At 37.6% G+C, this 111,945-nt stretch overlaps 4 protein-coding genes and 1 long non-coding RNA gene across 8 annotated transcripts; 3 read left to right on the top strand and 2 right to left on the bottom strand.

The window, feature by feature from the left end:
* Positions 1-3,047: 3,047 nt before the first annotated feature.
* On the bottom strand, positions 3,048-50,177 carry TRAPPC3L (trafficking protein particle complex 3 like). The gene is made up of 5 exons (XM_031667615.1): positions 50,124-50,177; positions 49,847-49,944; positions 46,902-47,001; positions 7,430-7,615; positions 3,048-4,030 (listed from the first exon to the last, which is right to left on the bottom strand). Exons 1-5 carry the CDS (start codon positions 50,175-50,177, stop codon positions 3,911-3,913), a joined length of 558 nt encoding a protein of 185 aa, XP_031523475.1. The 3' UTR covers positions 3,048-3,910.
* On the top strand, positions 18,561-27,040 carry CALHM5 (calcium homeostasis modulator family member 5). The gene is made up of 2 exons (XM_003898274.5): positions 18,561-19,593; positions 22,948-27,040. The coding sequence occupies exons 1-2, from the start codon at positions 18,907-18,909 to the stop codon at positions 23,335-23,337; spliced, it is 1,077 nt and encodes a 358-aa protein (XP_003898323.3). The 5' UTR covers positions 18,561-18,906; the 3' UTR covers positions 23,338-27,040.
* Positions 48,899-66,244, top strand: CALHM4 (calcium homeostasis modulator family member 4). 2 transcript variants are annotated; one of them, XM_009206229.4, is made up of 4 exons: positions 48,899-50,416; positions 60,290-60,294; positions 60,745-60,806; positions 64,271-66,244. In XM_009206229.4, exons 1-4 carry the CDS (start codon positions 50,229-50,231, stop codon positions 64,655-64,657), a joined length of 642 nt encoding a protein of 213 aa, XP_009204493.2. In that variant the 5' UTR covers positions 48,899-50,228; the 3' UTR covers positions 64,658-66,244. The 2 variants fall into 2 exon arrangements, with proteins under 2 accessions (XP_009204493.2, XP_031523339.1); XM_031667479.1 differs by lacking the exon at positions 48,899-50,416 and having other exon boundaries at positions 59,511-60,806.
* Positions 66,245-77,247: 11,003 nt separating this feature from the next.
* Positions 77,248-100,227, top strand: RWDD1 (RWD domain containing 1). 3 transcript variants are annotated; one of them, XM_031667477.1, is made up of 9 exons: positions 77,720-77,963; positions 79,171-79,298; positions 80,371-80,484; positions 87,273-87,338; positions 91,666-91,796; positions 95,769-95,912; positions 97,225-97,357; positions 97,840-97,902; positions 99,933-100,227. In XM_031667477.1, the coding sequence occupies exons 6-9, from the start codon at positions 95,787-95,789 to the stop codon at positions 100,052-100,054; spliced, it is 444 nt and encodes a 147-aa protein (XP_031523337.1). In that variant the 5' UTR covers positions 77,720-77,963; positions 79,171-79,298; positions 80,371-80,484; positions 87,273-87,338; positions 91,666-91,796; positions 95,769-95,786; the 3' UTR covers positions 100,055-100,227. The 3 variants fall into 3 exon arrangements, with proteins under 3 accessions (XP_003919517.2, XP_031523337.1, XP_031523338.1); XM_031667478.1 differs by lacking the exon at positions 79,171-79,298; XM_003919468.5 differs by lacking the exons at positions 79,171-79,298; positions 80,371-80,484 and having other exon boundaries at positions 77,248-77,963.
* A 451-nt stretch (positions 100,228-100,678) lies between these two features.
* LOC116275375 lies at positions 100,679-110,705 on the bottom strand. The gene is made up of 3 exons (XR_004184433.1): positions 110,669-110,705; positions 107,631-107,708; positions 100,679-101,773 (listed from the first exon to the last, which is right to left on the bottom strand). It is a non-coding gene; the product is annotated as an uncharacterized LOC116275375 (long non-coding RNA).
* Between the last annotated feature and the right edge of the window lie 1,240 nt (positions 110,706-111,945).

Here is a 111,945-nt window from a genome sequence, read left to right as displayed (position 1 = left end):
AGGGAAGGATGTGTAATCTCTCTTTATTGTTTCTATGGGTCACCGCTCAGTTGGTAGAGAGAGAGCATTTCATGGGTCTCTGATAGTCTTATTGACCTGATTTTCTTTTCTTTTTTTCTTTTCTACCCATTTCCTCTCTTTCTCTCCATGGTACTGGATCCTCTCCATTCATTCTTTGTATCAAAGGTCAAGGAGACACAACAAATCTTTGACTGGGAATTCTAGACCAGTGCTGTCCATTAGAGTAGCCACTAGACACACATGGCTATTGAACATGTAAAATGTGACTAGTGTGACTGCATTTTAAATTCAGTTTAATTTTAATTAATTTAGATTCAAAAATTGAGGCTATTAAACACCATTAAACACAACTTTATTATTTTGGTAGAACTACATTTCACTCTAGCCTTTGAAAATTTACCATGAGTTGAGATGTGCTAAGAATGTCAAATACACACTGGAGTTCAAAGACTTAGTATGAAAAATAATATAAAATGTCTCGTTAATAATTTTTATATTGGCCAGGTGTGGTTACCTCATTCCTATAATCCCAACAGTTTGGGAGGTCAAGGTGGGAGGATCACTTGAGGCCAGGATTTAAGACCAGCCTGAGCAACAAAGCAAGATCTCCGTCTCTACCAAAAATAGTAATAATGAAATTTATTATTATAGATAATAACATTTATTATTATATTACTATGTTGAAATAAAAATGTTTGGATAATTAAATGATATATTATTAAAACTATAAAAATAATGTCACCTATTTCCTTTTATTATTTAATATGGCTATAAGAAAATATAAAATTATATTGGTGGTTCTCATAATTCTAATATATTCAATGCCAAGAGGCTCCCCTCCTTCCACAGTGAGAAAAACAAGGGATGGGGAACAAGCCTCATCCTGAAGCCATCATCAGTTCCAATATCCAGCATCACTGAGAATACCAGATTAAGCTGCCTTCAGCAGGGTGGGGAACAAAGACTTTGGGCCAAGGGACTTTTGATGGTTGGGTTAGGAGAGAAAGAAGAGGAAGGTATAGACAGGCAGGAGAATATTCCAAGACCTGGAGTATTTTCAGGATAGTTAGTTGGGTGCTGATTTAAGAGAGAGGGCCTTAGGCATGAATATCTTGGGTTCCTGGGAGAAATGCATATATTATAAATGAGAAAGAGGCAACTAAGCAGAAGATGGAAAAAATCCTAAAAAGAAGCTTTAGGATAGATTGTAGGCAAGAATTCTTATGGAGGTATCAGTTTAAAATACATGACATTGTGATACCCCTTCTAATGTCAGATATCTTCTTCCAGATTCTACTCCTGGTCTTCTGTGGAGCAGGCTTGAAGGTTCTTCCATTGATGCCTCAACTGTGTGCCAATGACCCTATTTCCTTTATGCCTATTGTAATGTCCTTTTGAAGAGATAGTTGAGTAAGTGGAGAACAAACAATTTCCCTACAGTGTTCTAAAGTCCAAAAATGTAGAATTTCAGTGATCATTTATATCGTTTAAACCCACTGATACAGTTTTAGACCTTTATTGCATCCAATGTCCTGATTTTAAAGGGGTGGGGAAAGAGAGAGAGAGAGAGAGAGAAAGAGAGAGCGATGGAGAGATTATGTGCCTTGCCCAGGATCAGTCACTACTCAGGATCAGCTGAAGCCCCTAGAAACAGAACTTGACAGGGACTCGGAATAGGCTCCTGAATCCTAGTTGACGTCTATTACTAACATATCACTTATACCAGTTTTATTCATTTTGATTATTTTTTAATTTTTATTTTTTGTGGGTACACAGTAGGTATATATATTTATGGGGTACATGAGATGTTTTCATACAGGCATACAATGTATAACAATCACATCGGGTAAATGGGGTATCTATTACCTCAAGCATTTATCTTTTCTGTCACAAACAATCCATTTATAATCTTAATTATTATTAAATGTACAAAAAGTTATTATCAACTGTACTCACCCTGTTGTGCTGTCAAATACTTGATCTTATTCATTCTTGTACTTTTTTTTTTTAAGACAGGGTCTCACTCTATTGCCCAGACTGGAGGGTAGTGGCACAATCATGGCTCACTGCAGCCTCAACCTCCTGGCCTTAATCAATCCTCCCACCTCAGCCTCCCGAGTAGCTGGGACCACAGGTATGCACAAGTATGCAAAAAAAAAAAAAAAATATATATATATATATATATGTGTGTGTGTGTGTGTGTGTGTGTGTATGACCTAAGCTGGTCTCAAACTCCTGAGCTCAAGCAATCCTCCCACTTTGGCTTCCCAAAGTGCAGAGATTACAGCCTTGTGCCACCATGCCTGGCCCAGATCTTATTCATTCTATCTAACTAGATTTTTGTACCCATTAACCATCTCCACTTCTCTTGAAACTACCCTTTCCAGCCTCTGATATCCATCATTTTACTCTATATCTTCATGAGTCCACTGTTTTAATTTTTAGCTCCTACAAATAAGTGAGAACATTCTAAGTCTGTCTTTCTGTCCTGACATATTTCATTGAACATAATGACCTCTAGTTCCACCCATGTTGTTGCAAATGACAGGATCTCATTCTTCTTTATGGCCGAATAGTACTCCATTGTGTATATGCACCACATTTTCTTTATTCATTCATCTATTGAAGGACACTTAGATTTCTTCTAAATCTTGGCCATTGTGAATAGTGCTGCAATAAACATGGGAGTGCAGATATCTCTTAGATATACTGATTTCCTTTATTTTGGGTATGTACCCAGCAGTGGGATTGCTGGATCATATGATCATTCTATTTTTTGTTTTTTGAGGAACCTCCAAACCGTTCTCCATAGTGGTTATACTAATTTACATTCCCACCAACAGTGTACCAGAGTTCCCTCTTCTCCACGTCTTTGCAAGCATTCACTGTTGCCTGTTTTGGATGAAAGTCACTTTTAACTAAGGTGAGATAATATCTCATTATAGTTTTGATTTGCATTTCTCTGATGACCAATGATGTGGAGCACCTTTTCATATATCTGTTTGCCATTTGTATGTCTTCTTTTGAGAAATGTCTATTCAGATCTTTTGCCCATTTTTAACTGGATTATTAATTTTTTCCTATGGAGTTGTTTGAACTTCTTATATATTCTGGTTATTAATAACACAAGGGTGTCAGATATGTAGTTTACAAATATTTTCTCCAATTCTGTAGGATAGTATCACACCAATCATAACTTGTACTTGTGAGTTATCTGCAGAGCCCAGTAGATTCTGGGCTGCCTTGTAGGCTGCCCTTGTGTGCCAATGGTCTGGTGAAGATTACAGTGTATTTAATTCAGTACATATGAATTTTAAATGTGTTCTGGTCACAGAGAAAACATTCTGTGGAAGATTTTTTAGGGGATTAAAATGATAGTAGAAATTCTAAATTAATAAGCTTTGGGGTAAGAAAGTATTTTCAAAGAATATTATTTATCCTTTATTTAAGAGGTTTCCTGGCCTGACCATCAAGCAATATTTTATGAGAAAAGGAAGGAATTTGGTTAATATCAGCTATATTAAAACTAAATAAAATAAATTAAAATTAAATGCTATTTAAAATGTTTCAAAATTATCATTGAATAAATAGCTTGACTTGGTGATTACAAATCAAGGGTAGCATCAGGAGGCTAAAGCTATAAGCCAAGCTAATACATGAGAAAATCACATTATATGAAATTTTGTGGACATGAGATTGAAAATATGTGATCTATAAGCAAAAGAAAAAAAAAAAACTTTAAATTTTTGTGCCCTGCATTTCAAATTTCTGGGTGATTTATAAGCCTTTCAAAGTTTATGCTATTAAGCAATTCAAAATTTCTATGTCTATACATATTTAGCTAATATTAACTCAACTAGCCATCCTGTGGCATTTTCCGTGCTATTCTTCATTTCTTCCGTCTATATTTTTTCTCGTCTCGCTTTTTTAGAAATGTTATTCCTATTTCTGTCACACTGTCACCTTTTAGTCTGTCTTGCAAGAATGTAACATCAGCAGCCAAATGAACCTAGGAAAGAAGAAAAATACAGGTCTGTGTCATTTAATTAAAAAACAAAAAACTAAATTTTTCTCAGTCTTTTGTCAGCTTTCTTTACGTTCCTTAAGAAATGATTTTTTAAAAAGCTTGTTCGTGGATAAAGGGCCCTTTACTGAGTGTCCTCCAGAGATGGTACAGCTGTGTGTCAGCTCTGTGGTGTGACTCTGCAAAGAGAAGGGTGGTCCAGGCCAACTAGGATGACTGGGACACCCAGACTCTGCCAAGCTTAGCTCACTGTGCAAGGCTGAATTATGGATCCATCTTTAGAAGAACACAAATTCCCTGCTCAAAGATAGCCTTGACCCAGTGTGCTTAGTCAGCAGAATTTCCAAGAATAAATGGATTCCTAAATGATTGCTCTCAAACAGATTTGCCATAAATCATTCTGTCATTAGCTAGATAACATAACCACTTATCCTAACAACATTTAGCAGTCAGTTATGGTTTGAAGACTTTGAGAATAATATCAATTAAATGAATTATAGATATAAAATTGAAGACTGAAATTACAGACATGAATATTTGATACTCAGGCCTTCTTTTTCTCTGTAAGGTATTTCCCATTTCCCAGGCACTGAAGTAAGCAGGGCTTACTTCTTTATTCATTAACATGTGTCCACATAAGAGCAGCATGATATTGCTGACCTACCCTCAATAGTGTATTCAGAGTTATTTTGCTTTATTGGGAAAAATAAGATAAATAAGTAAAAGCACCAAGTAAAAGCAAATAATATGTGAAAAATGCCCACGTGTAGCAGGAAATTAATTGATATTTATTGAATCTTACCTGACTCACTCCCCTCTCTCACTAAGAATTCCTTAGCTAGTCAGCCTCAATTTGTTAAACCCTTAGTGTACCAAATTATCTGACTCATACTGGGCCCGGCCTTGCAATGCCTACCATTTAACAGAAGGACGTAGACTGCACTTGGAAATACAGAAGCAAAATTCATCCTCAACTTTTTCTTCCATAAGATTTTTTAAGTCTTTGTCAAAATTTAACCAAAAATAAATTAAATTAACAGGGAGACAATGTTGAAGCTATTTGGATATTTGGGGACACATGAGGTCTGATGCCAGCTGTCATTCAGCAAATATAATCAACTGTTATCTATGAAAGTAGAAGACATTCTTTTCCTATTTTTGACTTGGTTTTATGGTTTCTCCCTTTGCCCATAAATGCTCAGAATGCTTTCCCACCCCTTCCTTGATCTCATGGCCACCGACTATAGGACAAGTCTAAAAAGATGCTAGGGTGGAAGCATGGAGAATCTGTATGAACAATACATTGTTTCTATTGTTTTATGCTTTTGGATTACTTGTTATTCTGTTTTCCCCTAATTATCACAAATAATTTAAAATTACATGCATGCCTCATTATTAGGTAGCTCAACACATGGCAAGACTTTGGTTGCTATCTGGTCCCACCATTCTTAATAGCTAAGCTTCTGGGAAAATGAGACTTTGATGACTGTCATCTCTTCCTAAGCTGTCGTTGGCTCACCAATCTTTGACAAATTGTCTTCTTTCCCTCCACTTTCCCAAAGGAGCTTTTACCAAGGCCCTCGTGGATCTTTTGGTTCCTAAATGTTGTGAATATTTTTCAGGTCTAGTTTAACTTACACTCTCTGCTGTACTTGTTCTTATTAATCACTCTGTCTTCTTGAAATGCTCTCCTCCCTTGTTTCTATGACTTCTTCTTTTCCTCCCTCTGATTTCTCTTTCTTAGTATCCTTTTTCAGCCTTTGTGCTCTCTATTGAACCTACTTATTATATTTTATTGCTTCCTACGGTTCTGTTACTCCCTTTTCTTCTTGCTCTACAGACTCTGTCTAGGCATTCTTTTCCAATTCTAATGCTTCTTCAATCCATGTCTCTCTGTGAACTCCTGACAGGGATAAACAACAGTTTGCTGGATAGCCTCACTTGCATGTGTTAAACACCTCAACTCCAGCAGGCTCAAAATTGAACTCCTCACTTTGTCTCTACCAAGCCCAGATATACTCCTCTTGGTTTTGCTCCTCTTGGTTTAATAGCACAACCATCTCTACAGGTTGCTCAGAAACTTACAAATCATTCTTGAATCTTTTTCTCAATTTCGTTCCTTTCAGTCAGTTCATAACCTAGCCTTATCTGTTCCATCTTTTTGATGTTGTTCAAATGGTCTTCCTCTCCCTATTCCTGCTGTCAAGGCTTTGTTCTGGTTTTACCTGAGGTTACCATCATAACTTCCAAAGTGCCCTCATCCTTTCCTTCAGCATTGTGCCCTCTGATATACTTTCATTTGGTTGATAAGCAAATGAAATTCCTAAAACACAAGTTTCAAAATATTATTCCACTGTTTTTAAACCTATATTGATTTCTGTTGCTTCCAATGTAAAAATCTGAATTTCCAAGCTTGTCATATGAACTCCTTTTCTTAAAATCAGTCTTCTGTAAAGAATTTAAGCCTTCTTTCTCATGACAATCTGTCTCTCAATTTATATGTCAGTCATACTGAACTAATTCAAGTTCCTTGTTCCTTGATTGAAACATTCTTTTTGTACCTTTGGACATGCTGATTCTTCTACCTATTGTATTATTTTCTCCTGCTCCTCTTACCCAAGGCTTTTATCTAACTCCTATTTTTCTTTCAAAAGCCAGTTTAGAGTTTTCTTAGGAAGTCTAGGAAGTTTTTCCTGCCACAGGTTCTCTCATAGCCTTAATTATACTTATTTGTGCATCTGACTTCTCCATTAGAAAGATTCTTTAAAGGCAGCAACTATGTCTTGTTCATCTGTGTATACTTAGTGCCTGACACGTAGCAGATACTAATAACTGTTTTAGTTAAACCAATTAATAATTCAGGTGTAAAATCCAGCCTCCAAAATGACCAATGATCCCTACCTTCTGTTATTCACACCCTCAGGTAACCCACTCCTCCATGGCACCAGGGTTGGCCGCATAAGTGGCCATGTTGTGATTAGATGTACAAAGAGGTCCATGTGGCCAGGAACCTCATGAAGCCTCCTGCCAACTGCCAGCAAGGCACTGGGGGTGTGTGAGTGAGCTTGGAAGTAGATTCTCCAGCCTCAGTCAAGTTGCCAGAGGTTGCAGCCCTGGCCAGCAGCTTGACTGCACGTGTATTAAGCCATGAAAGACTCTGAGTGACAACAACCTAGCTAAGCTGCTCCCAGATTTCTGATCCTCAGAAACTGTGTGAGAAAATAAATGTTTGTTTTTATAGCTGCTACATTTTGGGGGTACTTTGTAACACGTTATTAGATAACTAATGTACCCAGCAAAATGAATTATGCATATTGGTTATCTTATTTTAGTCTTAGAAGGACTAAGAGATTCTTCATTCATTCTTCACTTATTCAACTTTACCATTTCCAAGGCACCTCTGATAATCCCACACAGCAAGTTGCAGTAGCACAGAGAAGATCGTCCAGCAGGGAGCTCTTCCACAAACTCCACCAGAGGATTCTTGTCTAGAATCAGGGAAAATTCATTTCTGCTTGAATTGTTACAGGTCACACTTGGTGTAATTCCCAGATACATCTTGAAAGCAACCTGATAAGAAGAAAACAAAATTACTAAAACTTGGTCTAGAACAAATAACTATTAGCAGACTAAACAAATACCCTGGTCTAGGCATTGCAGCACAATGGTTAAGTACATGGAGTCTATAGTCAGGAAATATGGCTTCACCCTTAGCTTTGCAATTTATTGATCCTATGCTGTGAAATTTTAAAATATTTTTACTTGTGAATCACTTCCAAGATTTTTGAATAGGAACAGCTCCGGTCTACAGCTTCCAGTGAGATCAACAGAGAAGACAGGTGATTTCCAACTGAGATACCTGGTTCATCTCACTGGGACTGGTTGGACAGTGGGTGCAGCCCATGGAGAGCGAGCCAAATCAGGGCAGGGCATCGTCTCACATGGGAAGCTCAAGGGGTCAGGGGATTTCCCTTTCCTAGCCAAGGGAAGCCATGAGTGACTGTACTTGGAGGAACGGTACACTTTTGCCCAAATACTGCACTTTTCTCGTGGTCTTCACATCCGGCAGAACAGGAGATTCCCTCCCTCAGGAGATTCCCTCCCTCAGGAGATTCCCTCCAAAGCCTGTGCCTAGCTTGGCAGGTCCCACGCCCACGGAGCCTTGCTCGCTGCTAGCACAGCAGACTGAGATTGACCTGGGATGCTGAAACTTGGTGGGGAGAGGGGTGTCCACCACTGCTGAGGCTTGAGTAGGCAGTTCTATGCTCACAGTGTAAACAAAGAAGCAGGGAAGCTCTAACTGGGTGGAGCCCACCACAGGTCAGCAAGGCCTACTGCCTTCCTAGATTCCACCTCTGGGGGCAGGGCATATCTGAACAAAAGGCAGAAGACAACTTCTGCAGACTTAAACGTCCCTGCCTGACAGCTCTGAAGAGAGCAGTGGTTCTCCCAGCATGGTGTTCGAGCACCAATAACAGAGAGACTGCCTTCTCAAGTGGGTCCCTGACCCCCATGTAGCCTGACTGGGAGACACCTCCCTGTAGGAGCTGACAGACACCTCATACAGGCAGGTGCCCCTCTGGGACGAAGCTTCCAGAACAAGGATCAGACAACAATATTTGCTGTTCTGCAGCCTCTGCTGGTGATACCCAGGCAAACAGAGTCTGGAGTGGACCTCCAGAAAACTCCAACAGACCTGCAGCTGAGGGGCCTGTCTGTTAGAAGGAAAACTAACAAACAGAAAGGAATAGCATCAACATCAACAAAAAGGACATCCACACCAAAACCCCATCCATAGGTCACCAACATCAAAGACCAAAGATAGATAAAACCACAAACATGGGGAGAAACCAGAGCGGAAAAGCCAAAAATCCCAAAAACCAGAACACCTCCTCCTCCAAAGGACCACAACTCTTCACCAGCAGAGGAACAAAACTGGAGATGGAGAATGAGTCTGACAAGTTGACAGAAGTAGGCTTCAGAGGTCAGTAATAACAAACTTCTCCGAGCTAAAGGAGCATGTTCTAACCCATTGCAAGGAAGCTAAAAACCTTGAAAAAGGTTTACACAAATGGCTAACTAGAATAACCAGTGTAGAGAAGCACTTTAATGAGCTGATGGAGCTGAAAACCATAGTACAAGACCTTCATGAAGCACACACAAGTTTCAGTAGCCGATTGGATCAAGTGGAAAAAAGGATATCAGTGACTGAAGATCAAATTAATGAAATAAAGTGAGAAGGCAAGATTAGAGAAAAAAAGAGTGAAAAGAAATGAACAAAGTCTCCAAGAAATATGGGACTATGTAAAAAGACCAAATCTACATTTGATCAGTGTACCTGAAAGTGATGGGGAGAATGGAACCAAGTTAGAAAACCCTCTTCCGCATATTATCCAGGAGAACTTCCCCAATCTAGCAAGGCAGGCCAATATCCAAATTCAAGAAATACAAAGAACACCACAAAGATACTCCTTGAGAAGAACAACCCTAAGACACATAATTCTCAGATTCACCAAGGTTAAAACGAAGGAAAAAATGTTGAGGACAGCCAGAGAAAAAGGTTGGGTTACCCACAAAAGGAAGCCCATCAGACTAACAAAGGATCTCTCTGCAGAAACTCTACAAGCCAGAAGAGAGTGGGAGCCAATATTCAACATTCTTAAAGAAAAGGATTTTCAACATAGAATTTCATATCCAACCAAATGAAGCTTCATAAGTGGAGGAAAAATAAAATCCTTTTCAGACAAGCAAATGCTGAGAGATTTTGTCACCACCAGGCCTGCCTTACAAGAGCTCCTGAAGGAAGCACTAGACATGGAAAGGAAAAACCAGTACCAGCCACTGCAAAAATATGCCAAATTGTAAAGACCATTGACACTATGAAGAAACTGCATCAACTACTGGGCAAAATAACCATCTAGCATCATAATGACAGGATCAAATTCACACATAACAATATTAACCTTAAATGTAAATGGGCTAAATGCCCCAATTAAAAGACACAGACTGGCAAATTGGATAGAGAGTCAAGACCCTTCACCTGGGTGTGATGGCTCACGCCTGTAGTCCCAGAACTTTGGGAGGCCAAGGCAGGTGAATCACGAGGTCAGGAGATCAAGACCATCCTGGCTAACATGGCGAAATCCCGTCTCTACTAAAAATACCAAAAAATTAGCTGGGCATGGTGGCGGGCACCTGTAGTCCCAGTTACTCAGGAGGCTGAGGCAGGAGAATGGCGTGAACCCAGGAGGCGTAGCTTGCAGTGAGCCGAGATCACACCACTGCACTCCAGCCTGGCCGACAGAGCGAGAATTCGTCTCAAAAAAAAAAAAAAAAAAAAGAGTCAAGACCCATCAGTGTGCTGTATATAGGAGACCCATCTCACATGCAAAGACACACAGAGGCTCAAAATAAAGGGATGGAGGAAGACCTACCAAGCAAATGGAAAGAAAAAAAAAATAGCAGGGGTCACAATCCTGATTTCTGATAAAACACACTTTAAACCAACAAAGATCAAAGGAGACAAAGAAGGCCATTACATAATGGTAAAGGGATCAATTCAACAAGAAGAGCTAATGATCCTAAATATATATGCACCCAATACAGGAGCATCCAGATTCATAAATCAAGTCCTTAGAGACCTACAAAGAGACTTAGACTCCCACACAATAATAATGGAAGACTTTAACACCCCACTGTCAATCTTAGACACATCAATGAGACAGAAAATTAACAAGGATATCCAGGACTTGAACTCAGCTTTGGACCTAGCAGACATAATAGACATCTACAGAACTCTCCACCCCAAATCAATAGAATATACATTCTTCTCAGCACCACATTGCACTTATTCCAAAATTGACCACATAGTTGGAAGTAAAGCACTCCTCAGCAAATGTAAAAGAACAGAAATTATAACAAACTGTCTCTCAAACCACAGTGCAATCAAATTAGAACTCAGGAGCAAAAAACTCACTCAAAACTGCACAACTACATGGAAACTGAGCAACGTGTTCCAATGACTACTGTGTAAATAATGAAATGAAGGCAGAAATAAAGATGTTCTTAGAAACCAACGATAACAAAGACACAATGTACCAGAACCTCTGGCATACATTTAAAGCAGTGTGTAGAGGGAAATTTATAGCACTAAATGCCCACAAGAGAAAGCAGGAAACATCTAAAATCAGCACCCTAACATTACAATTTAAAGAACTAGAAAAGCAAGAGCAAACAAAGTCAAAAGCTAGCAGAAGATAAGAAATAACTAAGATCAGAGCAGTACTGAAGGAGATTGACACACAGACACACACACACACACACACAGACACACACACACACACACACAGACCCTTCAAAAAATCAATGAATCTAGGAACTGGTTTTTTGAAAAGATCAACAAAATAGATCTACCACTAGCAAGACTAATAAACAAGAAAAGAGAGAATCATCAAATAGACACAATAAAAAATGATAAAGGGGAATATCACCACCGATCCCACAGAAATACAAACTACCATCAGAGAATACTATAAACACCTCTACACAAATAAACTAGAAAATCTAGAAGAAATGGATAAATTCCTGGACGCATACACCCTCCCAAGACTAAACCAGGAAGCAACTGAATCTCTGAATAGACCAATAAAAGGTTCTGAAATTGAGGCAATAATTAATAGCCTACCAACCAAAAAAGTCCAGGACCAGATGGACTCACAGCCAAATTCTACACAGAGGTATGAAAAGAAGCTGGTACTATTCCTTCTGAAACTATTCCAATCAACTGAAAAAGAGGGAATCCTCCCTAACTCATTTTATGAGGCCAGTATCATCCTGATATCAAAGCCTGGCAGAGACACAACATAAAAGAGAATTTTAGGCCAATATCCCTGATGAACATCAATACAAAAATCCTCAATAAAATACTGGCAAATCAAATCCAGCAGCACAGCAAAAAGCTTATCCACCACCACCAAGTCGGCTTCATCCTTGGAATGCAGGGCTGGTTCAACATATGTAATCCATCACATAAACAGAACCAAAGACAAAAACCATGTGATTATCTCAATAGATGCAGAAAAGGCCTTTGAAAAAATTCAAAAGCCCTTCATGCTACAAACTCGATAAACTAGGTATTGATGGGACGTATTTCAAAATAATAAGGGCTATTTATGATAAACCCACACCCAATATCATATTGAATGGGCAGAAATGAGAAGATTCCCTTTGAAAATCGGCACAAGATAAGGATGCCCTCTCTCACCACTCCTATTCAACATAGTATTGGAAGTTCTGGCCAGGGCAATCAGGCAGGAGAAAGAAAGAAAGAGTATTCAGTTAGGAAAAGAGGAAGTCAAATTGTCCCTATTTGCAGATGACATGATTGTATATTTAGAAAACCCCATCATCTCAGCCCAAAATCTCCTTAAGCTGATAAGCAACTTCAGCAAAGTCTCAGGATACAAAATCAATGTGCAAAAATCACCAGCATTCTTATACACCAATAACAGACAGAGAGCCAAATCATGAGTGAACTCCCATTCACAATTCCTACAAAGAGAATAAAATACCTAGGAATATAACTTACAAGGGATGTGAAGGACCTCTTCAAGGAGAACTGCAAACCACTGCTCAAGTAAATAAGAGAGGACACAAACAAATGGAAAAACATTCCATGCTCATGAATAGAAAGAATCAACATAATGAAAATGGCCAAACTGCCCAAGGTAATTTATAGATTCAGTGCTATCCCCATCAAGCTACCACCTTCTTTGTTCAAAGAATTGGAAAAAACTACTTTAAATTTCATATGGAACCCAAGAAGAGCCCACATAGCCAAGACAATCCTAAGCAAAAAGAACAAAGCTGGAGGCATCACGCTACTTGACTTCAAACTATACTATGAGGTTACAGTAACCAAAAGAGCATGGTACTGGTACCAAAACAGATATATAGACAAACGGAACAGAACAGAGGTCTCAGAAATAACACCACACATGGACAATCATCTGATCTTTGACAAACCTGACAAAAACAAGCAGTGGGGAAAGGATTCCCTATTTAATAAATGGTGTTGGGAAAACTGGCTAACCATATGTAGAAAGCTGAAACTGGATCCCTTCCTTATACCTTATACAAAAACTAACTCAAGATGGATTAACGACTTAAGTGTAAAACCTAAAACCATGAAAATCCTAGAAGAAAACCTAGGCAATATCATTCACGACATAGGCATGGGCAAAGACTTCATGACTATAACACCAAAAGCAATGGCAACAAAAGCCAAAATAAACAAGTGGGATCTAATTAAACTAAAGAGTTTCTGCACAGCAAAAGAAACTATCATCAGAGTGAGCATGCAACCTACAGAATGGGAGAAAATTTTTTCAATCTACCCAACTGACAAAGAGCTAATATCCAGAATCTACGAAGAACTTAAATAAATTTACAAGGAAAAAAAAAGCCATCAAAAAGTGGGCAAAGGATATGAACAGAGACTTCTCAAAAGAAGATATTTATGCAGCCAACAGACATATGACAAAATGCCCATCATCACTGTTCATCAGAGAATTGCAAATCAAAACCACAATGAAATACCCTCTCATGCCAGTTAGAATGGCAATCATTAAAAAATCAGGAAACAACAGATGCTGGAGAGGACGTGGAGAAATAGGAACACTTTTACACTGTTGGTGGGAGTGTAAATTAGTTCAACAATTGTGGAAGACAGTGTGGCGTTTCCTCAATGATCTAGAACCAGAAATACCATTTGACCCAGCAATCCCATTACTGGGTATATACCCAAAGGATTATAAATCATGCTACTATAAAGACACATGCACATATATGTTTATTATGGCGCTATTCACAAGAGCAAAGACTTGGAATCAACCCAAATGTCCATCAATAATAGACTGGATAAAGAAAATGTGGCACATATACACCATGGAATACCATGCAACCATCAAAAAGGATGAGTTCATGTCCTCTGCAGGTACATGGGTGAAGCTGGAAACCATCATTCTCAGCAAGATATAACAAGGACAGACAACCAAACACCACATGTTCTCACTCATAAGTGGGAGTTGAACAATGAGAACACATGGACACAGGGAGGGGGACATCACACAATGGGGCCTGTCAGGGGCTGGGGGCTGGGGGAGGGATAGCGTTAGGAGAAATACCTAATGTAAATGACGAGGTGATGGGTGCACCAAACCATCATGGCACATGTATACCTGTGAGACAAACCTGCATGTTGTGCACATGTACCCTAGAACTTAAAGTATAAAAATAAATAAATAAAAATACTATTTTTACTTGTATAGAATATTGTAAGAGGCTAATTTTCTGTGGAAATAATATGGTTTATAAAAAATTACACTAAAGCATTATTTTCAAAAAACTTTTAAAAAGATATATATCCTTTCAGGGAGTAAGAAATTAAAATACTACTAATCATCAACATATCAGCTGATATTTGTCACACTGATACTAGCAAAGTATAAAACCCTGGATTAGAAGGGACCCAGGACACATTTGCCACAACAGTATGGTGACAGTCAAAGCAGAGGATGCTAGGGGCAGATTAGACCCAAGAATACATTTTGGGAAGTGGAGGGAACAATTTTGGATTGCTGGCTGTTATCTGTGGTCTCAGTTACCTGTGGTCAACATAATTTGAAAATATTCGATAGAAAATTCTAGAATAAATAATTCATAAGTTTTAAATTGTGCTTCTGAGCAGTGTGATGAAACCTCTCACTGTCCCCACTCCATACTGCCCAGAACATGAATCATCCCTTTGTCCAGTGTATTCATGCTGTTTATGGTATGACCTGCCCATGGGTCACTTGTTAACTGCCTCAGTTAGCAGATTTTAGAAAAACATAATATATACAGGTTTGGTACTATCTGCAGTTTGGGGGTCTTGGTTGCAGGTATCCCCTGTGGGTCTTGGTTGCAGATATCCCTTAATGGAGGTCTTGGTAGCAGGTATCCCCTGTAGGTAATAGGGGACTACTCTACTATCGAAGACAAGTCTCTAAGGAGCAAGTGGTAGTGACGGGAGGTGCATAAATGAATTATAAAGTAACTTCGCAAAAAGGTCTGCTGTTTTACGTTGCTTGAAGAATTTTACAATGTGGAAATGGAAGAAACTTGCAGACTGTGTCTTTTAAGGCCTTAGTTTCACAAATAAGTAAACTGGTGTTCAGATAAGCCAAATGACACTGCCAAGACCATGCTATAACTTAATTCCTTGGCTCCTAGTCCAAGGCAATTTCTTTTCACAAAGCACACAGGCCTGCACTTTGAAGTTTATTAATGAAATTTCAAGTGCAGAAATTAATTAATTTTTAAAATTAAGAGCTGTGTAGGAAAGAAATGGAAGCAATTTTCTTAAATTACTTATAATCAGAAGGACTAAGAGATTCCTTATTCATTCTTCATTTATTCAACAGACACTTCTTGAGCACTGCCATTCTGGCATAGTACCTGGCACACAGTGGGAGTTCAGTAGCCATTTGCAAGACAAAATTATAGAATGGGCATCTATTGACTGAATGTTTGTCAGGCAGACAAGACTGGGGGTCTGGAGGGAAGTGACAAAGACATTCTAGGTAGTGGGAACATGTCATGAGCATAAAATACCATGATGGGGTTCAGGGAAGCTCTACATATATCAACTTGTGAGCAGTTGTGAGCCCCAAAGGTGTGAACTGGCTAAAGCAGAATTAAATTTCAGTTTTAGAGGGATCCTTTTCTTGTCAGCATAGAGGATGGATTTAGGGTTATGGATGGGTGTGAGCATGAGATCAAGGGCAGAGATACTAATCAAAAAGTTACTATTATAGCCTAGGAAAGAAATTATGAGGACTCCTCATTTTGACTTTCCTTCAAAACTCAAACTCTCCCTAAACTTTCCCAACTAAAATGCACATATCTCAAATCCTAAAATTTGACCTCTAACATTAGTCAGTTTAGGAAGATAGAAAATGAAAGGGCGAAAGTTGAAGCATTCTCCCTAAGAAGTGGAACAGACAGGGATGCCTACTTTCACCACTTCTATTCAACATAGTGCTATTAATAGAAATCCCATCCAAAGCAATCAGGAAAGAAAAGAAATAAAGGGCATCCAAATTAGAAAAGAGGAAGTCAAACGATCTCCATTTGTCAGTATAATCATGTATCTAGAAAACCCTAAAGACTCCTCCAAAAGACTACTAGACTTGATAAATGAATTTACTAAAGTCTTAGTTTACAAAACTCAGGTACCCAAATCATTAGCCCTGCTATACACCAACAACAACCAACCAAAGAGTCAAATCAAGAACTCAATCCCTTTTATAACAGTTGCAAAAAAAAAAAAAAAAAAAACAACAACAACAACCCACCGAGGAATAGACTTAATCAAAGAGGTGAAAGATCTCTATAAGGAGAACTATAAAATGCAGCTGAAAGAAGTCATAGGTGACACAAACACAGGGAAATATATACCATGCTCCTGGATTGGAAGAATCAATATTGTGAAAATAAGCATACTTCCCAAAGCAATCTACAGATTCATTGCAATTCCTATCAAAATACCAACATCATTTTTCACAGAATTAGAAAAAAAAATCCTAAAATTTATATTGAACCATAAAGAGAGACCCAACAGCAAAATCAATACTAAGCCAAAAGAATAAATCTGGAGGCATCACATTACCTGACTTCAAATTATACTACAAAGGTGTAGTTATCAAAACAGCATAGTAGTGGTACAAAGGTAGATACATAGACCAATGGAACAGAATAGAGAACCCAGAACCAATAGATCTTTGACAAAGCATACAAAAACATAAACTTGGGAAAGGACACTGTATCCATTAAAAGGTGCTTGGAAAACAGGATAGCAACATGTAGAAGAATGAAACTGGATCCCTGTTGCTCACCATATACAAAAATCAAGATGAATCAAAGACTTATATCTAAGATGTGAAATCATAAAATTCTAGAAGGAAACCTAATAAAAACTCTTCTGGACATTGGCCTAGGCAAAGAATTTATGACTAAGACCCAAAAAGCAAATGCAACAAAACCAAAAATAAATAAATGGGACCTAATTAGACTAAAAAGCTTCTGCACAGCAAAGAAAATGAACATCAGGGTAAACAGGCATCCCACAAAGTGGGAGAAGATATTTGTAACCTATGCATCTGACAAAGGACTAATATCTAGTATCTACAAGGAACTCAAACAAATCAGCAAGAAAAAAACAAATAATTCCATCAAAAAGTGGGCAAATGACATCAGTAGACATTTCACAAAAGAAGACACACAAATGGCCAACAAACATATGAAAAAATGCTCAACATCACTAGTCATCAGGGAAATGTAAACTAAAACCACAATGAGATACCACCTTATCCCAGTAATAATGGCTGTTACTAAAAAGGCAAAAACAATAGATATTGGTATGAATTTTGTGAAAACAGAATTCTGGTAGAATGCTGGTAGGAATGTAAATTAGTACAACCTCTATAAAAAACAGTATGGAGATTTCTTTCTTTCCTTCTATTTATTTATTCATGAGACAGGGTCTTGCTCTGTCACCCAGACTGGAATGCAGTGGCATGATTTGGCTCACCACAACCTCAGCCTCCTAGGCTCAAGCAATCCTCCCATCTCTGCCTCTCAAGTAGCTGGGACTACAGGTGCGTGCCACCAAGCCTGGCTAATTTTTTGGGGTTTTTTTTTGTAGAGATGGAGATTCACCATGTTGCCTAGGCTGGTCTCGAACTCCTGGGCTCAAGCAATGCACCTGCCTCGGCCTCCCAAAATGCTGAGATTACAGGCATGAACCACCGCACTTTTCTTTAGTTCTTAAAGAAAGAACTTTAAGTACTAAAAGTAGATCTATTATTCAATCCAGCAATCTCACTACTGGGTATCTACCCAAAGAAAAAGAAGTCATTATATATTAAAAGAAAAAAAAAAAAAAAACCTGCACATGTATATTTATTGCAACACAATTCACAATTGCAAAGATATGAAACCAATCTAAGTAACCATCAACTGATGAATAAAGAAAATGTGGTGTATATACACCATAGAATACTACTCAGTCATAAAAAAGAATGGAAGAATGTCTTTTGCAGCAACTTGATGGAGCTAGAAGCTGTTATTCCAAGCAAAGTAACTTGGAAATGGAAAACCAAAAACTGTAGTTCTCACTTATAAGTGGGAGTTAAGCTGTGGGTACATAAAGGCATATGGAGTGATATAATGGATTTTGGAGACTCAGAAAGAGGGAGAGTGGAATTGGGGTGAGGGATAAAATAATACATATTGGGTACACATACATATCTGGTGATGGGTGCACTAAAATCTCAGAATTCAGCACTCTCTCTCTCTCTCTCTCTATATATATATATATATACACACACACACAAAAAAAAAACTCATCCATGGAACCAAAACCCACTTGTACCCCAAAAGCTATTGAGATATATATATATATATAATTTTCATATGTATTTATATATGTGAAAAAGAAAGCAAATCCCTGTCTTCCAAATCTCAAGTCATAGCAAGAGGAAAAAAATTCAAGGTTTGCAGATTTGATTTGTCTCCTGATCAATCGGCTGAAACTCCTTTCTGTTAATGTTGATTCCTTACACTGGAAAATTCCTAGACTATTATTTGTATGAGTGAGAATTTCTTTTCTGACTTTCAATCCAAGCCACATGGAAAGAATGTAAAAATGGAGCCTGTGCACTTTGAATTTATTCTCCGCCTTTAGGCTGCAGTATCACAGCCCTATTTCCACCAGTAGGAGGCATTATCTAAACATGTTGAGAAACAGTCACTCCTAAGGAATGACACTGTTTCCTTATCTGGCTCAATTCAGTCTGAGAAGAAGGACTGTTGTTTCTGATGAAGAAAGAGCTCCACCCTCAGCCACTGCCACAGCTGCTCTGCCAATAACAAAGGCACAGCATTTTCCCTCTTTGTGCATCTCCAACATGGATGCTTTTCAGGGCATTTTAAAATTCTTCCTTAATCAGAAAACTGTTATTGGCTACAGCTTCATGGCTCTGCTGACCGTGGGAAGTGAGCGTCTCTTTTCTGTTGTGGCTTTTAAGTGCCCCTGCAGCACTGAGAATATGACCTATGGGCTGGTTTTCCTCTTTGCTCCTGCCTGGGTGTTACTGATCCTGGGATTCTTTCTGAACAATAGGTCATGGAGACTCTTCACAGGCTGCTGTGTGAATCCCAGGAAAATCTTTCCCAGAGGCCACAGCTGCCGTTTCTTCTACGTCCTCGGCCAGATCACTCTGAGCTCATTGGTGGCTCCAGTGATGTGGCTTTCTGTGGCTCTGCTCAATGGAACTTTCTATGAATGTGCCATAAGCGGGACGAGAAGTTCGGGACTCCTGGAGCTGATTTGCAAGGGTAAGCCCAAAGAGTGCTGGGAAGAACTTCACAAAGTTTCTTGTGGCAAAACTAGCATGCTACCTACCATCAATGAAGAACTGAAACTGTCCCTTCAGGCCCAGTCTCAGGTAAGAAAACACAAACTCGCCGTTTTCTCTCAGCATGAGCTTGAAGTATTCTCTCTGTCCTCCTTTCAGCCAGGGCTGAGTCTGTGTCCTGTAGAATATGTTGAAACTAAATGGAAACTGAAACCTGATGCAGCATTGAGACTATCTCGGGAAAAGCTTTTGAAAGGCTGGATGGTTCAGTAAAGTTGCTGAATGGATTATCTCTTTTCCGGTTCTGAAAAGAAAATATCCACTGGATTGTTCATATGTAAATAGTAAATACTTAAGTACTTTAAAACATTCTCTCTGGGTTGACTTTGTAAATAAATAATGTCTAACACTAAATCATAAATTGAGTGTTAATGGCAGAGCTGTAATTGGAAATTACTGCCTTCTATCAATTATTTATATTCAAGTTCGTTTCTCAAACACACACATATATTATTCATCTATTAAAATGTAGCTGAATGAAATGAGTTAATACTTTTCAAAGTTGCGTGTAATATAATTAGTGTAGAGAGTCTGTTGAATGATTTCTGGCAACCGCTGTCTCTGTGTATAAATATTACCAAGATTGAGAAGAATTTCCCTTGTAAAGTAGGAATCAGCAGTGTTTAAATAGCCTCTGTGAAAAAGTGACCGTACTCTCTAGGGAGATTATGTTTTATACTCTTTGTGCTATACAGCTAAAGAGGTTCTTAATTACTTCAGAAGCTCAAGATTGGGGCATTGTTTTATGTAACAGAAGGAAATCATATCTTTACCTAATTGATGCAGGGAAGTAGCCTGTCATTCCTCCAGGCACATGAACACAAATCCAGATGTACAGCCTTAGGAAGGACTGACCTCCCATTTATAGGTAGTAAGAATTGCATTCCCAAAAGCAAAACAAGCGGTAAGAGTTGATAAGCAGATCCACAAATTGTCAGGAATGCTATCTGTTTCAGAATAAAGGCACTGAAATAGCATTTTTCAACAAGGATTTGCCTTGGTAACAACACATCAAGGCAAAGTCTGTTTTTAAAATCATATACTCCAAAACTGGTTGGCAGTAAAGTCATACTCTTCATAAATTGGTAAGTCAAAAAATTCTCCAAAACAAAATCTTTTCTTTAATGCATAAAGCACATCTTAGATAAAACATATCAGGCTCCCAAATGTCTTGTGTCTTTTACTGAAGAGGGGTATAACTTACAACTCTTATGATAGAATGATTGATTTATGGTTCTGTCCTCAGGCACCAGGCTCCATTCAGTCAGTGCCAGGCCCAAACACCTATCATTATGTGAGCTTCTCCGCTCTAAACACAGGCACTAGGAAACCATGCACATCATGTCATAGCTTAGACTGAGCACACTGACCTGCTGATTCTTCATCAGAATGAGAAGGACCTGGGGCTGATTCCTGTGGGAAGATGCATAAGGAATGTGGGCAAGAGGAGTTGTATCAACAGCAGGTGCTGAATACAGAGGTTCAGATAGGCAGGAGGCAACATATAGTCCAGACCAATAATAGTTGGACATGTGCCTGGAGGTGGAAAAGAACATTCATCCATGGGTGGGGCAGATAAACAAAAAATCTAGCTGGGTGACTCTCTATTCTTAAGGAAGACAGAATGGAGTAGTGGAAAGAGCTCAGTCTTGGAATTGTCTGGCCTTGGGTTTGTATGCTGACGCTATCAATCACCAGCTATGTGACCTAGAACTAGTGGTTCGACCTCTTTGAGTCCCAGTTTTCTCATAGTTGGTGGTAATATCACCTACTTTGGAGAGTTGTTGGAAGATTTTGAGATGATAGACATAAATGGGCATAAAGTTTCTGGTACACAGTAGGTGTTCCAAGTCAATGAGGAAAACTGCCAGGATTTGGGGGAGGACATATGCGAAATAAGACACTATTGAGGGCTGCTATGGAAGCATCCACCATGCTCTAATTTGACTCTGGGTACTGTGAATTGAGGGGAAGCATTGGTCAATGCAAAGGTCATGTGAAAGGGAGAAGGGGACCTGAAGCTGATGGAATAGTTTATAACTCAGCTGAAACTGGATGAGATGGCGTACAGAAGCCTCAGCTGTGGAAAAAGAGGAAGATAGACAATGAAGGAAAGAGGAAGATACAAGGTAGCCAACCACAAGCCATTCAAGGACTTTCACATGATGGTAGTTGTGCCTCACTCATTAATTATAAGTACAGAAAGATATTATGAATTCATTAACACAATTACATAAGTGTATATACATTTGAAGAATAGTAGCATATAGTATTAGCTAAAACTTAATGAATACATGTGTCCAGCATGATTTCATTAGGTCCACCAAATTACCCTTCAAGGTGAGTAACCCCCATTTCACAAGTGAAGAAACTGAGATACAAGAATATGCACAGTAAGGGGAAAGTTTAGATTTAAACCTGAGTAGTGCCAGTCCAGAGTTGGCATTGGTGCAGAGGTTGAGACCCTTCACAGACACTCTGTATCTGAGCCAGAAGTTGGGAACCACTGATTTAAAGCTTATTTGTGGTTTTGTTATGGTCTGAATGGGTTCATTTGTAGATCATTTCTATTTTCAAATAGGCTCATATGCTAAAGAATATTAAGGATCATTTAAACTAAATGTCAAGAGACACCTTGAAAAAAATGTTAGTTTTCCAAACATAAAATTAATTCCAATTGTGAAAACATAATTAGAGCCAAAAAAGTTAGAAGATAATTTGAGCTATTTAAACTTTTGCTTTTAAGATCCAGGGGAGAAAAGCTGAACCATTTCATATTCAGGAAAGAGTTTGTTTTTTCTAATTATCAAAAATCAAGACAAATCATTTTCAAGATTTTAATGATCCTAATTTTTTCTCAGCCTTTAAATTCTTATGGCTTCAGCTTCCTGATTGTATCATCTGTCTCCCTTTTCCATGGATAGTGAGTAATGACAGAAAAAAAATCAGTCACCAGCCATGTATATACATTTATCAATGCCTAAAAATGCGTGGCTGAAGAGCTGGTCATTTGCTCAAATGACCACATTTACTTACGCACAGAATATTTTCCTCTCAGACCTAATACTATCTGAGCTTGATATCTGTAAGTCTTATGTAATCTATACTTTGTACTATTTTCCGCCTGCCTGCCTTCTGGTTATTTCTTTGCACCAGCAATGTTGGGGAGGAGAATAGAGATTAGGTAAACCCTAACTTTATTTTAAGTTTACCTAATAAATTCAAAAAGTGAGTTTAAAGTGTTTACAAATTAAGATGAATGATTTCAAATGAGGTATGCCAAAGACCATGGTAATAATTTAGCTACACACTTCTCAATAATACCACCCTAGCTCCCTAAATGACTTTGCTTTCATGTGTACTCAATATTTCTTTCTTGTTAAGATTCTAGGATGGTGCCTGATTTGTTCAGCATCTTTCTTCTCTCTGTTCACCACATGTTATGCTCGCTGCCGATCTAAAGTTAGCTACCTCCAGCTGAGTTTTTGGAAGACATATGCACAAAAGGAGAAGGAGCAGTTGGAAAACACATTTCTGGACTACGCCAACAAGCTGAGCGAGAGGAACCTGAAATGCTTTTTTGAAAACAAGAGGCCAGATCCTTTTCCCATGCCTACGTTTGCTGCCTGGGAGGCTGCTTCAGAGCTGCATTCTTTCCACCAAAGCCGGCAACACTACAGCACCCTCCACAGAGTGGTGGACAATGGTCTGGAACTTAGCCCTGAGGATGATGAGACGACAATGGTCCTTGTGGGTACTGCCCACAATGTGTAGCTCATCCACCATCACTGACTCATGGTGCTGAGTGGGAGGCTCATTCTGGGATCCTCCTAACTTATCACCAGTAACCTGTGTATTTCTGTATTTTCTTACATTTGGAGTATCTTTACAAGACAATAACACAAAGGAAACTGCTTTGAAGGTCTTAAGTGGAGCATCAGTATGTGCTCAAATTGATGCTGAAGGGTGACAAAGATACTCTTGCATTGGTGGAGAGTTGGGCTCAGTAGGCCCAAATGTTGCTCCAAGATCTAAGATTTTATCATTCAACAGAGAGACTCATGTGAGAGGGCTCATCGGTCTCTGTAAATATTGGTTGCAGAATTTAGGGGCAGAAGCAATGGCTTGTGAGTGATTAAGTTACTCTTAATACAGATTGCCTTACACAGTGGCTCCTGCAGTGTGATCAGCAGGAATCTTTGTCCTTCAAATCTATCCTTTTAAGGATGTATGAAATTCTGGAATTCATTCCCTCAGAATCTGAAGACCTCAGTTCTCAAAAATGAAAAGTTGCAAGAATATGATGCCTGAAACTGAAACTCACATGTTTTCACTGTATACTGAAAATACGCCCCTGGAAGCAGGGCTGCATCATGATTTGTGTGAGCTTTATGTACTTTTGCCTTTGTGAACCACTTCCTACATTCAAAGTAGTAGTAACAAATACATATATATATATAGAAATACATATTTATAACTGCATTGATAAATATATAACATTGATAAAAGTTATATATTTATAACTGCATTGACTAGCATTTTCTTCAGCCTAAAAGTTTATGTATTTTCTTCTGATTTTAAAAGAAATTAAAAACATTTAGTGGACCCTTACAAGTATTGTGGGTCAGGTTCTGATGAGAGCAATTTTCCAGGTTGCGAACTGCTTGCTGCCTTCTCAGTGAACTTCCATGGTGGAAAGTGCAAATCAACTCCCTTGAGCATTTTTTATAAGGCACTAATCCCATTCCTGGAGGCTCCACCTTCATGACCCAATTACTTCTCAAAGGCTCTGCTTCTTAGTACTATCAGCTTGGGGGTTAGGATTTCAACATTCTCCCCCAACATGAAATTGGGGGAGACACAAACATTCAGACTATACTAGGGTAAATTGACCCTGACTAAAGGTCTGGGGACACTGTCCAAAGCGTACTGGCATAAAACTGTATTTCATTCTTACATTTATCAGAAATAATGCAAATCTTGCATTCTACAATGTACTATATCCACGTCAGTATATACATACATATGTGTATGTGTATATGTACATAAATTCTCCTTAAATCTCTGGGAAGAATTGTGCTTAAAAAAAGAACTATGTTTTGTGCTGTGGCTCATACCTTATATCAGTGGGAGTCTATGTCTCCTAGTTTGAGAAAACTGAATATTAACTTTTTATTAACATGAAACATGGTGGCAAACTGAATCCTACAAGTATAGGACCCAGAACACATCTATGTTATTGTTGTTTACAAGAAGAAATATGTGTTTGATCTTTCTTCCTATTCCTGGTGCAGAGCTCCTAAAACCTTTGGGACCTCCCAAGTGATGTGTCTGGTAGTACGCAAATGAGATGACTGATGGTTAGTGGCTTCTGAATGGCCTCAGAATGGGGTCTGGTTGCCAGGGGAACCAACCATGTGTTTAGAGGGTTGGAACTTTCAGGCCCACTTCCAGACCTTGGGGAAGGGAGAGGGGCTGAAGGTTGAGTCGCTCACAAATGGATAATGATTTAATCAATCATGCCTAAGAATAAAGCTTCCCATAAAAATCCAAAGGACAGGGTTCAGAGAGCTTCTGCGTTGCTCAATACATGAGGGGTGGTGTGCCCATAGGGACCGTGGAAGCGCCATGCCCCTTCTGCCAAACCTGTTCCTGTGCATCTCTTCCATCTGACCATTTCTGAGTTATATTCTTTTATAATAGATGGATGAAAGTAAATAAAGCTCTTTCCTGAGATTCATTGGAACCTCTGCTTTGTAGCCATGTCAGATAGAAGATGTGAGTAACTTTGGAACCTACTGCTTGTGACTGGTGTCTGAAGTTGGGGGAGGTCTTATGGGACTGAGCCCTTAACCTGCTGGGGGTCTGCACTTAATGCCGATTAATGCCAGAATTGAATTTAAGATATCCAGTTGGTATTGGAGAATTGGCCAATTGTGTGGGAGAAATTGGCCAATTGTGTGGGAGAAAACCCATACAATTGGTGGCAAGCAGTGTTCAGTGTTGAGTGTGAATGTCAATTAAAAAAGGTTTGTGTTTTCTACATACAATATCTTTGGGAACTTGGAGGTGCAGGGTCATACGTCTGTGTGTGTATCTGGCAGGGACAGAACAGGGATTAGGGATGTGAAGGAGTAGAGTTTTCAGAATAAAGGGAGACAAAATTCAGCAAAGAATTCTCTTTCTTAATCTTTCTTGACTTGAAGTTTGTCTGCCTTTAAGTGTCTTCTGAGCTGGAAAAATACACATAGGAACCAATGCCCATGCCTCTCTTGCAGTGCTTGAGAGGCTGAAACATCAATTCTATAGAAGTAGGTTAGTTCTGAGAAACTGAGGATTGAGGAGTCATATCTGGGGCATATTTCTGCTACCCTCAACTCCAGGGACTTTCTGCACTCAGAAAGCTGACACTCATGACAATGACTGCCTCATTCAAGAAACTCCAAGCTGACTGGCAAGAAGCCGGCAGGCTGGGTACTTGGTGCTGCAGCTTCATAAGTAGCAGAGGAGCTCATCCTCCTCCTCTGGAAGAAGCCACTTAACAGGTTCTCATCCTGACTCCTGGTCCTAAATTCTTTAACAGTCCTTTACTCAGGAACAAAACAAGTCCAAGAAAACTTATCTGTCCCACGAATTGTCCTGGGAGCAGTGGAGCAAGATAGGGAGAGCAAATTGGTGTCTGCTCTTGAGTATCCTGAGGGAATGGGTATCCAGAGGCAGCAGCCTGAGCCGGCTTTGATAGCAGAGACTTTAAGATGTGTGGACCATTAGTTGTCTTTGGATGTGCTCCCTAGAGGCTGCGCCTGACACAGGGAGCTGTGTATACATGATTTGTTAAAAAGGAAATCCTCTAGGAGAAACATATTAGCAGGATACACACAAGAAAGAATGTAGTTTCAAGTGGAGTCTCAATCAATCCCACAGGAAATTCTGGGACTTCAGCCTCAGCTTGACCTATGGGGGCTCTGGAATGTCAGCTTCCTCCTGACCCAACTGTGCTCTGGGGCTTCCATTGCAGCCAAGAGTCGTTCCGGGGCAAGAGAGAGCGTTCCTCATAAAACTCCAGGTGAGGAGTCTCCATTGGTCCAAGGGTGATCTTCCAGAGGAGGTTACACCGCAGAACTGGGACACTGGCACCCTGAATTTGGATATCTAGAGAGGGCACCCAAAGGTCATACTAATGTCTGCCACAACAGTCTCTTCCAGGTCTAGAATTGAAGCATATGGAGGGGGTCCTTGGGCTAGAGTTAACCCAAGCCCAGGCTGACTCCCTTTTTATACTTCTAATTTTCCCTGAAGATCTTGTCTTCTCCCTACCACCACTACCCTATTACACAAGAGGAAAGGATTGCAGAATGCTCTTGAAAAGAATGTGATGCTTTCCCATACAAGGAATATACTCAAGGAAAAATTGCATGGCACCTAATGCTGATTCTGTCCAATTTATCCCATGAATAAATTGTGTACACATATATATGATTCTTTTGTTTTTCCTGTGCAGTTCCTTCCTTTTTTCAGGCTCAACCACTTAATTCGGCTTTAGGATACATTCAGCTTATTCATATCAAATATCAAGTGGGGAAAAAAGGTCTTTAACAAAGATTACAAAAAGACATGGCAGACAAATCACTACATAATTATATGCATTATACCTTAAAGTAATATATTGTAAAATAAATGTGTCGAAAGCAACTTTTAAAACTTTTGCATGGTTTTCTATTTGAGACCTTTAAAGCATCACTGAAAATGTATACATTTAACAAGAGAACCATGACATTATTGATTCAGATTAGTTGTTTCAAAGCCTGATGATCCACTGATTTACTCTAAAAACTGCTTAAAGCAATCTAGAAGTCATTGGGTAGCAGAAAACTGCTATCGCTTCTCACATGATATATTTCGGGTACTTCAACTATTAATTATATTATTCTATTTAGACTTTGGTGGTTCTGAATTCTCTCAGGTAATTATCTTAATTTTCTAATAGTTCCCTCTCATTTTTCTCTGTTGTACAAGCCAGGGGATATTTAACTTCCTTTGTGGGTAGTGCCTGGACTTCTCTCATTTTAGATCCCAAAATCATTAAGAAAAAGCTAAGAGGTTGGTGTGAGAGGTTTGATGGAAAGCATCTATCTGTGTTTATCAGCAGCTCTCGATGTTGGCTGCACACTGGAATCACCTGGGGGCCTTTGACAATCTCAATGTCTGGTCCCATTTCCTAAGAACCTGATGTAACTTTTCTGGGTTAGGGCCTGAACATTGAAATTTTTTTTAAAAGCTTCCTAAATGATTATAATGTGCAGTCATGGTGAAGAACTACTAATTTTGTATAGGGAGTCAGTGAAGGTGATGAGGGGCTGTGAGGTTGAAATATTGGAAATGTTATCTGGATTTCAAACAGCGGAGTATGATGAAGATTTAAAAACTGGCTCTCTGGGAAAAAAGAGACGTCCTAATATGACGTATTTGCCAATATACCATGGGTTTTCTTGGGCTGGGATAAACTTTCAGAAGTTTTACAGTGAGCTTTTTTTTTTGTTTTTTTTTTGGATTTAAATTCGTTCTAGCTAAGCAATTTTGGAGTATCTTTGGTGTACCTGGGTCTCTCATTTTAATAAACGTTTAACAGTGGTATATTAGTCAGAGTTGTCCAGAGAAACAGAACCAACAGTACAACAGTATATATACATACATACATACATACACGTGTGTGCATGTGTGTGTATGTGTCTGTATGTCTGTGTGTGTGTAAGCGTGTTTATATATACATAAAATATATATGAAAGGGGATTTATTATGGGAATATATATTGTTATATATATTATTGTATACAGCAAAATATAACAAATATATACCAAAGTATATGTGCTATATATATATTGTGTGTATATATATAAGAGGATTTATTGTGGGAATTGGCTCATGTGATTATGAAGGCTGAGAAGGCCCATGACATGCCACCTGTAAGCTGGAGAATCAGGTAAGTGAGTAGGGTGGCTCAGGCCCCAGTCTGAAGGCCTGAGAACTAGGGGAGTTGATGGCACAAATCCCAGAGCCAAAGGCAAAGGAACCTGAATTTTTTATTTCTAAGGACCAATAGAGAAGGAGAAGATTGGTGACCCAACTCCAGGAGACAGAGAAAAGATTGGTGACCCAACTCGAGGGGAGACAGAGAGAGACAGAGAGAGAGAGAGAGAGAGAGAGAGAGCAAATTTGTCCATCCTCTCCCTTTTTGTCTTACCCAGGCCCTCAGTGGATTGTATTGCGCCTGCCCAGATTGGGTGAGAACAGATTTTCCTTCCTTACTCAGTCCACTGATTCAAATGCCAATCTTTTTTGGAAACACCCCCATATACATACCCAGAAATAATGCTTTAATAACTATCTGGCTGTCCCTTAATCCAGTCAAGTTGACATCTAAAATTAACCAGCACATGTGATAAATTAAACATGGTTCAATGGCTCCTTCTGGCAGATGTAGTCTTGTTATCCTCACTTTGAATCTGACCTTATGAACCAATCAACTATGGCAGACAGGAAGGTAGGTTGTTAAACAGTATCACAGTTTATGCCTTGGTCTCTTACAATGTTGCAATGCTCAACAGTCTGGTAAAAGCCACTGTGTAAGAACTGCAATTACCCTGGGACTACCAAGCTCTGAAAAGGCCCAAGCTAGCCAACTGGGGGGGATGGGGGGAGAGAGAGAGAGATAAAGATAAAGAGAGAGAGAGAGAGATCCCAATGGCTCCAATTGTCCCAGATATTCTAGCTTAGGGGTCAGACATGTGAGCGAAGGAGTCATTTTAAACATTCAGGCCCCAGTGTACGTGACGTGGAGAAGGACCAGGAAGTCCAACCAGCCGTGAGAACAAAAGGTCCCAGATCTATGGCCCTAGTCAACTCATTGCAGCCATCTCCAAACATTTGACCCACTCCAGTGGAGGCTGCAGGCTTTGTAGAGAAGTCCTTGCTATGTCCTATCCAACTCCATGACCCCAAAAATCATGAGCTTAAATAAATGTTTGTGGCTTTAAGTCACTGAATTTTGGGGCAATATGAAGCAATAGAGCCTGAATACTAACATGAAAATCAAAATTTATAAAAAGACAAAAAATAGAGGCAAATTATATTTATACATTTATACATTCTCACTATGCATAGAGAACATTTTCTTCAATAATGTTTTCTTTTTCTTTAGATTCCAGTTAGCAGTATAGCGTCTATAGCATGATTTGATAGATGCTGATAAGTATCTCTCTAAAATTTCTCTACCAAAGCTGGAGATTCACTTTTAATTATTTTTTAAATATTTTAATTACTAAACTTTTAATTATTAAAAATGTTTAAATAAATTTTGTTTGAAAGGAACACAAACATATTATTGGGAGGAGTAACACATTAAGCTATTATTTGTCATTAATATCTAGGAAAAAATAGCAAGCGAGGGTTTCAGACTAGGCTGGCCTTCAGTAAGCTGGAAACAGACTGTTCTTCTAGTCTTGTCCCTCAAAATGTTATCTTCAGACCGTCAACATCAGCATCGCGATGAAGCTTGTTAGAAATACAGAATCAGACAGTATCTAAGACCTGTTGAGTCAAGCAGGCAGTTTAACATAATCCTTGCTGATTCCAGTTCAAGTTAAATTGATAACACCAAGGCAGTGGTTCTCAAATTTTGGTCCATATAAAAATCATCCGGAGGGCTTATTAAAATGTGGATTGCTGAACTCCACCTCCAGGGTGTCTCATTCAGTAGGTCTGGAGTGAGGCAAAAGAATCTGCATTTCTAACAGGTTCTCAGGTGATACTGATGCTACCGGTCTAGGGACTACATCTTGAGAATAACTGCTCTACGGCACAGAGCAGGCTATTCTGGGGAAAGCAGGCTGTAAGAAACTCAGAATCTTGGGCTGCACTCCAGATCTACTGAATTGGTCATCAGCCTGTCTAAGACTTTGGGGTGCCTTTCCATTCATTCAAGGATACCTTTTGTCCTTTAGGAATATTTTAAAATTTACTTCACGTAAGTTTTACATGTTTCTTGTAAACTCTATTCGTAGGTGTTTTCTTTGTTCCTATTGTAAATGGTTTCTTTTTTCCACTACATCTTTCTAAGTGATTGTTATCTGAGTATGTGAAAAGCTACTGTCTTATGCTTATTAATTTTATCTCTCTACTAATTATTTTATTGTTTATAGGGCTTGTCAGAATTTGAAAGTAAACATTTTGCAACCTCTGATGACATAATCGATCTAGACAATAAATAATGAATTCTAAACTATTAGGTGAAGGCAGAATGGGGTCAGACCTATGCAATTTGAAGCCACTCATCCATATTAGCATCACTAAAAATCAAACCAGATATTACGTGCCTTAGGAGGCAAGGCAAGAACAAATACACAGTACCACCTGTGAAATATTGTTGCCTAAAAAGCTAAACCTAATCAAGTATTTAGACATTACTGCTAGTTTATAGGAAATGCGAGTAACAGAAAACAAGGCAATTAGCCCCACAAGAAAACAAGCAGGTACATCTAGATACAGAACATTCCATTTTACAGATGACTCAGTTTCCCCACAGATTAACAGTATTAAAAAAGGAGAATAAAGGAGATATAAGTGGCTTAATAACCAGATATGCTATATAGACCTTATTTGTATCTTGTTTCAAAACAACCACCTGTAACAAGATATCTTTGAGATATTTAGGAAAATATGAATATTAGATGATTTTTAGAGAATTATTAATTTTGCTATGTGTGATAATGGTGTGCTGGTTTATGTTTTTAAAAAGTTCTTCAGTTAGAGATGTATATTTAAATATTTACATGTGAACTGCCATGATGTTTAGAAGTTTCTTTAAAATACTCTAGAAAAAAGAAAGTTTAGGGAAAAAGCTGAAAGATGAAACAAGATTGGCAAAATATGGAAACTTTTGAAACTGGATGGCAGGTACATGGAATTCATTACATTATTCTCTTTACACTTGTATATGTTTGAAAATTTTCATAAGGTACACAACAAAATAAATGAAATCAGTTATTTTACTAAAGTTTCGTCAATCACCTCCTGCTTGGCTGGAGTTTACCTTCTAGTATCATTCTTAGCAAAGGCTCATAGGAACGCTATTCCCTGAATTCTTACATATTCAGCCTGTTGGCCTGTTCTCTAATTGAAGGACAGCTTGTCTGGTTCATACTTTCTCTACGTGAGTGTATTGTAAGCGTTACTTCATTGTCTTTTGTCATTGAATATTGCTGAGGTGCCACACCTTGATGTCTGATGCCATCTTTATTTTTTCTTTATTACTAACATGATATTTTATCCTATATTCTCATTGGTTTCTTTATCTTTCATGTCCAAAAATGTTAAATAGGCCTTTGGGTAGGTCTTTTTGGAACAATTTTTCCTGCTACAAGTTTACTCTTTCATTCTGGAGAATCATTTTCTTACATTTCAATAAAAGAGTTGGAAATTTTTTAACTTATTTTCCTTTCTGTGCTATATCATTTTCGAGAAACTATATTGTTTTGAATTTAAAACTAAACCACTATATGTTACTACTGGAATTTCATTAATTTAATTTTAAAAACTAAGTCAACTTGAAGTCTTGGCTCTTGTTTCATCTAAGTGTCACAAGCACACTGGGAAGGAAGTATTACCTTTTCTATGTTTATAAATAATGGTAGAGCCCAAAAAGACTAAGGTGGTTAAGCCATTGTTAAGTTATTGAGCATCAATTTGGACCTACATTTGTCTAATCCTACTTTCCATCACACAAATTCTGCCTCATTTTAGTATATTCTTGATTGTTCATATAACTTTTGAAAGCATGTTCCCTCATTTGTAAAATGAGGATGTTGAATTCATACATCTCAAAGTCTCTTTCAACTCTGTTGTCCTAAATCTTACAGTCAGTAGTGTGTGAATTCCCAGTCAATTGGATTCTTAGTGTCCTCTTGGGAATAGAGGTCTATCTCCAAGTTTCCTGGCCTCTGTCTGGGCCCCTGGATTCTTTCCCATCCTAAACAGCTTTTCACCTTGGGTTTCTAAATACTTAGGATAGTTATACTCAAACTGTACTTCTACTGTATCACTGAAGTAAACTTTCCATTTTATTTTTTAAAAATTTCCTTAGATAAAAATGACAATTGATACAGAAGGAATTTTTGGCAGTGGAAAGTTTATAAAAGATTTCAAATAATCCCCAAACTTTAATTTTTATATATTTTAGAGTGCACCTTTCTTTCCATCTGGCCAGCTATCTTTTTAGAATTTCAGGTTTCCTGAACCTACAACCACACCAATTCCAGAGAGAAATCTTCACAAGTTTTAAATTGCAATGAAAACTGAGATTAAAATGGGAAAATGAATTAATTACTTCACCTAATCACATTCACTGGGTCATTTCAAGAAATAGGATTAAGTCAGCAAAATAAGAACTCGTGATATTGAGTAACAAGATAAATGCATTCTTTGGCAGTTTATAACCTATAAAATGGTGACTAGTTGCATTGTAAAAACATTCTGTGCCTATATTTTATCATAAAGACATGTGCTTCTGCAATCACAATAATTTCTGATAGTTTCAACAGAACACAATTATTTCTCTCAGGGGGTTCGTTGGTATTTGTGTCACGGAGGAAGGACGAGGGATAGTAATCAGTGTTTTAAGAAGGGTTACTTCCTTAAACAGTTGGCTAACTGTGAGTGGGTTTCACCGACCCTATGCATGAAGTCAAGCAATTAAAGAAATATATGCTTACAAACTGGTCAATTTCCATCTTCTTTTGAGAAATGTCCTCAAAAACACGGCCTCCTTCCCTACCTCTTTCCCTACAGACAAATTTGTTGTCCCAACTAAAGGTGAGATGGACTTTGTTTCAATCAAAACTGTTCCACTTTTATCATATCTCTCTAGTGTTTTCCACTTTTTTCCCAAATGGATTTTTATTTATTTGAAGCATGTAAAAGACATAAAATAAGAGGAAACTAGGGGTAGAATTTGGATGGAGGGTCTGGAGGAGTGGCAGCCTTAACCTGCAGCCTCACTTCTACAGGAATCACCCTAGAGTTCCATAGAATACAGTTAGGGATCTCTTCTTCTAAACAGTGGAGGCCCATTAGGATCACTCGGAGGGCATTTAAAAAGTTCTAATGCCTTATTCCCAGAGACCACAATTTAATGGGCCAAAAGTAAGTTCTGAACATCAGGTTTTTTTGGAAAGCTCCAGGGGATTCTATGTAGGAGCTAGAATTGATAACCCTTGCCCTGGAGTATCACTGAGAGGCCAATGCAAGTCTGAACCAAATCTTACTTCTGACACAAACTAAACATCACACCAGGCAGGGATGGCCTGGAATTTGGTGTTCCTGATGTGTCTCTGAATCCTTAGACCCAGACAGACCTTGCTTTAGGGTTTTGTTTCCTAGGGTATTTACTTCATGGTTTTCTTTTCTTAATAAAGAATTTTATTGTAAATAGTTACATTAATAAAATGTTCCCCAAGCTATTGCTATTTTCAATCCACTTAGGTTTGTTTTAAAGGAGTTCAGAATATGCCACCCCAAAATATTGCCACTTTGACATGTATACTCATTCTTTTGAGTTAAAGGCACTTGAAAAGCAGCAGTCACAAGATTGCTCTGACCTTCCTGCTGTTTCTTAAAGGCAGGAGAAGAAATTCCCATGCGAAGGATATCCTCCCTAAACTAGAAAGAAAGCAACACTCTTATCATCAAGGAGGGGCAAGTGAGGCTGAGAAGATTCTGTACAGATTTTATTAAAATCATTATTTTCTTCTTGCCTCCCCAAATAATTTAGTTGCCTTTTTGCAAATTACTATTCTTTGTCTAATTCAGTAGGTAAGTGTTCAACTCCTTGGGCCTCCATTTCTTTACTAAAGATTCCCATGCTATGTATTAAGTAAATGTGTATGCTTCTTTTTCTGTTGATCTGTCTCCTGTCAATTTAATTCTCAGGATAACTTTTAAAAAAAGTCCTAAGAGGATAGAGGTGAAGTTTTGCCTTCCCTACAGTTTCATGAGTCAGTTTCACATGAGTTTCATCCAAATAACTTAAACAGCAGAAATAAAACCAATAATCTTCAATACAAAGGCAGGGCAGCCTAGATATTCATGTGCTGGGATATTCGGAAGATTCAAAACTTCTCCCCTAGAAGGGAGAGCATTTGGACAAATGCCTAATGCATGCAGGGCTTAAAACCTAGATGACAGGTTGATAGGTGCAGCAAACCACCATGACACATGTATACCTATGTAAAAACCTGCGCGTTGTGCACATGTATCCCAGAACATAAAGTTTAAAAAAACTTCTCCCTTAGAGCATTTTTAGTAATAGAGCAAAAATGACATCTACATGCAGCCAGATTTCTTGTAAGTCCTGATTATGAACAAAAATGGAAGATGGACATTCATAAGGAAAGTGAGAGGCAGTGCTAAGTTATTTAGTGACTTGTAGAATTAGTAAGAATCAAGCCCTAAGAGATTATTCTCTGTGACCAAAGAAAAAATAATATTATGCAAATGCAGTCATAATAAAAGTTTAAGGGTAATTCCCTTGCAGGTGCTTTGCCTTCATGTTGGAACTCTGCTATAACAGTGGATGTGGCCTTCTGGGTTTGATCCAATCAGTCTCAAAATCCACAGAGCTTGTGGCTGTACGCATATGCTTTTCCACAAAAGAAAATTTCCTACATTTTTCCTCTTTCATCCCGCCCAGAGGTACAAAACAGAATAGAACAAATGTGTGAGTGATTATATAAGGCAGTTCTTGCCTATTCAGTGGGGAGAAACAAGCCTAAGTGGTTATGCTTGTTTAAACAAGTATCATATTTTTAATAATCTCTCTGCTATATTTCTGACCCAAATTGTAAGATGTCTTAAAATAATTTATAAATTGCTTTGCTTTTGCTGTGAATATTCATCATTTTTTAAATATTGAGAATTTTATTACCACAAAGAATTTTTCTTTCCTTTTAATTGATTTCCGCTCCCTTCTCTATTCAAAACTGCTACTAAATAGGAAAATGGTCTGACATTCAGCTAACTGTGATGCCAGCCTTCTCTGGAATGTTGTGTTGTGTTGGGCTGTGACTTCCATGGAATTCAATTCCTGTTTACCAAGGGCTCCCACTTATTTTATTTTAATATAGTATGTTGAAAAGAGTGGAAAAAAGAAAAGCAATTCAATAGGCTCTTACAACTAGGGTTTGAGTTAGCCTTTGAAAAACGGTAAGAGCAAAGAAAGATTTTATATTTAGGCTTATCTGATGAGCTTCCTTTGTTGTTGTTGTTGTTGTTGTTGAGGGATTAAAGGGATGAGTAATCTTAGCAAAATGCTGAGAATGAGGCATATATGGTGCTTTAACCCTTGGGTCCTCCCTTGCTTACACTGTGCTGAGAACTGCTCTCTCTGACCAGGTCTCCTGTTTGTGAACCTGCATCCTCCACATGTGTCCCGACTCTTCAGGTTAATAACTGAGCCTCTCACTTGGCTTTGCTGTACCCCTTCAGCTCTGTGCATTGTAAGGAATGCCTGGGTTGCAAATCTTACTAGACCCTGGGGATTCTGTTCCATTCCAATAGCTGGGTTTCCTACTTCAATCTTTTGGCTGGGGTGGGAGGCATGTACAATAACAGCTAATTTCTCAAGTATCTATTGACATGTTATTCTAAGATAAGACAGTGGTGAGATATCAAAAAATTTTAGCATCTTTGTAATGAACAGAGTCACAACTGTTGGCTGTCTGATGGAAGTTAATATGGGGTAACCTCCATGCACCCTCCTGCTTCCCAGGATTCCCTTAGGGATTTCCTGTCAGGTTGCTTTTGGTAGACAGAGCACTGTGTTGCTCGAGGTAAAGTAGATTGGAGCTGAGTGGAAGTTGTGCACCACTCGTATCTGCCTTCAGTATCTATGTGGAGAGCACAGAATCCCCTCTCTATGTCTTGCAAGGCAAAAGTTACATGTCATCTGGTGAGGTTAACAGGTAGGCAGTTGCCGTGATGTGCCTTCAGCCCTCATGAGGTGAATGCAGCATGAATGAGTCACTTTTTGAGAGGACCATGAGCAAAAATCAGTCTTCACAATATCAGTGAGAGATTTTAACCAAGTGAAGGGCAGAGATTGCATGAAAATAAACAGGTCCTAAATCTTTTATTTTATGGCCCCCAGGCTGCATTTCTGAGCCTATACCTTAAAGTAAGTTGTTGTGTGTAAGAGAAGGAGTGTTGAGGAATGGAAAGCAACTCTAAAACTGAGGTTTAAATATTCATCCTAGTAAAAGAAAGAGCATTCAGAGGACAGGAAAAAAATGCGTCCCCATTTTGTGCACAGCATTATGATGGCAGCAAAATTCAAGTGTTGTGCATTGTATTCGGTGTGTTACATCTAGACTTAGACCCAGAATTGTGAAATATGGTAACTTTTAGAGAAGTATTTGTTTTTAAGATACATGTTATTTAGAAAATTAAGGAAGCCAAATATAACCAGAAAAAAAAGAAAGCAAAGTAAGTAAAATACAGAAGCATAAGGAACTCCGCCCCCCTACCCCACCCCACCCCACCCCACCCCACACCTTTTTTAAGAGAAAGGTAAAAACAGCCTAAGATATGTTGCTGTCTCTGACTTGAATGCCCTGGTTTAAGTTCATTTTATCTGGGCACTTTTCCTATTCACATTAAAAATCAGATTATCTCTGGTAACAGTCTTTGAAAAAAGAAAATACACAGAATGTCAAGAGAAATGACTGAAAAAGACTTAGAAAAAAGAGTAACAAAAGAAAAAGCCCCACCGGATTAGATGACCAGAGCAAACTTTTGTAATTCATTCCTTTATAAGAAGTTCAAAGGGAAACCTAATACTATCTATTGTAGCACAACATCATTTTTCTTAGGAGAATTTGGTTATCTCCCTTCTACCAAGCGTTCCTCTGAGCTCACTGTCCTGAGTAATGTTAGCCCCACTCTTGCTAATGGTCTAAAATATTTACTTTGCATTAACAATGTGGTTTCATTTGACTGCTTCCAAGTGCAGAGGTATTTTATTTTGAAGTGTTTGCTTTCTTTGTTATTATCTGCAAATATATAACAAAGACAGTTTTTTCTACTTCAATATCTTATGGTTAGCATACTAAATGGAGTCTGCAACACTAGTTATTTGCCCCAAATTCTAGCTCTGAAACAAAGAAAAACAAACACCAGCATCAGTAAGATAAATACTGTGAGCAGAAGATTCATAGATAAAGTGAGACTCATATATATATATACACACACACACACACGCACACATATATCTGTTACTAATTTCCTAGACAAGGAACAAGATATTTATCAATTACTTTGTCCTGTTTTGGAAAATCTTGGAATGTTTTTCATACCCAGATTCCTTCTTGAGGGGCTCCCTGTGATTGCCATGTTCTGTCTAATTATCCTGCCATTCTGGCCACAGTTAATGGATTAGGGTGGGCATTTTGAGCCTGGACAGTCAGTTCACAGTTTGACTAGGGCCCTGGAAGTGAGCTAGCATGAAACTCTACCTAACACAGGGCTAGTGATTGGCTGGACAGGTTAAAGACTCTCTTTTGGGGACTTTAAATATGAAACACATAGAGAAAGTCACAGTTTGGGTGATTGGGCAGAATGCAAATGACACCCAGAGAAAAAAGAGTAAGCAGAAGCCATGAGGCAACAAAACTGTGAAACACCAGAAGCAATGAGGTGGAGAGAAGGAAAAGAAAAATGGAAAGATATTATTAGGTAATTATAAGAGCAGAACAAGCAGAGAAGGTTTGAGTCACGAAAATGGCACAGGACTGAAGTAGAGAACCACAAAGGCTTGCTGCTGAGGGTTCAAGATAGACTAAAACTGGAAGGATTTTCCAATTTTTGTTCTTTCATGGGGTCTGATTATTGTGTCCCAGAATATCTCTATGATAAACCCTAAAGATCTGACGTAAACTAAATGCTGGTAACCTAAAGGAGTCTACCTAAAACAATTTGGCTCCATGATGAATTTTAGGATAATTTTCAAGCATTTTCCATAATAATATGAAGTGCACTATGTAATGATTTGATTACCTACTTAATATCTGCATTTGAAATCACAATTGACCTCAGAGTAGCAGAATGAATATCTCTCTTCTGAAACATACTACACTCATATAATAAATAATAATGGAAAAACAATAATAAATATATAATTTAACATAATTATAATTTATTTATATTTGATTTATATTTAATTTTAAAATACAATATAATAAACAATAATAGAAAACACAAATGTTTCAATAAAATTATCAAGTTCACTATCATTATTTAATAAGAATCAGTTATTTTCCTGTTCAGGATCCTATCGCAGTTTAAATCTTGTTGTTGTGGATTTGTTATTGTGAACAACCAGGTACTTTTAGAGTGCTAATTTTCAGTGTAATGAATATTGCTTGAAATAAGAGGGCAGCTTCTGCATGTGGTGTTAGTATTGAGCCGACAGGGTCGGAGACTTTCATTTAGAGACAAATGTGGACCACTGCCCTCTTCTGGACAGACTAGGAGGAGCAACAGGGTATAGATGAGTGAAAAGTTCTTCAAGTATTTTCTAAGTTCACTTCAACAATATTTAATAAATGTCAACAGGTGTGGATTTACCTGGTGAACCAAATCCCAAGAATGCTATAAATGATCCCTCCTTTGGAAACACTTACAGATCTGATGGGGAAATGAAATTGTAAATGAAAGATAACTTCACTGGTTAATACAATAAAGAATCAAATTTAAAAACTTTACTAGTATTATCATAACTTTGGGAAACTGTATTACTTCCATTTTTGTGAAACATTTTTGCTTTCTTTAGATGGAGACTGGAATTATGTACAAAATAAGCTGGTCAACAGCAAATCGTTGGAAGATCAACAGGCACAAAACACGATAAAATTGAATTTCACAAACTGATTAAAACATTAAACTAAAATGCAGACTTACATTGCTCTGCTTTCATAATAAAGATAGTTTAAGTAAGGTTAATCATGGGTTCCCTTACCTGTGCAAGGTTGCTCTGTCATTTTTGCTTACTTAACACTACAACTCTTGCCTCACATAATGCAAACTAATTATCTCCCTTTGGCATAGAAAGACCTAATGAACATTTCAGAGAGTGAACTTGGTTAATTTAAAGCCTATGAGACCCACTGGCAGGCTTTAAGTCTAAGCCCCCAGCTACATCTTTCACTGGGTGGTAGCTTAAGGGCCAGTCTGCCATTTATCCTTGCATATCACCACCTTGGGCTTCCAGGGAAGAAAGTACAAATTATTGGCAGGTGATATTCTGGAGTTCTTGACCACAGTGTCATTTAGCAGTACTTCCAACAGTAATCAAATAGAGAGAGTAGATTTATAGTCATTGGAGGGATTGAGAAAGGGAACATAGATTTGGTTGTAGAAGTTGAAGAAATTTATAGGAAAAAAGAGGTAGTGGTTGTATTTAACAAATTTCACAGTATTTAACAAAAAGTCTTTATTTCAGAAGAAAAGTTTGCACACTGAAAATTGTGCCCTTCAACCTGTTTTGTGTCTTCAGTGGCAGGAAGTTGACACCACTGTAGCAATAAAAGCAGGTGGCTTCCTTTGCCATCTCTTCCTTCCACCAGACAGCTAGATTTGCACTGAGCGGCCAGATTCATTCCAGCGTGGGAGAGCAGGTGGAACAGGGTCAAACACGAGGCCACCAAAATATAAGATGGCCATAGAAATGTAAGTAACAGTCAGGATGGCTCATGGCTTCTGTGCTGGTTGTCAGATTATTGCCTCTCAGCTTAAAACCTACCGTTCACTGCCCTGCTTGTAATGCTAGAGCTCCATCATGCAGACACTTCTCCTTGGCCGGAAGAAGGTGTTGCAGGGACACTGCGGGAAGAAGGGGCTTTTCTTCTGTCTCTAGCGTGCCTTTTGTTGGCTTGCTCCTGCTTAAGAAGTGGACCTCTGTCTAAAAAGGATTCCTCCTTTGGGTGCTCATTCTCACCCCTAAATTCTATAGTGTGGTTTTTTTCCCCCTTTCTCAGTAACTAATCCCCTGTAAATAGCTAATAATGTTTTCTACTCAACCTTTCATTTTGAAATGATTGTGTGATTCCCGTCTCCTGACTGAACCCTCTCTGGCTCACCTTCCAAGCTGTGGGTCTCCCCTCTGAAAACATCTAATAAAATCAGATTTGGATATCCTTGTTGAAGTGTCAGATCAGTGCTTCTGAGCACAAATCTGTATTGGAGATTGGCAATCATAGCCCTCGTGCTGTCTCCATTCTAAAGTGGCTCAGGAGTTTTGGCTTGAAATGTTTTCATTCATCCCATAGATTCAGTCCATAGCAGTCTTGTGCATTCAGATCAGAAGCAGAAAAAAAATGTATGTGACTAGTATGATTTGCTGAAGTTTTTCTGCATATACTCAACTCTAATCTCAAATGGACCATTTTATTGAAATAAAAATGATTTATCCACTGGGAAAAAAATTCCCTCTGCTATTTTGTTTTCTCTCTGGATTATGTGCTTAAATCTTTTGCCCTAGAGTTTCCGCTTACAAAATTCACCACTTAGATTTACTTCCTTGCTTCAGGTACCTTCATTCATATTGCTTCCTATGACCATTTCCTTGATTTTTTATTGCTCATCCCCCAAAATCATTGCTCACATTATTTAATTAAGGTAAAATTTCAATTTATACTATAAAAGGAAAAGATCTCTTCTTTTGCTTTCCAGAATTTCCAACAAGCACAGTATATTAGATGCTGATTTTTTTAAACTAAAAATCAGGGTTTCAAGTTTTTTAAGTCTTTTTATGCTGTATTTAAAAATCCCCTCTTACAGTGAAAACAAAGTAATGTGATATTTACACTGAAAAATGATAAATTCCCCCATATCCCTCAGAGTAATCATCATATTGACATGGACCTGAGAGCAAAAAGCTTCCCCAACTTTGACAAACATAATTTGTGCAAGGCCAAGCAGTTACAAACACTGTCAGTAACTAGAAGATATGGATGCTTTGCAGGAGGCTTTGGAAGCTACATTCACCACACTCAGCTATTTATGATTAGAATTCAATGTGCAGATGGTAGCTAGTGAAAGTAATACCCGAAATTCAGGAGAATGACAGCTGAAAGAGGTCTCTTCTGACAAATATGGAAACCGAAGTTTGGACAGCCTAAGCAACTTGCTCAGAGTCACGCAGTGGGAATGTAAATCAGCAGGATGTGGACTCTTCCTTTTTAATCTCCACTACATTGGACATGGTTAGGCCAGTGCTCATCTACTGATGAGGATCGCAGCTCCTTGTGTCCCAATTACTTTCAAAAGGCAACATGATTATAGTTATTGTCAAGCCTAGCCTTTGTAATCATCTTGATTTAAATGATCAAGTTTATCTCTAATTAGCTTCTCCTAATAACAAAACTATTTTATCATAAATGTGTTTGGAAACCCTAAAATATATTTTGTATAACTAAGGAGGTTTTTGGTTCTTTGACCAGAGACAGGTGCAATTGCACTTTCTGCTTTCCCTTATAATAAACAGAAATACATACAGGTGTGTAAGTAAGTTAAATTATCTAATATTTCATTACTACAACTAAAATCAGCTATGGTAATTCTACTGCACGTTACACATTTTCATCTAGACCAACTACAAAATTTTTCTCAGAACAATTATCATAGTAGAAAAAAATCTTTAAAGATACATTTTAAACAATTAGTTCGTGGAGAAAACACTAGAATAAGGTCAGAAGAATTAAATTCTAAGCTGGGTTTTCTTACTGTGTCCATGGTGATAGCATATAAGTCCAATTATACTATCAGTAAAATGGGGCTAATGACAGATGATAGATGTTCTTTTTATTTCAGAAGGTTCTTATAAAGGAAATACAGGTAATAGGTAGGAGTTACTTTGAAATTTTATAAAGAAAATATCAATGCTATTAAAGTTTTTCAATATCGTGTTATAATGCTGCTGACATTAATTTTCAAAATAAATTAGTCTTATTTAATATTTGTAGTTGTACTTTGAAGTAACCACCACAAAAAGTTGTTGTATATGATAAAATTCTGTTTTAAAAATGGATGCATTTTAATGTTGTGGGAACTAGACTTTATAATTACCTTGGCATCTTTTTTTTATATATAAAATGCAAGGCCAACTAAAGATTTTTGCCTTCAATGATTTGGCCCTTGCCGTGGGATTTCTTTTCAGACCACTAGACGGCGCAACTACAGGTCTACTACATGTTAAAAGACATCGTCAGAGGCCTAATGACAGACCAACCTCCTCTCTGAAGAAAAAAACAAGTGAGGAGAACAAGAGAGAGGAATGTTATGAATACCTGAAGTTACACAGTCCTTCTCTCGCAAAGGCAGAGGTGTGCAGAGTGCAGCGTAAGTTCAGGAAACCTGTTCCTACATGCAGTCTTTTTACTACCTCAGAGGCAGGGATCACTTCTCCTGTCTGGGCATAGGTTTCTTCATCTAGTCAATTCTCTTTAAATGCATTCCTTCTCTCTCTTTCCTTCCCTGGAGACAGCACAGAGATCATGAGTTCTATGGCTGCCATGGTCTCTAGCTGCTCAGTACTTGAGAAGGATGATAATGGTGTTCGGTAGAAGTGTGTGGTCTGAGAGGGCAGCCAAACAAATTTCACAGCCATTAGGTTCTATTCCTGACTCTGCCATGCTCTGGGAGCAGCATGTGACTACAGTAAACTTCTTCTGAACTTGGCCTAGTTCTCTGTAAAACTGACTGTATCATTTGACATCTGCCTCCTCTGAGCAGAGTTTACAAGGATTAATGAGATAATGCTGCCAACAGGCCCGACGTTTGAATGAAAGCTGCTAATTATTAACAAAGCCTCAGTGGGCAGGTCCATAACTAAAGTCTGACCTTTCATCTTTGTCAAAATGCTCCTTAAATGGGTGACATTATTGCTACAAATAAAGGAACATTTTGTTGGAGAGGTAAAAATGATTAAGAGGAAGGACATCAGGCCTTTGAAGGAAGGTGCAAAGAGGAGGGACAAATGTCCTACACTAGAGAAGGGTGAAGGTGATGAATATTCTCCTCATTGACAAGAAAGAATCTTGCATAGGAGTGGAAGTGGATCTTTTTCCTGTTCACTGAAGACAGAAGACACAGGAAGGAATTCATCAGAATGGTTGATAAGACATGAAAAGCTTAGAGAAGGGATATTTGGAAAGCAGATGTTGTACATGTTTCTAATAGGAGAGAATCAAACAGACTTGTTTCTAACTTGGTGAAAATTGTGTACCATTAGGAGGTCAAATTTCATTAGAAGCTTCTTTACTCTTTTAAAGACAGAATATGATTTTTGAATATAATTTCTAAATGGGAAACATTCTGGATTTTTTTCATGGGTCTCTTCCTGCTGAGATACGAATTCATTTTCTTTCTTATGCTCTCCATAGAACATTTCTTACTTGATTCCTCTTCAACCTTTTCTTTTTTAATCTGGAGCATTGAAAGAACTCTTGTTCTATTTCCACATATTGAAGACTTCATTATCAGGTAAAGTGAGGAGTTCCTCATGGAAGGGACCCGAGGAGCCCTTGAATGTGTTGGGCAAGGTGAGGAGCATTCCCAGGCTACCTCTTGCAGAAGAAAAGCAACTTCCCAAGGGGCCTGAACAAAAGACTGCTTTGATTCCTTCTTCCTCCTTCCTCCCCTCTTCCCTTCATCTTTTCTTTTCTTTCAACTAATTTTTATTGAGTATCTACCTGGTAAGAAGGCCTACATTACGCCCCACATAAACATGTACTTCCTATTGGCATATTTAACTTGACTTTCAGCTCTGTAATTTTCCTGCGGCTAATAGAGAAATATCCTGATTGAGGACCACAGGTAGCAAGAAAGTTTTACATGAAACTTCTTAGACACTTCTAGGAAGGATTTATATGGGATATTTGTTAGCAGCTATTTTGAACTTAATGACACTAATTTTTAAAAGTTATCGTTTTTATTTTCTACTAGAGAAGCCTTGTTCCTTTATGTTCCTCTAATTAAAGTGAATATGTGGAATTATTTCTTCTGAGTTCTTTCAGAAGCTTTGCAGTGATTTGGATGGTGCCCTCAGTGCCAAGAATAGACAGTAAGAAAGAACCAGAGAATCCTCCCATTACACTGCACTATTCTAACTGGATCAGCTAATATTCTCTGGGCCAAAGGCATTTACAGTATTGAGCATATTTCAGATGATTTCTGACCCTAAATCGTGTGATAGAATGTAATTCCAGATTCTCAGCAATGAGGTTGTATATGCTTCTACTTCCAGTTGGTTACTGCTCTTTTTTCAACAGATTTTTCTTTTGCTCTGTTAATCATCTTCTTAAATAAATAAGTGAATACATTGATAAATGGAAAAAGATGTGTACCATACATATACAAACATATCCAGAGGAATAAAAATTTTTGCTAGTTGTGCTAACATATCTTTAGAATGAAGTCTCCAAATCGCCCTTGAAATTATTTTCTTCAAATGTTCAAAGTCTAACAAACAACCTTAAACACATGAGTCAGGTTTTATTTTCCACATTCTGTAAGTTTTCAGATTATTGGTCAATGTTCTACCGCCGTATGAATTTGCAAGACAAAGTCTTAAACTTTTCTTTTCTTTTTTTTTTTTTTTTTTGAAACAAGGTCTCACTCTGTCACGCACGCTGGAGTGCAGTTGAATGATCTCGACTCACTGTAACCTTCACCTCCCAGCCTCAAGTCATCCACCCCTCAGCTTCCTGAGTTGTTAGGACTATAGCTGTGCCACCACGCCCGGCTAATTTTTGTATTTTTTTGTAGAGATGGGATTTCATCATGTTGGCCAGGCTGGTCTTGATCTCCTGAGCTCAAGTGTTTTGCCCACACTAAGCTAATGGGATGAATTTTGGCAAAGATCAAGAGGGAGTCATTCTCAAACCAGGAGTCATTCTCAAACCAATCTAATTATCCTCATTATAGAAAGACTGTGTCTTACTAATCAAAGAGCCTAGAGGGCTACCAACTAGAAATGCAACAAAACACAACCATCTGCATTTATATATTACAAGTATTTACTTTCCATTAAAACAGCTGTTATTCTTGTAGTATTGCCCATATAATTAGTTTCATTAAAAAATGTTTTATTTTATTTTTCAAACTACTGTTTTGGGATCTTACTTATATTCTGACAATATAGAAAGGGACTTTTTTCCCCAACCTGGTTAGTGGTGTGATAAACTCACTGCGCTAAAATTGGAAGATACTCAGATAACAGTTTCGACCGCATTATCACTAGCCATGAAATAATACAAGTAATAATATCAGTAAATGGAAAAATCTTTCATTTGGATTGTATTTTTTAATGTAGAATTTTTCCCCACATATACTATTATTTACTGTTCATCATATTATCAAATTATTTCTGGAACTTAATTTTCTTATCTGGAAAATAGGGATAGTAACTCCAGTTCTGCCTACTTCAGAGGGTTACTGTGACAATGAAAGACAAAGAGTATGTAAAACTGCATTTAGGCTCAGAAAGCATGATGTTATAGAATGACAGCCATTCATGCACAGAGTCAGTTCAGCCATATATAACAATATTAAGGACTAGGAGAGGAAAAAAAAAATGAGACTGACTTAATTGCTCAGTTGTGTAAACCTGGAGACATGTGTATCTTCTGAGTCTCCTACAAATTAACAACACTACATTAATAACCATAGGCCAAGATTTTTTAAATGCTGGCTGAAGACGCATTTCCCAGTTGAATTTCTAATAACAGTGAGCTAATCCTGGATAATTCCTAGTTGTCTTCTATATATCAGGGCTATGAAAGTTCTTAGAACAAACATATTTACAGGAAGTTCTATTTTTCTCTTGGGAAAATACTCTGGGAATGACTAAACAATATTCTCTGATACTACCAAAAACCATCTCCCTCCATGTGCTGAAAATGATCATAGAGAAACTGGTTTGGGGCATGCATGTTGTAAGGTTGCCCTATTGCACTCCCCTTTTGTTTACCTTCTGAAAACACTTTTCCCACTAGAAGACATACACTCTACACACTCCTGTAGTCAGGAAAATCTATAGTTGCTTAGATGCATCTTTCAGTTCACAGTAGCTTTATCTCTGTGCTGAAATAAAATGCTTTTCAATTAGAATCTCCTTTCTCAGCACCTAACAATGAATGCAGATGGAACCTGTCCAATCTGAGCAGAAAAATCACCAAACTTAAAAATAATCAGAGATTTTCAAGACATATCGACAGAGCTAAAAACATAGTTACCTGGGCAATTATGTCCGTAATTTCTGAATAACTATGGCATCTTCCCACACAGGATCGAGCCAGAAAGTCTTCTACAAGCCGTGTTCCAATGCCGTAACCCCTGTGGATGAAGGAAAGAGTGTGGTCTGAAAATTCTAAGAAATTAGTGAAGTCTATCAGTTTTTAAGAAGGGATTTGTGTGTTTAGCACTTGTGCAAGAGAATCACAAATCATACCAAATATGAAGAGTCAAAATGGCTTTTGGCTGTGGGCTTCTTATTCGTCCCACAGACCACAGAAGCAGAGAGGAACACACCGAGGAAATATTAACTGGTCTCCTACAAGCAGAATAGTCTGCCTAGAATCAAGACTGGCCCAAACTTGACAATGTAAATTAAAATTAAGGAAGGCTGGTGTCTGTAGCCTAATGTTTCTCAGTGGCAACTAATTCTCTCATCATTAGCTATGATGGAAATCAAATGAGAGTCTAGCTAAAGTGTCTGCTACATGTGTGATACCCGGATGCTCGCTCTTCTCTTAGCATTGTTATCAGGGTAGAAGGGCAGGCATTTCCAGGATGAGCTCTGGAAGGAGGGGAAGAAAGGAGCAGAACAAATTTTTGTTGTCAGTGAAAGTTTCGGCAACTTCAGACTCTGAAGTTTACTAAGAAAAAAAACCTCGTTTTTCATTCCAGGGAAACAAACTATGGGACTTGGGGGAAGGTACTGTATTATCTCCACCCCAAGAAAATAGCTCTAGTAGTGCCTGAAGTACAATTTTGAGAACCTTCGATTGAGATGTGATTATACACACACTGAATATGTAGCTAAGGTGGCTGAGCACACACTTTCAACAAGATAAACTGAGAAACGACTAAATTTCCCAAAAGGATACAAAGAAAAGTCAGAGTCTCTGTCTTATAAGAACATGCAATCTAGCTGAGAAAATGTGACCTTCAAGTGGAAATCAAATGGAACGCTGTTTTTGCCAAACCTCTATCACAAAATTGGTCTTTGAATTTCACAGCCACATGTACATAGACAAGTGAAACGATTTCCAGTGGAGCCACAAAACGCCCAATGAGACACCACAGTGTTCAGAGGCAATGATTACTCCAGAGGCTCTAAAAAGAGATGAAATCTTTGGTGACTAGCTGGTTGGAGGGAGACAGATTTGATGTGAGAGTGCTTATGAATTCAATGAATCTTGTGAGATATCCTATTTATATTTCTGAGTGGGTAGAAATATTCAGTTTAGCTTCCTTGACTTTAGAGAAAAATGGTTTATAATTTCAGCCAAGAAGCTCACGCTGCAAAGACTTTTAACAATCAACATGTCTACTCTACAGAAATAGTTGTATCAGGATTAAAAAATATTTCCAGTGTTTTCTAATTATCACTTTGCATATCCACAGCTCAGCAACTGGGAACAGTGGTCAGAAGCCAAAACGTTAATGAGCTGTGCTATATCTACACATATTGCTTTGGTCAAAGGGTATGTTTCTGCGAACTAGATATTTTATAAATTAAAAATGTAAGAGGCTCTCAGCAGAAGCTATTAAGGAAATCTAAATGTGAATTTTTTTCTTAAGGAAAGATCTTTCTGCGGCTTCTCAAAAATTTATTCTTTAATATTTCATTCATGTTTGTTAAATGTATACTCAATTAGCTAACTGAAGGTTTTTTTTAGTCAAATAAGTGAGCTTTTTTATTATTCACAGCTTTTTCACAAAACAATGCAAGTTTAACGTAAGTCAAATAAAATGAAGTAATTTCTGGAAATGCTATGTCAGATATTTAAGTGTGACCTTAGTGTAAAATAACCTTAACATTCCTCACAGCTATAGACAGTTCAGCTAACAAAGTGACCGAGAAATCTATAGGTGGACAGTTGGACAGTTCTCTTCTTTGTGAATGCCCTTGACTAATTAAGTAGAAATGCAAAAAAAAAAAAAAAAAAAAAAAAAAAAGCATATGTACAAAATAAATTAGAACTTTTTAAAAAGAAAAATAATATGCATACAGAAAGAAGAAAAATGAGAGTTTTTAAAAAAGATTTTCAATCTTTATGTTGTCTTTTTCTGTATTTCAACTGAAAATACAATGAACCCTTTTAAAAAGCTCTAAAATGTTAGGCTAAATTTCCCCTTCAATCTGCCTAGATAAATCTTCTAACCAGTACACGTTTTCCAGTCTTTCCTCTGTTAGAGTCCTCTTCAGAGTTTATAATTAGAAGCTCAAAACCCATTGACAGATGTTTTATTGTTTGGCAATCATCTGATGATCACATAGTTATTCAGAGAAAATCAAAAGGTAGAATTTGTGCAGGAGGAATCTCCAATAATAAAGACAAAGAGAATGGGTCTCATTTAAAAAGGAAGAAGTGAGTTTTTCTACCTAATGTGTTTTTAAGAAAAGCATAGTAAGGATTAAAAAACATTCAAACAATAAAAATGCTATCTCAAACAAAATAAACTCTCCCTTTAATTCATAATTCCCATTTTCTCCATCTTCCCCTTAGGAAACTACCATTATGAGTTTCTTGCATATCTTTCAATAGATGGTCTGTGCTTGTGTAAGCATATATTTATATTGGAAGGAGTTGTGTTAGAACAAAAGACTTCTGAAAAGAATAAAATTTGATGTTCCCTCATGTTGTTAATAGAACAATTTCAATTTTACCACATATTTTGCTTATAAGCAACTCTTCAGTCACTTAAGAAATGATTTCTAACTAAAGAGAAGACATCCCACACTTGATATTTGTAGGAAAAAATTCCTTCCTATTACTTTATTCTATCAACCCAAATGGCACTTGTAAGAAATTATGTTCAGCTTTCAGATGTGATTAATTGAGATAGAAGAACCGCTGGTGAAATGAAGCAAGGGAAGTCATCAGAGGCAGCAAGAATGCAGGTGATGTAAGAAACAACAGACATTCAATAAGAATGAAGGACTTCCACTTACATTTTATCTAAATATTGGTTCACATCTTCATCTTTCTCATAATCCTTACACAGCTGGGCAACCAGAGCTCCATAGGTAAGGACAAAGAGATCTTTATTCTGGAGAAAAAGGGGTAGTTTCTTGTTACAGGCAAGTTATGACAGTATACTACTGTACTTCTTTTTTTTACAAAATCTGGTTTGAAGTAGCCTTAGAGGTCATCTGTACAATTTTTCCTTCCTCCTATTATTGCAACAATTCGCACTTTTGAAAACAAATTATATTAACATTTGGATACATTGATGTGGGGTGGGGGAGAGACAGCCGTTAAATAAAATGAATTTCTCAACATAAGAACATCCCTCTATGCATTTGCTTACATGATAACTTGCAATGTATTTTCATGAAGGACAGTTTTTTAAAAATACTAATTTCTAACATAAATTTCTGTTTTTCTAAAATATATGCCAGCCATGTTTTCAGTTGGAAGGAAGAATTGGATAAGACTTCTCAGGAGTCTGCACAATCCCTAATGGCTCCCAGATCTGCCAAGGAGACCTTCAGGATAAACCCAAATGTAGCAGCAAATTTGTGAGTTTCTTTTCTTTTTACTTAGAGAAAAAAGGGGAAAGTGATATTTCCTTATAGATCTCCAAAGTATGTCCCATTTTTAGAGTAAATTATAAATGAAAACTAAAGCTTAAGACAATTTAGGTTTGACTTAGGATTCTTCCAAGAACCTAATAATAAATCACAAGAAATGCTGGTAAATTATCAATGAAAAGTCTGCCTAACATATAAGAGCCACAGCAGAAGACAAAGTGCTGCCATATACTAATGCTACAGCATAAAGATAAACAAAGGTGAAGGAGGGAGAGAGAAAGAGAGAGAGAGAATGAGATTGTTGTAACTACCAGTAAAACAAAAGAATCTGAAAAAAATAAAAGTAAAAAAAATTATACCCTACCTACATGCCATGGTCCCAAAATTGTGTCCATTTATAATTAAGGCCAAACTGAAATAATGGAATTTATTCTCTGTCCCTGATGGGTGGGCACTATTATATATTGAAACCTATTTTATTTCCAGCTGAGTTTCTAGTTCAGTACCCATAAAGGCCAGCTTTCTCTATTCCGCTTCATGGCCAAGGACTGTACCTTGAACTGCCTGTTCAGCTGGGTCTCAAATCCATACCACAGATGCTAGGAAAGGTCAACATAAGTTTATCTTCATAGTTTTTAAAACAATAAAAATAATCATGTGAATATCTGAGAGAACATCATTAACTATTTCAGTAGGTTATGAATGTATCAGGATAAAAATACATTTTAACTGCGTTATAAAATCAAGTGATTTTGGTATAATAGGAAGTATGTATCATTTATCTTTAGCACTTGAGAGTCCCACAGGAAAATAAATCAAGATACCAGAAGGCCAGAGGAGGTATCCGCAGGCATTTCAAACTGAAGTGTGCCAGTTAGTCACTACAATTCTAAACACCAAGTCTGAAATTACTTAATTATATCAAATGCCCATCAGTCTCCTGAAATAATTAACAGAATTTTAAAGTTAACAATGAGTTTTTGTATCTGTAGCTTCTGAATGGCTAAAACTAAGAGAGTATTAAAGAATGTTATTTAAAACTAATCTGCAAAAAAGTAAGGTTTATAAATAACTCTTAACCTGGAATATATAGAAAGGATAATAGGAAACATTTTTAAAGGCAATCCTTTTTTGATGACCTATTTCTGTTCAGTTTTACACATAATCAACTATATATATACACACATATATATACCTGTATACGCATACATATATATATATATTCCTATTTCCTGAAGTATGAAATACAAAAAATTGCTAATATTTTCATATCTTCTGTCAGAGGCAAAAAAAAATTGACACTCGTATGGATATAATTAGTCAGAAAAGAAGACCTTAAAGTCTGTATAAAGAATTGATTATTCTTTATGTGGGAGATAATCGTAATTATTCCTGGATGTGGCATTTATGATTCACCTCGCTGAACACTCTCTTTCCTCCACTAAAAATTCTTGTAGCATCACTTTTAAAAATAAATCAGAAATCACTCAAGAAAACATTTTCTCTGAAGTAGAAAAAATCTCTTTGTAGAAAGATCTTACTATTTTATGGTATTCTGGTCTTCGGTGTGCAGGGCGAGACATAGTGCTTGATAGATGAAGAACGTGATCTTCAATTTATCTTCTTTTGTCTGTTTCTTAAAGGTATATCAGTCCAGGTCTTTTTGTTTTGTTTTTGTAAGCTCTTCCTTGCTTTGAGACAGGAGTGCTACTTCTGCACTCTACTGCTTTTGCTCTTTGCTGAGCATAACAACAGGATTTTCTTATAGCCACGTAACTTGCCATGGATCAAATAACTGCTTCATTTGTAAGGATGAATTGTAATCTAGAGCCATAAAAGCTGATAATGTGAAGTCAGACCTGAAGCACTGAGACACAAAAAATTCTTTAGCCCAAGGGAGTTCAAGAGTGGTGTTTTGTTCTCATGCCAATACATTGTTTTAAAATCATAAACAGAAACCTTTGCAATCCAAGATAGATCTAAATGTTAGCATTATTCAGTCTTGGATTGATTGTTGTAAGAATTAGAGAGACAAGATCAGCAATCTGTAGGTAATAAATCCTGAGTTCAAACCTGATCCCTTAATTACACCAATGGTTATCATATTGTCCCCAAAACCATAGATCCCTATCTTGTGTGATTGCAGTATTGAAATATATCTGGTAACCTTGTTTTCTTTTCATTAGCAGCAATCAACAACATTAAGGAGTGATAGGACGGGCAATATTTTCTTACAAAACTGTTGTTCAAAATGGGTGCTCTACAGTATAATAAAGTATAATGATCTGGTAGAGAAAGTAAGCCCTTAGCTTTCTTTTGAGAGTTCTGGAGACGTTAGCTATTGAAGGCTCTCTTTATTTATGCAGAAATACTTAAAGTTCAAATAAAAAATCCTTTCACCTTGACAACTGCAGGGTGCAGAGGAAGATAAAAATCTTTCCAGAAACAGAAGCGGAAAATTCAGTTTAGGAAAGTAGTTTTCTACTACTTATAGTTTGAGTCCATTCGTCCTATTTGTTCTGGCAAATTCTTGCTATAAAGGGACAGACTCAAGAATACTTTGAAGAAAAGTGTGGTGTAGTTGAAAGAACCTAGGAGGACTTCGAAGGCTCAGGCTGATGCAGCCCTACCATTTATTGGCTGTGTGGCCTCGGGCAAGCCATTTTATTGCTCTATGGCTCAGTTTCCACATTTGCAAAATGGCAACAATATCACCCACCTCACAGAATAATTGTGAGAATCAAAGACACAGGTGTGCCATAAAACATATTAAAATGCACTATATAAAAACTGGTTACGATAGGTTATTCTTGTGGTTGGATAAATTGAATGGAATTTTACAATATCTACGGTATTTCCATGACTGCATATGTTCTATGACAGTATGATCTCAGGAAAATTAATTTCACTTGGTTGTGGGGTAGGGGTGGAGAGTTTTTTAGTAGCAATTAATAGCAACTTATATGTATATCAAATTTACAGTTTACAACATGGTTTGCATTCTCTTTATCTCATTTTAATTCAAATACAATCTGTGAAATATTACTGTAATTGTGGCCATTTTACAGGAGAAGAATCTAAAAGTAGAGAGGTTGAGAAATGTGTTCAAGGTCATCTGGATGTTGGCAACAAGAAGGGATTTGGACTAAATTTGATGATTCCAAATCAGATATATTTGGTACTGCACACACTCTAATTATGTTAGAGCAAACTATTTTAGAGACGACTCACAAAGCTTACTAAGGTTCAGTGACAGCATGTTGCTGGGTCAATTTGTGGGCAATCCTGAGTTCTGAGTTAGATACTGCAGAGAATAACATAGAAAGGGCCTGTGTGCTTGCTGCGAGGTGATGGCAGTACTGGAATCAATTTCACCAAACTCTAATGGCTGTGGTATGGTCACATTAGGGCCATCGGGAGAATTCAGGATGTCATTGGGTATATTAGAAAAAGCCAGCTTGTATTTCAGACTGACATGGTTCACCTTTGCCCCATGACCTTCCAGTCAAGACACAGAGCTTGAGGAAGGAGCAGAGACCCTGCCAGGTGCTACTGTACAAAGCACAACCTGCACGACCACAGCTGTACTCACTATCACAGGGGACACTGGTTTACTGGTTTTCAGACTATGAAGCCTACTATTCTTCAGCAGCTCTTAGGATGCCAGTGAGCCCTGTGTTCCACAGACTCCTTTTTTAATGTAAAAGTACACCTCCCTTAAATAGAAGAAAGCACAGAGATGATGTTTCAAGCAGGTACATGATCTATAATGTCTGCCCTGGCAGCCAAGTAGGCAAGATATTTATTCAAGATATTATTTCAAGATAATGCATAAGCAAAGTTTTTCGTGTTTTATTAAGAGTTCTTTAGTCTTGTTAGGACTAAATTTGGAACTGGGGTTAGGAGAAAGACGCATTCTTCAGTCTAGTCAAACTGCACTGCAGTCAACCAACCCAAGGAAATGGTGAATTGAACTATGCTCCTAGGCTGGTCCTTTGGGAATACGTGGGCAGCAGAATAGACACTTGGGAAGGTGCTAATAAAGGAGGACATCCACTGATCTGTGGGTTGTATGATCACCCACAAACTATCAGAGAAGACAAAGGTCTGAATGTCCCTAAAACTTATGTGTTTAAACTTAATGCCCATTGTGGCAGTTTTAAGAGTTGGGGCCTTTGGGGAAATGATTAGGTCATGAAGGCTCTGCCCTCGTGAATGAATTAGTACCTTATCAAAGGGCTGGAAGGAAATAGCTTAGACTTTTGTTGCTTTTCTGCTATGTGAGGATATAGCAATAAGGTGCCATCTTGGAAGCAGAGAAGAGCCCTTGCCAGAAAACAATGCCAGCACCTTGATCTTGTACTTCCCAACCTCCAGACCTGTAAGAAATAAATTTCTGGTGTTCACTAGTCTGAAGTATAATAACATCACAAAAGAACTGAGAAAATGGATTACTCATGAATGTAATCATTCACAGTCATTGACAAGTTACACATTGGCACTGCAGATGAAGTGATTAGTTCTTTCAACAGTAAGCAATAGTAAAACTTGGGAATTTATCATCTACAAACTCCTTTACAGCAAGAATTTTACAATCCAATAATGACATCTAATCAATCAAGGCTCCATCCTTTCCTACATAATTCCCTGAAAGAATGGTCTACAGTTTCCTTCTCTACTTCCTTACTCCCCATATACAGATGCTCCTCAATTTGTGATAGGGTTATATCCCGATAAACCAATCAGAACTCAGAATGCATTTAATATACCTCACGTACCGAGCAACACAGCTTAAGTTAGCCTTCCTTAACATGCTCAGAACACTTACATTAGCCTACAGTTGAGCAAAATCATCTAACAGAAAGCCTATTTCATAATAAAGTATTGAATATGTCATGTAATTTATTGAATACAGAACTGACAATAAAAAAACAGAATGGTTGTGTGCATGTTTGATGTAGGGTTTCTACTGAATGTATATTGCCTTCACACAATTGTAAGGTGGGGACCATCTATACTTTAATTAAGTTGATTTTTAAATATAAAATTATAAACATAAGGAGGCCAAACATGGTGGTGCATGTCTGTAATCCCAACGCTTTGGGAGACCGAGGTTGGTGAATCATCTGAGGTCAGGAGTTCGAGACCCTGGCTGACATGGCGAAACTCCATCTCTACTAAAAATACAAAAAAAAATTAGCCAGGCATGGTGGAGGGCACTTGTAATCCTAGCTACTTGGGAGGCTGAGGCAAGGGAATCAGTTGAACCTGGGCAGTGGAGGTTGCAGTGAGCTGAGATGGTGCCACTGCACTTCATCCCGGGTGACAGAGTGAGACTCTGTCTCAAAATGTATATATATGTAAAAAATAAAAATTAAATTATAAGCCTAAGGAAAGATGTGGTATTTACTATTAAGCTTTACTAAACATGTTGCTATATACACTTCAGGCTTTGCTTTTTAAAATTTTTGTGTTGATACATGATATTTATGAGGTACATGGATAGAATATACAATGATCAAGTTAGGGCATTTAGGGTATCCATCATCTTGAGTATTTATCATTTCTATGTGTTGAGAACATTTCAAGACCTCTTTTCTGTTTTGAAATGTAAATACATTATATATTATTTATATATATATATATATATATAAAAAACTCTCAGACAAAACTTGCTAAGTTTGTTCTTTGTACATTTTATGTATTTTCTGATATTTACTTGATTGATTCATTTCTGATAAAAGCATATTAAAAATATCTCTCCAACCAGACATGGTGACTCACGCCTGTAATCCCAGCACTTTGTGAGGCCAAGGTGGGCAGATCACCTGAGGTCAGGAGTTCGAGACCAGCCTGGCTAACATGGTGAGACTCGGTTTCTACTAAAAATACAAAAAATTAGCCGGGCATGGCGGCACATGCCTGTAATCCCAGCTACTCGGGAGGCTGAAGCAGGAGAATCGCTTGAACCTGGGAGGCAGAGGTTGCAGTGAGCCGAGATCGTGCCATTGCACTCCATCCTGGACGACAAGAGCGAAACTCCATCATATATATACACACACACACACACATATATATCCATAATTGTAAGAATTTTTCTTTATAATTTGATTAGTTATTGCTTTATATATTTCAAAATTATGCGGTCACAGACACACAAGTTGACAATTGCCAAAATTATTCCTTTTGACACTTTTTAGTTAAGTTTTGCCTTCTATTAATATTATTGCTCCCATTGATATATATTTCAGTACCTTCATTTTCAAGCATTGTGGTACAGTTTTGAGAGTATCACTTGTAAGCAGCATGACTCTATTTTTCAGTGACTTTGTAGGTAAGTTTAATCTAGCTCTGGAATAGTGGTTAAAAGCATGTGTCAGACCACCTGAGTCCCAATCCTGGCACTTCTGCTCATCTGTGTGTGATGGGCGGAAGGGCCACGTCAATTTTCCTGGGTAATCTCTCCACACCTTAGTCCTCTTATCTGTAAAAACATTGAGGATATTAGTGTCTCATCATAGGGTTATTGTAGGAACTAAATAACATAAAGTTCTTAGAGCAGTAACTAGTGTCAGTAATTGTTAGCTGTTGAAAATTTTTTTTTGTTGTGATTATGGATATATTTAGTCCCATTTCTACCATTATTTTCTGTTTTCTCTTTACCAGCCTCTTTCCATTGTTTACTCTCTCCTTTCTTGTCAATATTCTCTTTGTATTTCCTCTTTTTTGAATGATCTATGCGTTGGATTTCTATTCTTTTGGTGATTACACTTATACCCCTGAAGTCACCAAATAAATCAATGTAATTAACATTTCCATCATCCCTGTTCTAGTTGTGTTTTCTCAGATTCTGTATTTGTCTATTCGGCATCCATTAATTACAAGGTCAAATAATGGCCAAGTTGCTTACATCACCCCTGTGATCAAAGCCCATAATCTGAACCACTTCCTTATCTAATTTTCATTTACCAAGCCAATATTTACCCTCCCTTAAATAAACTATGGCCAGGTCACAGGCAATATCCCAGGTCACAGGGATAGCCTCTGTGCCCCAAGGCCAATCAGAATTGTTTAAGTGAGCCAACCCTAAGTGTCTTCCCTGACCCCCCTTGCCTTTTCCACAGAGTGCCCAATAGAGACTCTAGCTAGGCTTTCCCTGCCACCTCTTGTCCCCTGACTAAACCTGATGTGCCCCCATGATCTTATGTGGCAATAAATTATTTAAATGGCATTGGCCTCTTTGTGTTGTCACTCAGTCACCTCCTTAAATTAAAATTCCACGGCACAAGTTGATACAACCCCAGAATTACAAAGGGATATTTCTCATATTCCTTTGTAATCCCTCTCTTCTTATCCCTACTTCCAGACTTCGTAGGCAAGCACTGGTCTGTTTTCTGTCGGTATGGATTAATTTACATTTCCTAAAATTTTACATAAAAGAATCATACACTATGTACTTTTCCTGAATTATTTCATCCAGAAAATTATTTCTGAATTCATTCATGTTACTAATACATATTAGGTTGGCACAAATGTAATTGTGGTTTTTGCCATTACTTTCAATCGTTTTATCCTTTTTTTTTTTTTTTTTGCTGAGTAGTATTCCATTGGATGAATGTATAATACTTTGTTGATTCGTTCCTTTGTTGATGAATATTTGGGTTGTTTCCAGCTTTTGGCTATTCTAAATAGGGTTGCTATGGACATTCATGTGCAAGTTTTCATGTGGACATGTGCTTTCATTTCTCTTGTGTAAGTAACTAGGAGACAAGTGCTTATGTTATATGGCAGATGTATGGCTACCTTTTAAATAAAATGACAATTTTCCAAAGTGGTTACTCCATTTCACATTCCCACCATGAGTATATGAGAATTTCAGTTGCTCTGCCTCCTTGCCAACATGTGGTATGGCTAGTCTTTTTATTTTAGATATTTTAGTAGATATGTAGTGACATCTTATTATAATAATATATTGCCTTAGTTGTAACTTTTGTAATAAAAATTAGTTATTTCTGAAGTGAATGGACTTTTAAAAGATTATACTTGTGCCCATCATTATTTTTTGCTCCTGTGTCTCTCCTCAGGGCTCATTTTTCTTTTTGCTGTAATATATCCTTTAGTAACCCTCCTAATGAGGTTCTGTGGATGGTAAATTCCCTTAGCCTTAATGTGTCCTTATTTTGCTCAGTCTTGAATGATAGTTTGGCTGGTATTAAGCACTCTGAAGATAATGTCTTCTGGTCTTTATTGTTATTGATGAGAAATCTGCTGTCAGTCATTGCCCTTCTTTTGTAGATTATCTGTTTTTTTCTTTCTGATAGTTTTAAAGAATATCTCTTTATTTTTCACATTCTGCAGTTTTACTCTGTGTTTAGTTGTGCATTTATTTTTCTGTATATTGCTCAGAATACCCAACATTCTTCGGATATAAGAACTTTTCTTTGATTCTGCAAAGTTCTCAGTTATTTCTTCTTCAAATATTACCTGTCTATTCCTTCCTTTTTTCTTCCAGAACTCCTACTAGACATATTGTGTAGTTGCTTAACTGTTTTCAAAAATAATTATTTTATTTATTTGTTTATACTGCATTTTGGGTGAATTTCTCAGTACTACATTTCCATTCACTAATTATGTGTTTAACCATGTTCAGTTAAAAGTTTATTTGAGAAGAGAAATGTATATCAAATTCACTTTGTATAAACCCAGTCAAACCTATTTCGGTGCCCTTTATATTGAAATTCTATAATAAATATTTACTGGTTAAATACACAAAGAAAACATCTTACATCTTACTTTTTGTTTTCAGATATATAACTTTATTAAAAACCAAATATCGGCCAGGTGTGGTGTCTCACACCTGTAATCCCAGCACTTTGGGAGTCCAAGGTGGGCAGATCACGAGGTCAGGAGATTGAGACCATCCTGGCTAACACGGTGAAACCCCATCTCTACTAAAAATACAAAAAAATTAGCCAGGCGAGGTGGCAGGAGCCTGTAATCCCAGCTACTCAGGAGGCTGAGGCAGGAGAATGGTGTGAACCCTGGGAGGTGGAGCTTGCAGTGAGCCGAAATTGGGCCACTGCACTCCAGCCTGGGCAGCAGAGCAAGACTCTGTCTCAAAAAAAAAAAAAAATCACATTTTCATATAACAAAAAGATACCTATAAACAAATCTGCAACTTAAATTTTTAAGCAGCACATAGCAATATTCTGTGAATGCAAGCAGATTTAAAATTTTTATGCAAAGTTAGAATATTTTGTTGTGATTTGGCTTTGGGGCATCTAGCCTTGTTCTTTCCTTTGGGAAATCTTTTGAGCTCTTCTAGCAGAACCCTTAGGAACATTCCAGCCAGCCCTAAATTTTGGATTGCTCTAGTATTTAATAATTTCCATTAATAATTTTATTATAATTTTATGGTGACAAGATGCTGGTCCAGTACAAGGTTAAGAATGTCTCGTTTTGCTTTCAATGCTCGATTTGCTGGTGCTCAGCATTTTGTGTCATACAAAGCAGCACACAGACAGATGGAGGCAGCCTGCTTTCTAAGCAAGCCTCCTTTTTAATTATAGTAAAAAAAAGAAATTCCTCCCTTCACTCATACCTAAAGGAGCTCGCCCTCAATTTCTTTCAGCTGTAATCAATCTGAGCTCAGCGTTTTCAAAGTACACAAGGAAAGATGCTAGAATCCTTTAAACATGTAAGGATGTTGGATCACTTGACACAACCAGTTAAACCAGTAAGATCCCATAAAATGGTTATAGCTGGTGGAGTCTAATGATCAGAAAGGGCCACAAGCTGATTTGTGTAAGAGCTTCCCACGATGTGCTCAACGCTCAACAGTATTGTATCTTCTCTGCAGAGAAATGGTATATTTATCAATTCTTTAATTGCAGCCTTGACTGTTGGTGGGCAACAGCTCTTCTCCTCTTCCACATTCAGCTGTCCTTGTCAGGTTGGAAAAAATTTCTATTATGGTTCTGCTTTTCTTGTCATTCCTGCCTTGATCCTTCTGATTGCTGGCTTTGCTCTGAGAAGCCAAATGTGGACAATTACTGGTGAATACTGCTGCAGCTGTGTCCCTCCATACAGGAGAATCAGCCCCCTAGAGTGCAAGCTGGCTTGCCTTAGGTTCTTCAGCATCACTGGGAGGGCAGTTGTTGCTCCTTTAACCTGGCTGGCGGTGACCCTGCTGACAGGCACATACTATGAATGTGCAGCAAGCGAATTTGCATCTGTGGACCATTACCCAATATTTGATAATGTCAGTGCCAGCAAACGAGAAGAGATCCTAGCTGGGTTTCCATGTTGCAAATCAGCTCCTTCTGACGTGATCCTAGTAAGAGATGACATAGCTCTTCTGCACAGATACCAGTCACAGGTAAGTAGATTTTTTTCCCCCTGCTGTGTTACCCCATAGAACTACAGTCACTAGAAACATTGTAGATTCCTACTGCTTCTCATATTCTCTGATTATAGAATACAATACTAGATACTGTTCATCAAAGTGAGTTCTACTGAGAGAATATACATAGTTAGCATGTTGGGCTTTGGAGTCAGCAGAACTGAGTTTTAGTCTTGCTTTGCCACTTATTAACCTGCAAAACCTTGAGTAAAATGGTGATATTAATGGCACCTACCACATGGGGTTGTTGTGAGGAATACATTTACCAATATATCGGAAGTGTTCGATATGATTTCTAGAATCTATATTAAGAACAATAGATTTTAGATATTATAATGAATATTATTGCTATATTAGTAAATCCCACCTTCTGTATATATATTCTTAAATATGCATTCTTATATATTACTATCTCATCTAAAATTATAGGAAGCTTAATTATAATGAAAAATAATTCCAGTTGTGATTCTAAATTTGGTGTCTATGGATAGGTTTATGTCAGAAAGTGGGGTGGGGTGGGAAGAAAGCCTGACCCCCACTACATTTAAAGGTTAAATTTTTAAAGTGCTATTGTGCATTTTATCAGTAGAAAGAGTGACATTGGCTGTCATCAATTTCTCCAAGGGATTTGAGGAAAAAACACATTTTGAAACCACTGTCATATAGTAAAAGCATAGCTTTTTAAAACTACTTATTGCAAAGGCATGCATATTTTTTCACTGGTAATCTTGGAGTTACTACATTTTAGAAATGCTAAAGTTATTTAGTTGGGAGAAGCTACCATCAAGACACAGAATATCAAGTTATTGTAATATGGCCCAGTTTTTAAAAAGTTAGAAATACCATTAGATATGCTGTGTCTTAACTTTTAAAATACTAGCCCTAATGCTCAGAGGAGCTATGTAAAAATATGTGAAAATTCAAAAAATGAATAAAGTATAACTTAAAATAATTTTCTTGCTTAAGGAAAGCTAAATTGTAATATGCATTAGTAAGATTTTCTTAAAGTCAAAATAAAATGTGTTATTAAATGCATACACAAATTTCTGGAAAAGATACTTTTACAGTTCTGAGTACCATTGCCAGTAGGTTGTTTGGTTTTGTGACAACAAAACTTACATTTATTTATGTACTTTTCATATACTGTATAAATATTTTATATCTTAATTCTAGTTCTGATAATATTGAGAGACGGATATTACTACCCCATTTTACAGATAAGTAAATCAAAGCTCAAAAAGTTTATGTAACTTGTATAATTCAGGGCTAAAAAACTGGATCAAGATATCCCAAGATCATGCTATTTCCTTTTCACTAGGCCGTCTTCTGTGACTGTCTCAACCTTCAGTCACATTTCATTAATATACGTTATTTTTCAGTTAGATTTTTGTGAGTTGACCACAAAATCGCCTTAAATTCAAATATCTTCTTTGCCCATGCCCCATTCTAAAATATCTTCCTGACGTTAACTTCACCCCATTTCAATCTACCTCCTAGACATATGCCAAAAATATCTTTCTAAGTGCAAATTGAATGATGAGATCCCTTCCCTACTGCATATGAAGCCCTTCAGTGATTTTCTACTAGCCTAAGAACAAACCCAATTTCTTGGCATAACATACAAGGCTTCAACATCTTGCCCTTGACCACTTTTACATGACTCCTACGAGCATGTGAGTCCAAATGTCTTGAGGTTCTGCCAACTATTCATGCTATTTTTCTTTACCTTCTTAGAACTCGCTTTACCTTCTTGCATCTGGTGAACTTCTTTTTAATAATTTAGGCTTTTGCATTATCTCCTCTGGGAAGTATTCCCTGATACTCCTTTCCCTTAAGTGAGTTCATTCCATTGTGCTTCCTCGGGTGCTCTGATTACTCATATCAAAAACTATCCCATTATGTCATATTTCTTGGCTTGCTCATTTGTCTCCCTTTTCAGGCTTAAAAATCACAGAGAAAATGAATGCATCTTTAATTATTCACATCTGCATTCCCCATAACCAAGCATATGTATTACACACGGGGGAAGGTCAACCTGGAGCTCAGTAAATGATTGTTTATAGATTAATGGGCATCTGGGATGGCTTTTCCTCCGCCATGCTGGCCTCTGTTTAGTTAAATGGTAATAAATATCACTTTGTAGGTTTTAACCTCCATAGAGTACAACTATCCCACTGTGCACACACTGGAAACTCCAGGCCTGTTGATAAATCACAAGATGCAGAAGAGGCCTTCAATACCCAGACTGTGACTGCATACTGCTACCATCCCCAAATATGTGGAACTTACCTCTCTCACTTAACATAAGAAGTGCAAAATATTGAAAACAGTAAAATGAAAAGAAAAAAAAAGATTCTAAGTATAAAAAACAGCCATTTGAGTCTCTTTAAAAGCCAACACTAAATAGTCTCAAAAACTAGTTCATTTTCCTTTTAAAGTATGTTTCAAAGACACATAATGAAACTGGTCAGCAAATGATTATTTGAGGACAAGGGAAATGAAAAGGAAAACAATAATGTACTACATGGCACAGTGACTATGCTATTTATTTTTTTTTGTCTTTTTTTTTTTTTTTTTTTGAGATGGAGTCTCTCTCTGTCACCAGAGCATTTTTATGGCATGATCTGGGTTCAGTGCAACCTCTGCCTTCTGGGTTCAGGCAGTTCTCGTGCCTCAGCCTCCTGAGTGCCTGGAATTACAGGCATGTGCCACCATGCCCGACTAATTTTTGTATTTTTAGTAGAGATAGGATTTCACCATGTTGGCCAGGCTGGTCTCGAACTCCTGGCCTCAAGTGATCCACCTGCCTGAACTCCCAAAGTGCTGAGATTACAAGTATGAGCCACCATACCCAGCCAACTATGCTATTTAGAATACATTTAGATACATGAGTCTGTTCACTGACTTGCTTTTTAGCTGCAAAAGAGGAAAGAGCAACTCAGGAACAAATATCAATGAACACCTGTTGGTACATCATTGAAGACACCTTAGAAGGTTACTATTATTATGTATCATATCATTTTCATCACCATCATTATCAAATATTTATTAGACACTCAAAGAATGCATAGGCCTGTACCTGAGAGTTGAGAAGTAAGGTTGAACTAAAAGCAAAGAAAGGTATGTATCATATGTAAGGTTAATTGGTAGGTTATAGCATCTGTCACTTCAAGGACTGTATTTAGAATCCATTCCAAGTTAACTGGTCAAATTTCTTTGTAACTCAAAAACCAAATTGAAATGGCTGGGCCTATGCCCTCCATCAGATCTATTTCCAAATCATATCATTAAAACGTTGTTGATATATTAAAGATGGGAAAAGCAAATTTTATGCCCATATTTTAGTTCTTAGGTTTGTAGGAATCCCTCCTCCCATGGCTGTTGCTTGAATATTTGATGTATTGATACTTCCTGTTTCTCTTTTTAATAATGATGTGAAGATGCTGGGTTGGATTTTGATCACCTTGGCAACCATTGCTGTCTTAGTCTCCTGCTGTGTGGCAAGGTGCTGCTCTCCCCTCACCTCTCTGCAACATTGCTACTGGACCAGCCACCTCCAGAATGAGAGACAACTCTTTGAACAAGCAGCCGAGCAGCACTCTCGGCTCCTCATCATGCACCGCATAAAGCAGCTATTTGGCTTCATTCCCGGGAGTGAAGATGTCAAACACATCCGTATTCCTTCTTGTCAGGACTGGAAAGATATTTCAGTACCCACTCTTTTATGCATGGGTGATGACTTGCGAGGTCACTATAGCTCCCTTGGAAATAGGGTGGATGAGGATAATGAGGAAGACAGATCAAGAGATATTGAATTAAAACCTTGATTACAGCACCTTTCTCAAGTCAGATTGCTTAGCAGATACTTGGCTTTTATGATCAGGGTGTTTCAAAGTAATCTCTTCATCTTTTTCTTTCTCTTCTGATATTTGTTTATGTAAGTCCATCTCAAATATTATTTCTAAAATCAATTTATTAGATGATTGTGCCAATCTCTCATTTTGAAATTTTGCCAATGGTCTGGTAATGCCTAGAGTGGAATGTGAAGTCACGTGGAAATTTGCATCTTAGTTGTGTTACTTAGTAGCTGTGTGAAAATTAATATCTCTGCGTGCTATTTTGTCATCTGCACATTGTAGCTACCTCCTAGAGTTATTATGAGAATTAAACATGAGAATACAAAGTGTTCAGCACAGTGTCTTTCATCAAAATAGATGCCAATAAATGTTACTTTCTCTCTTTTTCTTTTGCATTCCATGTCTTCTATCACTGTATTTCCTGCCTGTATTTTCTGGTTTTATCAGTTTCTAGCTTTATATAATATCTAGAACTTTTCGTAGCCTCCGCCTCTTTCTTCAGACCTAAATATCTGACCTTTTGGGAAGCAGGACAGAAACCCCTTTCTAATCCGGTAACATGTGAGGGAGAAGCCCATGCAGGAAGGTCTTGAGTTATCCTACTACAACCTGGGGACAATGATATATTATTGTATCATTATTAGTATCGTGTTATTTGTAGCACCTCCGTACTAGGAGCATTTTTATGGCCACTACATATAAAGTTTCTTCTAGAAAGCTTCTCCACTGTGCTGTACTACAGAGATACCATTTGTACCTTTTCATTACCAAATTGCACCTTTGCCCTCAAAATCCATTTGTGAAACCAAAACTGCAATCTGTACTTGTATATCCATTATCTGTAACTCCAAAAGAGAATAATTTCTGCCTGACGTTGCTCTGCCTGGCTTTACTAAATGCAGCCTATGGTATCTGGACAATTTTCTAATTGATCTCGATTATTTCTGTGATATATAGTGACTTGTGCCTGATTTTTGCTACATTCACTGAAGCAACTTGCTCATTAGCAAAAACAAGCTATCTGAGGGCTTCTATTTATTTCTTTAGTCAAAACAATACTTACGGGACAGTGGACCAACTGCCAATAGTCAATCCAGCTTTCAAGATTCACTTTCAAGGAGACCAAGGAACTTGACTATACTATCTAAAATGCAATCAATTACTTGATAATCTACTTTTACACAATTATGGAAGGTTCCATTTTGTATAAAGTTCTGGGTCCTTGAACTTAAGAAGCAGCAGCAGAAAATGATTTTTAAAGAAATTGAAATGTTTTCAGGTTTTGTTTCGTATTCCAACAAGAGACTGCATATTGTAGTTCTTTGCTGGGAGAATTGTCCTGCCCTCACCATTACTCATCTGTCATCTGACCTAGGAAAAATCAGTCCATCTCCCTGGGGCCTGGATTTTTTTATCTATTCAATAAAAAGGGATGATAATGTTTTACCTCTTGGAAGAAAATAACTGAACTAAATAAGTGCTTAAGGTCTCTTTTACACCAAGTATGATTTTTATGTTTATGTTTATGTATATACAGGTCAACATGCACACAGCTTTCTGAAATGGTAGTAGACCCAGGTTACTTCTCTTGGAAGGAAAATATCCCCAACTCTGAATCTGAGCTTTCTCTGAAGACATTTACTGGCATTCCACTTTTAAAAGAATGTTAATGTACTGACCTTTTTCAAGTCATCAAGGAAAGCCATGACATTACATGAAGGATGTTAAAAATACAAATAGAAGTATGTTGTGGAAGGCAACTAGGGTTCTAGTTTCACTCTGATACAAATGAGCTGTGTAAATATGGAATGTCACTTCCATTTTGTTCCCTAAGGTCTGCTCCAGTTCTAATGCTCCAGTTCTAAAATTCTGTTTCTATATACCTGATAATTTTTTATATCACTCTGTATTGGAACATACTAGTTAAATGGACACTTTCAACCACGCTCAGAGTTAATTTATTAGTTGTCAGGAACTATACCACAGTAAAGACTCTTCAATAAGATTTTCGGTTAACAACAAAATCAAAGAATATTTGAAGTTATAGCATTACATCATCAGAAAGAAGATTAATAGTTGTTTATACCCTAATACCAGGAAACTATATCCACTAGCTTCTGAAGCCCTTTCTACATCAAACTCTTTTAGTGCATGATATAAAAATTTTATATTTTGAGCCAGTTAATCATGATCTTCTCCTATAACTTTCTGGCAAAGGATTCTAAGTATTCGTTGGCTCTTCTACATGGCTTCAGAGTGATTTATAGCATCTATGTGAACACTTAAAAGGTAGTACATACCCCTGGGATTTCATCATACAGTACATTATCTCAGATCAAATAAATTGAATTTTTAGTATTTTGGGGGGGGGGGGGGGCTATGGTCTATAGCATTTTTTGTTCCACAGCTAGTTAAATGAAACTTTTTCATTAAGAACATGGTACTCCTTCCCCTTCATGCTTAATGGATTTATGTAATTATAAAACATATAATTAAAGTAATTATGTGCTAATACTACTTTATATTTTGCTACCAAATGCCTTTGGCTACTACATCAAACCTGGAGCTTGACATATATAAACGTGCTCCTTTCTTAATTTCATTAGCTCCTCCACAGTGCCACCATGACCTAAGTTGCCTCCTTCCCAGGAGACAAATACAAACCAATGTGTAGATGTGTTTTACTCAACTTTCTTTGTTTTCCAAAGCTGAATTGTAGCACCTAATTTATATTCTGTCCTTCTCTGTGTCTCTTTTCTCTGTTCTCAGTCTTCCATTCATTTTCTGTACAGATTCTAATGCATGATTGTAATAAACAACAGTGAGATTTTACTAGTTGTTTTCTTGCATTTGGTTTGTAGCACAAAGGGAAATCACATTAATCCTATAAAACTTTGAAGTATCATGGCCAACCAAAGGCCTTCTGAATGCAAGACTAGGTAGGTCTTTGCTATCTCGAAAACATAAGGTGTGGAAATACAACTTTAACTTCTAAATAGAGTCTATGGAAAATTAGTACCAGTCAATAAAGAACAGATACTGGCAGGCTGAGGAGCATAGACAGCTACACAACTGGCTTCTTCAGCTGGGGGGCGTAAATCCATAAATGTGATGTCTGGACCGAAGAGCAATGAATACAGAGAGGCAAACTGTATTATTCCTGACCTGAATTATTTTTCTGCACTAACAACCAAGTATGATTAAGCTTCTGTAATTTCAGTATACCGGAATTTCAGGAACAAAACAAAAAGCATGAATTTCAGGTATGGTTTCCTCTTCTGCCACCTAGTGGTCAAAACAGGTATCTGCGCTATTTGTGGTGATGGCAGTAGCAGTAAAAATAATATGTAGTGCTCACTGTATGCCAGTTACTTTCAACAAATTATCCTAGTTACACCTTTCGACACAGTGACAAATAGTCACCTATTGACAGCAAGTTGCTGAAATGACATTAAATAACATTAATTCTTTATTAATTCATTGAGTAATTAAGATACAGAGAAGTAATTGAGATACAGAGAAATTAAGCAATGTGCCAAGGGTCACGTAAGAGTTGAAGCCAGAATCCAGCCCTGGATCCTGCACTCTGCAGCACTGTGCTGGAATACAGCAGTGAGGTATGTTATCAATCTTCCAAGGCCTTGTAGGTGTTAGGAGGATATTCCTAATACTTCTGTCAATGAATAACTGAAACATCCTGGGCTCTGTGTGTTGCCATATCACATAAGCCGCTCTCTTTCCACCTAAATCATACCTGCATACATCAGGGCCCACTTTCAAGGCACTATGCTTCTTAGCAAAGTCACCTGTCCACTCTCACTGGGACATCACATTGGACCTGATCTCCCCAACAGCCAGTGGCAATGATTCTATTCGCTGCAGACTAACCACACACCTGCTCTGGAGTCTCAAGTGTTCTCTTTCTCATGCATGGCATAGGCATGGCACTACTGTAATCTGTCCATTTATTTTGGGTAGGCCATAGTTATGAAGTGTCAAAATAGGGATCATGAAAACACCATCTCCTATCATTTATGTTGTCTTGCACAAGTCAATCTCTCTGGGACTTCAATTTTCCCGTCTACGAGAAAGGAGAGGGTGATTAAATTGGAAAGGTGGTTGATTAAACCATTTTGAATCACAGACCCCTTTGAAGAGCCATTCTGGGGAAGCTTTTTTGAGGACATATCCAGTGCATACACACAGACACCAGCTCACATACCTCAGAGTTCTCAATACTGTTGTAGGCTAAATGGCTCCCTGAGGATGTCCGTATCCCTGGAACCTGTGAATGTGACTCAATATGGCAAAAGAGACTTTGCAGATGGATCAAGGTAAGGATTTTGAGATGTGGAGATATAATCCTGGATTATCTATGTGGGCCCAATGTAATCACGAGGGTGCTTATAAAAGGGTTGCAGGAGGAATCCGAGTCAGAGGGAAGGCAAAGTGACAACAGAAAAGGAGTGTCAAAAAGTGTCAGAGTTATGCAGCCTGAGGAAGACTGGATCAGCCATGGCTAGCTTTGAAGATAAGGGGGTCATGAGCTAAGGAATGTGGGCAGTCCCTAGAAACTGAAAAAATCCAGGAAATGGACTCTCTCCAAGAGCCTCCAGAAGGAACGCAGCTCTGCTGACACCTTGCTTTTAGCCCACTGAGATCTGTGTCTGACCTGTGCCAGAAGAGTAGTAACTACAAACTGTTCTTTTAGTTACAGAACTATAAAGTAATACATCTGCAGTGTTTTAAACCACTAAATTTGTCGTAATTTGTTACAGTGGCAATAGGAAGCTAATATACAAACCAATACACTTCAGGAGCTTATGAACCCACAAGCCTGTTGAATGAGACTCCCTGGATTAAGACCTCTAGGTCATTTCTAACACAAGCAAACTGATTCTATATGTGCTGACATTCTGCCTTGGGCAAAACTATTGCTCCTGGAAAACAAATATATCTATAATATAACATTTTATGAATACAATTCAATGTGCTCTAATATTTTAAAGTGTGCTAAAGTGCAGAAAGACCTGAATATAAACTTTATATGCATTTATAGATGTTTTACCTTAAGCTGCAAATAAACATTTAAATATATTTTTCTTCTGTAGTTGCCAGTTAGTGGCATCAACAGATTTACTATAAATTATTTCATAATGTCGACATATGTTGGCATTTGAAATGTGAAAAGCAAATGCCAAAGCACAATCAATCAATCTCTGGATCTACATGGTGTTTTGATTTCACAAATTTCATAAATCAGTAATAGGTCGCCTATTATTGATAAGTTTATGCCTGCCATCATTCTTTCATGTTGAAATAACTTAAATTTGGAAAAGCTGCCTGCAAAATAAGCATCTTTAGTCCAATGATGATTTAATAGATCCTATGCTGTCCTGTGAGACAGGTTTATATTGCATGGGGAAGATAATGCAAAAAGCAAAATTCATCCAAGTTATTACCGGCAGAGCTAGAATAATAACTTAATAGGCAATTCAGTACTGCCCGCCATCAGGGAGCCTGATGTCTTGAGCTCCTTCTGGGAAATTGTCTGGGGCTCACTGGCACGGGGTGCCCTGAGCCAGACCAGACTGTGGGGACTCGTTTCTTCCCTTCCCCACATCCCTGCACTCTTCGACCCTCTTCCCACAGTGTGGCATGCCAGGGGTAAGTGCCAACTCCCACATGCAGCCCTGGAGCCAGTGAGGTGGTGGCACAGCAGGTCCTTTCCTTGGTGTGCCGCTGCACTGGGCCCAGGGTGGTCTCCACTGTGTGCCGCGGATCAGGCCATCTTCTGGGGTGGTGTGTCTACTACTAGTGCTCTGATGGCTTTGAGGGGTCTTAGATTGCTGTCCTTTCTGGCTTCAGATCAGTGTGGTGAATCTGTGTTCTCTCGGGTTGGTCAAAGGCATTCCCTGCACTGGAATGGAACTATTTATCTGGCACCACCCCAGGACCTTCTCCCGTCTTCCCACTTGGTGGCCAAGTGTAGAAGGTGGGGTGCAGCGATATTAAAAGAGACACTGTTTTAGGAATGTAGTGATTATGGCCTAAGGCATTCAAGAAAAGACATAGTTGGAAGATGTGTAGTAAATTTAACTGACTAGAAAATAACCATTCCCATTTTCCTGCATACTTTGGGTAAAATTTCCATTTGTGGTCATCAATAAAGAACATTTTTTGAGAAAACTTTGGAAGCCAGTATTCAGGAGCAGCAGGATGAATGATGCAGCTTAATGAGTAATGATGTGACCAGCATTACAAAATAAGGTGTACAAAATACCGCAGAGGCAAGAAGAACGATTTTGTTTTGCTAGAAATGACAATTAGCCATGGGATTGTGTGTAGCAGCACTGCTTTTTTTTTTTTTCTTCTAAATCATGGTGAGAGATATGAAATTAGACAGCAGTGCATTTGACAATAAAGAACATGAAGAGATGGCTTTTCTTCCTGAATAGGAAAAGATGGTGCCTGGACACCATGGAGAATCTTTACACAAACAGATTAAACAAAAAGAAATGTATATGCATTGTCACAGGATCCTTCAGGTGCTGCTTTACCGGCTGGACACCTCTGTGGCCAGTGGTACCTCTACTTGAGTTTTGCTTGTTCCTGCTGGGCTCGTTCAGCCCACTTGGCCCAGCAGGCCGTGCTCGCTTGCGCTACCGGCCCAGATCCTATGCCTGCCCAGAGGGAAACAGGTGTGGAGCGGCAAAGGGTGTGTGAGCGAGCAAGTACGGGGTCCGGCCACTGTACACAGCAAGCATACCAGCTGCTGCAGCAGGGCGGGTAGCTCCTGGCACCGTCACCATGCGAGACTGTGGCTGGACCAGACATACCGCAAGCAGCTTCCACTGTGGAAACCAGCGTCTGGGTGAGTCGAATGCGGTGGCACCCCAAAACGCAGAGATTCCAGGAACCACAGAGCTCCAAAGAGGGTATTACAATGTGTCACAGCCCTGGCTCAAGGAGCCCCGAGGTCTGGGCTTCCAGAATGGCCACAGCTCTTCCCTCCCTCTTGTCACCTGCAGTGTGGGCAGCAGGGATAGGGGGCATGTTTTGAGGGAGTGTGTTTCAGCCCGTTTGTGTTACAGGTCTTTCAGTCTCACCACCCTACTCTGGCCCGGCCCTGCGGCTGCTTCCCGTCATGTGGGGCAGCCGCCCAGCCCTAGCAGAAGGTGGGAGGACTACAGTGTTAAAGCTCTGGCTTGGGGAATCCCAAGATCTAGGCCCCTGGAAGGGTTGCCCCTCTTCGTTTCTGCAGTCTGGGGGCATATCACCGCCCACAGCCCGGCAAGCAGGCCAGGAACATGTCACAGCCCCTTTAGCTCCCGACTGCTGTTCAGCAAGGACCAGAAAAGTGTTACAGCTCCTTTTGCTCCCGCTGTTCAGCAGGTCCTGAGCTCTTGTCCTTCATCCAGAAAGAATGAGGTTATGCAGAAAACTGGAGGGTGAGCAAGGCAGAGAAGAGCTTTATTGGGTGACAGAACAGCGCTCAGCGAAGAGGACACCCAAAGTGTGTGGCTACCATCCGCAGGCAGGTAGTAGCCATGAGTGTCTAAGCTGGCCTGAGTCCAGCGGCTTTTATGGGCTCAGAATGCAGGAAGTGCATGCTGATCGGTCCATGGGTGGGCTGAGAAAAAGCACCACTTAATTGGTCCAAAGGTATCAAGGAAAATCTCACTCCAGGTTAGAGACTTCACCTGGAACTGATAGCCCAGCCCCTAGGCTTCAGGCTGTCCCTGGCTTGAAGATGGAGTTTCACTGGGGACCTGTCTACTTCCCGCTGCCATCAGTAATTCTCTATTATTTATTCCAAATCTTCATCAATAAGTCATTATATCTTACAAGGGCCCATGAATTTTAAAAATACATTTTTAAATACAATTATATAAGATTGTTTATAGAGACAGGGACTGTACAAAAAAATTTTGCCACCAGGACACTACATACCTTAGGGGTAACCCCAACTCAACCCTTCACTGTATTTTCTCAAAGGAAGCCAGAGAATTGATGACTTACGTTTAAATTTTTCATTTCTCATGTTTTTTCTATACATTTAAAGTCATTTATATTGCATTTCACTAACCCTATCTTCTATCTCTTTTGCTCCTTTGTTTTCTTCTCCCCATGTCTCAATCCTTTTCACATCCAAAGCAAAGGTAGGGGTTTGTGGAGAGTGGTGAAGAGGGAGAGGAAAAGAGGAAGAGGAGGAAAGTCAAAGAACATCAAAATGGTTATTACTAGGGTAGGAGGAAAGGAACATGTACAAACTTTATTTCTTGTCTTCCCACCTTATACTTTGTTCTTACATGCGAGGCAATGCTGGAAGTGTAGCTCACTTAGACCTAGCGTTGTCCCTGCTTTGTTGTTACCCAGAATTGAGGCCCCTATATGTTATATGGTTCAAGAACATTAGCATCAAGGCTGTTAGGAGAAAAACAACTCCATGCATAAATACTACTTGTATGAGTTCATTTTCACACTGCTATAAAAAAAAAACTACCTGAGACTGGGAAATTCATAACTAGGTTTAATTGACTCACAGTTCCGCATGGCTTGGGAGGCTTCAGGAAACTCACAATCATGGCGGAAGGCAAAGGGGAAGCAAGGCACGTATTACATGGTGGGGAGAGAGAGAGTGGTGAGGGGTGGGGGAAGTGCCACACTTTTAATCCATCAGATTTCACTAGAACTCACTATCATGAGAACAGCAAGGGGATGTTCACTCCCATGATTCAATCACCTCCCACCAGGCCCCTCCCCTGACACATGGGGATTACAATTCAAGATGGGAATTGGGTGGGGACTCAGAGCCAAACCATACCACTACTCCTTTAGCCAAGGCACCTTGGGTCAGAGAAGTTAACTGCTACCTCTGAAGTCTACACAAAATTGACTGCAATATAAACATGATCTTGAGAATCATACGCTCTTACATCTGGAAGGAATTTCATAGATTGTTTTACCCAACTCCCTCGTTTTATAGATGGGGAAGCTCTTAGATCCAGAGAGATTGTTTCTTACCCAAATTTATATGACAAATTCATTGTAAAGACCTGTAACCTAGCCTTATAATCCCCCATTCCAGTGTTTTTAGAACTGTACCATGTTACCAGTCTTTCGGATTCATTCATTCACTCAGAGAGTTAATATTTTCTGAGTGCCTAGTCTGTTTAGGTACTGCCTTACGTGCCAAAATACAATAGTAAACAAAATTTGTACCCTCATGGAACTTACATTCTACTAGAGGGAGAAAGAGTATGAACATAATAAATAGTGTAATTTTAAAGTAGCATGGGAAAAATAAAATGAGTTAAAGAGGATAGGTAGTGCTAGGAGGGTTGTGATTTTAAGTAGGGTGGTCTAGTTGGGGTAACCCCATTTAGAAAGTGACCTTTGAGGAAAGACTTGAAGGAAGTGAGGGGGTGACACATATGGGTATGGGAGGAACAGCATTCCAGACAGAGGGAACAGCAAGTGCAAAGACCTTAGGAGGAAATCCTGCCTTGCATGCTTGAGGAACAGCAAAGAGGCTAGTATGGCTGGAGTAATGGAATAGAAGAAGAGAGACCTGAGTGAGCACACTCAGCCGCCTCGCCATGTGATGGCCTGTGCTACCTCAGTACTCTGCAGAATCCCCACATGCAAGAAGGTCCCACCAAATGTCCCCCTTGACCTTGGAATTCCAATACTCCAGAACTGTAAGAAATAAAATTACCCAGTTTCGGGTATTCTGTTATAAGCTTAGTCCAGAAAATGGACTAAGACACAGAAAGAAGAGCTGTGAGGATGAGGATCAGGAAGCCAGATTCTAGGACCTATATTATAAATACATGGTTTTAATCTGAGATGAGGATGGGGCAGTTATGAGCAAAGGAGTGATATGGACTGGTTTACATTGTAACAGAACCACTCTGGCTTCTGTGTTGACTCAGAGTAGATTGTAGGCCAGGGAACTGAGTTAGGCTGGAAAGTATTACTAAGATTCACTACCCTTGAAGAGATATCTACTCAGAGCACACAAAACTAAAATTTTATATGGCTCTTTGTGCTTGTGACTGGTAAAGTCTTTGAGATACCTGAGTAAATGAAACATTAGCCACATGAACTGTTTAATAATTAAAATTAAGCATGAAATAGGGAATTCTCAACACTGAGCTTCTGATAGTGTGATTGCTAGAAAACTCACAGGCACAGAAAAGTAAAAATAAACATCAAAGTAATTTTTAAAGGCTTATAGTATTAGTAAAGAGCAACTACTAATTTGTATTACCTGCAGAAGAAACTAAGAAGAATACAAATAAGATGAATCTCTTATGGACATACTTCATTAGCAATAAAGATGAACAGCAATGCTTTATAAGATGATATATGAATTTAATTATCAGGAAATAATGTTGATATGGAGTTTACAAACATGCTTATAATTATTTCATGTCATCTGAATTATCTTATAAGCTTACGTATCTTGCAAATGACTAAGGCTGAGTTTATTACTTCTGGTTCCAGATCCTATGATGGCTATCATAGTCAGTTCTCACGCTGCAATGAAGAAATAACTGAGACTGGGTAATTTATAAAGGAAAGACTTTTAATTGACTCATAGTTCTGCATGGATGAGAAGGCCTCAGGAAACTTATAATCATGGCAGAAGAGGAAGCAAACACATCTTTTTTTTTTCACATGGCTGCAGGAAGAAGACCGAGTGCCCAGGGAAGAAGGAAGCCCCTTATAAAACCATCAGATCTCGTAAGAACTCACTATCACAAGGGCAGGATGGGAAGAATCGGCCCCGTGATTCAATTATCTCCACCTAGTCCCTCCTGTGACACGTGGGGATTATGGGAACTACAATTCAAGATGACATTCAGGTGGGGACACGGCCAAACCATATCAATGGCTCACACCGTTTGCCTACCTGCAGAGCTTAAAACACACTTGGTCTATAACATCTTTAACTACCAATTAAAAACGAAACACTAAAAGAAAGTCAATTTGCCTCATGAGAATTTTCCACAATTTCAGTTAAGGGACTTGCTGTGTTCTGTTAAGCATGTGTTATGGTCAAAATGAAATTAGAGATCCACTAAAAAATGCTTAATAATGCATATGTAAGTATGACAAAGATTTGCAGATGTGTTTCCTTGATTACGAGAGCCATCTCCAGTATCAAAGTAACACTCTTGAGCATTCTGAAGCATGTAGGGTTTATTTACAGTGATACATAAGGTTTGAAAAGGATGCTTTACCAAAAGTTTTGTTAATGAAATAGGAATGCAAATAAAGAGGTACTACATTTACTAGATTGCAAATGGCAACCAAAAGTAACCTTTTTCTAACGTAAACCTTGTTATGTTTGTTGCTTTGCTGCATCTCATTTCTTTTGGTAGGTTGTTTTTATTATTCTGTTAGGAGAAAAAAACTTAATTTTGCTTGATTTTCTTTGATCTAGGAGTCATTTAAAGATGTAATGCCATCTTCCTTGCCAAATTTGATTCTGTCTTCCTCACTTATTTCGGAAACAGAACTTCATCTTTCCAGTTCTTGTAGCCAAAAATCAGCCTTGACACCCCCCTTAGGACTTATGCACTAGCTGTTTCCTCTGGCAGCTCTTTCCTTATAACAAATCATTATAATTCCTCTGAACTGAAGCGATCCAAAAAAAAAAATGAGAAACTTATAATTGCAAAGTTACTTTATGTATTTTATTTGATTCTCATCATAGTTAGGAGACTCCACTCTTTTCCTTAAAGTTTAAAAGAACGCCTGAAATCAACCCTTAATACCGTAAACACATAATGAGTACCAAAGCGTTCCTCTGTCATAGGTAAGCAGCACTCCTCAATAAAAGATCAAGGTGCCTTCTGGTCCATGGGACATCACCATTTCAACAAGAGAAAACTTCAGAGGCTTCATTAGGAAGCTTTCGTTTAAAAAGTGTTCCTCCCACTATACAAGTGAAACCAGCTTTAATACAGAGAAATCAAAACAAAGAGAAATAAAGTGGGGAACAGCTTTTGAGTATTTTCTTAAAATTTCCCATTTTTTCGACTTTGCACAATATTATAATAAAGGAACATGGGATCCTTTATTATTGTTACCACAGTTGTTTAATATTCTTTTCATAAAGTTAACCATGTTTATTTAGCCATTTTCTTAGCTTTTGCCATCATGGCACTTTGAAAATTTTCTTTGTAATTGCTGCAATGACCTTGGAGATCACAGATGCATGCTACTTGCTCAAGTTTATTCTTGGAAGTGGTATTACCAAATTAAAGGTTCTCAATATTTCTTGGGGTACTGCAATTTTTAATTGCATATTAAAACTGTTATTACTGAGATCGACATTCCTCTCACCAATTCACAAATACACAGTCACGGACATCTTGAGATCTATAAAACGTCAAGCCGCGTTCATTTCACAAATTCACAAGTTAAACCTAAAGATCTGAACCGAGAAGCCGGACCTAGGGTCTATTTCTCCCCCCCGGATCCACCCCGACTTATTAAGCAGTTAGGCCGACCCTTCCGTGCTCATTCAAGGCAGTGCAGAGCTTTTGTTCCCCCGCCCAGTGGAATCTACCCTGGTCCCAGCCCCTCGTCCAACTCCCGTGGGACGCCACGCAATACGGAGTTCAAGAAGCGCAGAAATCTCCTGACCCCCACTAGTCCACACTAGGTAGCAAGACCGCAGCACCTACGCCACAGGGTCAAATGGGAAACCAGAAAAGGTGAAGGCACCCGATGCCCGTCGCCCAGTCTCGGCTACCAGCGACGCTATCTTTCCCTGGCGCACGATGCCGGCCTTTCAGCCCAGACTCATCGAGCGAGGATGCCGCGCTGAGAAGCTTCTAAGGCTCAGGGCCTGCAAAGCCCAGCAGCCGGCTGTAGGTGTCCTTAGCAAATGCCAGACCGCGCGCACCGTCCCAGCAAGTCCCGAGCGAGTGTGGGACAGGCAGCAAATCAGTGCCCCCCTGGCCAGGCAGAACTAGTCGAACTTGGAAGTAGAGAGCAGGCGGAGGCCGGCGCTTAACTGTAGCTAAGCAGGCCGGGTCTGGCTTTGGGCCCTGGGCCTTCCAGCCGGGGACTCTGCGCCTGCGCCCGCCTGGCCGCCGCCCGCTCTCCCGGCGCTGCAGCTGTCTGGGCTGCTGCGCGCCGCCTAGGTGTCTGGGCAATCCATGGGCAAGAGCAAGGGCCACGATGACAGATTACGGCGAGGAGCAGCGCAACGAGCTGGAGGCTCTGGAGTCCATCTACCCTGACTCCTTCACAGGTGACTTCCGCGGCCGCAAGCGTGCAGCCGCCCCAAGGTGGAGTGGGACGGGCAGGAGCCGCCGCAGCTCTGGGCCTCCTAGGCTGGGGTGGAGAAGGGGACCGTGAGGCCGCGTGGCCACCTTGCCCTCCACTCTTCTCAAGTTCTTCAGTCACTTACCAGCAACCCAGTGACTTTTTCCCCCTTCTCTGCTTGTCCCTGAAATCTAAAAGTCCAGGTGATGCTGGAAGGTGTCAGGCCTGAAAATTGAGTCGGGGTTACTTTGGTTTCTGTGTAACCTACAGCAACCTAAGATTTATAATACGTTAAGAGAAAAGATACTCCAAGTGAGATTCGTTTTTCCACAGCTGCAAGGATGTTAGTTTTCACATTTTCACCTTTATTAAGGTAGAAACTGTTTTTCATACGATGCCGTTTTAGTTTATGGGATTCAGAGTACTGTTCTCAGTTACTCAGATAGGTTTTGAGAGTAGTATAGTCCCTGAAGTCTGTCGGGTTTCTTTTCTTACGAAAAAAAAAAAAAAATCTAGCATTCAGCAGAATGCCTAATGGATAATGTGGCCCAAATTTTCGTTCCGCTATAAATTCATAGGTTGTTAGATTGGAAGGGAGGTTAGACATCATCTAGCCTGGGGATCCTGCTACAAGCCAAGGTCTTGGGGGCTCGGGAAAGCTAAGTGGCTTGCTCTGGACTGTCCGCCAGCGAGTTAGCGGCAGGGCTGGTACTAAGAGTTACGTCCGGAACGCTTGCCTGTTCTTTCACCTTCCAGACATATGGGACTTGGGATTCAGCTCCAACTGAGATTGGGGAGAGCAGAAGATTACTTGATAGGTTGGGCTAATGTAAAATATTGTAATGAGAATTTCATTAGGTATAATTTAGAGGATGAGATTTCTCTATTAAGCCATGCTTCGGATGATTATAAAAATGCTACATAACTATATCAATATGGCTCCTCTGAGATTTGAGAAGTGGCCAAATAAAGCCAATATGAGTGAGTAGAAACTAGGTGTGTGCATTTACATTCGCCATCCTTTCCTTTGAGTGTTGCCTATGGTTGATAGTCAGAATTTATTGTGGAAGGTATATTACTTTAACTCATAAACTCCAACCCCTCCCCCTTTCATCGTTTAGCTTAGTTTTCTTGGTTCCACCTTTTGATCACTGCTTGCAATGGTAGCAAATTTTGTTCTGCTTTGCCAACAGGCAGATGTCTCTCAGCTATCCCTGTATAGCTCCAGTCCTGTTCATGTTCTCTCTCACCAGCAGTACATCTGTGCTGTGAGGATGTTAAGGGGATGAGTGAAGAGGGGTTTGAGAGTGTCATTAACTGGGTGAGTGTGTATGGAGTCTGGCTCCCTTCTCTATCCTTGCTTATATGTCTGTGTCTAAAATAGAATATAGGGTCAGTTGTTGGATATATTCTTAATCATGTTTGGTCATTTCCAGAACTTTGGAAACATAACAGATATGAACACTGTAGGCGGAGTCAAGAAAGCAGGATATGCTATTCTTTTCATTTCTTTGGACATAAGCTATCCCTCACTAAATCCTATGCATATAAGCATTTATAAAACTGATACCTTTTTTTTGTTTTTAACCCTGAAATAATCTTGTGGGTATTTCAAATTGTACTAGGCCCTGACAGCTCTGGTATAGTTCACTATGTGAAATTCTTATCAGATGCCCAAGTGCTTGAGGATTCTGAGCCAGGGTAATAAAAGACAATTGATGAATCTTTTGGTGCATTCAGGTATTCTGCACTATCAGATAAGCCATCTGTCTGTAACTCCTGTCAACAGTTCTACAAGCTTTGCAATAAATAAATTAAAATGAGATGTCTTTATTTATAGTTCTTAGGGAACGTTGCCTTCCTAGTGATCAAGTTCTTTATGAAACCTCTTGGGGAAAAGGCAGAGGATTTTGAAATAAAATGTTTCCATGTCTGATCTTTTAAAATCTTGCAGATTTGCAAGATTTGCTGTTTTAAAGCCTTCTTTTGTATTTATGATTCCATACTTTTGTATTCTCATGCCAGGGTTAAGAAAGAGATCTTGCTTGTGTCAGTTGGCCAAGGAACACTAAATGAGGTTTTGTAACTTCATTTTGAATCACATTTAATTATTAAATTTGGTTAATACTCAGTGCTATTGATGAAGGAAATATACTTTTTTTTTTTTTTAAATGGATGACTGAGTGCCTGACAAAGAAGCATTTGTTAAGTACACGTAACCCCATGTGAATGCTGAAGAGGCACAGTCCAGCCCATAGACGTAGGCACATAGATTTAGCGTAACCTCAGAATTAATTGCTTTGACTATTTGCAAAGTACTTTTGGTCCAGTGTTGCATTTGTTGTGGTTATAACAAATCATAATACAATTTCTTCTTTTTGCCTATCCTGTAGCTTGATTGCACATTGATCCAACCCTCCTAACAACTAGTCTTCCAAAATATAAATGGACTCTCCTGATACCACATTCTCCTTCAGTAGTTCTTCACTTGACAAGGTCCTGCTAAGGTAGTAGAATTTGGTTATTTCAATTTATGTATTGAAATCTCTGGCTGTGGGGAGTTTTATTGAAACAAATTTGTTGGCATCAGGTTAACCAAAAGCCAAGTTTCCTTAATTCTGTTTGCCTTACAAAGAGGAGTACATAATCCTGTATTTCTTTATCAGTACCTCTAAGCAGCAGCCATTCACATTTGACAGTTATAATTGTATCTTGAGATAGGTAAGAAGTCATCTTGTAAAAGCAGTTTGTTCTAAGTCATACTTTTTGAAAGGTCAGACACTCCCTAACAACCAGAGGTGCTTATTTTAATATGGGCTCTCTCATATTTTGTGGAAACTAAAGGTGATTTGTGTATCTCTTAATGTACCTTTTAGCTTCTACCTCTTTATCCCTGTTTTTGACAAATCTTTAATTCTATCAGTTTCACCACCATCTGTCCCCTAACGTCTCTCTGCCCTTCCTCTATGGCCAACAGCTAACTTTCTTCCTTCCTTCCTTTCCTTCCTTTCCTTCCTTCCCTTCCTTCCCTTCCTTCCCTTCCTTCCCTTCCTTCCCTCCTTCCTTCTCTCCTCTCTTTCTTTCTTTCCCTTTCTTTCTTTCTTTTTCTTTCTTTCTTTTCTTTCTTTCTTTCTTTTCTTTCTTCTTTTCTTTTCTTTCTTTCTTTCCTTTCTTTTTTCTTTCTCTTTCTTTTCTTTTTCTTTTTTTCCTTTCTTTCTCTCCTTCCTTCCTTTCTTCCCCTTTCCTTTCCTTACCCTTTCCTTTCCTTCCCCTCTCCTCTCTTCTCCCCTCCTCTCCCCTCCTCTCTCCCCTCTCCCCTCTCCCTCTCCTTTTTGAGACAAGGTCTCACTCTGTCACCCAGGCTGAAGCACAGTGCCCCAGTCAGCTCACTGGAGCCATGGACCTCTGGACTCAAGTGATCTTCCCACCTCAGCCTCCAGGGTAGCTGGGATTACAGGCTCGCAGTACCATGTCTGGCTAATTTTTGCATTTTTTTGTATCAGCAGAGGTCTTGCTCTGTTGCCCGGGCTAGTCTTGAACTCTTGGCCTCAAGGAAGTCTCCCACCTCTGACTCCCAAAGGGCTGGGATTATAGGTGTGAGCCACTGCATCTGGCCCAGCTTACTCTTTTTCTCAATTTTTTTCTTTTTTTTTAGAGAGTCTCCCTTTGTCACCCAGGCTAGAGTGCAGTGGTACCATCTTGGGTCACTGCAACTGCCACCTCCCAGGTTCAAGCAATTCTCCTGCCTCACCCTCCCAAGTAGTAGGGATTACAGATATGTGCCACCATGCCTGGCTAATTTTTGTATTTTTAGGAGAGACTGGGGTCTCGCTATGTTCCCAGGCTGGTCTTGAACTCCTGGCCTCAAGTGATCCACCCACTTCAGCCTCCCAAAGTGCTAGGATTGAGTCATCATGTGCTAGCATGAGTCACCATGCCCGGCCCTCAAAAGTATTTTGAATTACTTACAGTGGTGGAAGTCTGGCATCCTTATTGAAGACTAATCTTTCTTCTACTTACCCTAACTCACAGTAATGCATGGTAATGGGATTAGTCTTTTATCAGAACTTAGGAATTATCTATTTCTGTGAATTCAATTAAGTAACTTTCCCATCCCTATTTTAGTTACTGCCCAACTTTGAAATATCCCTTTTTCTGTTTTTAAAAAATACTTATTTTAATAGGATTAGATTCAGCTGTGACAGAAAACCCCCAATAACATTGGTTTTTAAAAAGGTAAAAACTTATTTTGCTCTTGCTTATGTGCTCTTGCACATGCAAGAGAGTTGTGGCAGCTCTATTTCAAGAACTCCTCAGGGACCCATCTTCTAATGTAGCTCTCTGTCATCCCTAAGATGTAGTCTTACACTCATGGCCAAGATGGTAACATTCCCTTTCCAGGAAGTAGGATGAATAAAGGAAGGAAGAAGAACAGAGAGAAGTGAGAGAAGGCAAGTTTCTTAAGGAAATTTCCTGGAAACTGTCAGAGGGCATATCTACTTCCATCTTTTTAGTGGGAACTTAGTCATTTGGTGAGGGCTAGCTGGAAATGAAACTGGGAAATGTAGTCTTTATTCTGGGTAGTCAGTATGCTAAGTTAAAAGTGGCATAACTTAAATAAGGGGAGAGTGGATATTGGGGGACTTTTAGCAGTACTTCCCAAAATCTTTTTTCTTTGCTGTACTTGCTTCACATTTTTTCTCTCTAGTGGCAACTTTATGTAGTGTCCTTGGACAAATCACTTAGCCTCTCCAAGCCTTAGTCTCTGTATCTGTTTAATGAGAAATAATGTGAGTGAAAATACCTTATAATTGTAAAACAAACAGATGATACTCTTTACTAGAAATACCATCTTAGTTGATTTTTCCACTAATATGGCTTCATAATTTCTTGTTTCTTTCCACTAATGATTTTGATTTCCACTTTTTTTTAGCTGCACATGGGCATTGCCACACCTTGAAAATGCCATCTCTAACATTTTGGCCCCTGAAAATTACTCCTTCCCATAACCTTTGTACACTTTAGTTCTTTTGTTCCCATGCTTTTATTGAACATGCATCTCATGATTTCTCATGGATTGATAGTTCATCAGTTTCTTTCTGGTCCATCTTGCCTCCCTGTTCTATCTGGCTCCCCAGGTCTGGCAGTTCACTGATATTCTTGCTAACATTCCCATATTTTTTGGTTTCCTCATTTACCAGATATTTACTATATGCATTTTTTTAGGATCTCAGCTTGGGGAAACAGACATCAGATACATTTAGGGAGAGGAGATGGTCTGAGTTGTTTTGGAAAATTTAGGTGTAATGACAAGTTAACAAGTAAATGAGACTAGGGAAAGGGTATTCCAGCCTGGGACGCACATATGCAGAAGCAGGACTCTGAGGGATCAGAATATGTTCAAAGGACAAGTTATTTGGGTATTGTTAGAACATGAAGTGAGAAGTGAGAGTTATGGAAAATGAGACTTGACCAATAAGCAGGGGCCACATCACAGAGGGCTTTGTCAGGGACTTAGATGTGATCTGACAGGGCAATAGTTCATTGCCCATTTTATTCCCACACAGACCATATAGTGCATATTGTAGACACTGCCACATCAGACTCAGATTCTAATAGGTGGGGTGACTTCACAAATGAAATAGACTGAGTTATGCGTATTTTTTAGCATGCTGGCTGTGATTCTACCCCTTTCTCACAACTCATTCCAACACACTGTATATGGATAGGGAACTGCTGCTGTAAGCAGGTAACAATGTGATGAAATCTGCTTGCTAGGAAACTGACAAGAGACAGTGGGCAGGATGGGGTAGAATGAGGAGAATCATTCTTCACCTGCTCTTGAAACTCACTTCCGTTGATTTTCATAACACTGTTACCTCTTGAGTTTGTTATTACTTCCTCTTACTTTGTTCTCCAAATTGAGGATTCCTTACAAAGCTTATGTTGGCTTTTTTTCTTTGTGTTACATTTCTGATGATCTCATTTAGTCTAATGGCTTTAGCTATCACCTCTGTGTAGATGATCCCAAATTGAATTAAAGCCCAGCTCTCTTTACCACCATTCGCCCATTTCTGATTGCATGTTCAACACTTCTAACTGAAAGTCCTGAAGTGTCATTAAAATATATCATATCTGATTTTTTTTGTTATTACTCATTTTTGTCAGTTGCATCACATGCTCAGCCTGCAGCCTGCCAACTTAAAATATCATCACCACCGTTTCCTGCTATTCCCATTGCTGCCGTCCTAGTTCAGGACCTCATTACCTTTGCCTGGATTATCACAATAGTGACCTAGTTTCATACTGCCTGTAGTCGTTTCCCTCCTTTCATTTTATGCGCTGTTGTTAGATTTGTCTTCCTATGTTTTGAGAACAATTCTGATCAGATTATTGCTAAAAAAAGATTGTGTACAACTAAACTTTCAACTGTATTTTCACCTAGTTTTCTTCACTCACATAAAAGTTCAGCAAACGGAATAATTTCTTATTCCGTATATATATCTTTAGCTTTCCCACCATTAGGTCCTTGCTTCCATGGTGCCCTCAAGTGCATTTCCCTTCTCCATCTCTGCTTGCCAGTATGCCACTCATGATTCACAGCCTAGCTCAAATGACTTCCTTGGAATTTCTCAGCTGGAAATATGTTTTCTTTTTAAATCATGCTCTATATAGTTCCTTCTGTTTGTTCAGTTACTACCTGATAACCTTGGACAAATTATTTAAAAGCGCTGTATCTTAGTTTCCACATCTGTAAAATTGGGGTGATAGTATATTTAATTATTTTTTATTTTTATTTTTTGAGACAGAGTCTTGCTCTGTCGCCCAGGCTGGGGTGCAGTGGCCAGATCTCAGCTCACTGCAAGCTCCGCTTCCCGGGTTTATGCCATTCTCCTGTCTCAGCCTCCCCGAGTAGCTGGGACTACAGGCGCCCGCCACCTCACCCGGCTAGTTTTTTGTATTTTTTTAGTAGAGCCGGGGTTTCACCATGTTAGCCAGGATGGTCTCGATCTCCTGACCTCGTGATCCGCCCATCTCGGCCTCCCAAAGTGCTGGGATTACAAGCTTGAGCCACGGCACCTGGCCACATTTAATTATTTTTAAGACATATTTTACATTTAACATCTCTGAAATATGGACTCGTCTTATAATCAGTTACATGTCGGTTTAGTTGGCAGCTTATTTTTCTTTCTTAGTGGTACGTAAAGTGTATCTCATACTTGATGGCATTGAAAATTTAGTGAATTATAGTAATAGTATAAATCATGGTTTTGTGCTAGAAGTACAGGATTTTCGTGTAAATGCATAGCATAGCACAAGCACAAAGTGATGCTCAATAAATATTACCTGTTGTAATTGAGTATTGGTTACCCCTGACCTATAGCTTCAGGGAGTTCTAGAAAGTGGTAATAAGTTGGAATGTCATTGGGCTGATCCCTTATTTCTATAGTTGCAGTGTTTATATTTCATGACTTGCTAAAGTTGGTCATGAAAGGAAATAAGAATGAAATACATCAACTATATTTTACATGTATTTGTTAAAATATAGACGAGGCCAACTATATTATGGCTCTATTATAATAACCTTTCGGTGGGCTGAAACTTTTTTCAGCATGGGCTGGACTCCCCAAGACCTATTAAAATATGAATTTCCTGAGTCTTTTATCTGACATTTTTCTAGTAATCACAGGTGTTCATCATTTCTTAAAGTACCTTAAATTCAATTAAAATGAAGACATCTATCTTGAAAATAATTGGTTTGGGGTTTTTTATTTATTTATTTATTTATTTTTTTTGAGGCAGAATCTTGCTCTGTCGCCCAGGCTGCAGTGCAGTGGCACAATCTTGGCTCAGTGCAGCCTCTGCCTCCCAGGTTCAAGAAATTCCTGTGCCTCAGCCTCTGGAGTAGCTGGGATTACAGCCATGCGCCACCATGCCTGGCTATTTTTTGTTTTTAATATCGATGAGGTTTCACCATGTTGGCCAGGCTGGTCTCGAACTCCTGGCTTCAAGTGATCCGCCCACCTCGGCCTCCCAAAGTGCTGGGATTATAGGCATGAGCCACTGTGCCCAGCCAGAAAATACTGTTGATAGTATATATTTATAATGGCTTTAGAAAGTTCCCAGGTAGGAAAAGTTGAATAGTTTCCATGATTGCTTCTTCAGTGATCTATTGCTCTTTCATTTCTGAAAAAGCCTGCAGAGCTGCTGCCAGCCTTAACAGGTACCAGTGCTTCCTGGACAGCGAATGAGGCATAGGCTTTTTTCATAGGCTTAGCAGCCATTCCTGGTGGCTTGAAGTTTCCTTGTTTACTTTTCAGATGGTTCTGAGTACAAGTTTTCTTCGTTGCTGTTTTTCCTCCTTTCATTCTATTCATTTAGTTCTTTTATTGGGGCAATATTAATTGAGTTTCTAGATACTGCCAGATACTGATCTAGGAGCTCTCATAGAGTTGTTACAGCGTTCTTGTTGAGGAATAGATAATAAACAGATTAGTATTAGATAGACAATAGGCTATAAAATGACATACAAAACTTTGTTATTTATATAAATGTTGCTTTACATGTTTCGTCTTGCTGAGTAAATTACGTGCAATCTGATGTTTACATTCATAGTTAATTGATTTATAATTCTGTGAAAGATGGTAGAGGCTTAGTAAGCATGTGTGAAAGAAAGTTTGGTTTTAGAGATGATGTGGTAGAGAATGACAGCAAGAAGACACTAATTTTAACAAATAAGTATTTGCTGTTTGTTAGGGAGATTCTGAGTTATATCTCACAATACATAAGTATAAAAATCAGTGAAACATGAATATCAGTGGGTAGTTTCAGGTGGGAAACGTGAAGCTCTTTGCCATTATGTTTGGGATTTTTTTAAAAATGTAATTTTCCATGTATAGGTGGAGATTTTAAAATAAAAGGTAAACTACTTAATTATTTTAGTTGACTTGGTAAAACTTATATATATTTTATATATAAAAATATATAAAAAATATTATATATTATATATAAATATATTAAAAATATTATATATTATTATATATAATATAATATAGTTATATTATATTAAAATAATATAACTACAAAATAGTTATTTCTTTCCAGATTAAAGACAACCCTGCATTTAAATATAAAGTTGACGGTAATTTTATCATTTCAGTGTTCTGTTTAGTCTGTATTTGTGGAAATGGAAATATAGTGTAGGGACCAGTTTCCAGGACTGATAATTTGCTAATAAGGAAAAGCATCTGCCTTAGAAGGCATTTCAATAACTTCTGTGTGTATTTTCTTGCAGTATTATCAGAAAATCCACCCAGCTTCACCATTACTGTGACATCTGAGGCTGGAGAAAATGATGAAAGTAAGTCTCATAAAAAATACTTGTGGTTTTTCTAAGCTTCTCAGGAATTTCACTCATTCTGTAGGCATTATGCTGGATATTGCCAGTGTGGAGGTGCTAAGGGGCTGTTACGAATCTACTATGAATGTTGTATATTTCTAGTCAGAATTTACTGTGTGAACATGATTTCTAGGGAAATAGAGAGGAAATTAATGAAATATAGTCTGGCACAATAAGCTTAGTTTTTAAAAGTGAAATAGTAATATTAATAATATAGCAGATGGAGAAAAGGTAGGAGACTTTTGTTCAACGCAATACTTTGCGTGCAAACATATTTCAGTGGTTATGTGGTTCCTTTGAGTGACTTATTTTTTCACGGCTGTTCTTCTCTGAACATTTAGATTGTTCACTGGACATTTGCTGTTATAAATGGGGCTAGATATACACCTATCTGCAGGTTTCTGTCTCTTTCTTTTGAAATAATATAACTATAAAAACCAATAAATTAAAATTAAATAAATTAAATTTGGAGTTGTTTGGGGGAATGGTATCTGAAGTTTATTTCTATTTTTAGTCACGTTAGTTGATAATTTGATAAAAAGGTTATGTAAATTGAAACTAACAACCCTACACATTTTTCCCCCCTTTGAAGCTAGAAACCTAAATTCTGCCAGGAGCAGTCGTTAATAGCCAACTTCTATGGTATTGCTTGATAACTCCAAATCTGTTTAGTGTACTTGAAAATGAGGTTTGCATTCACACGTTATTGAAATCTGAATTAAAAGGATATTGAATACATTTATTTACTACCAAATTGATAACCAATATGCTTTTGCAGATTGGTATCTAAAAAATTTTCTATAATGCTGTAAAGCATGAAATAAATACTATACTGACTGCTCTTCAAACCATTTAAAATTTTCCTTTGTAAATAAGCCAGTGGCATGATTTGGGCTTCATATGATGCCACTGTAGGTTCCAGAATGGTGCGGTGATGCTCATGGGTAAATAATCCAAATAAAATTTTCTTTAAGGTTATGCTGAAATGAAAAACTAAAATATAAAAATGTCTTGTGAGAGCTCCCATATTCTGAGTAATAGCTTTATTAGGAGCTAGTAATAGCTCTATGAAATAAGTATACTCAGTGCATTATCCTCCATACTTTCAAAATTATTTCTTTGAAACTAAATCCTGCGTTGTACTTTTTTTTCCCGAAAACTCCTTTTTAGTGAACAAACTAGTAGGAAAGTGGGCAAAGGGCATTGATGTACAATCTAAAGGTAGCATTAAAAGAACGATCTCACAGGTAATTAAAAATGCAAGCTGAAATAATATATCCAGTAAATTATTAGTATTGGCAGATAGCATTATGCTCTTTGGAATATGAATCAATACACATATTCAGGAGAACTATTGGACTCATGAAGCAGGAGACTTTGAAAATGTTCATATTCTTTGATACAATGACTACTGTATTTATGGGTATCTATTCTAAGCACAGTATCATAATACAAAATAATACATACAAGGATGTTTGTAATATTATTGTTTCTTTCTTAACTAATAAACAGTGACATAAAGTGGAAATATGATGGTATTGCATAAAGACTTGGAAGTATTCTCATTTTTGAGATTTTATATTCATATATGAATATGTACATTTTAAGCAAAATTTCATCCATCTATAAATAAAATTTTGTCTAAAATGTAGATATATGCAGATAAAAAAATGTAGTTTTATGAAATATTTTTAAGATACTTAAAATATACCAAAATGGACATAGCGATTTCTTCCTGATAATGGGATTATTTGTGATTTTATTTTTCCCTTATTTTATTCCTAACTTTTCTCTACTGAATGTCTTTTACTTATACTAGAATCAGTAAATGTTACTTTAAAAAAAAAAAACTTAGTTTTTTAAATGGTTAAATGCATTTTAATATACCTGCATGGTGAAAATTAATTTTTAACTATGTACACTAAGTGTTAAAGAATATTCTCAGGATATAATGCACGTGAAACAAATCAAGTATAAAATTCTGTTGATAGAAAAGAGGAAGAAACTAATTTGCCACAATGATAAACTTTATTTTTTAAATTTACTTTTTAATTTTTTGGTGAGAACGTTTAATATCTAATCTCTTGGCAATTTTTAAGTATACAGTACATTATTGTTAGCTGTAATAATAATGCACTACAGTAGACCTGAAGTTACTCATCTTGTCTTAAACCTTTTATCCTATAACTAGTATCTCCCCATCCCTGATATCAGTTATAAAATATCTTCTTTCATGTATGATTTTATTTATTTTAGTCCTCTCCCTTTTTTCTAGTCTAGCTGTTTTGTTAGATTTTTTCTATTGTTTTTCTAATGTATTTCGTTTATTTCTGTTCTGATTTTTATTATTTTCTTCCTTGTGCTGATTTCATGCCATTTTTTCTTTTTCTAGTTCTTTGAGGGGCATGTTAAATTGTTTCTTCAGAACTTTATTTTTATTTGATGTAGGCATTTATTGCTATTAACTTTCCTCTTAGAACAGCTTTTGCTTCAACCCATAAGTTTTGGTATGATGTGTTTCCATTTTCTTTTTTTTTTAATTTTTAAAATTTTAAATGTTTTTTAGAGACAAGGGTCCCACTCTGTTGCCCAGGCTAGAGTGCCATGGTGCTCTGTTAGCTCACTGCAGCCTCCAACTCCTGAGCTCAAGCAGTTCTTCCACCTTCAGCCTCCCAAATAGCAAGAACTACAGGCACGTGCTACCATTCCCAGCTCAATTTTTTAATTTTTTGTAGGCACGAGGTCTCACTCTCTTGCCCAGGCTGGTCTTGAACTTCTGACTTGCAATCATCCTTCTACTTTGACTGTCCAAAGTACTGAGATTACAGGCATGAACCCCAGCGCCTGGCCATGTTCCATTTTCCTTTGTCTCAAGATATTTTTAAAATTCCCTTTAAATTTCTTCTTTAATGCATTGATTGTTTAAAGTCTGGGAGGTAATAGGAATGGTGAGATGTTGGCCAAAGGGTACAAAGGTTCAGTTATGCAAGATGAGTAAGTTTGGGGATCTAATGTACAACATATGACTGTAATTAATTATAGATAATACTGTATTGTATACTTGAAGTTTACTAAAAGAGGTGATCTTAAGTGTTCTCACCACACACACACACACAAATCATAATCATGTGAGGTGATGTTAATTAGCTTGGTTCTGATAATCATTTCACAATATATATGTATATCAAAACATCACATTGTACAGCTTAAATATATGCAATTTTTATTTGTTGAGTATACCTCAAGAAAGCTGGGGAAGAAATAAAATGAAAAAAAAAAATCTTGTTGCAGCAATAAAACTAAAAATGTGCTAATAAAAGAAGAAAGGAAAATGCCAGAAGATACTACTGTTTCTTACTGACGTCTAACACATAATCGTTTGCAATTTTTGGTTCATAAAATTCCTTGTTAATATCATAACATGAAAAATAAAATATCAAACCTGCAAATTTTAAGGTGGTTTTTTTCCCCGTCCATGAAGAGCAGTATAAATTTGTATTGCTTCATCAAAATCAGTAGGTTTTAATCATATAAAATGTGAGTTACACAAAAGATGGCACTCTGGGAAAAAGATCATTGTAATAAAAAGTCTTAACAGAAAATGTTTCGTACTACTGCTTAGTCGCAGACTGCCTGGTGGAATTGAGAACTCAGTGGCCTGCGCTGCAGAGAGGCACCTTGCACTGACATGCCCATAGGAGTTTTACTTCCGTACAAGTGTGAGATCCGTAAATTGACACAGTCTTAAAGAGTGAGTGAGAATATCTAGATGAATTAGGTTAAAAGTTTCCCATACAACCTTTTATACTGTCGAGGTCAAAATGGTGCCATCCAGCCACTAATTAGCCCTGCTGACATTGTGTGGATTTAAATATAGATTCCAGGGCTACAGCCAGATCTTCTGCAGGTAGGAACTGGCTCTGGTAGAGGCTGAAAATCAGCATACGGTAGTAGTTTTTAAAAATGTGTTGTATTCAGTGCCTTTTGTTTATCTTAGGAAAGTTTTTAATGAGTGGTGTTTATTCATCCTCTTTCTCAGACATGCAGTCTGGTAAAATACCAGTAAGTGGTAAATGTGCTTCATGTGTAAGTGTGATTTTTGGTAATCCCATGATTTGTTTCACTTATCTCTTTGTGGTATGTGTTGTTTACATTAGTGATTATCCATCTGGTCTCTTACCTTTTTCTTCATAGGAAAATCTGTTGTGCTACTTTTTACTGATTCAACAAAGATATCTACCTGTATATTTTGAAGGTATTGACATCAAACTCTTATCTTATGTCTTAGCTGTCCAGACTACCCTCAAGTTTACATACAGTGAAAAATACCCAGATGAAGCTCCCCTTTATGAAATATTCTCCCAGGAAAACCTAGAAGATAATGATGTCTCAGACATTTTAAAATTACTAGCATTACAGGTAAGGAAATAATAATTTTATGTTTTGTAGCAGCATTTGTTGGCCTTAAATATTACATATTAATTTCAAGAGTTAGAAAATGCTATTGTGTAAATAGTACATTGGCCAAGCAGAATTCATGATACATAATCACAGAGCATCTTTATTTTTGTTTCCTACTGTCCCTTTAAGATTTGAGTAATAGAGTTTGTCCCAGTGCCCCTGCTTGAAACTCAGTCAGCCCCATGGCTTTTTCGCTCATGTCATGAGTGATAAAAAGTCCAATGGGTACTTTAAGTTGTAAACAATGTTTTGATTTGGTTTTTAGAATGCCTAGTCCCATATGTAGCTACAATTTTCAACTTTTTTAAAAAATTAAAACTTCTTCCCTCTCTGACTTGTTACACGCTAGTTGCCTATAGTCTGAAAGAAGTACTAGCGATTGATTTTTTTCTCCCATCTCTCCTCCTCCCGAAGCTTACAAACAATAGTAATGGCTTATGACCCCTTTATGAGGGGAGGCTTGTGTGGAAATAAAAATGGATATTAAAAAACGTTTTACTGGATTAATTTTATTGTGGGATAGGCTACCCATAATCTGGGCTTGGCAGGTATTTAAAATATACTCATGCCTGGGTAGAGTTTTCATGGGGCTCTTCAGAGCAGAGAGTAGGGAGGGGGGTAAAATTCTTATACCACTATCTTAAAGTCAGAAGTTCTACCTTTATTTGTTTAAGAAGAATTGACAGAAAACATATCTCCACCTTAGACATGACTTACGTATTCTAAAGACCAGTGGTCACCAAAATGTTGATGTTATAAAAATATCTGGAGCTGTTGTACAATGAGGAGTGAAAGAAGATGTATCAGATAGGAATTTTTGCTGATCTTGGACCCTATTCACCTTGTGACCTAGCATAAAGTTATGCTAATTTTAACATCTTTTTTTTTATATTTTTATTTTTTTGGAGACAGAGTCTTGCTCTGTCACCCAGGCTGTAGGGCAGTGACATGATCATGGCTCATGCAGCCTTGAACTTCTGGGCTCAAGTGATCCTTTTGCCTCAGCCTACCAAAGTGCGGGGATTACAGGCATAAATCACCTTGCCCAGCTCTTCAAACATCTTCTAAAACATTGCAGAGAACCTGGGATGGTTATGCTATATTCAGTCAGTCACACCTTAATGTAAATTATATAGTCTAAGTGAATTTTTCCATGTTTTTAATATTTTGTTTGTACTCAAACTGTCTCTTTTCAAAAAGGCTGTTTTGATTTCTTTGACACCTTCCTGAGCCTCAGGTGTGTTCAGGGAATATTTGTCCTTTGTTTTCCAGAAAATAATTGTTATAATTTTCTGGTATCAAAATAATAAATTCATATTACAGAAACTCAGAAGATACAAAAAATCATGAAGAAGAAGAAAATAAAGATTATTATTAATTGTACCCACCATGTATAATTAATTGTCTATTAACATTTTGGTGTGATCTAGTGTGAGACTTTTTTTCCTTATGCTTATATACATAGTCCCCCTCTCCCATCCAAGTTAGATCATTTTATGTGTAATGTTTTATAACATCCTCTTTTTCACATAATATATGTGAGCATCTTTTCAGTTAAACATATATGAGTCATTATGTTTGGTTATTGTATAGAATCTCATTGTATGTATATGTAATTACTCTTTTTCTAAAACAATTTACAGTTGTCTCTCATTTTTGCCTGATATATAATTAACATATAATTAAGAATTAGTATATAATTCTTTCAGCATTCTTATGTATCACTACTTGGAAGTCCTTAGAGCAGGTTCTCTTTTGTACTCCTAGTGCCTGGCACATAATAGACACTCAAATGTTTGTTGAATAAATGAAAAGAAAGAATTGCTGATGAGTATACTAGTTCAGTGTTTCCTGGAAGTAGGATTGCTGGATTAAAGGGAATGCATACTTAATAATTTCATACATACTGCTAACTTGGCCTTCAAAATGGTTGTGCCAATTTATGATCTCACTGTAGTCATTGTGGTATCTGTTTTCCCACATCTGCTAATACCAGATATTTTCATTTGGACATAAAATGATGACAAGGTGAAAATGGAATGTAATTATAATTTGCATTTTAAAAATACTAGTGATGTGGAACTAGTATGACTTCTGAGTTGTCCAGTTTCCATGTGAATGATTATTTTTTTGCTTTTCTATTGGAATACTTAACTTTTCTAAAAGATATCCTACTTTTATTGGATATGAAAGTTTTGTTATTGAAATGTGTCATTAGGTTGAGTGAACAAGAAAGACACCATCCCTAGTCTCATTGAATTTTTTTTTCTCTAGTGAACAGTGTGGATTAGCAAATTGGAAACCATTCTGTATGAAAAATGCTATGATGGAATCTTATGAAATATAAGATTATATGGGTTGACATACACAAAGTTCTAGAGAAGCTTCCAGGCGTAGCTGAGAGCTGTAGGAAGAGTTGGCCAGGAAATAGAGTAGAAGAATTTCAGGGTAGACGAACAAACTTGTTAAAGGATATTGAGGTGAGAGAGAGCAAGTGATTGATTATTTCTCCTAGAACTTCTAGTCACACAAAATTTATTGAACTTAGGATTTGAAGTTAGTGGTGATAAGTGGCGTAACTAAAGAGGCTACTGTCTTCTTTGAAGGGTCTTCTAAACTGTTCACAAAATATGGATTTGGTCCTGATTGGTTTGCAAAGCTATGAAGGGGTTTTAAGCAAGAGACTGACTAGATCAGTTTTGTGGTGCTTCAGTTTATAAATTGATTAGTTCTCTCTGTGACTCTCTCTCTGTGTGTGTGTGTGTGTGTGTGTGTGTGTGTGTGTTTACGTATGTATGTATTGAGTGGTCAGGGGAGGTTGATGTTAGGTTTTAAGATCATAGCTTTTAAGAAGACCAGTTAGGAGTTTCTTGTATTCCAAGCTGAAAATGTTGGTACTCCAGGCTAGGCTTATAACAGTGTTGATGGACAGACTTAAATGACTTTTAAGAATAGATCAGTAGCAGTGATGGAGCTTATGATGGGATGGGGATGTTCAGGCTGGGTGGGTGGTTGTGTGATTTGCGGAGATTGATCATCCAGGAATAAGTTTTGAGGAGAAGATGATGGTTTTGTGTTGAGATGACGGTGGGACATCAAGTCACTGCCCCAAAATAGTCAGTTTTAATATGGGTTTGTCACTCAGGAGAAGTTTGTTTAGTCATAGATATAGGATGGTTAGCATAGAAACACCACAGAGAAGCCCCAATGAATTGCATTGTAGGAGCTAGCTTGAAGCCTAGTACTTAGAGGGCCCAGGAGATGCAATACCTATTCAGATACTGCTGAGGCCAGCCCTGTCAAAGAAATGTTTAGTAATCTCTGCTTCTAGCACTGAGATTCTGGCTAGTATATTTTGAAATTATTTTTGTCTTCTTCATTGGAACCCTATCTTGTTACTTTTTTCTGCCTTCAAATGACCAACTTCCTAATAGCCTTTTGAGTTATATCCTTTTCATGAGTTTGAGATGCTTTTATATTTGGTTTTAAACCATTTCAAATCTAAAGAAAAAAAGGTTGATATAGATAAACTACAGTATTTCTTACATTCTTTATTATTCTATTATTTTAGAAATCAGTCTGGCCTCAAAATGCAGTTCATTGTCACAGCTCTTAAAATAGAAAGATCTAAAATACTGAAAACATGCTGGAGAAAGGATGTTGCTAGTTACTAGAGGAAACAGTTTTCTGAATTTTACCTATATGATTATTAAACAGAATTTGCTGAAATACAGTATCTGTTTCAGGTTGGATATGGCACATTTACATGACTTTTTAAATAAGATATTATTATTTATATATATGCTCACTTAAATGATCTTTTATTGAACTGTATGAACGTAGGGTATAACCAAATTAGTAATCATTATAAATGTATAGACTTTTATTTTTCTGAGAGTTTATTCCTCATCACGTTTTTGCGTTACATAGGCTGAAGAAAATCTTGGTATGGTGATGATTTTTACTCTAGTGACAGCTGTGCAAGAAAAATTGAATGAAATAGTAGATCAGATAAAAACTAGAAGAGAAGAAGAAAAGAAACAAAAAGAAAAAGAAGCAGAAGAAGCTGAAAAGGTATATTTAAAAGCCTTGTTTTCTTTTATTATTTCTTAAATCGGTTTTTGGTTGCTTGGTTGGGTTTTGAGGGTTTTTTTGATCAATAGCAGCATTTTTTTTTTTTTTTTTGGAAATCACAAAAATAAATAAAAGTAAATTTTAGTAAAGTTTTACTAAGAGTAAAATTGTAGAAGTCCTTCATTTGGTTGGTGGCATAGTGCGAGTAATGAATGATAATCAGTAAAAGTTAGTAAAACTCATGCAGATAAGACCAAGAAGTATAAAGATTTCACCTATGGTATAGAGCCAGTGGTGTCCAATATTTTGGCTTCCCTGAGCCACATTGGAAGAAGCATTGTCTTGGGCCATTCATAAAATACACTAACAATAGCTGATGAGCTAAAAAAAAAATTGCAGAAAAAAACATGTTTTAAGACAGTTTACGAATTTGTGTTGTGCCACATTCAAAGCTGTCCTGGGCTGCATGTGGCTCTCTGGCTATGGGTTGGACAAGCTTGGTATAGAGTTTAGAATTATAAATCCCCTATACTACAGTGAATTAAATAGTTACTAAATGTAAAGAAACCCTCATATTTTGAAATAAAGTGACAAAGCAATGATTTAGTATTAGAAATTGATGTGTATTCAAAACATGTCATTATTGACAGTGTAATAGTTCGTTTTCATGCTGCTGATAAAGACATACCCAAAACTGGGAACAAAAAGAAGTTTAATTGGACTTACAGTTCCACATGGCTGGGGAGGCCTCAGAATCATGGTGGGAGGTGAAAGGCACTTCTTACATGGCGGTGGCAAGAGAAAAATGAGGAAAAAGCAAAAGCAGAAACCCCTGACAACCCATCAGATCTCATGAGATTTATTCACTATCATGAGAATAGCACAGGAAAGACAGGCCCCCATGATTCAGTTACCTCCCCCTGGGTCCCTCGTACAACACATGGAAATTCTGGGAGATAAATTCAAGTTGAGATTTGGGTGGGGACACAGCCAAACCATATCAGACAGCAACAACTTTTCTTCTTAACAATGAATAGCTATGGTGGTAAATACAGTGAATACATTGCATATTATCTTTGTTTTTTGTAATAAGTAAAAAAAAAAAGGACTACTCCAAAGTATGTTGTCAAAACCAGTGAGAGTAGCCACTGCAGGCAGAAATCAGTTTAAATATTTCAAAAATTCAAACATTAATTTTTCTGTTTTTCTTATAAGGGGTTATGTTTATTTATTTAGAAGATACTATTAGGATTTATTTGTTAAACTGCTGTTTCATTAATCTGGTGACTTTTTTTTTTTTTTATTTTCTAAGCAATTATTCCATGGTACTCCAGTTACAATTGAGAATTTCTTAAATTGGAAGGCCAAGTTTGATGCAGAACTCTTGGAAATTAAAAAGAAAAGGATGAAAGAAGAAGAACAAGCAGGAAAAAATAAATTAAGTGGTATGATTCCCCTGACATTCCTGTTCTTCCTAAACCCTCCTGTATCATTTTTTACATAGCAAGAGGATCATTTGGTCAGATTTCTGTAAGAAAATAATATACATAGGCATCTAGGACAAAAAGAGAAAACATATCTACCAGATGATATTTCTCTACTCATAATTTGTAATTAATGTTTATGGCTTATCTTTGATATAAGTGTTATAATTGCTAGATCCTATGATAGGAGGACATTCAGGATCATGTCTTAGAAGTAGCAGAGTGAAACCCATTTGTTTTTCTAGTACCCTAAGGCAGACTGAGTTTTCACTTGTTCCATTTTAATGCAGATACGTTTCATATGCCACTCAGCTACTGAATACATTCAGAAATTTATTGAAATTCACAGAAAAAAGAGGTTTTCAAACTTGCTTTCTAAGTGTCGTAGTGAAAATGGAGAAAAACTATGCCATTTGAATTAAACATACTTTTTTTTTTTTAAGGGAAACAACTATTTGAAACGGATCATAATCTTGACACATCTGATATCCAGTTCTTGGAGGATGGTAAGATAATATTAGAATTCCACATGTAGGATGAGCACAGTAGCTCAAACCTGTAATCCCAGCATTTTGGAGAGCCAAGGCAGGAGGATTGCTTGAGCCCAGGAGTTTGAGACCAGACTGGGCAACATAGTGAAACCCTGACTATTAAAAAAATAATAATAATAATAATTCCACATATATATAATGTAGTCTCTTTAATTTTGAACCATGAAAATCAAACTGAACTTTATTTATTGTACATTTTTCCTCCCAAGGCTGTTAAAAAATACATTTTGGAGAATAAATTCTAGTGGTTGACCAATTTATACATTTGAAATGAATGTTGTAATTCTATAGCAACATATATTTTAAATTTTTTGATAACTTAAGCAATATCAAAGATAGAAATAGATAAACAATGATGATCACACTATCCTCACAACTAGTAAACCAGGTTATTGTGACTCAGGTGACCTGTTTTCTTCAAATTTCTAGTATCACAGATCTGTGAAAACTATTCCATGGTCTGTCATGGAGCTTGTAAAAACCTGATGTTTAACGTCTAGCATTCCCTCTCACCAGCCTTTCATATGACTCTTAATGTATTTGGAGCATCTAGTCCCTTGTGCTTTTATCCTACCACCTATCCTCTTCTCTTCCATCTATCCATCATCCATTCATTCAGAAATATTTATTGCACTGTCCTGGCCACTGAGGATACAGCAGAGTACAGTATGGGCCAGTTCTCTCCCCTTGGGAGCTTATGGCCTACATGTGTTTTCTTAAACTGGGCTCCATACCCAGTCACACCTCTGATAGCACTCTAGAGTTCTGTACTTCGTTAACCTTTTGTTGTGTCTGTCTTGCCAGTTGGGAATCCTTTAGCTTCTGGCCTTTCAGCCTTGTTCTGAATTACCTGCTGAAGAAGGTTAAGAGGCAGTATTGATACAGCTTACTGCTAAATGCTTTCTAATCTAAGCTAGGCCTTTACTGACAGGCAACATTTTAAAGTTTTTGATACCTTTTCCTTTTCTGATTTAAATGTTTTGTCATTTTCACCTGGATTTTTGTGGTAGCTTCTTAAATTATTTCCCTAAATCTCTTCCTCCTTCTAGTGCCATTATCTATTCTGTAGTCACTCCCTGTGAGATGGTATTTCTAAAACCCACATTTAATCATAAAATTTCTCTCCTTAAAATCCTTTGATGGTTTCCACTGCTTATAGGGAGAGAATGACCTACACAGTCTTTCTCAGTCTGGCCTTCATCTATGTTACTTTCAGGTGTTTTTTCTCAGGAATTTCATCTTCCAGTTAGAATTATTCAAGGTCTTATATTTTCTCTCTCCCTTTGCATATACTTCTACCTAAAATTGCTTCCTCCTGGCTCCTTTTCTTCTTGGTGCATTCAAATTTATCATGAAGATATTTCAGACTTCATTTACTCCATGATGCCTTTGCTATGTCTCCTAGACAGAGCCGGTTATTCTTTGGCCAGGACTTAATTGTATTATCTACTTCAGACACACTGAAGAGTGAAGATGTTTAATGCAGAGCCTGGGTATTGTTTCCTATAGGCTTTAGACATTGTAACTGAAGGCATACCATTGGTTAAAAGGGGAACTGGGTGAGAATGAAGATCAAATCAAATCAATTAATTAACAAGTATGGCTGAGCTTTAACAATGCTTATCTGCCACTACTGGAAGACATAACTCCTCATACAGGTCCCATGGTCAGTGATAATTTTCTATAACCATGAGAACATATCATCCTTGTCTTCAACTTATAACATGCTACATTATAAATTCTAGTAAGCTTTTTTTAATAACTGGATTTTTAGATTATGAACTGGAAACATGAAGTTGCTCTTAAAATTTCAGAGTCTCTACTGACCAATACAAATCACTTTTGGTATGATATGTAGTAATTATAGTTTGGGATTTCATCACTCCTACCTCACATGCATATTTAGAGATTTCGGTTTGATAGTGCCAATGAGTTGTATCTTTTATTTCTGAGTATAAGACTAAAGGTGATTTTTTTTTTTCCAGCTGGAAACAACGTGGAGGTAGATGAGTCTTTGTTCCAAGAAATGGATGACTTGGAGCTGGAGGATGATGAAGATGATCCAGACTATAATCCTGCTGACCCGGAGAGTGACTCAGCTGACTAATGAACTGTCCCCATCTGCAGAGAGGCTTGACTGCCACAGCATCTGTGGCTATGCTCAGAGGGTTTTGTTTTCCTTTCTTTTTTTCTAAGAAAAAATTATTTTCAGGAGAATATTCTTCTGATAGCTTTCATCATTGAACTTAATAAACTGACCTTAAAATTTCAAATATAAAATGTTCAAGGCTTCTTACTGGTGAGCACAAGGTTACGTATTTAAAATCACCTAATATTGAGAGAGAACCTGCCTATAACACCAAGACTTGAAGGTAGGCTGGTGCTGTGCACATGAGCGAGTTTATACACAGGAAATTGGAGTAACTTGGAATTTCTGTGCTGGAGACTGTGGCTACTTCTGGATTTCAAGCATTGTCTTTTATATGAAGTGTGAGAAAACTGAGGTGACTAGCACATTAAACCATCTAGATTCTAGCCTCCAGGCACACTAAATTTAAGTCTTCACAAAACCAGGAGGCCCATATTATGATCAGGAATAAAATGAAGTTTAGCCTTCGTTTTGGTCCATTTTGTATTGCCATAAAGGAATATCTGAGGCTGGGTAATTTATAAAGAAAAGGATTTATTTGGCTCACAATTCTGGATGGCCAGGAAGTTCAAGATTGGGTATCTGCACCTGGTGAGAGCCTCAGGCTGCTTCCACTCATGGTAGAAGGGGAAGGGGCACTATGTGTGTAGAGATCACATGGCCAGAGAGTGAGGGTGGAAGTGCCAGGGTTTTTTTTGTTTTTTGTTTTTTTTTACAAGTAGCTTTGGTGGGAACTAGTAAAGTGAGAACTCCCTTACCTCTGCTCCCCACAGGAAGGCATTAGTCTATTTATGAGGGTTCTACCTGCCATAACCCAAACACCCCACTAGCCCGCATCTCCCAACACCACCACACTGGGGATCAAATTTCAATGTGGGATTTGGAGAGGACAAATATCCAAACCATAGCAGTCTTAGAGTATTTAAATTAGAATCATTTGTGGAGTTTCTAAAAGGTATGCATTCCTAGGCCCCTCTCAGGTTAGATTTACGAACACTGATCCCCAATCTGAATTTTAAAACAGCAAAATCTCATACTAGTTCTACAGATGATTCTGATACACAATCTGGATTAAGAACCACTGTCCTGTAGTTGTGAAGTCTATATATTTTGGTATTTTCTTTACCTTTTCTCTAATTAACCAGTCTGAAGGAGTTTGAATTTTGGTGGTCGTACATCGTCTGCAAGAGACACACATTAACATCTATGCACATAGAGTTCTTTGTAGTAATTTCGGATGATTGACTTGGTGGCTCCAGGTAGGAAAGCCAGGCTTCGTGCAAGTTATTCAGTCACTACAGTTTTGGAGGACTGACTCTTAACCCCAACAGGAAATCACTTGTGCTATTTTAAATTTATAAAGCTATTATAAAGAGCTGCCTCCAGTAAAAAATACATATGCCACATACCCACAGACAGCAATATTAATCATTTGTTATTGGAGTTAGACCTTATAATCAAAAAGCAAATGATTTAAGATAAAATTACCATTGAGGAGTTTAATACTTTTCAAGGAATCTTCACGTCAACCTTGATCCCAGACCAATAGAATGGAATAACAACAGGAATGTTCAGCATTTCGATGCAGGGAGAAATCCAAAAGTTTGTCCTATGTAAGATTTTGCTTTTCCCATATTTTTGAAGCTGATCAGCAGATACATAAGAACCTGGAAGAAGCTGCTCAATTAAGGTTAAAAAAAAAAAAAAAGAGCAATTGTTAGCAATGTGGTGCTGAAATCAAGACTTAACTTTGAAGTGTCAAGAATGATACCCCACGCCCCATCCCCTTCATGTGATTTTTAAGAATTAGCTTTATATATTTCTCCAGGTATTAAAGTGGATGTCTACCTTTGCCATTTCAGAACCTAAAGGCAGAATCTAATGGTAAAATGAAGACAACCTCGTTAGTTCTAATAACTCAGATATTTTCATCTAGAGTAAATATTTACCATTGGCTTTGTATTCTGGGGATTAGCCCAAGACTATGCTGCTCAAATGGGTGCAAATATACTCTCAGGTTGCAATAGCATGACTAGTAGTATTTGAAGCAATAATTGTTCCATCTTGGATTATCAGTTTTGCTCTTTGCTTTGGCAAAGTTTTTGTTTTTCTATTTGTGCCAGTTGTATTAAAATATTACTAGGTTAAAAACAAACACAAATATATTTATTCACTACTGTATCCCTGTAATAATGCCTGGCATGCAGTAGGCCCCTAATATTTGTTGAATGAATGAATTATAGAATAGAGTACAAAATTAATTGTAATGTATTTTAAAGTAAAGCATGAGAGTTCAAAGAAATGTTCTATTTGCCATCTACAACTTGGAATAATGTTCCTAGATCCTGCTTCCTGCACTTTTGCCAGCAGAGGTGGATGCCTTGGGGAAAAAGTTGGATAAATGCTGATCTAAGGCAACACATCTAAATGGTTATGTGAACATTTCCCAGTTGAGGTAAAACTAAGAGGAATGATAATAACATCTCATCAATTTAAAGGATGAGTTCACTGATTGTACTGTCATACTCCAGAGATACATGTGCCAAGAAGCAAAGAGATACACTCTTGTATTCCAGAAAAACGATGATTTGTAAGTGTTCAATATTTGTGTGGCAGCCCTTTTAGGTGTAATGAAGTGTAACAGAAAAGTAAGTGAACTACTTCAAATAGCTCTCAATGTTTGTCTTTCAGAGGACATATGAGTCAGGCAGCAAAAGTTGGAGCCATTGTATGATTGTGTGTCAAAATGACAGTCACACACTTCAAGACCTGTAGGGACTAATTTTAGAAAAAGACTCCAGAACAGATGACACATGAAATGTGAGTTTATGTAAACATGTAGATTTGAGTAGCATTAGTTTGTTTTCTGTTTAGGAACTGTATCAAGGTGACAAAGATGAAAGAATGCTGCCAGAAAGGTATATCGTTAAATTTTCAGGCTTCCATTGGTGAAGTTTCAAGTAACCTTTCATTTAAGTTACTTGTGTCAGAGGATGGATGATGGGGTCATTTAAATTGTTGGACAAAGTCATGAAAGGATTTTAAAATTTTGTCATAAAAATAATGATGTTTTTAATTTTACATCTAAAACGAATTTGCATTATCCTGTGTTAGTGACTGAATCTCAACTCAGTTCTCATTTTTTAGTTCAACTTTTAACAACTTTATTTTCATTGACACCACGGACAGCACAGTAAAAAAAAAATACACAAATTTCCTTTTCTGTTATTGATTTGGAATGATCACTTTAAAAGAGCCATCAAATACACCTACATGTTGAGCCACTCTTTATCATTAAGGTGAAAAGTTCATTTCAGTTAAGGTATTTGAGTGCTATTATGTGCCAGCCTTTCTTTGCGTTAATGTTTTTTTTCCCTCCCCTCCATGAAGGGAAGAAAAAAAATTAATTCAGCCATGAGTTTTAATATTCTGGTGAGCACCTTATCCATTTGTAGCCACGCCAACAAATTTATTCTGTGATAGACCAAACTTACAAAGTCACTGCAATTTCAGCAAGCCCCATTCCCAACATGAGTGCTGTCCACGGTCCTGAACCATCAATGCTAAATAGTATTTAGTTGTTGATCTTCATCCTGTCATGCAGTTACATATTCCAGGAATACTGAACCAAGTGAGGACAAAGATAGCAGTGGGTTGCTGCAAAGGAGGGGAGGGGAGGGGAGAGAGAGCAAGTGAGAAAAAGAGAGACTAGTGGTGATGTTTTTAAATAATTGAAGTAAAAAAGAGAGAGAAGAGGTTCTACCCAGTCCACCAAAGCTTTTTAATTTCCTTACATAATTAACATGATGAATTTTTAAATAATTGTTATATTTAGTTTTGTTTTTCCACCTTTTGGCCATTTCTACTACATATTTACTTATTTAAGAAAGTACTTGCTAGACCTTCCTCTTACAGCTACTACCTATCTCTCTTTGCAGCTGTTCTCCTTTACAGAATAATCTCTATTAGTTTTCTTGACTTCTTCATCTCCCTACACAAAGATGAAGGATATTTAGCTCTGAAAATCCTTCACTGTTGAATATTTAGATTGTTTTCAATTTTTACATAATGAACAATGCATCACGAGATTATTGGCTGCAAATAAATAGGAAACATAAAACATAAAAGAAGTTTTAAGTTTAAATTTTTTTTTAAAAAAGGTAAACACAAAATATTTGCCAAAGATAAAGGGTTGCAAAGCTACCTTACGATGCGCTCTTATACCAATACTAAAATAAAACTTACAACAACAAAATTAGTGATTAGGAAATTGCAGTTTTGATAAACTTGGCATTTCAATCAAAGTCATATTTGCCACCATTCTCTCAGTAGCTTTAGGCCAATTTCCAAATTGCTTTCAACAAATTAGTTTTATTTGTTTATATTATATATGTATAATTTAAATTATATTTATAATTTTTTCAGTCAGATTTCCTGGAGAACAATAGTTGTTAGGTGCCTACCAGAAAATAAGACTAGAAAGTCATGTTGGAGCCATATTGTGGAAGGCTAAGGAAGTGGGATGGGAGCAAAGGTCATGTCAATTATATACTAAGCTTATATTCTATGCAAACTAACCCCTTCCTACCACATATATTATTGAAAAATTATTTGCTTGCTATTTTATCAATGTCTTTTATAAATTAAAATTTTTCTTATTACAACTATATCTTAAAAACACCAATAAAATTGCCAGATCATTAATATTCCTGCTTTTATTATTATAAGATAATGTACCAGTTCTTCAAATATACCTTTGAGTAGAAGGATGGACCTGAAAATTGATTTGGGTTTATTTAAGAGAAAAAGAAACCTTTCAACAATCCTAAATCTCAGATTTTTAATAGCATTTTTCTTGTTTATGGCCAGTTTCCTATTTATTTCCTATTATTGTTTGACAGTGCCCATTTATATTGGAAAATCAAAATGGAAAAGTACATTAGAAAACATAAGTCCTTCAACTTAAAGATGTACGATATTGGTATCTGGTTGAGTAAGTTTCTAGTCAGAGGTTTTTCTAGTCATTTCTGTTCAAAAGTGGGATCCACCAGAATGTACACGTGATGATGGACCTTGTCTGTCTGCTCCCCAGTTTATTGTTACTCTGAGAATAATGCCTAGCAGAGGGCAGGCACTCTGCAAATACTTGTTGAGTGTATACATGAATAAGTCCTTTTGTACTACTGTTTTGTAACATTGTAATTTTTATTTTATTTTTTTGAGATAGGGTCTCACTTGTCACCCAGGCTGGAATGCAGTGGCGTGATCTCAGCTCACTGCAGCCTTGACCTCCTGTGCTCAAGCCATCCTCCCACCTTAGCTGCCAAATTAACTGGCACTACAGGCATGCGCCAGCACACCTGGCTTACTATTATTATTATTTGTATTTTTTGTAGAGATAGGGTTTCACCATGTTGCTCAGTGTGGTCTTGAACTCCTGGGCTCAAGCAATCCGCATGCCTCGGCCTCCCAAAGTGCTAGGGATTACAGGCATAAGCCACAACATCTGGCCCCTGTAATTTTTAAAATACATAATTTGTTAGATATACAGATTGGGATAAACGAAAATGTGACAAAAGGAGCGTCCCTCTGCCAATTTAGAAATATGGATAAAAATACTTAAGATACACGAAGCTTTGGGTAATTGCCATACACACACTCTACCCCCAGTATACCAGTATTTTACAAATTTTAAAACCAGTAACAAATATTTGTTTACAATACCATTCTGCCTAAAATTTATCTATTAGCCAAATTGCTTTATGCATTTGGTCAAATTGCATTTAGTCAAATTGTTTTCAGCCAAACCTTATGCGTACATGCTAGCCAGTGGGATGATAAAAGACAAGAGATGTAGTCTGTCTGCTTAAGGTATTCTCACATTTCTGTGCACATAAATACAGTATTGAATGAAAACTTACAGGGTGCTCCAGGGTCAGAAAGGAGGGACATCCAGGTTAACCTGGGATTGGGATGGCCCAAGGAGTCTTCTCAAAAGAAGTGCTTGAAATGACCAGTTGGAGGGCAGGAGCTGTGTTTTATTTGGCTTTATATTTACAGCTTTGTAGAGAATCTATACTAAACAATTATTGGATGAAATAATCATTGAAATCTGAAATAATTATTCATGTAGTAATTTATTGGATGACTAAATGAAATCAAGTTGAAGATGCATGGGAACATGTTTAAACTGTTGTATCTTGGAATTTAAGCTGGATGAAAAAATAAGTCAAAGGAAGCATTTATGTGGGGAGAAATGGAAGCTACATATCTCTTTTTTAAAATCAAAGATTATTCCTAATGGGAAATAAGGAAAAGAGAGAAAATTTGAATCCTGGGAGATTGAGATTGGAAAGAAGCATAAGAGACTTAGGTTTCTGAGAAGTTCTTTCAGATAATGACAAGTTCAAGAGTGGTTCTTTGAGGTAGGAGATGGGTGAAGTGGGGCAAAAATAATAGTTATTTAATGATATTAATAAGTTATGAGGTTAGAATGTTAAGGATAGGTTATACAGAGGACACTGAAACTGCCAAAGATATGGTAACTCAGATATGTTAGTTGGTCTTAACTCAAAAGGTAAAAAGACAGTCATAGTCTTATATTCCTGTAATTTGCACCAGATTTAAAAGATGGAATACTGAGTTCAAAGACTCAGAAATGGTTTATTTTGATTAGATGCTTCCCAAATGGCATTAATATTTAAAGAGAAAAAAAGAAAAAGAAAAGAAAAAAAATCCCAACAAAACTTAGATTTTTCAAGACATGAGACTATTGCGGCTAAAACTGTACAAAAAAAGAAAAAAAACTATTTTCTATACTTTTATTGGAAAGATGAATTCCATGTGCAGGTGGCAAGATGAATTGTGTGTGCAGGTGACCTGGCCCAGGCAGTGGTCTCAGTGTGAATGCTTACGCTAAATATGTCCTTAGAAATAAAAACTAGACTTCTTCTTAAATATGCTGGATTAAAATGATCCTGAATTAATTCATCTAAACATTGAAATAACTTGCTTTTCTACTTCAAACACAATTTTGCTTAGGAGATCTTTTGATACTGAAGCAAAGAAGTGGCCTTGGGGCTCTTTCTAAGGGTAGAAATCTTGGATAAAAATGTGTGTGTGAGTGTGTGTGTGTGTGGCGGGGGGGGGGGGGGGGCGCAGTCAGAATGTGGAATTCAAGCCACTGCATCTGCAGTTGGGAGGAAAGGAAGTGAGTTGGGTTGGGAATGCACCTAATCCCCTCCAGTATTAAAAGGTGGAAAAATGCCAGCGAAAGTTCAAGGTTTAAGATTATTACAAAGGTGGGGAGGGTTATTAAATCACATATTTAAATAACAGTGAAGTGCAGAGCCATATTGGAGCCTGAAGCAAAGGAAAAATTTGTGTTATTTAACATTTTGATGTTTATTTTGTACATCATAGATTTTACATTAATTTTGATTTTTATATATATTGCATTAAAATATTATTTCTTTTGATTAGTGAGTTTCAGTGCCTCCTTAAAGTTTGCACCTGAGACCAATGCCTCACTCACCTCACCATAGTCCTCAGCAGATCAAGGCAGCTTTCAGGTTCCGTGACCTCAATCTCCAAGACCATTAGGTAGAAAGGCCTGTAAATGGAACCACATGGGGTTTCAGGCAAGGGAGTCTTCATTGCTGAAATGATAGTGCTCAATGGATGAACAAAATGAAGCCATGTTATTGCTGGCCCCAAAGAGATAGTTAAACGAACTATCTGTATGATAAAAGGACCTGGAAATCACTGGGATGTGAGCTGTTGCTACAAGCCCAAGACACTGAAAAATAGGTTATTGATTTTGGTCACACGCAGTCCAAACATATCTAAATGTGGTAGAATCATGAAATTAAATCGAATTATACTCCATATATGGTGGTTTTGTTTATATGATGGAACTTAGGCTGTTTTGAAAATATAGATCTAGAACATGTTTCACCTATACTTTTGGGATAAAGTTTTTTGGAAACCTTCTTGATCACTCTTGATATATTTGGGATATATTTTCTGATGTTTAAATTTTGTTTTTAAGATGTCAGATGGATTAATCTCTAAAGTTCCTTGTAAGAAACTAGGATCTGTTACTAAAGTTGTTTACAAGATAATTATTTTCCTTTTAAAAGGCAAAAGGTAATTATTGACCCTAAAGCCATGAAAATAATGTTAAAGGAGAGAGTTAGGCAAATCTTCAAAGGTATGCATTTAATGTGTTGTTCCTTTCCTTGCTACTATCAACTAATTTTATGGGATTCTATTTGAGATAGGAAGTATCTCTGTGCACGTGTACTTTTTATATAGGAGGGTTGGGGTTTTCTCTTTCCGACATTGACACTCAACTGATAATGAACCTCCACGCTTTTGAGCCAGCCCTAGGGAGCTTGAGCACAAGAGAAAAAAAGATAGTGAAGATTTAATATTTAAACCTTAATATTTTAGTTCATCACTGAAATTTGACACATTGCTTAGTATGAAGATATATGATACAGTTGGTCAGACTTGTGAAAAAATAGTGAGAATTGGAATAATAGGCTCTTTAACTGTGAGAGCTTGAAAAAAATTCTTGAACCCCTGATTTTCAATTTCCTCATCTGTAAAATTAGGATAATAATACTTCCTTAATATAAATAACTTAGAAAAATTGATCAACATGTTCCAAATTGGTCACTTACTAGGGAAGGAAGTGTTTCAAGAGACTCTGTCTATGAATCTCTTATCTTTCACATTTCACCTATTCCACTTACCCTACACAATTAATTTACAATGAAGAAGTATAATCCTTCATCTTCTTTTTGCCATTATTAAAAATATATACATATATAAAAATATATAATTCAATAAAAGAAATAAAAGCTTATTTCGATGTGCAGACTATACCTCCCTCAGTTACAACTGCATAAATGCTGTCATGCATTCACATCTGTAGCAACAAAACGTTCTCAATTTAGAACAATTCTGAAAGGCATCCCAGCTCCTTAGCTTCCTATTCAAATACCTGTTGTCTCTGTTACAACTACAGTGTAGTTCAACTTTTGACTCTGCCCAATTGTGCTTCTTTCATTTCCTCACAGACTGTTCCTAAGAGTACTTCATCTTCATGTAGATTTTAGACTGCTTCCTGGGGGAGCCAAAACTAAAACGTCTTATAAAATGATTTAAATCACCAAGGTGACTCAGTGGCAGCATAGCAGTAGATCAGAACTAGCTGAGGGCAGATTTTGGAAGGATGAGTCTTGAACTAGTGCCCTTGGCTAGTGCCCATAGACCCCAAGTCTTGCTAGAGAAAATGATTCTAGGTGGGCCTTGGAAATGTGTGGGAGCACATATTTATAGAACAGCACCTCAGTCTACTGGCACCAATTTACTGTAGTCCATTGTCATGCCACTGATAAAGACATTCCCAAGACTGGGTAATTTATAAAGAAAAAGAGGTTTAATGGACTCACAGTTTCACATGGCTAGGGAGGCCTCATAATCATGATGGAAGGTAAAAGGCACTTCTCACATGGTGGAAGACAAGAGAAGAGAATGATAGCCAAGCAAAAGGGGTTTCCCCTTATAAAACCAACAGATCTCAGGAGATTTATTTGCTAGCACAAGAACAATATGGGGAAAACTGCCCCCATGATTCAATTATCTCTCCCTGGGTCCCTCCCACAACACAAGGTAATTATAGGAGCTACAATTCAAGGGAGATTTGGATGGGGACACAGCCAAATTATATCACTAATATACCTCGTGAAATAGCTAACAAAATATTAGCAAGTGGAATCCAGCTATTTAAATAAAGGATTATTCAGGATGACTAAATGCAATGAATCACATCAATGCAAAGTTGGTCTAAATATCCAAAAATTAGTTTTATGAAATACACAATACAATGAAGAAAATATATCATAATAGCATCATATTAGGCAAAGAAAAGTTACTTGACCAAATCAAAACTCAATTTTGATATAAAATTCTCAGCAAATTAAGATAGAAAGGTACTTTATAAACCTGATAAAGAAGATCTACAAGAAACTTACGGATAACATCACAGATAATGGAGAAAGACTAAATGCTTTCCTCTCAAAGTAGGGAGCAAGGTAAGGATCATTCCTATCATTTTTATTTAACATTGGGTTTTACCCAGTGCAATAAATAAAATAAATAGAAAATAAAGGCAGCCAGTTTAGAAAGGAAGGAATAAAACTCTCTTTATTCTCAAAAACTTAATATTGTATTCTCAAGATGTTTACAAAAACAGTTCTAGAAATAATTCTTAGTAAGTTCATGAGGTACAAGAATATTATATTTCTATATAATGATAAAAACAAATTAAGATAAAATGCAATTTGCACTTAGCACCAAAAAATAAAACATAAGAATAAACTTAACAAAACAAATGCAAAATCTTTACACAACAAAATGTAAAACATTAGTGAGAGAATTTAGAGGATCAAAATAAATAGGAAGATTCATCAAGACCAGGTGTATTAGTCTATTCTCATGATGCTGGTAAAGACATACCCAAGAAGGGGAAATTTACAAAAGAAAGAGGTTTAATGAACTTACAGTGTCATGTGGCTGGGGAAGCCTCACGATCATGGTGGAAGTCAAGGAGGAGCAAGTCACGTCTTACATGCATGGCAGCAGGCAAAGAGAGCTTGTGCAGGGAAACTCCTATTTTTAAAATCATCAGATCTCATTAGACAAATTTACTGTCATGAGAACAGCATGGGAAAGTCCCACCCCCATGATTCAATTACCCCCAACCAGGTTCCTCCCACAACATATAGGAATTGTGGGAGTTACAATTCAAGATGAAGTATGGGTGGGAACACAGCCAAACCATATCATTCTGCCCCAGCCCCTCCCAAATCTCATGCCCTCACATTTCAAACTCAATCATGCCTTCCTAACAGTCCTCCAAAGTCTTAATTCATTTCAACATTAACTCAAAAGTCCGTAGTCCAAAGTCTCACCTGAGACAAGGCAAGTCCTTTCCACCTATGAGCCTGTAAAATCAACAGGAAGTTAGTTACTTCCTACATACAATGGAGGTATAGGAATTGGGTAAATATAGCTGTTCCAAATGGGAGACATTGGCCAAAACAAAGGGGCTATAGGCCCCAAGCAGGTTCAAAATCCAGTGGGGCAGTCAAATCTTAAAGCTCCGAGATGATCTCCTTTGACTCCATATACAAATGGCCAACAATCATATGAAAAAAATCCTCAACATCACTAATTATCAGGGAAATGCAAATGAAAACCATAATGAGATACCACCTTACTCCCGCAAGAATGGCCATAATCAAAAAATCAAAAAATAATAGATGTTGGTGTGGATGTGTTGCAAAAAGGAACACTTTTACACTGCTGGTGGAAATGTAAACCAGTACAACCACCATGGAAAACAATGTGGAGATTTCTTAAATAACTAAAAGTAGAACTACCATTTGATCCAGCAATCCCACTACTGAGTATCTACTCAGAGGAAAAGAAGTCATTATACGAAAAAGATACTTGCACACTCATGTTTATAGCAGCACAATTTGCAATTGCAAAATGTGGAACCAGCCCAAATGCCCATCAATCAATGAGTGGATAAAGAAACTGTTTTATATATACACACACACACACACATACTAGAATACTACTCAGCCATAAAAAGGAATGAATTAATGGCATTCACAGCAACCTGTATGTAATTGGAGACTATTATTCTAAGTGATGTAACTCAGGAACAGAAAACCAAACATCATATGATCTCACTCATAAGTGGGAGCTAAGCTCTGAGGATGCAAAGGCATAAGAATGATAAAATAGACTCTGGGGACTCAGGGGAAAGG

This window comes from Papio anubis, chromosome 6, assembly GCF_008728515.1.
Source record: "Papio anubis isolate 15944 chromosome 6, Panubis1.0, whole genome shotgun sequence".
NCBI classification, from domain to species: Eukaryota; Metazoa; Chordata; class Mammalia; order Primates; family Cercopithecidae; genus Papio; species Papio anubis.
Note: the sequence above shows the minus strand (reverse complement) of the source record. Positions and strands in the feature narration are given on the sequence as shown.

What these genes read in the sequence shown, in the direction of transcription:
- RWDD1 (XM_003919468.5), top strand. Translation starts at nt 77,891, where the DNA reads ATGACAGATTACGGCGAGGAGCAGCGCAACGAGCTGGAGGCTCTGGAG. An exon ending in GGCTGGAGAAAATGATGAAA is followed by an intron (nt 87,339 to 91,665) that starts GTAAGTCTCATA and finishes CTTATGTCTTAG; the next exon opens with CTGTCCAGACTACCCTCAAG. An exon ending in AAGCAGAAGAAGCTGAAAAG is followed by an intron (nt 95,913 to 97,224) that starts GTATATTTAAAA and finishes TTATTTTCTAAG; the next exon opens with CAATTATTCCATGGTACTCC.
- TRAPPC3L (XM_031667615.1), bottom strand. Translation starts at nt 50,177, where the DNA reads ATGTTGAGAAATTCATTTTATTTAACGGCTGTCTCTCCCCCACCCCAC. An exon ending in AACCAATATTTAGATAAAAT is followed by an intron (nt 47,002 to 49,846) that starts GTAAGTGGAAGT and finishes CTTCATCCACAG; the next exon opens with GGGTTACGGCATTGGAACAC. An exon ending in TCAGAGGTGCCTTGGAAATG is followed by an intron (nt 4,031 to 7,429) that starts GTAAAGTTGAAT and finishes CTTCTTTCCTAG; the next exon opens with GTTCATTTGGCTGCTGATGT.
- CALHM4 (XM_031667479.1), top strand. Translation starts at nt 60,249, where the DNA reads ATGTGCTCAACGCTCAACAGTATTGTATCTTCTCTGCAGAGAAATGGT. An exon ending in TGCACAGATACCAGTCACAG is followed by an intron (nt 60,807 to 64,270) that starts GTAAGTAGATTT and finishes AATGATGTGAAG; the next exon opens with ATGCTGGGTTGGATTTTGAT.
- CALHM5 (XM_003898274.5), top strand. Translation starts at nt 18,907, where the DNA reads ATGACACTGTTTCCTTATCTGGCTCAATTCAGTCTGAGAAGAAGGACT. An exon ending in CCCTTCAGGCCCAGTCTCAG is followed by an intron (nt 19,594 to 22,947) that starts GTAAGAAAACAC and finishes TTTCTTGTTAAG; the next exon opens with ATTCTAGGATGGTGCCTGAT.